Source organism: Peromyscus maniculatus, chromosome 2 (assembly GCF_049852395.1).
Source record: "Peromyscus maniculatus bairdii isolate BWxNUB_F1_BW_parent chromosome 2, HU_Pman_BW_mat_3.1, whole genome shotgun sequence".
In the NCBI taxonomy this organism is placed as follows: Eukaryota; Metazoa; Chordata; class Mammalia; order Rodentia; family Cricetidae; genus Peromyscus; species Peromyscus maniculatus.
In genome coordinates this window covers 25,833,963-25,978,141 of record NC_134853.1, presented here as the reverse complement: position 1 = coordinate 25,978,141, position 144,179 = coordinate 25,833,963, and the positions used below count along the sequence as shown (strand labels likewise).

The following is a 144,179-nucleotide window of genomic DNA, read 5'->3' as shown; positions in this document are numbered from 1 at the left end:
TCAACAATGCACATTCACATATGATTTCCTCAGCTCCCACAGGTACTACCAGTATTCCATTACTACTGGAATTCTCAAACATTGCAGATTTCAAGTGTACACTGGTCAAATACTCAAGAAAACGTACTGAAAATTCCATAAGGCATTGCCTATGACCCATTATTTCACTCCTAGATATTAAGTCAAAATGTATGCTAATATATACACAAAGTAATTTATAAAAATTTCGTAAACTATAACTCTTAAAATACTATTTTATTATTTTTTATGTGTATGATTCAGTGCCTACATGTGTGCATGTGCACTACACATCCTTCTAGTGCCTATGGAGGCCAGAAGAGGATGTCAGATCCCCTGAAATTTAGGTTACAGGTAGTTGTGAGCCACCTGATGTGGGTTTTGGCTTTGAGAACCAAACTCAGGTCCTCTGCAAGAGAACCAAGTGCTGTTAACCAGTCAGCCATGTTTTCATCCCCTAGGAAAAAAATTTAATACTCTAAAGATAAACCATTCAAATTTATTTAACATAAAAAAGTAAATTGTGATGTATTTGTTCAATTGTCTGTTGTTACATACAAAAATATGCATAAATTACAGACATATGTAATGAAAGAAATGAGTCAAAAATATGATTCTAATTATATTTATAGAGTGCACAAAAGCAAGAAAGCCAGAGGGTGATTGTAGCACTCAGAAAGCTAAGGCTAGAGGGTCACAAGTTCAAGGCTCATCTTAGCCTCAGAGTGAAACAATATTGCAAAAACCAAAAAGGGAAAGAAATAAATGAAAGAAGGGAGCTCGAAAGCAAGCAACACTAATATTTACAGTGAGCAAGTTATATTTAAAGATTTATAATTACTAGAAAGAGCAAAGAAAGCTCTAAGAGTATTCAGAGTATTCCTCCTTACTACAGCTGTATGCAAAAGTTCATAGATTGTATGAAGACACTTTGTATTTTATGGGATTTCTGTTGTTCATTTTTGAAATTGTATTTTAATTACATTTCTCCCTTCTTTCTCCTCCCTCTGAACTCTCCCATGTAGCCCTCCCCATCTCAAATTCAAGACGTCTTTTTACATCAGTTGTTATTGCATGCTGTATTTTATGTTTTAATAAAAAATAATAAAATGAACAAAAAGAACAAGCCTGACTAGAGGTGTACTTTCATTCCTTCCCGGTCAGCTATTCTTTCTCACCTACTTGTCTTTATTCTTACAAACATTCAAATATCCAAATGAACATTTTCTAAACAGACCTGTGTTCTACATTTCTCCCTTCTTGTCATTTGACAGAACTTCCTCATTTTGTTACCACTTACAACACCTAATTTGAAGTCTCAAGCTTAAATGATACAGAAAGGGGATTTTTTTTTATCTCAGAACATAGCTCTTATCTACTCTGCCTATTGATATTATGGTTCATGTGTCAGTCTCCCACTTAGGTGTAGATATCTTCAGATGAGGGCAGAGATCTATTCTTGAGATCCCATCACTGCCTCAATCTGTACCACACAGTAGAACTTGGGAACTTGTTGTTGACCTCAAAACCGTATAATCCATTTTGAATCTTTCCGAGTAGCCAGAGGGACAGAATTGAAAGAAGGTGAGATATCCTATTTCCTGAGGACAAAAACACTGGATTGTGTGACTCTTGAGAGCTCTTCTCTCTCTCAGAGCCCACAGTTGAATGACTTGCTGATAATTTCATGGCTTTATTTAGTTACTCATGTACCAGTTGATACAGCACCAAGATTTCTTTCATTTCTGATTTTTCTTTACTTTTTCTTTTCTAAAACTAATATATTCACATTTTTTTGGTCTTTTCCAAGTTACGGTTATCTGAGCTACCTTGTTAAAGTGCACAGTTTTAACACCTATGCTCGAAGTCTTTTAATTTTATATCAGTGAATGAGACACATTTTCAGATGTAAAATTAATATCCTGAACAATAACTCTGCTGACACAAATTTACTTATTTTGTATGTAATTTTTGGTACTGATAATACACAGTGCTTAGTTATAGAATCCCAAGCAAAAACAACAGAAACTATTAATTATGAAACAGATTAACTTGATCTTCTGGGATTCAGTAAGAGAGATCTGGTGAAGGAAGATTTACCTCAGGAGAGAAAAGCTGAATTTAAAGCAAAAGAAGAGAGGAAACTGGCAGGTGCCTCTCTAGAGAACTGATCAAGTTTAACTATCTGTCCTCCACATTCTAATAAAAATAATTGTTACTGAACTGAATATGAATGTTGATAAATTCACTTGATAGCATCTCATGTTTCAACTGTATTGAAATTTAGGCTATAGTCAAATGCTCAGTTTTCTAAAACATATTATTAAAATCTCAAGATTTTTCTCATAACCTTAAAACTTAATCCCCTAGTTATTATGCTTCTATAAACAAAAAGTTACTTCTGTTAAAAAGAAATGCATTTGAGTTCAAGTTTCTTACAGTCCTCATTTCTCATTATAGCTCTATGGTGGTTTAAGTGAGAATGGCCCCCATAGGCTCGTATATTTGAACACTTGGTTCCAAGTTGGTCAAAATATTTGGGACCGATTAGGAGGTGTGACCAGATAGGAGGAGGTGTGTCACCCAGGGTGGGCTTTGAGGTTTCAAAAGCCCAAGCGGTTTCCAATGTCTCTCTCTCTCATTCTGCCTCAGGCTTGTGAATGAGATGTGAGCTCTCAGCTACCTGCCTGTACCATGTCTGCATGCCTGCTGCCATGATATAACAGTCATGGACTCTGACCCTGTGGACCCATAATGCCCCTAGCAACTATTTTTTTTTTGCAAGTTGCCTTGGTGATGGTGTCTCTTCACAACAACAGAACAGCAACTAAAACAAATTCAGATACATGGTTTTCTTCCATTCATGTTACCTCTAAAAGATATAGTGTTCAGTTTCTCCCTTCGATTCTGAGCACAAGAGACAAATTTCAATTATTTTTTTGCTTCTGACTGATTGATCAAGTCTCCTTTGACATTCCTCAAGACTGATTCACAATTCCTGTTTCATCACTGGATCCTTAAGGTAGGCAAGGTTATATGTCAAGGAAGGGACGGGAGTTCTATGTCCCTTCACCACACTTTGCCCTGTACATCTCCTCATTTGTATCCTTTGTAACTTCCTTTAACACGACTGATAAAGGTAGTTTCCCTGATTCTGTGAGCTACTCAGGGAAATCAACCTAAGGAAGAAATAGTGAGAACATTTATTTATAGCTGGTTGGTCAGAAGCATAGATGTAACACCCCCACATCTACAACTGACAGCTAAAGTCTAAAGAACTCAACCCTCAACCTGTAGGATCTAATGCTACCTTGAGCCCATAGCATCACAATTGAATTGGGTCAAAGAATATTTGGCTGGCACTCACTGCTGAATCATGTTTGCTTGGTTATTGGTTTGCTTGCTTGCTTGGTGTATGAGCAAAATATCCCACAGCTCTGTCATCAGAAATCCCCCATATTGATTGTGGTATAGGAGCAGAAAAATGCAAGACACTGACTTGGTGACAATAGCCCAGCAAAAATAATTATAAGATTACATGTGAGTTAACCTGTAGTGCAAGTTTCTCCAGTTCCATCCTGTCCCATGGTCCTGTAGCCACTTATAAAATATAATCACTTGGAGGCTTAATATTAATTGAAAACTATATAGCCTATGGCTTCTTGCTTTTTGCTTGCTAACTTGAACAACTTAACTCAACCTATTACTATTAATCTACATATCACCACATGTTCCATGGCTTTACCTATGTCCCATTTCATGTTGTTCTTTGGACGGCAGGTTGACATCTCCCTGACTCCACCCTTCTTCTCTCTGTATCTTTGCTTGGATTTCCCACCTGTCTCTAAGCTGCCTTGCCAAAGGCCAAAGAAGCTTTATTTATTATCCAGTGGGAGCCATACACATTCACATCATGCAGAAAGACATCCCACAGCATTTCACCTTTTCTGGCTAATCAAAAAGGAAGGTTTTAACTTTAACATAGTAAAATATATATATAATAAAACAGTTATCAAGCAAGAATTACAGTTACAATATCTAGTTTATTTGTACTTGGAAAAATTAAAGAAAATATTCTTGTCATCTACCCTATTTAGTGAGTTTAGATGTTATATCTAATTTATCTTTTATTATGACTAAGGTAAACTATAATTATATCTATCTAGTCTTTAACTCCATCAAAGACCCCAGAAGGATATAATATTACCTAAGTAAATAGGAAGTGCATTATAAGCAACTTCCATAATTCTAGGAATGAATAAGACATCTGGCTGCCTGGACAGTCATCCAAAGTTCCTCTGTAATGTTGGAGCATCCATCTTTAACCTATGGGCCTAGAGCCTCTGGCATAGATTTTAGTGGAGCAGGAAATTTTAAGGACTGTTCTGCCCATTCTGGCAAAGTTCAACAGTCACTTTCCTCTGTGTCCTGCAGAATGTCTGGCAGTTTCTTCTGCAAAGCAGGAACCTGAAGGACCATCTCATCTTGTAAAGATTGGTCATCTTCCTATGGGTTCTGCATGTCCAATTTATATAACATACTGTCAAACAGTCCAGGAAAGAGCAGTTTCTTGCCCAAATGGCTAACTTTTGCCATAAAGGAGTTTCTTCAATGCCCATTATCTTCTCTGAAGTAGATTGCAGCTGCCAGGAAGAGGCAGGTCTCAATGTCCAGAAAAGTCTAAGTTCTTAAAATATTATAAATGTTTATTCTATAGGTCTTTGAAGTGTCTGAAGATTACCTACCTAATTGAAATATATCTATGTATACCTAGAAAATTTTAAAAATGTGATCATAAGTTTGATTATCATAGATGACTAATTATTAATCTGTATTTAATTACATATTACAATTTTAAATGAGTTGCATAAAATAATGCCTTAAATACGAGTAGAAATGTATATACAGTATAACAAAATTAACTTTAAATTTGTATCAATAATCTAAAATCCATAACAATGTAAAATAGTTCAAACAAGTTGTTGTTTTTTAAAAGTACATTCAATAATTTATCCTTTCATCCTATCATATCTATCTTTTCTTCTTTAGAAAGAGATTGCATTCATAATCAACTCTCTTTAAATAAAAATAAATATTTATATGGTTATATTGTGTTCCCCAAATTATTGTACACCCTAATAAACTTATCTGGGGTCAGAGAACAGAACAGCCACTAGATATAGAGGCCAGAAAATGGTGGCACACACACCTTTAATCCTAGCATTCCAGAGGCAGAAATCTGTCTAGATCTCTGTGAGTTCAAGGCCACACTGGAAACAGCCAGGCATGGTTACTCATGCCTTTAATCCCAGGAAGTGATGGCAGAAAGCAGAAAGGTATTTAAGGTGTGAAGACGAGGAACTAGAGCTGGTTAAGCTTTTAGGGTTTTGAGCATCGCAGTTCAGTGGAAAGACATCCAATCTGAGGAAACAGGATCAGCTGAGGAATTGGCAAGGTGAGGTAGCTGTGGCTTATTCTGCTTCTCTGATCTTCCAACATTCACCCCAATACCAGGCCCTGGGTTTGATTTTATTAATAAGACCCTTTAAGATTCATGATACACATTTATAAACAATATTTTGGGAATTTGGGCATAGCTTTTCATACACTTTTTGCTGATTGGGTGTGTTGGCAATCTTATGGGGATCCTGAGAAAACTAAGAATTATAGTTAAATCTTCACTGTAGTAGTCTGTGAGGCTGTATCAACCTTTCAAGGGGTCTTGGTTGATCAAACCATGTTAGCCTGGAAGCAATCCATAGGCTTTCATCTTCTATAGAAACAAAAGCATAACTTTTCTTCCAAATCAGCATATCCCTAGACATAAATTTTGAAGTCAGGATACCTTTAAAATATACATACTGGTTTAACTGAGTAGCCTTTATAATCAAATATCTTTTCTAGTTAAAAATTCCAGAGAAAATATAATCCAGACTCTGTGTAATTTCTATCTTTACATGGCTAATTTTTTATATTACTTTATTTTCCTTTTTAAGGATTTTATTTATTATTTTTAAATTATATTTTTATGAGTGTTTATCGCTTCTGACCATTGTTTTAAACTGCAGCATGGTTAGAACCAAAGCTGACTCCACCCATCTTAACTTCCCAGCATGGCAGAGTTACCCAGGAGAGTCATGCTTACCCTGCCAGCTTTGGGGTCCATGCTATCATCAGGTAGCATGCAGCTAGCCCATCAACCTTTTTTGTCTGTATGAGTAAAAACTAAATCTTCCATGCAGAGTGCTGCACAGCTTGGAGACATCTCTGAGTATTGAGGTGGGAATCTGCCATGTTGTACTCAAGCCTGAATACTGTGGCATCTCTGTACCGTGTCCCCCATGAAAGATATAAGTAGGAAGCTGTTGTGTGCCAAACTGTAGCATATGTTTCTCCAGTTCCATCTGACCCTGCAATCCCATGTTTTTCCAGTCCCACCCAGCCCTGCAGTCCCACAGCTACTTATAAAATAATCAATCAGAGGCTTAATATTAATTGCAAATTATATGGCCTATGGCTTCTTGATTTTTGCTAGCTAGCTTGTACAACTTAATTCAACCCATTACTATTAATCTACATATCACCACATGTTCCATGGCTTTACCTGTGTCCCATTACATGTTTTTCCTTGGACGGCAGGTTAGCATCTTCCTGACTCCACCCTTCTTCTCCTTGTATCTCTGCTTGGATTTCCTGCCTGTCTCTAAGCTGCCTTCCTATAGGCCAAAGCAGCTTTATTTATTATCCAATGGGAACCACACATATTCACACCATACAGAAAGACATCCCACAGCATCAATCTTGAACCTAACTCTCTAAAACTATGCTGTTACATTTTTATTTCCACCTGTGGCAATTATTTCCACAAATAAAACTGTGACAGAAAACCAACTAACATTCCTCAAACTTGTGGTCTTCTTGGAGTATTTTAGCTATGGTTACAGAAAAGGGAGAGTTATTCTTGATGTAGCCCCATGTAGGCAGGAATTGGCAAAGCCAGCCATTGACATAAGCTGAGGAGGCAGCTCACTATTGTAGCTTGAAGAGTTTGAAGTGTTTTCTCCTGTTTCTTCCAAGGCACCTGTAAGTCCCTCATTGCTCACTCATTTGAGTTAAAATGAAAATGTTATCTGCAAGGTATGACATTTGACATAAAATAATTTTCTAAAACAAGTTACCCTAAAAGGGTATATGTTGGACAAACAGAAAAGAAAGAATCTAGTGACCAGGAACAAGGCAGAGACAAATGTTCAGCAAGCTAGGACAGAGGGATCAGCTTAAACAAGGTAGAAGGAGGGTCACAAAGCCCAGCTAAGAGAGAGGGCACACTAAACAAAGCAGATTTTTAAAGGCTGTAAAACATGGGTCTAAAAGCGGCATGACATTGGGTGTTTTTGTTGAAGAAACACAAGCCGACTGGAAAGAAATCTGAAAAGTCTCCTGCCAAAATGCAAATTTTGGAAGAAATTAACGAGAACATTTTGACTGATTCTGAAAGTCTTTCAGACACAAAGGAGATGCACCATTACAAAGAGCAGAGGAAAGGTCGACACAAAAGCTCTCTGAGAAGGAGCCACAGAGGGTGACATGGGAAGAGCCTCCACAGCTGCTGGCATGCAGGACTTCAGTCCCTCCAGAAGCAGGGACTCTGTCCTCGTGCTTGCTTCCATCTTAGACGGACTGAGTCAAAGATGGGTGCTCTGCCTCTTTGGCCAACAAAGAAAGGGAAAATTAACAAAGTCGTTGATATAATCCTTTAATTCTAGCACTTTTCAGGGCAAAAGATACATGAATATTAATCTCTCACATAAAAGAATTAGCTAGACTAAAGCCCCTCTCATTTCTTCGTACAAAAGAGCAGTATACGGGAAGCAGCTGGGGGGAAGGATAAAATGTACTGTTCTCATCACTAGAAGAAAACTGTAAATGCTCTCAGCGGGAGCCTTGTACAACAGCACTCAGAAGGAGTCAAGTTGCACACCATGTGGGCAAGGCATAGAAGGTCATTTTACAGTAACTCCAGCATAGACGGCCTTTTCTGCTCTCTCCTTCCAGCCTGGATTAGGTAGGGCAACAAACTTTGATTAAAACAGTGGATGAGGAGGGAAGAAAGGGCTCTTGGTTTGCTACATTAGATTCTAGCTTAGCTTACTTTCTAGTAGTAAATAGTTCATGTGTCTATTTACAAGGTGAAATTTCTAAGTGGAGTGCCCTTCCACTTGCCTCCTTCTCAAGCCAAACACATCCGGCCTGCAGCATACCCTGGCTTGGAGGAGGAAAAAAAATCTCAAAGTTAAGTCGAGTTCAGAATTTGACTATTTCATGACCTGAGAAACTTTTAAATTGGTGGTGTATTTTTTAACTTAAAGTGAACCCATTGTCTTGTAGTCACTAATGGTGAGCAGATTCACAGGATGCCTGCTTTTCAAGGAGAAGTTGGCTGAACTCTACCACTACACAAATGTTAAAGGAGCAGTGGAAAGCCATGGTAAAGTTGTTTTCCCATAAATTTTGCTTATTCAACATCCCTATTAATACATTGTTAGTAATAGCAATGATAGTAACAATAAGGTGCCTTCATTTAAGACTTTCTGTATGTTCTAGACACGTATCATACATAATCTTCACCATAATCCTATTAGCTTAATAATGCCATTTCTACATTAATGAGGAGCAAAATGAGATGTTGAATGTTAAACAATTAGTCTCTGTTACCCAGCCAAAAAAAACCGTATGACCGGGAAGGGAATTCAAAGTGATATATTTTATTTAATTATATCATAGTAGATTAAGGCTCAGTTGCAGAATTTATTTCATCCAACAGACACTGAGGTGAGACTATAGACATAAAAGCAAAAGAATGAGGAGACAAGGGAATGCCCTCGAAGGACAGCCTTGGTTTGTCACTCTACAGCATACTGTGTTGACCACCATGATGCAGCAATAAACAAGCAGTCAGCCACTGCTGACCCTGGGCCACGTTGAGTTGGCTTCAGAACCTGCATGTCCTGTCCTTCCTGAAACACATCTGAATCTGCTTAGAAATTACACACCATGACAACGTTCTCCCGTCCACATTTAGAAAACAAACAAGCTGAAAAAAGTAGCCTTCAACAGAAAGCCAAGAGCAAGTTTCAGGGCACTGGCTCCCATCTTTTTTTCATCCTCTTTTTCCTTCCAAATTCTTTTCAAGGACACCAGAACTTCAGGCTAAGGACAGCAATGCCCAATCTTGCCAGTCATCTGAAGTAACTCAAGTATTCACAATTTGGTCTATGGGCTATTCAGGATCCAATAATTACCCAAAGTTTAGAAACCAGACATAAGCCATAAAGAAAGCTTTCCAATGTGTCCCTTTCCACCAAGATTAGAAGCCTGCACCAAAATACACAGAAACTAGAAATTTTAGGTCGAGATATTTTAAGTATGACAGCAAATGTAAATATTTCACAAAATCACTAAAAGAAATTTTCATTCCTTTAAAAATTTCAATCCATTTTAAGTCACTACTAGAAAAGTATTACAGTCAAGAGTTTTATTGTCTATTTTGTATTTCTCATATTGCTTGTTTACACCTCAAAACTTCAGAATGCAAGTTCTGCATTAGTTAGCATTACCCTTCACCAGAAACACACCTTTGCATAGAGAGGTTGTGGCAGTGACTGAGTATCTGAAATGTTTCTTATTCAACATAGTCATAGTCTTAGCAATTCCAACGACAAAAAAAAGATCGATGATTTAATAAAAGGCTATTGTATTTTGCCTTTTATAACCCCAAAAGATACATTTCTGTAAAAAATCATGTGCGTTGTTAGGGCAACCTCAAGAAAATTTAGAAAACTAGGCATTATTTCAATCGAGTTTTCTGAGACAATCTAGTGTTCCATCTTTAAGATATAAAACTGTCTACCTGTAGACAGCCCAGACACCAGCTACCCGAGTTCACTAGAGAAGTAATTTAGTCTTCTGGAGAAAGCTCCAGGAACATTAAACTCAAGGTGAATCTGAAACGACTGTGTCACATTGAAACTGAAACCTCATTGATTGGTATCTGCCAACTTGTAGGTCTGTGTGCCGCTGGGGACAAGGACCTGCCTCCTGGCTCATTTTACCTCTTGGAAGCAGTGTAAGAGCATTGCACCCAAGTGTGCTTTACTTTATTGGAAATCTGAGTAAACACAAAAGATGAACTCCTGAAAATGTTTTCATTTACTACTAAAGGAGTATAATGTTTGGAAAAGACTTCAGAGGATCTTAAGGGAAGGAACCAAGAAATTATGAATGCTCTCCTCTGGCTTCCTCATCCCAGAAGTGACAGATCATAAATTCCATGGTGTATATAAGGAAAAGAGAAGGAGAAACAGCACTTATGGTCCTCTTCTTGGAATTAGCAAACAATAAAAGATAGAGTGTTCTGTTTAGCAACCAAAAACAGAGAGGGAATATAGTAAGCAAGTAGATTACTGTAGTTGCTGGGGGCTTGCACCGGTTGGTTTCTGCACATTGGTTAACTATTACAGCAATGTTGAAGTCTGAATTTATTCATACTCAATATTTGTGTCAGAAAAATTATCAAACTTCTTGGCTAGGAAACTATTATATGATTATGAAAGTAATCCCTGCCCATGATTAAATCTTTCTCACTCGTACAATGAAAAGAATAAAAAAACTTGTGTCACTCTCATGGCTGCAATGAAGAAGATTTGAGTCCAATAATTCATAAGACTTTCTGGATAAATGATTCTTTATGAGTGCAAACATGAGTGGAGAAACCAATAATGAACCACAGGTCATTTGACACTCAATTCAGTGTTTGATTTACCATAATACCATTGTTTTAAACATATATTTAGTTCTTTTCTGCCTCTTCTCACCCACATTCTTCATGATTTTCCATTTTGCTTCAAAGGTATTCTCTCCCCACTAGAACATAGATGGCAGAGGGTGAACATTTTCCCCTTTAGAAACTTTAAGAGAGCTGCTTATTAGACCATTGATCTCTTACTCAATTATAAAATACCATTTTCTAAGCAACAACATGGTTTAGCTTTCTGTTTATACAATAGCACAGTCCAATTTAAGAGTCTTTACTTAGTAAATAACTTACCCGAGTGACAATAATGCTTGTGCATTTATTAGCTGCTTATATATACACCCCGGTTTGCTTCCTAAGCCAGTGTCTGCCATAATGTAGAAGGGAAGAGTGAATTACGAGCCATGTAAATCAATATTTTTGTTTTACACATTGTTCTGCACTGCTTTATATTTTAGGAACACCTATAATTTCAAGGAAATTAGTACTTCACTGTGTTTTCCATTTTCTCTAGGTTCTAAATAATAACTGACACAAATATTTTCTAAATGCCATAGTCACCAATAATGACATTGTACAACAAAGCTACATTGTGAACCTAATGAAGAATTCTGCTCCACTGTTAGAGCATATTGGACACATGGGCAACAAAGAATGGCTAGGCAGTTCTCATCTGATGACGTCATGGGGCAGCACAAGAGCAGAAAGCACCGGCGAGAGCAGTTCCCATCAAAACCTCCAAGCAGGAAACAGGACTGCTAAGAAATGCAGAAAAACACCCTCAGTCAATAGGCATCCTTCTGCAAGAAAAGATTGTGTTCCCTTTGAACAAAGAACGAGTCGCAGGAATAAGCTGGGAATAAGCAACCAACCTTTCCGTTAAAGTAATTTCCCAAAATAGTAACTGTTGCCACAAATCACTAGTGTTCATGAGGACAACTAGGAGACAGTTAATATTTTCATTGTTTTGGTTTTTTCTGGCAATCAAGCATGCATAAGAACGGTGATTTTTTTTAAATCTGTGTATAGATATAGAAATAATATCACTAGAGAGGAAAAGCAGTTGAACCAGTGAGATAGATGACTTGGTGGGTCAAAGCACTTGCTGGACAACCTAACCCGCTGAGTTCAACCCTGGGACTCATGGGGAAAGGGGAAAATCAGCACCTGAGAATGCCATCTGACTACTCATGTTCCATGGCATGTTCACATCCATATTCACACATGCTCATCGCATGCACACACAGTAATAATAAAATAAAAATTCACTTTTAAGAGGGAAAAGAATAATTATTTGATCGTTAAAGTCAAACCACTACAAATAGAAGCGAGTCTCCATGCTACATAATAAAATCATGGTAAATTAATTCAGTAATGGCAGCTGAAGCAGTGGGTCATCTCAAGCCCTAATTAAATGCAGCGAGAACAATTAAATGGTTTTAAATAATGATAACTCTTTAATGGTAAAATGTTGTGTAGAGTCTATCATTTTGGAGAAGACAAAAGCTCATTTCAGGCAATGATTATTTAGACATGAATTGCTTATTTCACTGATTTCATTTCTCTGTGGTCATTACTCTAGCTGTTTGGTTATCTATGACTTCTCAGCAAATTACATTACCCATTAACTTAGTGGCTTAAAATATTATATTTCATCATTTAGTAAGCAATTTACTTTATAGATTTCTTGTGTGGTTGCAGTGAGATGGTGGCTGGAGATAGGGGCTCAGTGGGATAAGAATTCCGCTAGAACATCTTCATGCAGATGACTGGATGAGAGGTAAACATGTCTGTAACTAACAGAGCCTCTCTCCTCTGCTGGGGGTTGTCTTTCTGTAGGTTGTGAATATATGTTGTTCCCACTGGTTAATAAATAAGCTGCTTTGGCCTATGGCAAGACAGCTTAGAGGCAGGTGGGAAATCCAAGCAGACACACAGGGAGAAGAAAGGAGAGGAGAGAGATGCCAGCCACTGCCGAAGGAGCAGCAAGATGCCAGCAGAACGGCAATGCCATGGTTACATGGCAACTTATAGATTAATAGAAATGGGTTAAATTATAAGAGGTAGCTAACAAGAAGCCCGCCATAGGCCATACAGTTTGTAAATAACATTACGCCTCTGAGTGATTATTCTATAAGCGGCTAAGGGATCACGGAACTGGGTTGGGCTGAGCAGGGCTGGGCGGGACCAGAGGAAACTTCCAGTCACACTCCTTCCTTTCCCTGCCCTCCCCATCCTGCTCCACCCATCTCACTCTACTGCTGTTTTCCTCCCTCATTCCCCTTTTCCTTCTTTTCTTCCTCTAAGCAAGGCCTTTGCAATGATAGTTGAGAACCATCACAAATCACAATCTCTGACTGGTGAATTTCTTATGTAGTACATGGCTTTCCCCAAAATGTGAAAAACAGACATACTCTTAAGATCTCCCTCAGAAGTTGTGTAGTGTCACAGTACCTTGGTCACACATGGTAAGTGCGTAGGGTACAGAGGAGAAGGCGCCAAAGGGTGTGAGTTCATTGAGAAGCCATCTGTGGAGACTAGCACCACAGTGACTAACAGGAGACAATCATATTGATGAAAACTTTTAGTGTTTTTGCTATCAGCTGTAATAGTGCAACTATTAGTTATTACTCTATCCCTTCAAAAAGCGTCAAATAGTGTAGAAAAAAATCAAAACTATTTAAAGGGTTTGCATTCTGGTACCAAGAAGCTGGAAAGGAAACTGGAAACATGGATTCTGAAGTTTGAATAAGCTGACTTTGCTACTGATTTCTATCATCATCTCAAGTGACAAGGTTCTTAATCTATAACCCTGGATTGGTATCATTATCTAATGTACTACCTTTAGATGCAAAGAAATATCAACAGCTCTTCCCAGAAGAAGAAAATCCATTACACTGAATCTAAACAGCATGAAAATTCAGAAGAGTTACTGTGTTTTGTTTTTTTGTTTTCAGGAAAGTAGGAAAAGGTTTTGGTTTAATCCCTCAGGGAAAGATGTTCAAAGTAATTATGTTGGGTTACTTGGATATCTATAGAGAAAAATGAAATTTTTCTATCTCACAACATAACAAGAATATTGGGAATACATTCTAAATGTGCAGGTTACGTTAACTGGCACTTCCACCTCCAGTCACAGTAAACTAGCTTTTACCAGGACAGCACAGACACTATAAACCAGACTAAAAGTGAAACAACAAGGACGTATGAATTGATAGTTTTCAGCTTTTAAGCAAAAACAAGTATAGACCCATGATCCTTGAGAGAAGGCAACACATAAAAGAAACCAGAAGATCTGGCCAGTGCTCTCTCTCTCTCAGGATATTTTCTAGACTTTACCTTAGAGACACGAAGTATAATCAGGATTGAAAATATCTGAGGACAATAGGAGTATTGGGATATTGAAATGGTTGACTGATGTTTACAGAGCCAACTACTCGAGGATTAATTAAAACTACACAAAGTCGTGACTGGGGTAATGCACTAGGGTCTCCCCCAGCCTTTGATCATTACATTGTTAAGTGATGATGTAAGACATGCTGAGGAGCTATGAACTCCGTGGAGACCTTGGCAGTCTCCCAGAGTTAGAGCACATAAGATAAAAATATGACTTCTCTACTACATGCAGACACGGCCTTACCTAAGCTAGCTTAGAAACAGCACTAAGGCATCCAGCATGGTGGCACATTTCTGTTCTCCAAGCTGCCTGGGTGGCTGAGGCAGGACGGTCCTTGGAGCTTCAAACCCACCAGAACAGCAGACCAAGACATTATCACCTAACATTTTTTATTTATTTTATTTTTTATTCTTCTTAAAATTTCTCAAAAGTAAAGGACTTATCCACTAGTAAACTTATACCACCATGTACCAGAATAAAAAGCAACACTCTATAAAGACAGATAAGTCGTAAAGACAAACAGTGTTGAAATACTCAGTACAGAGGATTGAAATGCTGACAGTGGACCTGGGAAAAAGGAAAAGTGCATAAATCAAGCTTGAGAAGATCTGGATACCACATTTCCAGATAAAAACTCTAAATTAGCTGAAGAAAACATTTTGGTTGAAGATTCCAATCAAAAAGGGCCATAACTGGTGTTTAAATGCAGACCATAAACAAAGAATGAAAACTATTTCTTAAAGAACCAAAGGTTCTTTAAACTCAAACCAAAAATGGCAATCGATTAAATTTGAGATGTGCTAGAAGGACATGGGATTGAACTGGGAACAGAAGAAAAGCTCACTAAGCTGTAATGAGTGTAAGTATCCCAGCTGGAAGAAATGTGCAATACAGAAGTCAAAGAAAATGCTGACAGGCTGAAAGAATTAATATTGTAGAAGTGACCAATTGTCCAGGGCAGTGTCCAGTCTACAAATTACCATGTACTCTCAATCAAAATCACTATGCCATTCTTCACAGAAATAGAGATTCTTAAAATTCTTTTTTTTTTTTTTTTTTTTTTTTCGAGACAGGGTTTCTTTGTGTAGCTTTGCGCCTTTCCTGGAACTCACTTGGTAGCCCAGGCTGGCCTCGAACTCACAGAGATCCACCTGGCTCTGCCTCCCGAGTGCTGGGATTAAAGGCGTGCGCCACCACCGCCCGGCAAGATTCTTAAAATTCTTATAGAAGCCCTAAACTCCAGATAACCAAAGCAATCCTTAACATAAAGAGTAACAGTAGAGGCTTTACCGTACTTACCTCCAGTTATACTACAGAGACACACTCATAAAAATAGCATGATATTGAAACAAAAACAGACACACAGATCAATGCAATAGAAGAAGCAATAATTTGCTCACTTCCTGTTGTTCCAGAAAGGATGATAAATTTCATCTTATTACTCTAGAGTCATAAATGTTCTATTAGATGTAAAGCTACAGTTCAGTTCTATGTGGAAAATACTAGCAAGCAAAATTTAAAATGGGAAACTAGTGAATATAACAGCAAAATTAATTTTAAAAGAACTGACAAATGAACTTGAGTAATAGTTAAAGAAAATATTATAATACAGAGTTGGTTTGGAGACCTCTAAACTTTAATGGAAGCATTGTCTTGTTATAGTTGTTAGTTTTGCATTCTTTGTTTTCCTTTAAATGAAAATAGATTCTTTTCTCACACAATATACTGATAACAGTTTCCCCTCTTTCTATTCCTCCTACTTCCTCCCATCTTCCTGCCCTCTGAACCCCACCCACCCACCACCCAGCCCCAACCATCTACTCCCACCCCAGTCCACTCCCTTTCAGTCTCTCACTAGAAAAGAACGGGCTTCTAAGAGATAAAAATATAACAAAATAAAATGAGATAAAACAAAAAGCATCACATTGAGGCTGGACAAGGCAAACCAACAAGGAAAAGAGTCCCAAGAGAAGGCACAAGAATCAGAGACCCACTCCTTTACACACTCAGAAATCCCATAAAAACACTAAACTGAAAGTCATAATATATGCTCAGAGTACCTGGAGCAGACCCATGTCAGCCCTGTGCATGCTGCTTCCGTCTCGTTAAGTTCACATGACCTTTACTCAGTTGATTCAGAGAGTCTTATTTTCTTGGTGTCCTCCATCCCCTCTAGCTCTTACACTCTTTTGCTTCCTCTTCAGCAGGCTTCCATGAACCCTGAGGGGGGGGGGGATTTGATAAAGACATCCCATTTAGAGCTGGGTGCTCCAAGGTCTCTCCCTTTCTGTGCAATGTCTGACTGTGAATCTTTGCACCTGTTCTACAGAAGCATTTTCTAAAAACATATGTCTCTCTACCATAAAATTGCACCTCAATTTACTCATCCAAGGGGACAGGCTATAGAAAGGACCTAGATGAGGGCTAGAGATTTGCTCAGTGATAGAGTTCAGCCTGCATCCCTGAGGTTCTACCTTCAGCAAACAAGAAAAAAGAAAATCCTTCAGGAGGGCAAAGCATAAAATCCGAGTGTGAGAAAATGCTTAATTGCTACCAAAGTATGAACATGTAGACATAGAAATTGGTAAGATTTTTACCAATAGGAAATATATATTCTTTCATCCATCTGGCTTGAATGCAATATACCTACCTACTGTGTATTATTCATTTTCAAATGCAAAACCTCCAACCTGAGATTGCCAGGGTTTGAATAGGGATCATCTTTTTTAAAACTTATGTGGAAATGTGACTGCTTTTGTAATGGTGTTGGGACATGGCATTTTAAGAAGTGATTGGGTGGTTAAAAGGATTAATGTCCTTCTCTTGAGAATGAATTTTTCTTCATTTCCACCTTGGGTTGTGTGATTTTACATGCCCACTCCCTTTGAACTTCCTGCCATAAGTTGAAGCAACATAAGACTCTCATTGGGAGCCAATATGTCGGCACCATGATCCATGAACCATGAACCAAGATAAACCTCACTACTTTTTTGTTCCATTTTCAAGTGTGTGTGTGTGTGTGTGTGTGTGCGTATGCGTTTCCTGTGTGCAGCTGCACATGTAGTGAGTATGTGCATACATGTGTCTTACATGCTAGCATGCTCTGGGTATACCTTGTCTCCACCTTCTGAGACTGGAATTACAGGTGGCTACCATGCCTACCCAGCATTGATGATGCTCACTCTTGGTAAATTATCCATTCTCAAGTATTCTTCCACGGCAATAGGAAATAAAATATGATCTATCACACGAAACCTGGCCTATAAAACACATTTGTCACACTCTTAGTTACACAGTTACTATTTTCTTCTTTTACAAAAGCATCCATTCACCTGCAAACTATTGCTGATGGTGTCCCATCCTCAGTGTTGCCATTGCCGCCTCCTCACCTCCACGCTTCCCCAGCCTTACGCACACTTCCCACCTGCACATCTTCTTGAAGCTCTACCTTCACTGCTCCCTTCTACTCTCACCACCAACGTCCTGTTGGTTTCTCTCTACCACGTGAGAAGTAGCAGCCCTCAGACCCACACTTAGAGAACAGCTATCATCAAAATAAATAGACATCTTCTTATTAGAACTGTATTATCCTCATTGTGATCAGAAACATCCAGGTTAGCACCAGGCATTCGTTTTTTCCTTAAATGTAAAAAGGCTGAAACAACTAAGGTACTAAATCAATGATAAACATTCACAAGCAGAGGGGAAGGCAGAAATACAAGAAGTATGTACCCACATAGAAACTGCATATTGTGTGCAAAAGCTGTATTTTCACATTTGAATTTTAAATTTTCAACAGCATAAAACAATTCATTATTGACAGACCTAGTTAAAAATATACTTTTTCAGTATTTTATAAACAAAGAAATTTAATCACAAAAGAAGAGGAAAAAAGAGGTCATCAAACTATAATGGCCAACTCATGCCTAGTCTTAAAAAATATACTTTTACACATAGCAAATTAAATTAATTTTTAAAAGGGAAAAACATGAAGTTATATTGTAACTAAAATCAAGTTTAAGATATTTCCAAGCAACAACTATACTAAGAGCCTTCAGATGCTTATCATTCCCTGGGAATGAAGTGTCGGTCCATCACAGCCAGGGACCTGCTTCCTAAATAAAAGCAACCCCTGTAAGGGATTGACTTCTGTCTTGATTTTAACTCGCTGGTAATTGTATATTCAGGAATCATCAACTCAGCTTCCCAAGAAACTGACAATGCACACACATTGCTTATGGGACTTAATTTCACTATCGTCTAACCTATCAAGCTGCTTCCAAGATAGCAATGTCCGAATTACAGAGAGTGGAAGGTGAATGTTTCCAAGTTATCACAAGCATCAGCTGAGGCTCTAGTTACAGGATCTGTTCCATCTTGCTGATACAGTACAAAGCTGCAGTATACAATATCTCCAGTACAGTCTCTGTGGGAGGAATGGAGCAGAAGCATTCTCTTTTCCTAGGTAGGGCACAGCCTTTTATCTACCTAAGGATTGCATGAGGTGCTGTGTAAGTGCTTTGTTTTGAATGGTTACATCTGTATACTTTAAAAGCAAACTCAGTAGGCCTCTGGAATTCAGTATAACATTAACCTTGTATGAGAATTAGAACTTGGGATGGTCTATCTGTAGTAGTGACTAAATCATTTCAACTCCTCCATGTCAATTGACTACTTTTACTTCAAACAAGACAATGCAGGAGACAAGTGACATTTACCAGCATGTTAGTATTTACTGATTGGTTTAATGATATGTGAGAGTCTATCTCTGATCTCTTCTTTTATTTAATAGAATTGAGAGTTTTAGTGAAATCAAGACTTCAGATTTGGCCTTGAGCTTCAATTTTTGCTCTCTCTCTCTCTCTCTCTCTCTCTCTCTCTCTCTCACACACACACACACACACACACACACACACACACACACACACACACACACACACTGTGTTAGTCAACTTTTCATTGGGGTAAAGAAATTCCTAACAAAGGCAACTTAGGAAGTGAAAAAATTACTTAGCTTGTAGTTTTGTACACTGGAGGTCAAATGCCATAGCTCAGGGTTGGCAAGGGCTGCCCTTTGGCTTGCATCACCACATGGTACAGACATCATGTAGAGGGTGTACAAGAATAATCATGTGATCATGTCTCCACCTAGGAGCAGGAAGGATAAGATGAGCCAGGCTTCCTCCTGTATTAGCAATCTCCTCAAGGGAATTCAAAAAGTTACACCAGGACTAAACATAGACCCATCTCTCTCTCTCTCTCTCTCTCTCTCTCTCTCTCTCTCTCTCTCTCTCTCTCTCTCTCTCTCTCTCTCTCTCCCTCCCTCCCTCCCTCCCTCCCTCCCTCCCTCCCTCCCTCCCTCCCTCCCTCCCTCCTCTCTCTCTCTCTCTCTCTCTCTCTCTCTCTCTCTCTCTCTCTCTCCAGTCTTCTAATTTTTAAATAAACTTTCCTTATCCCTGAGAACCGCATACATGTACAGAATGAAACATGATCATATCTCCCTCCATTCCCGCCTCTGTCTCCCTCCATGTCCTACCCCAGTGTTAACAACCCACTAAGTGCAACTACTGCTGCCCATATGTGCAAGGATGTGGAGCCATCCCTGGAGGGGTGTACCACTTCTTCGAGTAAATAGCACATCCCGGTACTGCCACCCTAGAGACCAAACTTTCACATGAACTCTCATGCAATACAAAATTGACTCAGAGCCAACCATAATAGTTGCCTTATTTAACTTTTTCTTTGCATCAGGTGTTTCATTATTGAACTCATGGTCATAAAACACCATCCTTTGAAGTGTTTGGTTTTATGTTATTTCTAAATTATCCCACACATATGATTTGATTTTATCCCTATAAGGAATTCTCTAATAAAATAATGTGTGGTTTCATTTCTCATCTTCCTGCTTTGAGCAAGTATATTTCTCATTTGTCCCAAATTTATCTCTAAGAAAATCAAAACAGGAAGGCTATCTTGCTCAAAGCAAATAATGTGATGGGAGTGTGTTGTCATGGGCAACATGTTACTTGCAGTTCTTTCTTTGTGACTCTGATGATGCAAGAATCAGACCTGAATTCCTGTGAGGAACACTTCTGATTAAAGCAAAGGGTCACCTGTTTAGTATGCTGACTGGTAATCATTAGATAATAAATGACTGAAGAAGCAAAATATATTTTTGTAGTTATGTAATGCAAGAAGACCTCAGCAAAACCATTGCTATGATAGAATGGCATTGCATGGCCACAACTACTGACTTCACATTCAATTAAGCCAGAGATTATTATTGTTTTGTATGACAATTAACTTTACTAAAGCTTTACTGAAATAAAACAATAATACACATTTATAAGGTTTTTTTTTTTTTAAAGAATTTGCAGTTGTAAGCTCTACCTTAGACCCTGTTTCATTGTGTGTCAAGTCCATCCTGGGAGAAGCTTAGAGATTACTCATCAGATAATTTATGTATCTTGGTTCATTTCCCTTTCCTTTGACTTTCCAAAGGAAGAATGCATCACAGAGCTCTGCCAGTGCCAATACTATGATGCCCAGTATTCTCCTACATCTCACCATTACTAAGTCTCCTTCAGCAGAGGGAGCTGGCTGAATCCTGGTGGTTATTTCCTCCTTGTTAAGAAATTGATTTTTAAGTTAATATACAAACTAATGGGCTTCATTGTGATCTCTGTGTGTCTTTATGCCTTGTTCTTATTCATGATTATCTCCCTTTTGACATTTGCTCATCTTCCCTAAGCCTGTTCTTCCAATATTTTCTATTGCATTCTATGGAATTACAACTTAACTATGTGTCCAAGCTAGGCGTCATAAAGTTATTTTAATTTCTCTTCCTTCACATTTAGAACATTTCTAACACGGTATGTCCATTCAGCTTCTGTTGGGTCTTCTAAGCAGAGCCTTCCCTCTGGACTGCCTTAGAGCCAACAGTCCTCATGTCTCTTCTTCATCACCGAGTAGTTAAATAGTCAGGTGGTTGGTGAAATAAGTGACTATTAATTGTGTCTTGAGTACCTATAATTGCAACACTTGAGCACTTGGAAGTCTAAAGTAGGAAGATTGAGAGTTTGAGGCCAGCATGGGCTATATTGTAAGTTCTGGACAACCTAGCCTAAGCTAAGATAGGCAAAAGTGGGAAACGACTAAGTTTTTTAAAGGCTGAGTGAATATATATTTCCTGTCTCCTGCCCATAATCCCAACATCCCAAAGGCTGAAGGAAGAGGACAGTATGTTGAAGGCCAACCTGAACTGCGTAGCAAAGTTCAGACGACCCTAGGATGCCTAGTAAAGCTCTATCTTAAAAAAGAAAAGCCACAGAAAGAAATGAAGGAACGTGTCTTTGTTTCCTCACACTGATGCCTAAGTTAACATTTTAAAAATATTTTCCTGTAAAGTATTACATAATCCCCCATGTCCTCCAGGACAAAGATAACATTCAGAGCACCTATTACATAAAAGCATCAAAATGTGTCCGTATACAGAGGTAAGAAAAAGGGAACCCTTTACGTTCAAGGACATCTAACAGGAAAACAAAAGTATAATACAATAGTGTAACTGTTAGGGCCTGAGAGAAGTCCCATAAAAGACCACCAGTGCACATATGCAGTCAGCAAGAGCATTTATTAAAATTTCCAACATGTTGAAATCTAACCATCTGACAAAGTGGCAAATAGCGACCCCAAGAGAAGTTCACATGCTCCTTTAAAGCAGGGTTAGGGGAATTCCAGGGAAAAGAGATTAGTCTGGGGGTTGATTGGAGGGTTTAAACAAAACAAGTTCATAGGAATAATAGGTGGCTTTAATGGTTAAGGACTTTCCCGCACCTGGGTAGGGAGAGCTATCTTTAGTTCACAGAAAGCTGTGGGTACATGCTGATTGGTTGCCCCTGAGTTGTGGTCTCCCTGAGAACTGCTTGCTCAGATCCCACCAACCCCCATTAACCGAAACTAAGGCCTGGTACCTGGCAGGGGCTATTAGAAACCTGCCATAGCTCTGGTCTTGGCTCCCCAGCCCTCTCAGTAACAGATGATATAATGTCATCAAAATATGCAATGGAGTAATGGTAGTGCAGTGTGGAAAAGGCAGAATGACCAATTCTACATAGTATCACCAAAGAAGAATAGATATTTCTGACTATTTGTTGTAGAATAGATATGTTTTTCCAAGTAAACAAATGAGAGAAGACTTCCATGCCCAGGGGAAAAAAATGTTCAAGCTTTGATACCTGAGTAAGTATTGCTTCTATAGGAACCTTACATTACTGAACACTCACTAGGGACATATAAAAGTATTAGATGATACATATATCAGTTATTCTCACACAGCACAGACTTACTTCTCAATAAATATTTGTTAGGCAAAGTATTCTGATCCTCATTTACATGCAAAGGGTTATGATGTTGGAGAGTATGGAAATAGTTGTAAAAATATATTATAATATATATAATAATTTACATGTGCACACTCAAGAGATTCTGATTAGAAGAAGGAATCTCAGAAGCACCCATGCCCTCATGTAAACATGGGAAGTGGGAACCATGGTAGTATCTCATTGAATGGTAGAAGTTTCTCTTTAAGAAGGGAAATCCCTTGATGAATCAATGCAAGAATGTCTAGGTCTAGAAATATGTGACTCTACCCTTGAAAAAGAGGGACCAGGGTCCTAGGACCATTATCAACATAGAGGATAATGCAATCTTTTTTGACAGAATAAGCAAAGTAATCATAACTGGAAATATGTTCTGGAGGCACTAATTTCAGAGTAGAAAAGGGCCCTCCCTTAAATAAAAATACTATCAGCTATCAGAATTTAGCTCCGGGCTGAGGTGTGCCTACTCTGAAATAGGATCTACAACATTGTCTCAAAGTTCTGTTTGCTCAAAAGATGCTGTCAGCCACTTAAAGTGTTAAACCACACTTTAAGCTAAAGACAAAGCTAAGTTGGTTAAGTGCTTCCCATATAGGCATGCAGACCTGAGACTGGTCCACACAATGTGCCTCTGTCATCCCGATGTTCGGGAGGCAGTAATAGCCAGGTCTCCGGGGGCTCCTTGGCCAGCCATTCCAGCCTATCCAGCAAGCTCTCGGCCCCCAATAGGGGCCTTGCCTCAATAAACAAGGTAGTCAGCTCCTGTGGACTAATACCCAAGGCTGACTTCTGACTACTTTATGTATATGCACAGCACACACATATACCAAGACCTGCGCGCACGCACGCACGTGCGCGCGCACGCACGCACACACACACACACACACACACACACACACACACACACACAATAAAAATTAGAGGACATTTTATCACTTTGTGAATTTCCAGGGATCCTAACAGCCTTCATGTGGTATTCCTAGAAAATAAGTTTATTTTCATTTTTGGAAATCTGTATGAAGTATCTAAGAACTATTCTGGAAGCTTTATCCAATAATTGTAGTTAACAGTTGCTAGTTTAACTACCATATTGTGACAAAAATACTAACATTCATCAAATATTGTATTTGTTTCTCAACACCTCCACCCCTTTACACCCTAAAAAGACTAATTTTGGCCAGGAAAATGAATTCAGAAGATTCTATGCATGATCACCTGGTTTCTCTGACACTAACTGTGAAGGGACATCCCCATCCTAGATGGTACCACTATAAAGTATGAAGCCTCATTAACCTATCTACAGAGCCCTGTCAGGGATGATCACATGACAGAGGAGGCAGTGAGAAATAAGCGGCTGTACTTAAGATCACTAAGATTGTCAACAGCACAACCCAGCCTAGCCTGATTACTACATACTATTCAATTGTTGGGTTTCATTTCAGCTATTCTTAAAATATTATCTCAAAAGACACTTATTGAGTAGCTACACTCTACTTAGTATATCAAATGAATCATTTAGAACTGGTGCCCTGATGGAGTGTATAACAAAATTAGGAAAATCATAATTATTGTCAATAATAATAACCATAAAGTACAATAAGCTTTGACAAGTATAACAGACACCACCATGACAATCTTAAGAACATTGCTGCTTGTATACATTCTTTCCTGAATGACAAGATTGGAATATGTTTACCTTAGCTAGGAACAAATGATTTATTTGCATTTAAGTCTTCTCACCTCCAATTACTTACAATGTGCAGCTTTGTGGAAAAGACAGCCACAATTTTAACAATTCTACAGTAAAGTGAATGAAGAAGTAAACAGTCGCAACCCAGCCACCGGCCACTGTCATGGCAAATACAGTAATCAGGCCATACCCATCCAGAGAAGTCAGGGAGCATCAGCTTCTGGTCCTTATTTTAAAGGCATTTAGAGGGCAAAGCCAAGTTCCTTCTTGTCATTTTCTCAAGCAAAACACTGTGGCGAGAGTTTCTAATTCAATTCATCACTCAGTAAATAAGAAAGTAAGAAAACTGGGCAATGAAAGAAATCAACTGCTCGATATACATACATAGTAATAAAAATTAACCAATTCATTGACTAATTAATTAAAAATATTTTATTACTTTGTAAGCTTGCAGGAGAGCCCAGTGCATGCCTTAGCAGCCTGCCTACAGTGCTCCTTCAGAATAAGCTCCTTTTCATATCTGAAAACTTGTATTAAAGGATCTGACAACAAATTTTAATTTCTGTTAGATATGACATAGACCATTATGTAAACCCAGGCTACAGTGATTAGCATGACTTAAATTATACACTAGATAAGATAAATATATTAAAAATCAAAAGTCATTCATTTTTCCCTTTTCTTTCACACCCAGGTGGCCTTGTCTAACTACATATTTTATCTTGACCATGCAGTACAGAATGAAGTCTTATAGTCTCCACTGAAAATTTTTATTTAGTTTTGTTCATTCACAAGCATAAATATATTTTATATGCCTACTATCTTTGCATGGTGTTTATACCATTAGGAACAAAACTGGATAGGACTCTAGCATTCCAGCAGAGTTATTTCATTTTTAGCAATATATCCCTCAGAAAATTCCACCAGACTCCCCCTGCTCACATGATTTTAATTGGAGAGCTTAGTTTTGTTAAAACAATGTCAAGTCATTTCTATGAAACTTAAAAATCACAGAGAATTCTCTTGTATTGTCACAACTTCAGTATTCAGGGTGTACAATAAACTCTAGAGCTGTCACTTCTAGAAGTCATTTCCATCAGGGGAATGTAAACTAAAACCTCTTTGTCAGGTACATTTCTCAAAGATATATTTTTTGCTTTTAATGATATATTCAATTACTTGTTACCATTTGTGCAAGTCCTTTCACAGTTCGTAGGTCAATTTAGTATCAATTAGAAGAGTCAAGTTTGTGATTTATTAATCTATAGAGAGCTGAAGAAAGAATTTTTCTCAAGGTGGCAGGAGCAGTATCTTTCAATAGGCACACACACACACACACACACACACACACACACACACACACACACATCTTCAAAACTTCAAAGTGTCATGAGCAAGTCCTCCAGCTTCTGTGTCATGCAAGAACAGGACCTCAGGTAAAGCTCTGATGTGCAAGCCACAGGATCACTTTCAGCTTGAAGTTTTACTTACTCTAAGACAGAAGCCATCTTTGTTAACCACTTGGTACAAATTAGTAGCTGACAAATGGCAACGTGTCCCCATAGATTTCACCACCTGAGATGTCACAAGCAATCTGATGTTAATATGTACTGCCATGCAGGCGCTATCTCTAGCCATACCCTAATATTTCCTGAAGGCTTTCCTTAAGTAGCTCAAGGGTCCTCAACACAGATAGTTTCTTTTCTGGTGTACCTCCTACAACCTCTATGCCCAAAACTTCTTCAATATCATTGATATTATTTTATATTGCACATAGATGTAGCTAGCCTGATGGTATTTGTTGTGTATGGCTTTTCATCAGCTACAACAGAACCTGACTGTTTGTTAAGTCCTTTATCAAATTATTCATGAGGTTCTCAGATGTTTCTTCAATATTCTAAGCTAGTATTCCTGGTTGAAATTAAATTTGCCAATTTATTATTTCCTGTTAGGACACACAATTCTTTCTATTTTTAATATAAACATTCTTTTATAAACTCCTCATCAATTTAAAAATGTTTCTAGAACAAGTTGTTCATGCATATAATTCTAGAACTCCAGAGGTCAAAGGAATAAGAATGCACAATTCCTTCTTGGATACCCAGTGAGATGAGCTAGGCCATTGTTGGGTGCAGTGGGAGACCATGTCTCAAAAAGTTGAACAAAAGCATATTTCTAATACTAATAAAATATTTGCAGCTACTGCTTAACTATGATATTACTCCGAGTTTTTAATTTAAAAAAAAGGACTCAGTTTTCTTGCTTTTGTTTTTTGTTTTTTTGTTTTTTGTTTTTTCAAAGAGGGTTTTTGTGTAGTCCTGTCTATCCTGGAACTCACTCTGTAGACCATGCTGGCTTTGAACTCAGAGAGACCCACTTGCCTCTGCCTCCTAGTCTTGGGATTAGAGGCGTGTGCCACCACTGCCTGGCTAGACTGTTTTCTAAAGAATGGATCTTTTTCTCAGGTCCTTAAGTTACTCGTTGGACAAGTTTTCTACTTATTAATGATATTTCTTAATGTGTTTTTTTACATAATGATATTTTAAGTTGCTGCTTAGGGACAGAAATACATTTTACATATACACAAGAATAACCTTCAGTTTTAGAAATAAATGTGCTCTCTTCCACATGTACCATCCTCTCAGCTTATCATTTATTTTCCCTCATTTGATAAGATGTACCAGAAATCATTCATCTGTGTCTCTGTGAAAGAAAACAATGGGTATAAATGATTTGGGCAGCTGAAGTTCAGACTGCTGAGGCCTAGTGATACTAGAATTCTAATTTTCCAAATGGAAGGCCTAGTTACACTAGAATTCTAATTTTCCAAATAGAAAGCAAACTCCTGGAATTTCTGCAGAACTGTTAAATTTTAACATGTTTGAGTATTCAAGCTATATTCAAATACTATTCAGTCCAAACGAAGCAAGTCAGAACTGCATTTATAGCATGACTGGATTGTGATGATGTGGGCTTTCATATCAGAGTAATTAATTCAGTCCTTGTCTAACTGCCCTAAATCTAACTAACCTCAGATTTAGCTATAGAGCCTAATCTGAGAAGTCCTGGAATAAATCAAATTTGCATGGCCATTATCCAGCAATTACATTGCTTATCATTCAAATAGTGAACCAATGGATACTTACAGTAACATCAACAGTACATTAATCACCATCAGTAGCTAATGAAATGTTTTAATGTGCTAAAGGAAATTTAATAAGGAATAGTATTTCAGTTGTGTTCTATATAATCTGCCTCACAACTGGATACAATAATGATCAACATGCTCTTCTTCCACTGAAATCAATTATTTTTCATCACATATTGTCCACAACAATTTGAAGAATGCTTTATTATAAGTCATATCCAATAGATTTTATAAACCCAGATCCATGGATAAAGAATATCAGACATTTCTGTTCCATAAAAATTAGTTTATAATGACTTAGCCCCTTGAAATTATTTTCTAGTGACTCAAATTAACAACTAAATTATTGAGTAATAATGAACTGTGTGTAAGGTCATCAATCTCATTTGTAATTTAACATAGAAGTATAGAGAGTTAGTATGACTCAGAGAATAAAAGTCAAAAGAAGGACTGCATAATGAAGCTTAGAGAAAAAAAGGTAAGTAAAGCAAAGTACAGTGGGTAAAGTATAATAACTATTTCAGAAAGACAGGTGAGATTAGATGGTAGACACACACACAAACACAGACTCGTAGGTCTTAGGAAGTCATATTTCCTCTTGGCTAACAATATCATCTCTTAAGTTCATAATGCATAGTATATTGTTAAGCTCAAGTCTCAAGAAAAGCATAGTGTTGTGGGAAAATGACCGATCAAATATCTTCTAATATAATACTATCCTATTTCCACAATACCCTATTAGTTTAAAAGTATTTCAGTGCTAGGAGGTGGAATCAAGAAATGAACTTGGAGCTGGAGAGGTAACTCAGCTGATCAAGTGCCTGCCTTGTCTTCATGAAGCCCCAGGTTCCATCCCCAGCACCATATAAAACAAGTGTGATGGTATACATCTTCAGTCTCAGCCCTGAGCAGGTTAAGGCAGGAGAATCAGAATTGAACAGTCATCTTTGGCTACATAATGAATATGAGGTTACCCTCCACCAGAGGTGAGAGGGAGGAGAGAGGAGGAGAGTGGGGAAGGGAGGGAGAGAGGAGGGAAGGAACAAATTAATTTGATTAGTATTTCTGACTGAAAATCTAAAATAACAAGACATTATTAAAAGTAATTATGTTCCAGCAAGCTCTTAGTCGTTTGTTTTGCCAGGTTCTCATTAAGTGTGCAATAAGGAATTACAGTTACTCAATAAAATCATTACAAAAGTTGCTGTAATGTTGTAGGAAAATTTGTGGATTTAGGAAACAGACAGATCTATGTTTTCTAAGTCCTGTGACTAGTTAACTGCACAGAAAGAACAAAGTAAACATTCCAAGCTCTTTTCTCCTTGAATGCTAAAGATAATCAAGAGTTATGAGCTCACAATGGCTGTTGTTCAAGTTTCAGTGATGGTCAGATAATCCAGCCATGCCTGGCACACCTGGTACAACCTCATTGAGTTTCTTTCCTTCTTCTCTACCAAATAAATCTTCCTCTAAGTGCCTAAAATATCCATACTGTTCCTTCCTGGAAACTGCAAAAGCCAAACGTAGGTCATCTGTAAGAGGCTTTGGTATGTAAAAGATGTCTCATCAACAATCATTAAAATAAAAAGACCCCAGAGTTCTTTCGGCTGCACTAAAACCAATAAAAGGTCCCCCTTTATGTCGTAAATGTTAAATATATTTTAAAAGGAAATAAAAAGGTGATCAAACCTCAGAAGTGAACTTTATCTCACAAACACGGGGCTAAGTTACGGGGAAGCAGAGGGGACAGCTTGGGGGGCAGTATTGTATACTGCCTATAGATGGTCAGCAAAGCGGGGGAATCATGAAGCCAAGAGAGGACCTTTCTATGACACACTAACTTGGAGACTTTGGGGTAAATATTGAGGAGTCATATAGCTGGCCATATGGTGGGACTAGCTTTACTATTTAGGACCCACCTTACTGATTTGCACTGTGCCTGTGGACTAGTCACACTTCCACCAGCAATGTATAAGGGTTTTGCCTTTTTTTATCTCCACATTTTCAACAGCATTTGTTTTCCATTTGCTTATGTGTTTTCTTCATGACTATCATTTCTGTAATGGGTAGTGATGCTGAACATCTTTTCATGAGTTGATTGGCTATTTGGCCTTCATCTTTTGGTAATTGTCTCATCATTTCATTAGTCCTTTTGTTGACTGAGTTGATGTTAGCTTTTTTATTTATTTGTACGTTCTAGATGTTAGACCTATGTCAAGTGTAGAGCTAGCAAAGATTTTCTTCCATTCTTTTGCTGTCTCTTCCCTTGGTTGTTTTATTTGCGGTGCAGAAGCTTTTAATTTCATGAAGTCCTCCTTGTCAATGGTAGAGCTATTTCTTGAGTGCTGTAGCACTATTCACAATTGTTAAGTTATGGAGCCAACCTTGGTGTTCATTAACAGAGAGGCATGCATAAGAAATGGGGATAATGCTTACAATAAAACTTTCTTCAGCCATAAAGAAGAATAAAGTTATGTTGATTACAAGAAAACTGATACAAATAGAGACAATCACATTAACAAATTAAGTCAATCTCAGAAAAACAAATATCACATTTTCCCTCACTTGTGTGTGCTAGAATTTAGAGATGCATAAAACCATATCTTTACAGGCAATGTGAGAAGTAGAAGCAAAAGTTCCCAGAAAGTGGCTGCGTCTTTAGACTGGGGGCTTCTGTGAGCGTGACTAACTGATTAAAACTTGGATGATTGTGAAGAGTCTGAAATGCTGCCTGGTTACAATTTATCTTGGAAAAGCACTAGGGTCAGATAACAGGTGGGCTGACAGCACCAGTACCCCGGGCCATTTCATACGTGGGACACACAAAATGAAGCGGAGCATTGCTGTCTGGACCACCCACAAATAAAGGAGCTACTCGTGATGTGTTTCAGGTCCGTGTTTTTTAAAAAACAAAAATGTCAGGCAGTAAAATAAAGCATATTTACTTTGTCGAACAGATCTAATCACTTCTCAGAAAACAGCTGGTATAATAAAAAGGTACTGTTATAAAGTTGCTTCTCAAATAGAACCCGAGTGCCTGTGCTCAGCAGCGAAGTCAGCCAGCCATCAGTATTTACATAAGATATTGGTGTCATAACCACAGGCTCAAGTGTGAAAGGCAGAGGTTGTGCAAACTTTCCTGGGTTTAACACTTGCTTTTGTTGTTCTGTTTTGTAAAAATGATACACTTTAGAAAACAAAATCTCAATATTGAATAAAATAATAAAAAAGAAAGAACACCATGAACATAGGAATTTTCACATATTTCAATCTAAATTTGATAGAAAGGGGAAAGAAAAATAATGGAATCCAGCACTTGAGCAGTACGTAGCCAGTGAGACAAGCATCACAGAGGTCTTCCCATCATCCAACCACACTAAAGACTTCAAGACAATTCAAAGAAGAAAGCACATGCTGAAGGGGAACAGCACTATTTCACCGTGCTCTTAAAATAAGACCTGTATTACTCCTAAAGACAAGCCGAAGAACCACATAAGATCTCTGTAAAGAACTGAGAAAGTTTGCTGAAGTTTCTGAAAAGACTTCCTAACTAAAGTGTATGATAGGCCAGATTCCTTTCTCTCTTTTGTTTATTTTTAAGGTTGTACTTTAGTTCATTTCTCCCTTCCCTTTCCTCCCTCTAAACCCTCCCATCCCTGCAACCGGCTCTCTTTCAAATTCATTATGCCACGTTCTTGAAAGGAAAACTCAACATAGTTGTAAGATGTCAGATTTGCATCAAATAATTTTCAGATGTAATTCACTGGCAATTAAATTCCTTATGTAAATAATGAGAGATATGAGATTTGACAAACTAGCTGGTAATTCATAAGAAAGAATAAGTTCAAGGGTCCAGAGAGATGGCTTGCCAAGGAAAGGCATTGTTGCCAAGCCTGAGGACCTGACCTCAATCCTCGAACCCACAGGTGGAAAGAAGTGACAGCAAGCAAGTTCTCTTTTAAGCTCCATGGGCACACACACACACACACACACACACTCACACACACACACACTCACACACACACACACACACACACACACTCACTCTCTCACACACACACACACACACTCACTCACTCTCACACACACACACACACACACACACACACTCACACACACACATACATTGTGCATGTACGCCCACATGAATACATACATGCACAATCCTTTAAAATTAACATTAAAACTATTGAAATTTAAAAATAAAAAATGTGAGGATGACCAAGAAAAGATACAGCAAGGGGAACTTCGTTCTACTGGACAGTAAGATTGATCACAGGTTACAGTGATGTCACACTGGGTGGCAGTGGTGCACACCTTTAATCCCAGCACTCAGGAGGCAGAGCAAGGTGGATCTCTGTGGGTTCGAGGTCAGCCTGGTCTACAGAGCGAGATCCAGGACAGGAACCAAAACTACATGGAGAAATCCTGTCTCAAAAAACCAATGGAGGAAAAATGTGTGTGTGTGTATGTGTGTGTGTGGGGGGGGGATAAATAAAAAATAAGATAAAACTCATAAATATAAAAAATTTTCATGTTACTAACATGGCATCTCAAGGCAATGGAGAAAAGAATAGGTTAAATATAATGGTTTAAACATAGCTGGCTGGTCATTTAGGAAAAATAAGTTTTGTGCAGCTTTCCCAAAACCCATATATATTAATATTTAAAGTTTTAACATAAAATTATTTTCATAAGGAACATTACCACTTCTATACTGACAAAAGCCACGTGACTATTTCTCAGGTAATAATAAATCCATAAACTATAATCAGAAAATAGACAAAGCTTAAGAATAAATAATTTAAGAAATAAAAGTATGAACAAATCTTCATTAATTATTATGAAGGTAAAGTAAGACAGTTAAATATTCTATTATCTAGCAACCTAATCAATTGCCAAAGTTTTTAAAACTTGTTTGGGGTGAGTTGTTTTATTTTGGTTTTATTTTTGAGACAGGGTCTCCTGTAGCCCAGGCTGACCTCCAATTTGACAGTAGCTAAGGATGACCTTGAATTTCTGATCTTCCTTCCTCCACTGAGTTCAGGGATCACAGGAGTGCACCACCATGCCAGGTTTATATGCTGCTGGGCTGAATCCAGGAAGTTGTGAATGCTAGGCAAACAGTCTACTAACCAAGCTATATCCACAGCCCAGTTTAGAATTTTTTTTTTTTTTTTTTTTTTTTTTTTTTTCCGAGACAGGGTTTCTCTGTGTAGCTTTGCGCCTTTCCTGGAACTCACTTGGTAGTCCAGGCTGGCCTCGAACTCACAATGATCCACCTGGCTCTGCCTCCCGAGTGCTGGGATTAAAGGCGTGTGCCACCACCGCCCGGCCAGTTTAGAAATTTTAAGATGTATCTTGCTAATAAAGATGTAGAAAAAAAAAGAAAGAAAGAAAGAAAAGAAAAGAAAACTTGGTGTATTTTTATGAAAATAAAGTTTGGAAATTCTCAGGAATATCTTTCAGACTTACAGAGTGTCAGGGCCAGTGACTTTTTTTTTTTTTTTTCTGAAAACACACTTAACTAAATAATGGGACAAAGGTGTGTGTGCAAAGATGTTTACTGAAGCATCACAGCAAAGAACATCAAATGGAATGTCCTTGTGGAAAACATTAGATTTGGTCTCAGAAAGATCAAGCACTGGTATCATATGTCCTAAATGCTCTTCAGTGCTAATTACTAGCATGTTAACTGTACACAAGGCATTGGCCTGCGACATTTCCGCACATGTGCGTATCATGGTTTAGCTGTGTTCACTCTGTCTTCTCTCCTCTCTTACCTTCCGTTTTCCTCCCTACCTAATTCCTTGTCGATTCCCTAGTAGCGAACACCTCTCTCTCTCTCTCTCTCTCATTTTTTTCCTTTTTTTGTTTTTTAAGACAGGGTTTCTCTTTAGCTTTAGAGCCTGTCCGGGAACTGGATCTGTAGACCAGGCTGGCCTCGAACTCACAGAGATCTGCCTGTCTCTGTCTGCCTCCTGAGTGCTGGGATTAAAGGTGTGTGCCACCACTACTTGGCTATTTCATTGATTTAATGAGAAAACATGCAGTAATTGTTGTTTTGAGTGTGGCTTATTTTACTAACCATAATCTCTGGTTTCATTGACTTTCATACAAACAATCTAATCTCATTCCTTGTATGAATAAATGACAGCCCATTAGGTTTATCTACCATATTTTCTTTACTCATCCGCCTGTTGTTTGTCACCTAGGCTGATTCCTTGACTTAGCTCTTGTGAATATCGAGTATAACATTGAAGATGTGCATGTTTCTTTTGCATACAGACTTCATTACCTTGATATAAGCCCAAGAGTAATATAGCTAGTACTCTTTTACATTACCATGGTAAGTGATCCACAAACTAAATAAAATACATATCTTAAATTCAAACTATGATTAAATGTACTTTCATATTCAGAATTTAAAGATCAGGATAAATATTCCAAAATAATAAGAGTAAATAGCCTATGAGGTGAAATTATAGGAAACTTTAAATTTGGGGTTTGAATTTTTATTGATTTGAATTATCCAGAAACAATCTTCATTTGAAACAACAAAAAAAAATGAGTTAAAAAAATTGCTGACAGATTAAATGACTTTGGTGAACCTTCATAATTTCATTTGTAGATCTTTCCATTTCTAATTTATAAATACATTTGGGGTTATAAATTATAAATGTACTGCCTCCTGTCAACATTGTATACTTCTATTTGATGATTTCTGTGTCAAACATTATATGGAAATGTTTCCAAGTATATTCTGTATTAACTGTGAATGAATAGAACAAAATAAATTGCCTGTGATGGAAAAAAAAATTGCAAGTTTTAGCACTTGGGCAAGGGTTCTTTTGACTCCTATTTTTATTTCATGTCTTTTTGATAAAATCATTGGTCTTAATAAATGCTCATATTATCTCCACAAGCAGTCATACAGTAGTAGAGGGTTTGCTTTGTTTTTGTGAGTTTTATTTCTTACCCAAAGCAATTTATTAACAGAAAATAATTTGAAAAGTCCTGTTCATAGACGGTGACCACAGCAACTCCCCCTTCCTTTGAATGCTGTCAGAGGGGTTGGAGGTGACATCCCCAATCCTCCCAATCTTATCCCTGAGTGAACAGGAGCTCTGAGGGTTGACTGGGCTCCAGGTCCAGGGGTTCTTGGTCCTATTTCCTCCTGTGGCTCAGAGTTTGATATGATTACACCTCTGGCCCACATTCTGGGCAGCCAACATGGCTGCATATGGAGAGGACTCACCTCAGTCAGTCTTTCTTTACCTTCATTCCGCCAGTCACTCAGTAGATGGTTTCCTTGCTGAAAAGATCTGTTAAGTAGACAAAGGTGCCATTAAAGGATGCAAAGATGTGGCAGACACCAAATAGCGACTCCTTCAGCCACTTGAGGTCCAAGGCTGCTGGTGACTTGTCCATCCTTCTTCCTCTCCTCCATCTGAGATGTCATTTCTCAATGTTGTCTCCAGACTCCTCCACCGGGAGAGAGAGGGTTATTTTTTAGAGTTCATGAATACAGTTGTTACTTGAAGGAGTAAAGCACATTTTTTTTATATTAAATGCACATGTAGCTGAGTTTAAATAGTTTTTGAGAAACAGTGCCACTCACAGAACAATACCAACAACTCCAAGATCCTTGACAATGCTTAGCAAAGATACTAAATACACAGAATTTTTAAAATTCAAGGTTATTTTCCTTCCTTTTTGAAGGTTAACGAAGAACAAAACTCAGAAGAAATTAAAATGAGATTGGTGACAGTTCTTGTACACAGTGATTGGTCGTAGTCTTAAACATTTCAGCTAATTTGGATCTAGCAATTTGTTTGCTTATTTTTACTTTCTATCTAGCTAAGGAGGTCATTTATAAGCTCAAGGGGATCTGAGTTTTAATCACGTTGACCAAAAGATGATAAGGATCTTCCTTTAAAAGATACTAGCATGCGTAAAAGAGCACGGTTTTTACCAACTGCATACGTTGTCTTTGTAAGTCTGCTCAAAACTACCATTATTAAAACACTAAAATATTTTCACTACACTCTAATGTTGTATATGGTGAGATTATAGATAAAACATGTAGAATATTTTTCTGACACAAAGGATTACCTTTGACTCAGTGTGTATTACCCAAGACACAGCATGAGCCTATGAAATCCAATTAACCAGCCAAGTGAATCTTTCAAATGGGTGTTCTCTGCCTAGCAGTGAAAATGCTTTTTATGTTCCAAACATGTAGTTACTCCTCTAAGTACAGTCAGTTATGAAAACAGCACTGTAAGTATGTAGTGTGTACAGTCTTAAAAGTTTATAGTTGTGTAATTACGGTTGAAATGAATCACAAGTTTCATCACAGTAAACTCACAAACAAGATTTGTGTGGAAAAAATAGGGAATGTTTATTTAAAACAGATTCTCCAAGAGCTAATATACAGAATATTTTATGTAGAAGCTGTAGGACTACAAACTCATTTTATGTGATAAACAGGTTGTATAAGCAAATTATTAATATATGCCTTCCCTTTGTTTAGTAAACTAATTTGGGGAAGTAACCTAAAGTTTTAATGTAAGTTTTATAAGCATTATTCCAAACACTTACCTCTACTGCATAACCAAAGGGCCTATTTATCATTCTGATTTAACAATGTAGCAGCAGCCAATTGGATGAAGATGAAGGTTAAACAGTTATTTTATTTTAAAAACAAAAGCAATCAAGGACTTGCATGCACTTTTGCTGTCAAATTTCTTTAGCTTTGGATAAGTGTCTAATCACCTCCTGGGGCACAGTCGTTGTGCTGGGTGTGTTGAGCAGGGCTGCTTAGAACTAGAGCGCCCAATAAATGTTAAGTTAGTCATTAATGACAAAGGTGACGTGATAAACAGACAAGAATGCCAATCAGAGCACATGCTCTTTCCAATTTAAATCATGCAGTAGCTAAGTTAAATCTTACTTCCCCTATATTACAAATGAGGTCACAAGCATAGAACAATGAGCGTCACTTTTCCAAAGTCATAAAGGTAATAAACATTGACTCGAGCACTAAGTAAGCTTCTAGCTCCAAGCCAGGCTCCCCCCTACTTCTCCATCCTATCTCCACAATATTCAGCCTTGTCTCTTAAGTATAGACACTTTAGGCAATATGGAGTCACTTTTTCTTTGGGCCCATTTTGAATGCTACATATGAATAGCTCTGTTTTAAAAACCAGTACAGACAGTAGAACTCAGATTCCTTGTTAACTAGAAAGCAGACCAGCATCTAAAATGTGAATACAAATTATCTTTTTAATTCTCTATGGTGACAAAAGAAATGTGAGAATGGAACCCATTTTCAATGTCAGGTAGTTGTTTCAAATTCAGAATAGGCGGGGTGAGCTGGACAGGACTGCCTGGCGCCAGCAGACTCAGTTCCTCAGCAGGAAAGAGTGCTATGCAAGGCACATTTGACTCCCATCTCTATCTTGCTAAGGAACTAAGAGGAAGACTGAACTAATTTTGACCTTTGGGAGCATCTGTAATATCCTAAACAAAATGTCTCTACAGTGAGTTGATTTTTTTTGCTTGTGCTTTTTTGTTTTGTTTTGTTTTTCTAATAATTGTTGATCAAAAGTCACCACCACTTAATGTGAAAAGGAGGGAAGTTTGAGAGACCGGTTTAACCATATGGATCTCTTCTGGATTCCAAGCAGTTCTGCCTACCCAGGCCATCAGTGCTCTGGTAGCATAAGCATTTCTGAAGCTAGTCACAAGGAAGGTTTCCTTCACTCTGGGTGCAATCAGCATATTGGTTCATTTTGAACTTGAAAGAAAGAATAATATTCCATAATATCCCAGCTTTCTTTTGTCTCCAATATTCGCCCTGGTGTCCAAACAATCAAATCTCAGTTTCCCCGTATCTATGAAATCTCAAACTGAGACATCCACCTGCTGACGTGCATCTGCTGATGAGAAGGATGGCTGAAAACTGCCAGTTTGTAGCTTACATGAAACATAAACAAACATGAATAAAAATTTAAAGATGGTAGTCTAGCAAATAATCTTCCTCCCAACAGCTGATAAGCTTGAATTATTTTTTAATAAGCATCGTTTGCTTTAAATTGTACCACAACATTGAAATAGCACTGAGTATTGTAAGACTTGCAAACATCTGATCTTTTCTACAGAGTGGGGTGAGGGTTCAGTTATGCAGTGGAGAATCCTATCTGCGTTTCTTCTCTCTAGTGGAGCAGGAACAGGCTGAAAGCAGCTTAGATTCTATTTACAAGGAAAATCTCATTGCAAATGAAGGTCATTAAATGCTGGAATACGGCAAAAGGTCAAAAAAGAACAAAGTTGGGTTCTGTGTAGAAAACAGAATTTCCGTCTCCTGGAAAGATTCAGTTAACATCCAAGGACATCAACTCCTATAAATCTGAAAGTTCTTAGTCTACATTAACCAGTTAAAACACAGGCCATTTCTCCCTGTAGGCAAGGGAAAAAAAAGATGGCAGGGTAAGATAACTGTTTGAGACCACACCATGAATTTGGCTGTCATGGAAATCAAAACTCAAGCACCAGGTCTAAATGTTTCCACCTTAGAAACACAGTTTTCACTAAAATGGTTTTAAAAAAAATAAACAGAGAAAACAACCTGGTGCTTTTGGTTGGAGGAGTCTGAGTGGGGCAGGAGAGTGGATGGAGCTGGAATCTCAATACACTGCAATTCTAGAAAGTATCAGTGCTGCAGGTCTGCCCTCTCCCTCCTCCCTCGAATGTCACTCCTTTGGTGCGGTCAGAGCCACCACTTCCCTCTCCTCTCGGTGTTCTGAACTTCCCCTAGCTAGCAGCAGGTCTTGCACAGATTTGGGGTCCAACACAAAGAAGAAGGGACTTAGGTGCAAGGTCTAAAGAAACACAAGTATCAAATTCGCACATCAAGTTTAAGCCAAAAGAATTAATCTCGTCTGAGACATTGTACAAATTAAACAGGTGAGTAGATGTTCATTCGAACCCTCACCAAGCATCGATCTTTCTTATGTGTTTAATCTTGTCTTATTAGCCAACAGACTTCCTAACAGTGTGTCTCTGGTCATTTCAGTTTCACCTGCACGAACTGCTACCAGCAAAAACTATGTGACTCAGTTTGAATATAAATGAATATTGAAAGATGGAGTCTTTAGCCATTAACCCACAAGTGAAAATCTTCCCAGGAATAATAAGCAACACGTCCTTCAAAGCAAAGAAATATTTCTATTTCATAATTCCCTCAGTTTGCACTTTCTGGAAACTACAAAGGAAAATGATTTCCCCTTCACTGTTTACAGTTCACACCCACCAATGTTAATGAAAACGGTGCTTGGGAACAAACATTACATTGGTTTTTGTTGTTGCTGGAGCCCCCAGTGGAACTAGCCAAGAGCATGGGTAGATGAAGACATAATGAGTCAATTTCATCTGCGTGATTCCCCATTGAGAAACAAGTTTGTACCAGAAGCTTCCAGTTATGCTGCCTAGTTCCCTCATCACCCCCTCCCTACAGCAATAGAGACCTGTTCCAGTCCAGGTTCACAGGGGCCAAGTGATGAACTAGTTAACCTTTTCAGGATGTGTATTTTAGAATAGTCTTTTTCCATATAAAACTTTATTGAGATGCCCCTCCTAAAATGTATTTGCTTTTGAGTCATATGCAATCGACCTATCTCTATAATAAAACCATGTAGAATTATACATTTTGTAATTTCCAGGATTCATTTCAGGGCTGCTACTGCTTATTAAGGCTCTCCCCAGCACCAACATGTTTCTAAAATGAATGTTTTTCTCAAGGAATAATTATGACTTCTTGTATATAGACAAGTGCACAGTGGAGTTAGATTAAAATACATGTGGGCAAATTTTGTATTTCATTACTTGAGTTTCAAATTGTTCTTAAAATTCTAAAAAGAGAAAAAAATGTAATATGTATGTCATGAAAATAAAAGAAGGAACAATATGGAGGAAGACAGGAAAGGAAGTAGCCAGAGGAGGATGGGGAGGACAGTGAGAGAAAGGAACCAGGAAGAACAGCAAATAACGGCACTTATCAAAATGAAATGAAACCCATTGCTTTGTATGCTAACCTGAAAATTTAATTTAAAAAAATTCTATTTTAAGTGCCTTATGTTATAAATTAGCAAGTCCACAAACTTGCCTAAATAAAGACAACGCCTTCTTTTTCCTGAGAACTTTCAAAAATATACAAAAATTGTTTGGGCTAAATATTCAAGCAATTTTACATATAGCTGATGATGGAATTCACAAGGTGCTGAGCACAATTTAAATGTGCTAGGACCCAAGCTACTTCAATATATGCGTTCTATGTGTGCAGTAAATGACCTCCTCACATCTTCTTCCACCTGCACACACACCCAAGTCTTTTCTTAAGGGGATTAGCAGATGAGCAGACACTTTGCAGTGGAAGAATCCTGAGATCCGTGTTCAAACCTGCTGCACTTCACATTCACTGTGCTCTTCTCTGGAGATGGTATCTGAAGCTGCTGTTTTCAGAATGCTGTAAGAACTTCAGTGTCTGGTGAAGCATGGCGATGCATGTTTGTAATCCCAGCACTCGGTAGGCTGAAGAAGGAAAACTGTAAGTTAGAGGCAAACTCACAGTGAATAGTGTGATGCTTGCCTCAAAACCTTCAGTGTGGGAGGAGGCCTTAAATGCTGGTCCTAACCCCTTCATGAATCTTGAATTTTGTCAGCAGCACCACATTGACAGGACAACCTGTGGGGGCCCACAGAGGCCCCTAGTTAGGCCTTACTCAAGGTCAGAAAGTCTGAGCTTGCTTTACCCAGCAGGGATGCATAATGGGATGATTTGGCCAAGGGTGTTGTTACCAGGTGTTTTGAAGGGTCTACATTTGTTGATACTTTATACCCCTACCTTGAAAGGGAGAGGTCTTTTCCTCCTCCCCTTGTTAATGTATAAAAAGCCCATCATAATTAAACTCACGGCAACTGGGTATTGACCCATGGCCCTCCCAAAGCTATCCTGTGTCTCTGTCTTTCTCTTCATCTAGGACTATGTTTCTGTCTAACACTTCCTCATTCTTCTCTCCTCCCTCCAAGAACTCTTCAACAGGTGGGAGCTGGACTCTGACAATAGCCCAACTACCAAGAATACATCTGTGAGCTGTTCTTACTTTTGGTATTTTTTCTCAAATTTTGAAATTAAAAACTCTGCATTCCTACCTGTTGGCTTTCTAGGTAACCTTTTCACGAAAGGTAAGAATATATGTAGAATCTGACATTTAAAGCACCAAAGAATCCAACGACTTGAAATAATTGAGTGTTGTGAGCAACAAGGAAGTGTATCTCTAGCTCAAGTCCCCCCAGAGTGGTAGCCTAACAAAAGAGGAAAACTACCGCCAACCATACATAACAGAGAAAACTATGGTAATGCCCCAAACCTCCCAGCAAAAGTGAAGAAGCAACTAGAAAATGCTTCCTCCTGGTTGTCACAGGTCTGCCTTCTGCTGGAGTGTCAGAGGACACGGAGCAGGAAGGCAGGCTTCCCATCCATATTTGACAGTAACCACCATCCATAGTGGTGTCAGAGGATCACACACAGGAACAGAATGCTTCCCCCGCCCCAACCCGGGTGCTGCCAGAGCAGGATAATTGGAAGTCTGAAATCCAATGCACACGCAGTAATAACAAGACTTTCTACTACTCTCCAGTTTCCATGGAAGCTGAGTGAAGACCTGTACTTCCCCCTCCCCCATCAGAACAATAATGAGGCTGCATGCTTCTTTGGTCTCTGGCACCATGTCAGAGGAGCTCTACTACGTCATCGGATTTAAATAAGATCCATAGTCTCACTAAACCCAAGAGCCAATTCACAGATATCCAAGGATTTTTGCAAGCCTCTCATTTCATTATTAGCAGCACAAAGCCAGACCTGTGGGGATATTTACCGCACAGAAATGGGAAAACACTACAAACTACAGCATTTCACTCGGAGAGTAGTTTACAGCACCTCACCAAACACCAGCTCCCTAAGTTATAGATTTACTCATGGTTTGACTCCCACCACATATCTCACCATCAACATCTCTTAACTGTGTGACATTGAATCTTTCAGCGACAATTAAAATGGGCAGGTCTATGCGTACACTGTGCCCCTCTTGCCTCCGTGCTTTGGTGAGTGTTGTTTCCTCAAATGCCATGGACACCACCATTTTCAGTGTGTCCACCATCATCTGTGTGCGCCCAGCATCTTTATCCCTGCTCTCACGTCTTTGTGTATACTCTTCAGTGCTCACTTCATCTTTCAATGGCACATGTCACATCGCACTGAAATTCCTTGTCCACGCCCAAGTCTGCAGCCAAGGAAAAATCCCTAGCAAAGGGTTCTTTAACCTTTTCCCATTAGTAACCCCTTTTCGAAGCTTATAAAATGGATGCACAAATCAAACACTTACTGATCAGAAATCATAAAGACATTTGTTTCCAAGCATTTCTTTGGTATGTGTATAATTTTGTCTTTCATTAAAAAATGACAGGAAATTTGCATACTAATGGGATAGTTGTGCTTGTTGATTTTTAAATAAAGGATTAGTTCTTGGCTGAATATTTAGTACAAAGATGTAGAATGTCTTTATAGTTTTCCTGAATGGATTAATACTTCAATTTTAGAACCATTAATACTGAGGATGTAAATTTGCACATGCGCATGTGTATGTATGTGCCTATACATATATATGCATAGTACAAAATGGCAGACGTATGTTTAGGACTATCTCAGTAGTTGCTGGAAATTCTATCATAACCCAAAGCCAAAATTCACTTAATGTTTTCTTTTTTATGAAACTCAACACAGGTGTTGCAACAAATTTTAAAGTCAAACATTCTAGTGCAGTACAATACAAAGACATATTGATTTGATATATTTGTTTTCCATAATTAAACCACTTTGTTCCACTACAATTTGTAATATGTGTGGTCTCAAGTCTGAGCTGGGTTGCTTCAGGCAGTACCTATTGGTGTTGTGTGGTAACATGAATAGTGAAAAGTGGATGCTGTGTGCTCAGAACCAAGGCTGAGATGAAGCCATGAGCTGCCACTCAGGTATAGACTGTCAGAAACACTTTAGGTTCATTACATAATTGGAATTAATTTTCCATCATTGCATATTCAGAAACTTTTTACTGTTGCAAATTTTTTCATAACCCCAACATTCAGTTATGTTGTCTCAAAATGAGATCACAAATCATAGTTTGAAAATTGTGCCCCCCTGGAAAACAGTACATGGTTTAGTACTGTGTCCTTGGTTTACATTCACTGAGTAACACACAAGGACCTTTGACACTGTTGAATAGAAACATTTCAAATTATGTAAGTGGGATATGCCAGAAAATATGACTCACTTATGGAACAGTCAGCTTGTCTGCAACTTCATTAGTATACATGTGTTTCATAAAGTTATAAAATGGCTCTGACTGTGTGTATGTTTGCATATATACACATGTACTTATCAGTAGGAAACCTCAGTCTACTTAAGTTCAAATAACTGTTAAAAAGTGTTCATCGTTGCTAACATTATAATCATCATGTTTTCATTCATTTAAATTCCCATGGCACAGTATTCCTCTGTGTGGATTGTGGTGTCTAATTCTAATTGATTCTCATTATCCCATGAGGTAGTTGGTTTTGTGTTCATCATTTGTCTCCCTGAGTACATTTGCTTAAAGAGAAAAGATTTAAAATTGGAATTTCCTTAGAATTAAAGGTATATTGTAAAATCTTTCACCCTGATTCAATTCAGTGTACAAAATCTTCATTATTTCAAAATCAAAATAGAAAAGAATCCAACTTTCAAATCTTCCCTGATTAACAGAAAACATTATTTAAAAAAAAGAAAGCTACTTTTTTAAAAGATTGATTATATTTGGTGAGAGAGAGAGAGAGAGAGAGAGAGAGAGAGAGAGAGAGAGAGAGAGAGAGAGAGAGAGAAAACAGGTGCCTGTGGAGGCCAGAAGAAGGTACCAAAGATCTCCTGGAAATGGAGTTGAAGGTGGTTGTGAGACATCCCAAGTGGATGCTGGAAACTGAACTCAGATTCTCTACAAAAAGTACATGCTCTTAACCACAGATCTATCTCTGCAGCCCAAGAGAAAACATGCTTAATGTTTCTGTAAGATGATACTCATATATCCCATGAAAATGATTCAGTCAATACACTGTATATGCAACAGATTAAACTGTCCAATGAAGTAGCCATCTTAGTTCAGACAAACGTATTCTACGATATTCAAAATAATGAAATTGCCTAAAGGTGCTTCTGTCAGACCCTATGAAGGGATGTATGACTCAAAAGAGTAAAAGATTATTATCATGATCAACAGATTACACTTTACTTTATGCTGACATTTTTATGTGTGTGACGTAAATGCCAAAAGCTCATTCAGATAAGTACCTCTAGTTAATGAATCATAATAAAACATGAATGAAAATTAACATTACCCAATATTCAACACCAATAAAATCACCATGGAATTTTGCTATTATACAATGCATGGGAATCATTTTATCAGTCACTCTCAGTTCAGGCTTATACACATCTTAAGATTCTGCATCTAAATCGAGCTATATTATGTGGACCTTAATAGGTGCTTGTTATAACAGCATCAATCACTACTAGACCTGGCTATCACAGGCAAGCATGATACATATGGTTAGATCCCTTGCTAATCCTCATTAATCTTCACTGTACCATGAGGTAGATGTCACCATTTTGCAGATGACAAAACTGTTTTTGGTCAAATTAGAAAGTAGCAAAATGAGGATTTTTAAATAAGTCACCATAACTGCCAACTTCATGTTTTTCCTACTGAGACAGGATCCATAATCAAGATATCTGTTATCAATGAATATATGATAGAATAACATTAAAAGAGGCCAAATCTTTTATAACTCACCACCCAAAGAGAAAAAGTAAGAACATGAAGTTGAGTGGATAGGAAGGTGGAAAGAAAGAATATGATCAAAATTTATTGGTTTTTGTTTTGTTTGGGGTTTGGGGGGTTTTTTTGGGGTGGGGGGGGTTGAGACAGGGTTTCTCTGTGAAGATTTGCACCTTTCCTGGAACTCACTCTGTTGCCCAAGCTGGCCTCGAACTCTCAGAGATCTGTCTGCCTCTGCCTCCCGAGTGCTGGGACTAAAGGTGTGCGCCACCACTACCCAGCCTTTCAAAATTTATTAAATGAAAACATTTAAATAAAAACAATAATTCACCACTCAAAAGAATAGGTGCTTTGAAAGCTTTGTGAATATCACTTATTAATGTTGTCCTAGCTCTTTTTCCAAGTGTTTAAGGTCAGAACATGCATTCTTTACCACTATATAGAACACAATCAGTACATTCATAGTCTGTTGTTTCTTCTCTGTCCATAAAGCACTAGGTGAAAGGGAAACTAAGGAAGCAGAACATCCTCAGATTTTGATCTCGTTACTCTCTGTACAGGAAATGTTCACGGCAGAGCACCTTGTTCTGTGTGCACACTTGCAGACTCGGCTTTAGTAGAAAATTTAAAAATATGAAGGCAGATGGATTTCTGTTCCTCTAATGTAATAACATGAAGTCAACAAACATTTTTTTCCTCTTCTTCTATTGACACACACATAAACACTTGTTTCTTATAGAAATGTTTGGGAAATATAAAGAGAAGCTAGATGTAAGTAGTCATTAAAGTGCATAAAAGCATGCTTGTGAAGCATGTTTGGATACACTGGCTGCATTAAATTTTTAGTTGAAGTGGACACTGGTGAATTTGTCTTAAAACCTTTTCCAAATAACAAATACAGTGTCTGAGAATAATGCAGAGCAGGTGGTTGGGAGCCCCAGAAGAATCCACCCCAAAACAGCCTAAGTGCCCCCTTTTCTGAAATCCTAAATTGGCTTCTAAAAGAGTTTTAAAGTTGTCACTCTAAAATAACAGTAAGTAAAAGGCTAATTTGGCTGAAAAGTCAGTGGTTCTTTTACATCTATAGAATAGATAGTCATAGGACAAACCTCTGCCTAAAGATGGGAGAGACACACAAATAAATAGAGACATCCCAAAGTTACCTAGACAGAAGTACACGCAGAGACCTCTGTGGGAAGCAGACCCAGAATGGAAATAACTGAATTGTAATGGACAGGTTCCTGGAGGCTTCATGCAGCTAAGTATCAGTTAAAATCTAGAAGTACCAAACAGACAAAAGACAGTATGCAGAAGCAAGGATGTGGAGAAAGAAAGCCCTTCATGCTCTCAGTGGGAATGTAAATTAGTAATAAGAACACTCACTCTAGAAAAATAAAATAATTCAAGTCATCTGGATGCAAAAATAAAGTCTAACTAAGAAAGAAATAAAAATCATCATTGTTTGTACATAGCAAGATTCTACATATAGAAAGTCTTAAAATCATTTAAAAAATGTTAGAGCTAACAAATTTAGTAAAATTGCAGGATACAAAACCAATTGTAGTTGGCTTTTTCCTCTTTGGGAGCCTGCTACCCAGCTCCCAAATAAAAAAAAAATGGAGACTTATTCTTACTTATGAATGCCTGGCCTTAGCTTGGCTTATTTCAAGCCAATTTTTCTAACTTAAATTGCCCTGTTTCTCTTTATTTATGTTTTGCCTCTGGGATTTTCATCTTTCTTTATTCTATATAGCTTTCTTCCCTTCTTACTCTGTGGCTGGTTGTATGGCTGGGTGGCTGGCCCCTGACAACTGCCTCTCCTCCTTTTCTTGTTCCTCACCTCTTGCCTAGATTTCTCCTTCTATTTATTCTCTCTGCTTGCCAGCCCTGCCTATCCCTCCCCTGCCTAGCTACTTGCCATCCAGCTCTTTATTAGACCAATCAGTTGTTTTAGCCAGGCAAAGCAACACAGCTTCACAGAGTTAAACAAATGCTACATACAAGAATGCAACACATCTTTGCATCATTAAACAAATATCTCACAGCATAAAAGAATGTAACACATCTTAAAGTAATATTCTACAACACCAATATTCAAAAATCACCTGAATTTCTTTCTAACAAAAATGACCAAAGCAAAAAAGGAAAACAATACTACTTATAATATCCTCAAAACTAATAAAATCCTTAAGAATAAATTAAATCAGAGAGATGAAAAATTTACACACTGAAAATTATAAAACATTGATGAATGGCACAAGTGAATGGGGAGATACTCCAGACTACTGAATAGGGAACAACAACAACAACAACATTGTTTAAATGTCAAAACCATCTAAAGAAAACACAATCTTTTCAAATCCAATAGTATTTTCCACATGTGTATATAAAAGCCCAACACCTAACTACACATAGAGCCACAGAAGATCCTGATTAGCCAAAGCAATCTTGATAAGAAAAACAGTTGAAAGCATCCAGGTTTCAAATTCTTCAAAGCTATAGTAATTAAAACAGGATAGCCCTGGCATAAAATAGACACACAGACCACAGCAAAACAGAGAGCTCACAGAAAAAGACTCAAACATATGTTACCAGCTAGTTTTCCATAAGGAAAGAATGCTGATACATGCTACAACATGGATGCACCTTAGCAATAGATTACATATTACATGATTCCATTTATACAAAGTTTCCTGAAAACTGAAATTGGCAGAGACCACAAGAAGTCAGTAGGTTCTAAAATGGAAAGAGTCCCATCTGTTCTACACAGAAACTTCCAGGCCATCCAGGGCTTCCTAGTTAGACTGTGTTACAAACACACAAAAACTAAATAAATAAAACTCAAAACAAATAAAACAAAACTCATAAATTAAAATTATTGTTCAACTTGGTTTACATATTTAAATCATCATGGTAAGTTTTTAAATATATTCATGTCTGGGGTGCATTCTTTGAGATTCTGATTTAATTTTCTTAGTGTCTAAGCACCAAAGGATTCTAAGAGCTTTGTGATTAATTCTAAGGTGCAGCTGTGGTGTTGGGGCCCTGCAGCAAGCACACGCCCTTCTGTAAAGCCCTGCTGACATGGAGCGCTGATCTCACACCACAGCTCTGCTCATCTTCTCCGCAATTAATTGAACATTCACTGTGTTCCCAAAATCGTGTTTCACAATAAGGAGACAAAAGAAATTAGAGAACTGATTTCTGTTCTCACAGACTGAGGAACAGGAAGAAGTACAATCTGAGAAATGTTAACTGTGTGATAAAGTATATAATGGAAGCAAACACAAAGTTAGTGTGAATACAAAAAAACGGACAGATCCATCCGAGCAACAAAGAAAGGTCAAGGAAAGCTTAAGACATGGTGGTTCTTAATCCTGAAAGATTAGTCAGGAGGAAATGGCATACAAAAATACTCAGAATGGAAAAAGCCTGGGTAAAGCAAATAATTCAGTACAGCTGGAAAATTGGGCAAACAAATTAAAATCAAACTTAAAAAAAAAACACAACATTGTGGAGCTGGAGAGATGACTCAGAGATTAAGATCACTGGCTGCTCTTCTAGAAGACCCAGGTTCAATCCTCAGCTCCCAAATGGCAGATCATAATCACTTTTAACTCCAGTTGCCAAAATCCAAGCATGTCTTCTAGCCTTTGTGGGCACCAGGCACACGTGGTACATAGACATACATGCAAGCAAAACACCACTACACATAAAATAAAACATTAAAATAAAAAATAAAACAACACACAAGAACATTGAGAGACTGGAGGTTTAGTTCAGTGGTAGAGCACTTGCCTGGCAGGCAGAACACCCTGGGTTCAGTCCTCAGCTCCAAGGAGGAGGGGGATTGGGAAAACTAATGGCAAATGTAAACTTGCAGAGCCCTTCATACATCATGACTGGAGTCACGGAATGGCAGGGACACAGCACAAGTTTCCTTTCAAAAGAGCACAGGTGACATTTAAATGAAGAATCAGGGGAACTCCTCTGCTGTTTAAGAGGACAGTGTGAGAGAAAAATCTTAATGACAATCCTGTTTGTTTTCTAATGAAAGCAAGCAAAAAAAGGGTGTGGATTTGGGTGGGTGAGGAGGTGCAGAGGCTAGGGTAGGATTTGGGGGAGGGGAACCATAAGGAGACTATATTGTATTCATTTTCAATTAAAAAATAATCATAATGCTGCTCAGTAATTTTAAAAAATAACAACTGATGGGATTGGAGAGATGAATCATCTATTTTTAAGAATACATACACTCTTGTGGAGGACCCAGGTTCTGTTCCCAGATGCCCTCTCACATCCACCCACCTGTAACTCCAGTTCCAGTGGTCACTGCCCTCTTCTGGCCTCCGAGGATTATGCACACATGTGGTGTCACTAAACTCACCCAGGGAAAAACATGCACATACGTGACATAGACATGAATCTTTTATTAAAAAATCAACACGTGACACATGAGACAACATGAGTGAATCTCAAAATAGTTATGCAGAATGGAGAAAACCGAACAAAAAAAGAGTTGTACTGTATGATCCTATTTACATAAATCCCTAGAAAATACAAACTGGTTGATAGCAACAGTAAGCTAAGGCTCAGTACTCACCAGGAACTGGGGAGAGGTGAGTAACCAAGTACAGGGAGAGGTAAGGAAAGGCAGGTGGGGATGAAAATATCATGGGTACTAGATTTGTCCACTGCCTTGACTGAGCTATGGTTTAACAATAGCGATTGATTCATCAAAACATGTCAATATGTACACTTTAAGTATGCAATATTTGCTGTATGACAACTATACCTCCATAAAACTTTCAGGAAAAGAATGAGTCAGAGAAATCATCCAGAGCAAGGAAGGGAGCAGCTGAGAGCTGCGACAATTATCCAGTAACTAGCAAGACTGAAGATGTCTGAAGAACAGCTATGGGGTGAGGGAGATGGTTTATACTCAGCTGGGGATAAAATCTACTTGGCTTTTTCTTTCATCCAGACTCCCAGACTTGTGGCTTGGAAACTAACTAGTCACCAAGTCACATCCAGTTTCAATCATTCAAAGTTCTGTGGCATATGTGTAGTGTCTTCAGCAATAAGGGCCCATCCTCAAACCCTGAGAGACAGAGGTACAGAGCCAAGGGATATATCAATAGTCTAGATTGGGGATTATTTATAGTGTTTTCCAACCATTCAAAAGGAGGTTTCTCATGCCTGCTACAGGGGGTTTCGTTAATATATGGAACATTGTCAACCCAACTGGCTTAACTTCCTCCAAGTTATACATTTTATATATATATGTACTCCCCTACACTTAAATGTATTATGTATAATTTTAGGTAAATATACAAGCTGCCAAGGGTTGGGACTCATTCTAACAGTCCTACCCAGCTGCAACAACTATGAACCATGACAATAACCAGCATGGCAAGATATCCACAAAGATGCAATAAATGGTTGGTGGTAACGAAGAGCCATCTAATTAGACTATTAAGGACCACTCAACAGGAGGGAAATCATGGCTGATAACTGAAAACCTAACTAGGTCCCAGAGCTAGCGAAGTCATGGACTTTAGAAAAAAATCTACAACAGAGGAGATCACCATGAGTAAACTGGGGATGGGGCGCGCGAGAGAGGTGAGGGGATGGGGATGAGAACATGAGGGAATGCGATTGTCAAGCTTGGGGAGGGATGAAGTGGGAAAGCAGTAAAAGAGATATCTTGATAGAGGGAGACATTATGGCATAAGGGAGATATCTGGTGCTAGGGAAATTACCAGGAATCCACAAGGGCAACCACAGATTAGAATACTAGCAGTAGTGGAGAGGATGCCAGAACTGGCCACCTCTAGACAAAAAACTGCACACATCTGTTGGCTGATGGGAGATTAGCCTAATTTATTATCCAATACAGAGTGGTCAGCCCTGAAGCCATGCATACACAAACAACAAAAAACAGACTCTGTAGGTTTCATATATATATGTGTGTATATATATATTCATATATATATACATATTCATATATGTATATATATATATTCATATGTGTGTATATATATTTGTACACACGTATATACATGCATATAAAAATAATAAACAAAGAAAAAAAGCTATCAACTTGAGATTGGGGACAAGATGTGGGAAGGATTGAAGTGACAGTGCCTGAGAGAGGCTGTAGAGAAGAAACGAGGTTGGAAAGTAATGTAATTCTATTTCAGTTAAAAACATATTTAAAAACTACATCACCAGCCGGGCAGTGGTGGCGCACGCCTTTAATCCCAGCACTCGGGAGGCAGAGGCAGGTGGATCTCTGTGAGTTCGAGGCCAGCTTGGACTACGAAGTGAGTTTCAGGAAAGGCGCAAAGCTACACAGAGAAACCCTGTCTCGAAAAACCAAAAAAGAAAAAAAAAAAAAAACCTAAATCACCAATCAAGCAAAATGTGAAGTGTAGAGGTGAGGTGTGTGGGCAAGGGAAGGGATGGCATACAATGAGTTCAGGTTTGGATGTATCTTCTCTAGGTTTAAGACCCTCAGTTACTCTCAGCCATCTCTCCTCATCTTTTTTAATTGTCTTTTACAATTGCTTTGAATGAATTGTTATGCATTTTCACTTGGTCCTCTTTCTCTCTACCCTTCTCTATTCTCCATGACTATTAAATTTAGATCACAGAAAAGCAGAGTACAGGAAGTATATAATGCATTGAAAGTTCAGACCTTTAATTAAGATTGCTTAAATCTGATTTTTCACACACCCTGGACCACTTTTCACATATTGGGATGACACATGGTGAAGAACACCTACAATTCTAGCAGTCAGGAGGGAGAGATAGCAAAACCATGAGTAAGACCCTGTCTCAAAAGGTCAAAAAAAATGAACATTTAGTTTAAGTCAGGCACTTGTGCAACAATAGCGACAAGACAGACTTGGTCATTTCATAGAACCTACATTTTGGTAGATAAAAAAAAAATGAAAATTGGAACAATGGGCATTTTATGATATGGTAATTTTATGCCAAGATGAAGTCACACACACACACACACACACACACACACACACACACACACACACACACACAAGAAGAATGGACAGCTAAATTTAAAAAAAAATCAACAATTTCCAGAATTTAAAATCCTGAATCATGACATGACACTAGTGGAATTCAGGCAACAGCCTACAGAATGGGAAAAGGTCTTCACCAAGCCCACATCTGACAGAGGGCTGATATCCAGAATATATAAAGAACTCAAGAAATTAGACATTAAAATGCCCAACAGTCCATTAAGAAATGGGCTATAAAAGTAAACAGAGAAATCTCAGCAGAGGAAACTCAAATGGCTGAAAAACATTTAAGGAATTGCTCAACATCCCTAATCATCAGGGAAATGCAAATCAAAATGACTCTGAGATACCACCTTACACCTGTCAGAATGGCTAAGATCAAAAACACTGAAGACAGCTTAATGCTGGAGAGGATATGGAGCTAGGGGAACTTTCCTCCACTGCTGGTGGGAATGCAAGCTTGTACAGCCACTTTGGAAATCAATATGGTGCTTTCTTAGAAAATTGGGAATCAATCTCCCCCAAGATCCAGCTATACCACTCTTGGGCATATACCCAAGGAATGCTCAATCATACCACAAGGGCACTTGCTCAGCTATGTTCATATCAGCATTGTTTGTAATAGCCAAAACCTGGAAACAACCTAGATGCCTTCAAATGAAGAATGGATAAATAAAATGTGGTACATATGCAAAATGGAATACTCCTCAGCAGAGAAAAACAATGATATCATGAGATTTGCAGGCAAATGGATGGATCTAGAAAAAATCATCCTGAGTGAGGTAACCCAGACTCAGAAAGACAAACATGGTATGTACTCACTCATAGGAGGATACTAGATGTAAAACAAAGATGACTAGACTGCTACTCACAACTCCAGGGAGGCTACCTAGAAAACAGGACCCCAAGAAAGACACAGGGATCAGCCAATGACAGAGAAATGGATGAGATCTACATGAACAACCTGGATGAGAGTGGGGGTAATGAAGGGCAAGGGTCAAGGGAAAGAGAGCTTAGGGGTGCGGGAGATCCCAGCTGGATCAAGAACAGAGAGGGAGAACAAGGAATAAGAGACCATGATAAATGAAGACCACATGAGAATAGGAAGAAGCAAAGTGCTAGAGAGGTCCACAGAAATCCACAAAGATACATCCACAATAGACTACTGGCAATGGTCGAGAGAAAGCCTGAACTGGCCTTCTCTGGTGATAGGATGGCCAAACACCCTAACTGTCGTGCTAGAAACCTCATCCAATGACTGAGGGAACCAGATGCAGAGATCCACGGCCAGACCCCAGATGGAGCTCCAAGAGTCCAAATGGTGAGAAAGAGGAGGGTTTATATGAGCGAGAATTGTTGAGACCAAGGTTGGAAAAAGCACAGGGACAAATAGCCAAACGAATGGAAACACATGAACTGTGAACCAATAGCTGAGGAGCCTCCAACTAGATCAGGCCCTCTGGATAAGTGAGATGGTTGATTAGCTTGATCTGTTTGGGAGGCATCCAGGCAGCGGGACCAGGACATGTTCTCAGTACATGGGCTAGCTGTTTGAAACCTGGGGCTTATACAGGGACACTTGGCTCAGCCTGGGAGGAGGGGCTGAACCTGCCTGGACTGAATCTACCAAGTTGAACTCAATCCTCAGGGGAGTCTTTGCCATGGAGGAGATGGAAATGGGGGATGGGCTGGAGGGAAGGTGGGGGGATCAGGAGGGGGAAGAACAAGGGAATCCATGGCTGATATGTAAAATTAAATTAAATTATAAAATAAAATTTTTAAAAAATGAAAATTAGAACAATGGGCATTTTATGATATGGTAATTTTATACCAAGATGAAGCCACGCGCACACACACACAGCCAAGAAGAATGGACAGCTAAATTAAAAAAAAATCAACAATTTCCAGAATTTAAAATCCTGAATCATGACATGACACTAGTGGAATTCAGGTATTTCTGGTACATGGACTGCTCTCACCCAATGTGAGGTTGAACTGTTGACCTTGTGTACATCCTAGTTCACAAATGAGTCTGTCAGATACGCCAAGCCTATAGGTTGAAGATGATGCCCCAACACTGAGGAGAAACCTCAAGTGATTGTCCAAGCAGCTGGCTGTTTCTGTCAACTCACATTTTCTTTTTGGAAACTGCTTGCATGCACTTCCTGTTTTTATTTTTTATTAGGTAATATTATTTCCTTCTTGAGTCTCTGAGGGAGTTGAAGATTAGTTAGTTATAGTTGAAGATTAGTTAGAATAGAAAGTGAATTAGGTACATTTTGGACTTACCAAAATAGGATAGATAATGGAATTATTTTCTCTTAATTTGTCAAATACAAATGGACTAGACATTGTTTAGGTATTTATTACTTGTATATATGGTATATAGTTATTGTACTTTTGTAAATAGTTTTTCTTATGCTAGTCATAACCTCATTTTATATGTTTTATGATATAGCATCTTGTCTGGGCATGTAGAAATATTATGTAACACAGCAGAAAATATTTAATAAGGACTTCTTGAAGATATGATATCTGGCCCTCCTCCCAAATGATGATCCGAAGTTCATAAAGACAAGCCAGGAAGAGTGAATGTGTGTGTGCAAAGGCCCCATACACAAAGTTGCATCTTTGAGAACCAAAAAGCTTCAGCAGAGGAACAGCACAGAAAACATCTGAGAAGATGTAAGTCTAGAAGGCAGACAGACACCAGACTTTGGAAAATACATGTTTATACTCCCTGCGTATTTTCAATTCCTACTATATGTTTAAAGAGCTAATTTAGGGGTTTGGGCTTGTAGTGCAGCGGGAGAATACTTGTTTGCTATGCACAAGGTCCTGGTTCCAACCTAGTACCACAGATACAAAAACAAGTGGCTAATATTCCCATTCATTTCATGTTTTAATGAAGGCTTTCCACCAGACGGGTCTCCTCTGTGCTTACAAAAAAAACTGCAACTATGAACTCAAAGATATTAACATGCAGTAAATGTCTTTTATTCAGGTATTAATATGTCATCAGATTAAAAACAAAATGTAATAAACTTACCACCATTACTGGCTGACTTTAATTCGTGAACTTAATTGTTTTTTGTTTAGCTCTTTAAATCACTTAGTAAATAACTGGATGTTCCACCTGAGGGGTCAGGCAAAAAAGAGAGAGAACAGGAAGGTAAAGTTACACCAACACAGAAATAGTATTTCTTGGTAAGAAGCTAGAGAGAACCAGACAAGATGGATAGCTGAGTGAGTACTGCGCCAACATGGAGATGCTAAAGGAGGAGCCACCAGATATCCCAAAAGAAGATCAAAAACATGCTCAAAATATAGAGATGATTTTGTTGTTGGAAATTTGCAGGGACCGTGTTAGAAATGGTATTAAAATATACAACTGTTTGGATTTAGGAATAAGGATGTAAATTCTATCGCTCAAGGAAATGAGTGACCATGGAGAGTCTTTGGATTTCATTTATTGTCTTATTGAGTTTTGTATCATGTGTGTTTGCGCACATGCCAAGGCACATCAGAAGACAACTTCTGTGGTTCTCTCCCTCCATCTTCAAGTGAGTCCTGGAAATCAAATTTAGGCCATCAGGCTTGCATAACAAGAGCTTTACCTGTGGAGCCCCATCTCACCAACCCAACACCAACAATTTTTAAAAAGAATTAACAGATTTCTTCATGTTTAAAATACAGTTAATTATCAAATATTGATCTGATAACTATAGAACAATAACTGTTAGATTTATCATTTCAGAAACATTAAAATGTGAAAAACCACATTGATGAGAATTTGTATTAATTGCAAAAATTCTCTAGATACAATTATAAAAAATATTTCCTAGTAAGTCTCTCATTTTGAAATTTTTTTCTTTTAAATTAAAAAGAAATTACGTGTCTTTTTTAAACAGTGAACATACTATTAAGGTATTGGGCCACACCTGGTGGTGTACGCATTCAATCCCATCACTCAAGAGACAGAGAAAAGTGGATATCTTTGAGTTCAAGGCCAGCTTGGTCTACATAGTGAGTTCCAAGACAGCCAGAGCTATGTAGAGAGACTCTTTCAAAAACAAACTAACAAACAAAACAAAAACCAAACAAACAAAAAACCTACAAATGAACAAGTAAACAAAATACAAGAGTTTGTAATTTGTAATATTTATTAGTCTTTGTAATTCAAAAAATAATGAAATTAATGAGCCCAAAGGTTTCATAGTTATTGTAAGTGTACTAATTTGTCATCAAGAAATTCATTTCTAGGGAACAGAAAGATGGCTCTGATATTAAAGTCACATGCTTCATAAACAACTGGAGTTTGGTTCCCAGCACCCATGTCCAGAGGATCATAACCACCTGTAATTCCAGCTCCAATAGATCGACACCTTTTTCTTGCCACTGTGGGCAATGCGCTCACATGCACACACACACACACACACACACACACACACACACACACACACACACACACACAAAATCAGAAATAAAAATAAAATAAAAAGAAATTTACCTCTCAAGTTTATTACCTATACTTCTTACTAGAAATTTGTTGTTCAAATTCATGATATTTATCCCAAAATGGAGCAGAACAAGCAATCACAAAATTATAAAATTAAAAAGATGGGAAGGGTCATAGAGTTGTAATGTCAAAACACCTCCATTTAGTATTCTTTTCACATCTCTCTTGCCAACAAGCAATGTAGCCTCCATTGCTGCATTCATTCTGCTAAGCTTCAAAGCCAATAAGGAAACACTCTCTCTCATTCACCATTGTACCCCCTGGATGATATACTGTGATCAATAAATGTGCTTGGATGAGTGAGTGTCCCTGAAGGCCTGTGAGGGAATATACCACTCATATACAAGTGTCCGTCTTTATGAAGAGCTACAAACTTGAGAAATCTGTTTAAACAGCAGTAAAAGATGCCTCCAGGGAGTAAAAGCTGCCTTCCAATAAAGTCAGCTCCCTCTCATTGTGTAAGTCCTATATATACATGAAGGCAGATCCTCCAAGCCAAACCTTGCTATCTAATTCCACAACTTCCCATACATTATTGTTCCCAAGCATTTTTACTTTGTTCTCTATAACAAACATTTGATTGTCCCTTTAGAAATGGTCCTGCCCTGGGTGAAACATGCTTCCCCTGGCACCTAGCTAGCCCAAGAATAGAATCATCTTTCTAAAACATCTATACAAAGCTTTCAACTGTTGGGGAAGGGGTTGTAAGACAATGCAGCAAACACTGGCTGGGAACATCCAAATCTCTCCCCTTGATGGCTTGATCAATCTATTAAAAATTCTATGTGTGTGTGATCATTAGATGCTGAAAAACCCTTTGACAAAATCCAATGCCCTTTCATGATAAAAGTCTTGGAAAGACCAGGGCTACATACCTAAATATAATAAAAACAATATACAGCAAGCCAACAGCCAACATCAAATTAAATGGAGAGAAACTCAAAGCAGTTCTAATAAAATTAGGAATAAGACAAAGCTGCCCATTCTCTTCATATCTATTCAATATAATACTTGATGTTCTACCTAGAGTAATAAGACAACTAAAGGAAATCAAGGGAATACAAATTAGAAAGGAAGAAGTCAAAGTATTGCCCTTTGAAGATGATAGGATGATATAAACAAGCAACCAAAAAATTATACCAGGGAACTCCTACAGCTGATAAACACTTTCAGCAAAGTGGCTAAATACAAGATTAACTCAAAAAATCTGTAGCTCTCTTATATAAAAATGATAACCAAACTGAGAAAGAAATCAGTGAAACAACATCCTTCATAATAGCCACAAATAATATAAAATATCTTGGGATAACTCTAACCCAGCAAGTAAAAGACTTGCATGACAAGAACTTCAAGTCTTTGAAGAAAGAAATTGAAGAAGGAATTACAAGATGTAACAATCTCCAATGCTCATGGAACATTAGGATTAACATAGTAAAAATGGCCATCTTACCAAAAGCAATCTGCAGATTTAAATCTACAAATTTAATTAATGCAATCACCATTGAAATCCCAACACAATTCTTTACAGACCTTGAAAGAACAGTACTCAACTTTATATGGAAAAATAAACAAACAAACAAAGAAACAAACAAACAAATAAAAACCCAGGATAGCTAAAACAATTCTGTACAATAAAACAACTGCCAGAGGTATCACCATCCCTGACTTCAAGCTCTACTATAAAACTATAGTAATAAAAACAGCATGGGATGAGCATAAAAACAGACAGGTAGATCAATGGAATCAAATTGAAGACCCAGACATAAATCCAGACACTTGATTTTCTACAACGGAGCCAAAATTATGCAATGGAAAACAGAAAGCATCTTCAACAAATGGTACTGGCATAACTGGATGGCGGCATGTAGAAGAATGCAAATTGATCCATATGTATCACCCTGCATGAAACTCAAGTTCAGGTGGATCAAAGACCTCAACATAAATCCAGTTACACTAAAGAGAAAATAGGAAATAGCCTTGAACGCATTGGCACACGAGACAACTTCCTGAATATAACACCAGTAGCACAGACACTAAGTTTAACAACTAATAAATGAGACCTCATGAAACTGAAAAGCTTCTGTAAGGGAAAGGACACTGTTAATAAGACAAAATATTAGGCTACAGAATGGGAAAAGATCTTCAACAACCCCACATCTGACAGAGGGCTGATACTCCAAAATATATAAAGAACTCAAGAAACTAGACATCAAATAACCCAATTTAAAACTGGGGAACATATCTAAAGAGAGAATTCTCAACAGAAGAATCTCAAATGACTAAGAAACATAGAAATGTTACACACCTTTAGCCATTAGGGAAATGCAAATCAAAACGATTCTGTAACACCATCTTACACCTGTCAGAATGGCTAAGATCAAAAACACAAATGACTACTTATATTGGAGAGGATGTGGAGCAAGGGGAACACTCCTCCATTGCTGGTGAGAGTGCAAACTCATACAACACTTTGGAAATCAATATGGTGGTTTCCCAGAAAATTGAGAATCAATCTACCTGAGGGCCCAGGTATACCACTCTTGAGCATATACCCAAAGGATGCTCAATCACACCACAAGACACTTGTTCAACTATGTTCATAGCAGCTTTATTTGTAATAGCCAGAACCTGAAAACAACCTAAATGCCCCTCAACTGAAGAATGGATAAAGAAAATGTAGTACATTAACACAATGGAGTATTACTCAGCTGTCAAAAACAATGATATCATGAAATTTGCAGGCAAATTGATGGAATGAAAAAAAAATCATCCTGAGTGAGGTGACCCAGACCCAGAAAGACAAACATGGTATGTACTCACTCATAAGTGGATGTTAGCTGGTAAGTAAAGGATAACCATGCTACAATCCATAGATCCAGAGAGGCTAAGTAAGTAACAAGGAGGACTCAAGTAACAAGGAGGACATACGTGTAGATGAATTTCTAAGCAGTCTTATTAAATAAAAAACATGGAGCTTAATATAGGGGTGAAAGCTTAGAGATCAGGGAAATAGTGAGAGCCACCATCCATCCTTAACTCACCAGCTCTGTAGCTTCCAAATGCTTGTTACTTCCTGTCTACCACACCTTTATTGTCTTGCTGTTCTTCCCTCTCATTGGCTCTTAGCCCAGCCACCTCACTTCCTGTCACTGCCTGTCTGTACAGACCTCCAGGTCTCTATGGTTGGTACTGGGATTAAAGGCATGTATCACCACACTTGGCTCTGTTCCCTGGTGTGGCCTAGAACACACAGGGACCCTGCCTGCCAAGTAATCAGATTAAGGGCGTGTGCTACCACTGCCCGACTTTTCTGTTTACTTAAATGGCTTGCTATTTCCTCTGATCTCTAGGCAAACTTTATTTATTAACATATAAATAAAATATCACCACATTTCAGCACAAATAAAATATCACCACACATATAGATCTCTCTGGGAAGGGGAAATAAAAGATATTTTGTGAGTGGTTTGAGGGCAGGTGGGGGATGGGAACATGAGTGATCAGGTGGGGATTGTGGAGGGTGAGAGTACTGAGAGGACTAGAAAGGGGGCATTTCAGGGTCAGGTAGAAACCTGGTGCAAGGGAAACTCCCAGGAATCTACAAAGATGACCCCAGCTAAGACTCCTACCAATAGGGGATACGTAGCCTGAACTAGCCATCTCCTCTGACCAGGCAAGACTTCCAGTGGACAGATTGGGAAATCAACCTGTTGTTCAGCTTTCTATGAGCCCACATTGGAATGCCAAAATGTTGTTGATTGTTTTTGCTCTTTGAGGGGGCCTGCCACCCAGCTCCCAAATAAATCACACATGGAGACTTATTCCTAATTATAAATTCCCAGCCTTAGCTTGACTTGTTGCTAGCCAGCTTTTCTTAACTTAAATTATTCCATCTACCTTTTGCCTCTGGGCTTTTTCCTTTTCTTCCTTCTGTATAACTTACTTTCACTCTTACTCCATGGCTGGCTGTGTGGCTGGGTGGCTGGCCCCTAGCATCTTCCTCTCCTTGTTCTCTTGCTCTTTCTTCTTTCTTTCCAGATCTCTTTCGATTTATTCTCCTGCCTTGCTATTGCTCATTCAGCTCTTTAATAGACCATCAGGTGGTTTAGACAGGCACAGTAAAACAGCTTCACAGAGCTAAACAAACGCAACATAAAAGAATGCAACACACCTTTGCATCACTAAACAAATGTTTCACAGAATAAACAAATGTAACACATCTTACTTTCTACAACAAGAACCCAGCCATATAACCTTCGACCTACAGTCTGTTCTGCCTATGAGATGTGCTGGGGAAAAGATGGCACAGAGATTGTCGGAGTGGCCAACCAATGACTGGTCCAACCTGAGGCCCAAGCCACAAGAGTGAGCCTACCCCTTATACTGCCTGGAGTGCCAGGACCCAGAGGCTGGATGGCTCAGAGACCTAAGACAGAACAAAACATGATTAGAGAAAAAAATATCAATGTAGTGATGCCTAACAATATTCTGCTTTACTCATAGACTGGTATCTAGCCCAACTGTCATCAGAGAGCCTTCATCCAGTAACTGATGGAAACAGATGCAGAGACCCATGGCCAAACATTAGGCCAAGCTCAGGTAATCCTGCTGAAGAGGGGGAGTAAGGATTGGCCAGAGGGGTGAAGAACATCACAAGAAAACCCACAGAATCAACTAACCCAGGCTCATAGAAGCTCACAGAGTCTGAACCAGGGAGCCTGCATAGGACCGACCCAGGCCCTCTGCACATCTGTTATGGTTGTGCAGGTTGGCCTTCTTGTGGGACTCCCAACAGTGGGAGCAGGGGCTGTCCCTAATGCTTTGACTGACTCTTGGGACCCTATTCTTCATACTGGGTTGTCTTGCCCAGCTTTAATATAAGGGGAAGTACTTAGTCTTACTACAACTAGATATGCCATGTTTTGTTGATATCCATTGGAGGTCTACCCCTTTCTGAACAAAAACAAGAAGGAGTGGATGGGGGGGCAGTGAGACGAAGGAATGGGAGGATAGGAGGGAGGGGAAAGTGAGATAGGGATGTCAAATAAATATATTTAATTTAAAAAACTCCTATGTGTGGACAGGTTCATAAGAGAGTGTGATGGAATCCTCCATGTACTGGAACCCATAGTAAAATATCTTTGAGAGTTTTCTGAATGAAGGTTAAGAAAGCATTCATTCAACCAGGAAGGATCTGGATCTCCCATATGCATAGTGATTTAAACTGCCAAGAGAGGCCTGAGTCTGAATGGAGAAGCAGTAATTCAGTAATATGAAATGTGCAAGATTTTGATTGTGCTGAAATTTTTTCTACTTTTATGACATGTGGGATCATGAACCTGTTCACCTTAATGCTGTGTAATGAGGCCTATAAAGCAAGTCATAAAAGTGCTTTGAAAAGCTTTTGGAAAGTTTAATCTTATGGAACAATCTCATTATTCAAAGTGTATGTACTTCTCCCAGAATCCTAGAAAGTGAAAGGTTCCTGAACATTTGAGAAGTAACACCCTCCCTACCTTGGTTAATGAACTGAAAAATTCAGGGGGCAGGAGGCAGAAATAGTTCTTCAGTCACTTCAGATCTGTAGAACTGAAATGCACAGTTTTTAGTGCCCTTAAGATTAATTAAATTTTGAAATCCCCCCCCCCAAAAAAAATGTCTGAAAAGAGACTGATTTGAGATGAGAATCTGGGACCGATAGTACTTTAAAAGAAAACTATGCTTTTTGAAGTTACATTTCTTCTGCTAACAAAAAAAAAAAAATCCAAGGAAAAAATATTACCTTAGAAAACTACAATGTAAATTTAAGAAATTGAAGACAATAGCATTTAAAGATGATGAGGACCCCATGCTTACTGCTTGTTAATTTGAGTTGGTACAAATTGGAAGAATTAACCTGGAAATGTTCATTAAAATTAAATTTTAAATTATGCATGCTTTTGAACCAACAATAGTACCTCTATAACCAGAAATCATGTATATCTGAAATAAATGTTTCCAGATGCTTGTTGTAGCTGTTTGTCACAGTGGAACACTAGAAGAGATGGAAAGTCTACAATTAGGATGAATCAATAAACGATTAGCCAACTCTTTAAAAGTATAAGTTGGACATTGGTGGTAACACTGGAGGGGTGCCCTTTCACTAGTATGTAAACAGAAAATGATATACAGAATATAGACACCTTTCTGTAAAAAACAAATAACCAAAACCTCCTATGTGTGTATTTACATGTCTGTGTAAGCATGGGGCGTTTACAGTTGATTACCTCAAGATAGCACTAAGCACTAACTTAAAGGGACTTCAGATCTCCACAGTCTATATGTGTCCTCAAAAATAACCCAGCATGAAAGAAACAGAATGCACTTCCCAGCAAATTTTGTATTTCTTTCCCACCCACTTCCCAGCAAGCCACAGCAGGTAAGCATTCCAGCATGGAAATTCTGAAGTCTCCTAGTGACTGACAAGTAAAAAAAAAAAAATGCTTTCATATAATGAGTTCACAAGAATGATTCTTATATAATATTTTAACTTCCTAAAATTGTCTTTTGATACTTAAAATTTGAGATAAAATTCTTTTTTAAAAAAGTTTAAATATTTAAAAATTTAAATGAACATATACAACAACATGTGAGGATTTTGTTCTATTTTTTCAGATAAATTATTATAGTTATGAAAATAATACAAACATTGCCCAGGCCATATTTGTTTCATTGGTTAATTTGTAACATTTGTCTTTGTTTTAAAATGTATCCAAAGTCTAGACATTATCATCTCTATCAGAATAAGGAAGGGTCATAATGAATCTTCAAGTTGTTCCACAAATGCTGTGATTTTTCTGTGATCTTCAAAGTTTATCTTCCATGTTAGCCAAGTTTGTATAGCCTATTTTTCATACAATGCTCTTGTCCACAATTATAAAAACAAATGGGACCATTTTAATATTTAATTTTCTAGGAACTGAAATAAACCTGTTCAAGCTGTTGGTGTTTCATTCTCATAACTGTTTCTCCTTAGACCCTAGTGTCTATCTTGGAAGAGGCTTTCCTGTGTGAGGATGTGGCTGGGTAAGTTGAGCTGAGTTTTCCCTGGAAATTAGGTTTATGCTCAAAAGTAACTTACATGCATTGTATCAAAATGCCCTGTCACATTTATTTATATGACTACATCATAGTAAGACTAAGCCTCAATGCTTTTTACTTTATTACCTCATGCATATAGCAGGGTATTTGACATAAAGGTGTTAATATATGTTCACTGAATAAATGAAAGTATAAGCGATTGGGCATGTATATAACCCTTTTATATAAAAGAATGTAAAGTTGTTAGCCTTTTAGAGTTTAACTTGCCTCTTTCATAATGTAAGCCTGAGATGTATGTGGGAGTCTGATCAAGTGATGAGAGTGAAAATAATTTATGTTCATAGAACTATAGAGTATTGTGACCACAAGACCTGTATGGAGAAGAAGAGCAAATGAAATACTCCTACTTGAAATGATGGTTTTGAATGATTTCATAAAATCTCACAATTCCACTCCTGGAGAGATTCACAGTCTCAGAAACACACATGTGGACATTTTCACTCTCAATTACAACAAGTGAAAAATGTGAAGCTTGTTTTGAAAGTTTATACGACACTTCTTTGCTTTGTGTTACTGTAACCAGACACTTGGGACACATTTTCAACAGACAATAAGGTCTCAAAAGATTGACAACTAGACAACCCAGAAATACTAATATAAATGATAATCCAAATATAGCATTTGTTATATTAAAATACCAAATGTAGCATGTAACTGGGTGGTTTTCTCCACCTCTAGTGATTTCCAGTTCTGAAAATTCCTCACCCAGAGATAGAAGAGGTGCGGGTGGTAAAGTCAGTGAATGAGGCTGTTTCCAGTTTACCTGGCGACCACGTGTTACATGTCCCTCAATTTGCACTTTGTAAGAGTCAAGGGAGTAGTTAACGGTGTTGCTAAACTCGCTTCCTTCATAACATCTTAAATTTTTATGAGTTATTTCTATTGCATTTTAATAATCCTACTTCAAGCTTAAAAAAGCAACAACAGCAAAAGCAGCATAATTCTGCATCTTCCGGTCTGTAAGGACAGCTCACATCTCAAACAGCCACATGACGGTCTTCGTTAGCACAAGATGAAGCATTGTTGAGGTTTACCAACTCACTGTATTCATTAATCAAATTAAACTAATACCTGGCAATCTGCTGTTGTTCAAACAAACACTGGACTGCCTGGATAAATAATAAGCAGACATAATCACCACCAACATGGTTTACCCTCCATCAGCTTTCCCTTCCATCTGAGAATCAAATCATTTCCAGGTAAGTGAGGGTAAGAGTCTCCCTGGACCAGGGGACTGTGAGGAGAAACGAGTCTAAGCCAGGGATCCCCACCACCTGCTGCTTCCTAGACTCCAAAACTCCAGCTCCACCTATTTCCACGGAAGAGAGAAATCTGGAGGGGAGGGGAAGAAGGTTGGTGAGAGCAAGAGGCGGGAGCTAGGAAAGGGAGGCAGGAGGAGGCGTGGCCCGGCCTGGGGCCGGCGGGATAAATACTGAGAACTGGGTGCGGGGTGCAGAGAACTCCGGAGGACGCCCGAACGGAGCAGCACCGCGGACAGCGCCCGCCGCGCCGCGCCCAGCTCAGCCTGTGCTGCCCTCTCGCCCGCCCCGAGGTTCGCGCTCAGCGCCCTGAGACTCGCAGCTACACCATGGCAGAATCCCACCTGCAGTCATCCCTGATCACAGCCTCGCAGTTTTTCGAGATCTGGCTTCATTTCGACGCTGACGGTGATTATTTTCTTTTTAACCCTTTCAAGACCCATTCGCATTCCTTTCCTGATCTTTCCCTCCTCTGATCCCCTTCCTCTCAACCATCCTTTTCTCCTTCCATCACCCTGCCTAATCTTGCCTCCCCACCTGGCTGACGACCCATCACCCGGGAAGTTTACATTGCATGTATGGCACCCCCACGCTGTAAGCGTTCACCTTTCTAGGAACAGCAACGGTAGGACAGAGCACAAAAATGGGGAAACTCTGTCCCCCAAAACTTTCAAAGACCGTCCCCAGTACCCCCACTCTCCTCCTTGGCCCTCAGTGCGGTTGAAGTTTGACACCTCGGAAGGGGAGCGCTGCAGGGCTGTACCCATTGCTGATTAATCAGGGCTCAGGCTACATCGCCTCCCAGGGCAGCTGTCCCGGGAAGAACCTAGAAGAAACTTAGAAAGAGACATCTGACACCTGGGTGCCTCTTTGTCTTTGCAGGAAGTGGTTACCTGGAAGGAAAGGAGCTGCAGAACTTGATCCAGGAGCTCCTGCAGGCGCGAAAGAAGGCTGGATTGGTAGGCTTGGGTTTGTGAAGGACCTTTCAACCCTAAAACATACCTATTCTTGTGTTTCAGGAAAGAGGTTTCATGGGCGAAAGTAAAGACTTACTAAGAAAGGCGATAGAGAACATCTTTCCAAATTGCGTCAGGAGAAAAAGTGTGTGTGTGTGTGTGTGTGTGTGGTGTGTGTGTGTGTGTGTGTGCGCGCGCGCGCGCGCGGGGTGGGGGGTTGGCGGGGGAGAGAAGTCTAAAGAGAAAAATCCCTATTGTCTTAAACCGGACACATATATTCTATACTGATCCTTTCCTTAATAGGTCTTAGAAGGAAACATCGATGTGCAAAACCCTTTATCAGATCCCCTTCTCTACCCCTGAGTTGCTTGGGTGATTTCTAACTTCTCTTTTCTAGAGGATAAGTTAGGGGTAGAAATACATTTCTGCCCCTTGGTGGCCAAGAGCAGATCTGCAGATTCTAACACCAATTACTGCTGCGATGTTGGTGTAGCTGGGGAGGGCGGGGGGGGGGGGGGGGGGCGAGAAAACAGCTTGCTTTCACCCTTATCCCTGAAAAAAGATAACCAACTTGTAACGTAAGTGGGAGTAAAAATTTAGCAAGAAGCGTTTTTCATTTTTTGTTGGAGAGAACTCCCAAAATTAGGAAAGCAATAAAACAAAGCATTTTAAAGAATTTAAGGTATTATAGAAAGAAAAAATTCTGATGAGAAACTATTAATAGTGATTTAAAAGTAAGCTATGGTTTTGACTTAAGCCATTGGTTAAACAAATGATAATTATTGGTTATAAATTAATTCCTTTGGGCCACATTTATTTGTTGGAAAAGGATGATGTCAACATAAAAATAAAATGTATCCAGTCAGCATATGAGATGTTTGTATAAAGGAGAACAGGTTGAGAATTTTACAAGTCTGTTGGCATTTATGTAAGACTGCTTTCAGAAAGCAATATTGGATTTGGAGTAATTAAATGTTAATGGTCTTTGGTCTTTTAGACTACGATTACAAAGAAATTTTTACATTAAAGATGTTATCCGTATCATCCCTAGATACTGGATAGCAAGCCACCATTTCTAGTGTTGGGGGGGGTGATGTAGTAATAGGACTATTTTTGTCGCTTTTGTTGTTCTGTCTAGTAAGTATCCCTATACAACATATTAGAAGGAATCCCACAGGGCTGTAAATGTACTCTCATGTATTATAAGCAGATTATGAAGTTGCTAAAATCATGCCAGACTGACTTTAAACCAGATCATACTCTGGGGATTCTTATGTTCAGATTTAATACAGTGTAATCTAATAGAATGAGATCAAATAAAAATGTCTTCTATGCACTTTGCCCTATTTCTGCCTTGTGCATTACCATACATTACATAGTATTATCATGTAATACTATCACTATGGTTCAATCGGTCTTCAGCTGATAATACTAAAGTAATTTTCTTTCTCACTTAAAATATATTAAATATATATGAAAAGTCTTTTTTTCATACAAACTATAATTACAACCTTGAACGGTGCTTCTAACAGCTAAATGAAAATGTTTTAATTTTCCAGAAGTAACTTTAATATTGAGATTTACTTCCACCCTCTAAATACAAATATTCATGAGCTCTGTGTTTTTATGGAATTTTTCCTCCTCATTTTAACATTTTTGCTTTTTGTAAATATATATATATATATGTATATATATATATATAATTAAAAAGATAAAAATCAAAAAACAAAACAGAGTTCAGGTGGGAGTTATAGAGTTTAACGCTTATTTTTCTTCTGCTGACTAGAACCTAACTTTGGTCTATAAGAGGCTGTAATTAAATTATAATTTTATAAGACTCATCTTTCACACAAGCATACAGACATATCAAGTTGGCTAACACCTTGATACATGAATATTTTTATAGATTATGTAATAGGCTTTGGTTGGATAACTAAAAATCTGATTTAAGATCTAGATTAAGAATTCATACATATTGGCCACATTTCATTTATCCTAGTTATCTACTGCTGTAAACCTTTTACCTATTTCTTTTCTTTAAAAAACACATACTGACCTGATAAACCAGACTTCTTCTCATTTCCTGACATGAAGGACAGAAAGAAACATTTATTTGGCTCATCATAACAATGTGAAATTTCACATTTCCACCAAGTGAATATGATAGCCCAGTATACCATTTCTGAAATCACTATCCTTCTGCACTTAACAATGTCTCATCATTGCATTTAACTTTATCTTTATAAGTCTTCAGTTGATGGTGCTGATTATACATGCCCCTCATTACTTAAAACATATATTACAACCCAGTTGCTACCCAGAAACTTCCCAAGCTAAATATCAAGTCTGCTTCTTGAACTAGTAGGATCGTATAATTTTAACATTTAACAATGATGACTTTGTTTTTGTTCACTTAAAGATATGTGTGAAAAGTCTGGGGCTGATATTCCCATGCTTGACACTATTGAGCTAGACACTTTCATTTTCTTATAGTTATTTCTGTAACAAAAATTAATAAATGCAAATTGAAAATTATCTGTAGTAGAAGGGTTCTTTTAGGACCACATGTAATTAAATTAACTTATTGTTTCTTGCTACTTTAGTTCTACTACATATTTACAATTATTTCTAAAGGATAAATGCTGTATTAATGTTTTAGAACTCCAATGTGGCCCTTAGGTTATATTAGGCCAGCTATCTACAGTAAACTTGTGTGGTTGGCACTGCCATCTTGTTCAGTATGGTGAAAATTGAGGCCTTAATTTGCTTTCCCAAGGAGATAGAATAGGTTATTAGTAAGAATTGACCTATTTTAAATAGACCAGTTCATGTAACAGAGACATTTTAACTGGGCTTTGCTTGAGACCCAAGTGTTAAAAACTAAGATAGCTTACAGTTCATAACTTTCTAATATGTCGATATGTAAAGAGATTATAGAAAGGAATAACCACATTGGAAGTGTGGAAAGTCAAATAAGAAGATAGCATTTATCATTCCAAAGTACTGTTTATTATACAAAATATGTGGGAAAGGAATACCTTGAGGAAAGTGAAAACAAGAGCAGCTTGGAAAATTGTTTCCTATGGTCCTGGGAGAGGCAAAGATCAGACACATTTAATCCATGCCCTAAAACATGGTCTTCAGAATTGTCAGTTCCTAGTGAAACACAAATTTGCCAAGCCATTTTCTCCTCTCACACTTTTCTCGCAACGATGAATTTTCTAATTTTATGTGATGAATATACACCTATTTCAAGCCAGAAAGATGCATTGCCTACAAACTGGGCTACTCTTCTACATATACATATTTTACTTGTCCAGGCCAAAATAACTACTCTACCTCCAATAGACAAGATATTATATTAAAATAAGGAGATGTTATAAGACAAGACTGTACAGCAAAATAAAGAAAACCTTCCACAAAGCAAACATTTTAAAAGTATATTAACAGCTATTCTATTTCAATATTCATTTTTCTTTGCAGTAATTTATTAACATCATTACAAGAACTTTCTTTACAAACATCTTACTAATTTTTTTTATAATTTTAGGAGTTATCACCTGAGATGAAAACCTTTGTGGATCAGTATGGGCAGAGAGATGATGGAAAAATAGGAATTGTAGAGGTAAGAAACCTATGCATTTGTCTGATTTAATGAATGAACATCAACTTTGAAATTTATCGGGTCATCTTAAGTCAAGCATAACTCATGCATAGAGGCCATTCAATGTCAATATAGCATCTTCTCTCTCAACACATCAGATTCAAATGGCAGAAACTTGAGAAGAGACTGTTGAGTTTAATGTAGTCCCAACCCTAAATTAAAAGCATTATAAAGCAAACTGAGAAGTGAAACACTAAGTCTCTCTCACACTCCTATTGGAACAAGAAAATCCCATCTTCGTGGTGAACATACTCTGCATTGCATTGCCCATCCCACACTCTCATTGCCCACCCCACACTCTCCTCAACATAGCAGCTGAGTGCCCAATTAATTTGTTAACATTTAACCTTGTAAACTTTTCTGTAATATTTTAAAATCAAATGTTTTCAGCGCTGTAAAGATGCCATGGCAAAAGGCTGCTTTCTGGTTTCTGAAATTCTATTTCAGATTGGCAGATGGCCCTATCAAAAGGCACAATAACTTTCCTACAGTGAATGAACATTTCACAGTCTAGGTACACATTTGAATCTCTAGAAGTTAAAATAGTGAATGTCAAATCTTGCCTTTTGACAATGACTTTTGCTCTTAAAGACCATCTTATTATGCCTATAAATCAAGGAAAGGAAATTCATTATTTACCCATCTGTATTCTCAATTTTCAAAATAGTTACTGCTTCCCTTATTCCTACTGGTGGTATCTCAGCTGTGCTTAGCTCTGCCACCTATTAAAAAACTTAGTAGAAAGCTTTATCTAGAAAAATAAGTAAGATCATGTTTTGAAATATGAAATATCACAATCATAATTATGTTCATAAAACATTCTTAGTCTTTTCCGTTGGGAGGTGCCTTGGCCTTCAAAAAATTGTTATAATTCAATTTTGATTCAGAAAATTAACCCGGTTTTCAAATAATTGGTCTTATTAGGACACTTGTGGTACCAGTTTGAAACACACGTATTTTTAAACACCTACTACAAATAGAGTGAAGGAAGGACGTACTATTATTATCTGTGTAATTGAAGTTTCTCCCTGGAGCATACACTTTCCCTTTTGCCTGTGTGCAACTCATTACTGTATAAATAGATAATAGTCATTGAACTTACAGGTGCTATAGAGGCCGACTAATCAGACAAGAATAATAAAATTATGTTTATAAATGTAAGTGAAATGAGATAAATAATTACTCAAAACTAGTTTGAAAGTCTAATATCAGTGATTTTTCTAAACTGGCTATTTCCATGTTTGGAACACTTTATAATTCTAGTTGAAGGAAGATTACCATCTTGTATTTAGCAATTTCACCTTGAAGCCCTCCAGTGGACTCAGTTACTTATTATAAGTTTTGGTGTTACAGGGTTACGTAGTAAAAGCATAGAACTTATTCACAAAATGTTACATTTTTATCTATGTAGAATGGATGAATCCAGGTTATACCATGTGTGACAGAGTTAACTTAACATTTTAGACTTAACATTTCAACTTTAATGTCAACAAGAAGCTGGCCCTCAGCAGATGCATTGTCTTAAGATACGGTGAAACACAAATCTCTGCAAGTTTGAGCTGAGAACTATTAGGAAGGAAGGGGTTGTGTATTCATAAAGAAAAAATGGGAGTAAAAGGAGATGGAGAGAGAGAGAGAGAGAGAGAGAGAGAGAGAGAGAGAGAACAGCAAACCTACCAAGCAGCATAGCTTAGCGACACTGTGCACTGTATAGCTATGAGCCCCCATAACAGTTACTAATCCAGATTTTGGAGGAGGCAGCTGAAAGAGATTCGCTAAAGGGAAGAGAATTTAAAAATTGAAGAACAGAAGGGAGACGGCTGCAGTTCATAACACATGTCCAGGGTAGCTAAGTAAGAGCCGAGAAAAGATGAGTCTTGATGCATGCCTGGGAAGGAGAAGTAAAACGTTACAGAAAACAGGGAGACAGTGGGGAATGTGTGAACTCACAGTTCGCCCTCTAGTATCACCAGAAAGTTGTGCTAAATGCAGTTCATCCCGTGTCCAATTTGATGGGTGATATTACTTGTTTAGAAATCCTGCATATAATATAGCACTCCAATACAAAAAGCCTAGCTAACCATAAAAGAACACAAACCCCACGTTTTCCAAATGCATTATAGTCTCCTTCATCTTAGCAAGTACACTATGCCTTAGTGTTCAAAGAAGAAAGGGGTTGAATTGGCTCGTGTGTTATGTTCACTTAATAGTTAGACCCCAGGACTCATTGAAGTCTAATCAAAGGAAACTAATATGCAGCCAGTAATCTGCTTCCCTGGGGGACCACCCAATTGAATTAAAAGAAAGGAAAATTCAGTACTTAATTATCAATGTTCTGACCTGATACAGTAAACTGACACTTTGTATAACATGTATTTTTACCTAAACATATTCAAAGGAAATAAATGTTGCTATGTCTAATATTCTGAATTTGGTAATTTAATGACTTTAATAGATTTTAACTTTCACATAAAGATAGTTCAGTAATAACAAGGTTGTTTATATAAATTCAAAAGAGGAGCATTGAAAATCTGAGCCAACTTAGCAAATACCATGGCAGTCAGAAATGTTCTAAATTTATTCAGACTAGTAGGGTTCTGTTGTAAAGAAGGTCCACTAAAATAATTAAGGGGAAGACTGAATGATTTACCAGGTCATGAAATTCCCTTCACTAGGTCTCACATGAAGTACACAGATGCCTCTTTTTCTAGATGTCAAATCTTTAAGCTTTCCCTCTGCTCCCTTGGGCAATGTGTGGGAGCCTATCAACCTCTCTAGACTTAGTGTTCTATCTGTCCAGGTCAGTGCATGCACAGAAAAAAATAGATCTAAAAGCTATTTTAACCTAAAAACTGTACCAGCCATTGAGGCGAAGCAAAAAGTTCTCTAGCTATCTCCTCCTCTCTTCCACAGTGGAATTTAGGTGTGTACACTTAGCCTGGAGAAAAGTTATTTTTTTTGGCAGAGTACTTATTTATTTGAGAATTGAGGAAACTGATTAATGGTAAAATAGGGTTTGAAATTTTGTTCTGGATAGACTTTTTAAGATGGGATATTAGAACCACTGTTTTGATTAAAGGGTGCTGGTGGCGAGGGATGAATGTCTCCAAATCAATAATAGACCATCTGACTTCAACATTGTCTCAAACTACAAGTAATATAAAAAAGTCTCAGAACATCTGTTTCCTGGACTATGAGCAAACATGACCATGTTCTAACAACTTCTTATGCCTGTTATGAGCATTAGTGTCAAATGAGATAATCCACGTCAAACAGACCACTGTAAAAACCTAGTATGAATATTTGGCATTATTACTAAATACAGAAATGAGTTACTGAAAACCCTACTCTATTGTTCTAAATGCCAAAAACTTCTTTCTCCTTCTTACATAATTTATTAAATTCAAGTTATTAAACTCAAATATTTTTAAGCTCATGGCTATTTACCTTCCACATTTCCTGGATTCACTTCTCATTGGCAGGGGGAAAAAAACGCTCCTTCGGTTTTCAAATGTGAAAACAAATCCTTGTCTGATGTGCTTAGGAAGTGTGGCGTGTCACATAGTTGCCTTTAAATTTGATGACTTCTGCTCTTGTGCATGTTGACTATCTGTTTTAGGTAAATGTATCTCATCAAGTCACACTCCATGGGTACTCCTCTAACATGTATCATTTTGTTTTATTTTTGTAATTATCCTTTGCTTAGAAATTGTTAAGGGAAAAAATTGAAATTATCTGTCTTCCTTTAAGAGTCTTACTAGGAGTAACTGTGAATTACCAGTAATTGACATAGTGGCCTATAATTCAATGGCCAGATAAGTGGCCTATAATTCAATGGCCAGATAAGGCATGGGTAGAATCTTAACCCTTTCTAAAGCATAAGACTGGGCTTCCACATTGTTCTAAAGAAGGAAAGTAAATGACAAAGAATGCAAATGAAAATCCTTTAGGATTGCGTTCCCTGGAAACAGACCTGAATTTTGTTAGGAAGTACTTGGGCATCATACCCTGCAGAAGGAGAGAAAAGACACAGGCCTGAGCCCTGAAGGATGCTGGGCCTCCACAAAGCTTTAATGGAGACTTTCTCTGGAATGAGCTCTGAAGTGGGAGTGCCCTTCAGAGATTTCCCAGATTTTGACTAAGAGGGTAGGACTTTTATACTCCAGTGTGGATTAACCATGAGATACCTTGGAGGTGCAGGTATCATCAGCCCATACAATTCCTCAAAGGGGCAGCTGAGTGCACAGCAAAACTCCTGGAACCAGAAACAGCGCTGGGTAGCATCTCCCATTATCCACCCAATCCCTATTCACAGCCCAATAATAAGCTGAATTATGTCCAAGGGAACTTTACTTCCATGTGTTTACAGCTGACTCTAGACAAACAGTTACCATCATTCACTGCACCAGTAAAATATTTATTGATGCAGTTGCTAGGCAAAGAAACAGTAGAGAAAATGTAAATGCTGTCCTCAAGGACACAGGCAAGCAGAAAGAAGTTTGCTTCCCCACTTTCAGTGCCGAGCAATCAATTCCACAAGACCTAAGGGATTCTGTCTGTACCCACAGCTGTCTGTCTTGCCTTCCATTCACCCCCTTGATTCACTCTACTTTTTTCTGCAATTGACATTAAAGATTGGGGAGTTGAAGAAAGGGAAAGCAGATGATCCATTGACTAACAAATCACCAACACTCTTGAAACCAGAACTGGGAACTTCTGTGGACATCAGTGACTTAGCAAATCTAAGAATAACACAGTCCTACCTAGCATCTTCTGTGAAAGACCTTTGGCACATCCTAGACCTTGTCCTAACTGCTACAGATGGAGAATCTCCACATCCATGTGAATAATGATTTAAATAATGACCTTGAATAATGACTCCTATACATTGACAAGAAGACCAACAGACAGCACAGGACCACCACATTGTAAAATTCACCTTAAGAAGGAAGTCTTTTTATTCACCCCAGGCACGTATCATCCATACACATGCATTGCTTTTTAAATGGCTGTTTTTGTCTTACAATGATATTTTATGTCAGTAAAATTCATTTGTTCTTTAAATAAGCTAGTATTATAATGAGTACAATATTAATAGTTTAATGAGATTTAAAAAGAACATTTTGTATATAGATACAATCAATATTTTTATGATTAAGATCAAAACAGCATGCACAAGGAAATATACATCTATACTATCCATAAAGAACAGTGAGCATAGTGGTGCACACCTTTAATTCCAGGACCTAGGAGACAGAGACAAGCAAATCTCTGAGTTGAGGTCAGCCTGGTCTACAGAGTGAATTCCAGGACAGCCTGGGCTACTCTGGGAAACTCTGTCTTGAAAAAAAAAAAACAAAAGGAGGAGAGGAGGAGATTATAACTCTCTTTATATTTGACATTATAGAAATCTCTGTTCTTTATGTGAGTTACATAAACTTTACAAAAGATGGATAAATTTCCCTAATCTTATGTCTAATCATTACTTTCTAGTGCATTCTTTTCCTTTTTTATTTTTAAATAGTTGATGGATTTTCAGAAGTATACTTTTTAAGAGAAATCATTATTTCTTAGTTTAAAGCAACAGATATTTTATAAAATTCAAGTAATATAGAAAATGATGTAAGTAAAGTTGTTGACTCTAGACCAAGTCAATGAAATATTTCTATTTTTAAAAGAAATCACAAGCATGTGTTCTAGGCACCTGGCATACAGGGCTCCATTGATTCTGAGTGGGCATATGATGCAGACGAGAAACTCTCTGAGCTCCTGAAATGGACTGAAAGAGATCCACTCCAAGCATTAAAGGTTGCTTACCAAGAGGCAAAGAAAGAGTTGAGATTGGCTATTCCAGTCCTAAACAGATGCTTGTGTTAATCATAACATAACATGAACAGACTTCTGAAATCACACAAAACCTTCTAACATGTACCATTACCATCAAATTCTATTGGTCAACTTGTCTCATCACTGATGAGACCTTTAAGACCTAGGATTTCTATTTTGTTACTTCTTTGTCCCTGTCCCTCTGGTGAATAAGTCTTTCCTCCCTCTTAGAAGCGTTCTCCAGAATGCCTCCAGTACTCTACACTGGGCTTTAGGAGAATGGCTGTTTCTCCTCCCTTTGAAGACCCTCTCTATGCCAGTTCTCCCTCTCACTTCCTTTCTTCCCCCTTAGCTTCAGTGGAGACCTGCTCTCTGGGCCTCACTTACGATTCTTTAATAAAGAAAGTCATTTACAGAAACTTTCTACTAGGGGCCCACATACAGATGCAAAGAAAAGAAAAGGTCACAGGGAAGATGAGTTCTAGATTTCAATGAGTAGAAAGAAGCGTGGCTTTGCAAAGCTGCTGGTAGCAATCACTAACAAATGCTTCATTTGCATTCCAAGAGGGAAGGGGCAGCCAATTCATCCTACTACTGTAATCAAGGAACATGGTGCAAACTTAATTTATTAACAGTCATCACATTTAACTGAGTTTCAGAGTCTGCAAGTCACCAGAGCAGATAGCTCAATCTCAGCATCCTCAATTCAAGTTTGTGCTTTGAATTATTATTGAACTGTATTATTTTTGAGGGGCAGAATTTTATGGGTAAAGAAATCAACTATACAGACAAGACTTGAATGTAGTACTAAGATACATGAAATACACACACACACACACACACACACACACACACACATATATATATATATATATATATATATATATATATATATATACAGAGAGAGAGAGAGAGAGAGAGAGAGAGAGAGAGAGATCTCACACTACAGTGATATAAGTGTATTTATTGACCAAAACCTGATTTAATTTCTAAAATTACTGGCAAATCCTAAAACCCTATTTTCACCTTTAAATGCATTATCACCTACCCACACTAGTGGCATTTGCTTCTAGTTAAGATGTTTGCTTCCAGTTAAGATCTGACTGGAGGCTGGGCAGTGGTGGTACACGCCTTTAATCCCAGCACTTGGGAGGCAGAGCCAGGTGGATCTCTATGAGTTCGAGGCCAGCCTGGTCTACAGAGTGAGATCCATGACAGGCACCAAAACTACACAGAGAAACCCTGTCTCCAAAAAACAAAAAACAACAACAACAAAGATCTGACTGGATCATATTAAATATTCTAGCAAGATTTATTTATTTTGTCTTTCACTTGTCTTTCACCTTTCATTAACCCCATACATAAAGACTATGAACAGAATTGTTGTAACTTGAAGGTTTTTTTTCAAAGATCTAAAAGCAAGATATTTTAAAGGACATATTACACAGCTATATGGAAGATGAGGTTGCTTTCACATAGGGTGAAATGATGGTTTACATTAAACTTCAAACTTTGATGGGTCTGAAAGGTGGGAAATTTTTAAGTAGGCATGATAATCTTTCCCATGATTTAGTTTAACATTTAGGACATCTTCTGACCTTACTGTTCAATCCCAGCTTCTTAAACTGAGTATAGTGACCTATATGGGGTCACAAACCACGTGGTAACAGTAAAAGGTTTCTGAGCACACATGAAACAAAAATTAATTCAAATTAAGAAGTGTAGTGAATCCCAGGTATTCCTGGCAGCACTCACCTTCCCTGCACCCTTGGTGCTCAGCACACATGTTCATCTGGCACTGCACATGCATCACACTATGCAACACCAGCAAACACTGCCAGAAACCCCCAGCTAGGACTGGTGTGTGCTGCCGATCGCAGACTTTTTCTGTACATATGATGTGTTCTGATCTTAGAGAAGCATACTCATTTGATTGTAGAAAACAGAGACCTCTAATGTTTTCCTCCTGTCATTCCTCAGCATGCAGCAAATTATTCTTTGTTATGTTACAATACTTGATTTTTAAATTTTTCTGTTAGAGTTGTCAAATTGAATTTCACAATTCTAGTTTGGGATCAAGATAGAATTTTTAACAATTTCTGTAATGGCGTGAAAACATGGTGGTGCCATTTTGTTACATATTTATGTGAGCCACTGTTCACAGCAGTGACAATTATACTGTACTTCATGGAATTGTCACAGATAGATCAATTCTAAAATATTGGAGATTTTCTGTTCCCTACAGTATCAAACATCCAGCCAAGATTGAATCTTTATATAAAAACAAACAATTTGAGTTCATCTTTAATAAACGGTAAAATTATATAAAAGAATTATTTTAAACTAAATTGTTATGGTTTATTATCAGTAAATGTTTGTTTGTCTATCTATATTATATGCACCTGGGGTCACATAAAATGAGGCTATATATGTAAGGAAAATTTAAGTAGATCTGATCTAGACAGGTTTAAAGTGTACGTACCAAGGATACGTGCCTGTACTTTAGGGAATTCAACCACTGCTGGAAATTAGTTGCAGATGGAGATTCATTCTTTAGCAGTGAAGAGTCAGTAATTCCAACAGCACACATCTTGAGCCAGGAATATTCATTTCTCCTTCACCTCCTTCTAGTGATGAAGGTGCTAAGGGCCAGTGCAGTTGAAGAAGTTGCCGGGGACCACAGCTCATTAGCAGCAGAGCCAGAAATAGAAGTCACATCAGCAGAGGAGCCATCAATCCCGCTCCCTCCTTCTCCACATGCAATAGATGATATTAGTCTTAAAAGGGATCGGTGGCTCTTTATCCCTCAAAAGAGGGGGGAGAGGGAGGGATGGGGAGGAGAGGGGAGAGAGGGAGGGGAATGAGATCTAAGGGGAAATGTCACAGGCAGGCAGTGAAGCAGCGCATCTCTGAGCAGAGATCACAATTTAAGGGTGTCCCTGTTGCTTTCTCGTTCCCCCTGTTTATGGTGACGTGTCTTTCTACCTCTTGCGACTGTTTTGCAGTTAGCTGCCTTTGGTCCATCTCCATTCCATTGTGTTGCTCTCCGGAATTAGACATGCATAGTTTTTCCTTCCTTCCTTTCTCCTCTATGCATGTTCCTCACAAATTCTCATTTCACATGAAATTTAGAGCCATAGTGTGTGCCATCCTGTGCACACTGAAAGAACCGAGACCTGATCGATGGCATATAGCTTATGCAGCATGCATCTGCATGTATGTGCAGCAGATGGAAAGTGTCCCCTACAGCCGTCTCTTTGGCTGGGCAGCCAGGTCCTCAGGGCATAGGTACTGGAATGCGCCTTGGTATTTTGCAGAAACAAAGTACCAGAAAGGGAAAGTGAGCTCTGTCTGTCCTCTCCTACCCTATTAGTCAGCTGATGTTTATCTGTTACTGCTCTCTCAGTCAATATCGCTGCTCACAGAGCATGCTGAGGCAAAACTGAAGCAGCAGGTGATGGCCCAGCCTCTTTCCAGGCTCCTCAGCTCTTTTTTTCCATCTTTCCAGCTGGCTCATGTCTTACCCACAGAAGAGAATTTCCTGCTGCTCTTCCGATGCCAGCAACTGAAGTCCTGCGAGGAATTCATGAAGGTAAAAACCATCTGCCCTGAAGAAAGGAGCTGAAAGTAAGGGAGTTGGTGGGTTCTATGACTGATTGATTTAAATCTGGATTTCTGTCTCTGAATTTCTTGCAGACTTGGAGAAAGTACGATACTGACCACAGCGGCTTCATAGAAACCGAGGAACTCAAGGTGAGTGGATCAAAGCTGAGGCCCAGCATGCTCCTTCCAGATACAATCATGAACTGCTGAGGGATTCACAGCCTTTTAAAAAACCTCCCACAAAGGAAACTTACGTTGAGCTGTGGCACATTTGCACCCACTCTTCACATCCTTAACGAAATACCAGATCGAAAGACAGACTTCAAGGCCTTCTTGAGATTCTGCTCATCAGCGCAAGAAATTAGCATTTTCTGTGGTGTACCTAAATTGTTACATAAGATAGATGGATGACAGACACCCATACACCCAGAGACAGATAGACAGATAGAGCTGACTATGCCAACTAGATAGGCTACTCTCCATTGAAGTTTGAGATTTTACTTTATAAATTGAATGCCTAAATGTATTTTTCTTTCAAAAAACACAAATGACAGAGACATGTGTTGTACCTTATGCATATTTATTTTATCTTTGCATATATTATATGAGATAAGCATTACCCTAGTGACAAAAAGCCTGCAAAAATTTAAGAAAACTACTGAAGGCCATACAGAAATAAGATACAGGACTGTAATGTTTAATCCTAGACTCATCCATATCCTTAGACATAGCATATGCCTCTCAACAACATAAATTATATAACTAGATTGTGGAAAACTGAAATTTTGAAAGTAAATCACCAATTCACAGAAGTAATGGTGAAGTCATGTGGGAGAGCGATACAAGGAAAAGAAATCTGAATCAAATATAAGCTCAGGACAAATCACCATGTCATCCTACCGTTTTTCATCTTTAAAGCAAGGGTAACGATGCTGTGGTGTCGGATGTACTCTGGAGTCTAAGACTCTGCACAGTCTTCTGTGAAATGCAAAGCATAGCAAATGGTGTTGCACTCAATTCGGGAGTGGGAACAAACCGTCCACCTCATTTCCTCCAGCCAACCAGAAGACTTCTTAGTCAGAAAGGCCCATTTCTCCTAACTTCAGAATACAGAGGGATTAAATGGGTGCAAGGGCTAGCGGGACAGCTCCACGGTCAAGGCACCCACAAGCAAGCCTGACTACTTGAGTTTGCTTCCCTGGACCCCACGTGGTGGAAGGAGAATTGTCCTCTGATCTGCACATGCATGCCATAGCATCTGTGCACCCTCACACTGTCACGTACACATACTCACAAGGTAATTTTTTATATATTTAAAAGGGAAGCAAGTTAATATTTGTTCAGCACCTGAAAGTGTGCCTTCTATGTCACAGACACAGTACTGCCTTTGAAAGGTATCTCAGCATTTATTCTTCAGGAAATTTGCAAGGCAGTTTACTATGACTCCCAATGTGTAGGGAGACAGAAGTTCAGAATGCTTGGGGTATTTTTCACCTGCCTAGGAAGAGAACCTAGGCTTGGCCCTAGAGTGTCTGCCACTATCAATAACTTTTTTCCGACACCACTGTGCACCTCAAACTTCACTCAATATGAGCTGCTTCTGCAGCTGCTTTGTGGGGGAAATGGTGCATTGTTTTCGTAATCCTAGTTCAACATGGCTTAAGAAGGACAGAATTTTAGAGATTGGACTGGTACATTTGTACCACTGAGCAATTGCTGTAACAGACTCAACTGCAGCCTCTTTAAAAAGCTGACGCTTTTGATACAAAGTTCCTGAAAACAATATCTTTTAGAAACTGCTCTGGAACTAAACACCGCAAGGTGATAGGGAAGCCGTTGTGGTTTTGTTCTTTTAGACTAAAAGAATGATTTTTTAAAAATCATCACAGTACATAATGAAAACCTTAGCTCACTTCAATACTGACCTCAAAATATTCTTGCAGTCTCTCTCTTTGTTCTAAATTCTATTCTCAGAAAGGAAATTCTAAATAGAAGTCCTCCTCCCTGGAGAATTTTGAAGATAAGTTGGCATTCTTTTTTAATGGATCTTTCAAGAAAGCTAATTTTAAGGAAAGAAAGCTAATTTTAAGATCCATAATAGAGTAAAACAGCGTTTGCTCTCAGACATGACTTTGAATCCTAGTGTCCCAAGGTTTCTCCCAGGCTATTTTTGTGACCACCATTTCAGTGTCTGATGAGGCTTTTTAGCCCAATTAATCTCTGACAAAAAACTCCAGAAGGCTCAAAAATAAAACTCACCCCCACCAGATAACTTTGAATTTTATATATGCTTCACTTTGGGTCTGAAGCGGAGTGTTCAAAGTGAAAATAAATGTATCAAACCAAGAAAGGGCCCTTCCTTGAAAATGGGAAGCGAGTCATCCCAGCAGAGCTAGTTCTCTTTTAAAAAGGAGACAGTGCACTGTCAAAAGCGTTAAAGAAACTCAACCCTCCAAGACTTTCTGGGCATGGGATCTGCTCAGTTTCCATAGCTGCATTAATTCATTTTCTGAGGAAATGAAAGAGTTACAATGAACATCAGTGGAGAAAATGAAAGGCTATATTACAGCCCTCAGCATTCACACTGACATTTATATGGCAAGGCTTTGTAAAACTTTTATCTCTGTAAAACAAAAATTAAACTTATTTCCAAGTTCCAACTGTTGAGTTAATAATCATCGTTTTCACCCTTCCCACATTAATCCCTGTTTTAATGTGATTCATATGTCCCTCAAGGATTCAGTGTTACCAACTGTTGTAGTCTGTGCAGTAAGCGGAAGCATTTGAACAAAGATCCTATAGATCCTGTGATGCCTTTTTGCTAACCACCAGGCCATCTGGAGAACAGCATAGCACAGGCTGCAAATAGGAAAACATGGCCCGGGGTGCAGCAGGAAATGCATTTTAAATTGGAGATGTATTTCCATCTAGCTTGCTGAGCATTTTTCACACAGGTTGGAGAGGTACAAAAGGGGGGCCTTACACTTCTAACAGGAAGATCAAATGAATACAGGTGAAGAGAAGCATCCATTGGACTGATTTTTTCAGGTTTTAAATTCAGATCCTTTCACATTACACAATCAACATCCTCCATTGACTGCAATCCTAAGAACATAGCACAGCTCTGACTGTGACAAATCAGGTCTCAGAAAGAGTCAGGTATTGTGCCTGGCAAAGGCAATTTCATTATTGGGATGCCACAAGGCCACATGACTTCCAAAGTCCTTTCTTCCCCTGGTTCTACCATAGGGGTTTTCTTTGCATTCATCCAGGTGTGTTCTTGCAGACTACATATTACCAATGACATGAAATTTTCTAAATGCTCTTTTTCTCAACAGAACTTTCTAAAGGACCTACTAGAGAAAGCAAACAAGACCGTGGATGATACAAAACTAGCTGAGTACACAGACCTCATGGTAAGCCTGAACTGGAAAAGATTGAGCCAAGAGCTCATTAAACACATTGTCTGTGTTCTTGCTAAGTCCCAAGATGGAATAAATAAATCAAGCTTGCACATCACATACTACAGATGAGCATTTCTGATAAAGCTACATCACATTTATCTCTCACAGAGACTTTTCTTTAAAAGCCAGAGTAATTGTATTGCTAAGTTATACAGCTTTTACATGTTGTACATAGAATATAAGTGACATCACCCTTCGCTCAGAGAAATTCTGAACTTGCTTTTAACCATTGTTTAGAAAACTAAAGACTTTTCTAGAGTTTAATGAAAACTGCTACTTTATTCATTAAATTGCTTAAAATGAATTTCTTTCCCTTTTATTTTTATTATCTTGGAATATTGAATTAGCGCTATGAATGAGACCCAGACACACCTTAAGCCTGATGTTTTGATAATTGTATAAACAAGATTTGTTATGAAATATGAATAATATAGCCACAAAATCTTTACTCAAAAGTGCCTAATGCAAATAAATTAATGAGGTTCTAGACAAAATAAAAATTCATAAAGTTACTCTGTCTCAGAAAGGTAGTTTGCGAACCTTAACTCATTATAAGGTTAATGTTATAAGATAACAAGCAGTGTGTGTGTGTGTGTGTTCATATTTTCTCTACATACTGTGAAGTTATTATTAGTTCTTACCCCATGAGTTAAGTAAATAAGTCATAAAACATTACTTCTATGCTGTATTAGATTTTGAGGTATGCTGAGGAACAATCTTCTAGAGTTTCTGTTCTATTCAATGCCACTGAGGTTTGCTTTCAGTCTTCACTTCTCAGTACAGTTCCGTTCACAGCAGCAGCAGCAGCGAACAGGTGGGATGACACTCTTGCTGCATCACGAAGGCAAGACCTAAGCCCTTTCTTAAGGAAGTGGACAGTAACCCACATTTCAATTTTCTAGTTTGTCTCAATCTTAAGGGACTCTATTTAAAGTAAGGTTGCCTTTCCAGGTAGGAATCTGAAGCTGCCTTTCAAAAACGACTCAGATGGGAGCTTCCCCCTGCTGGGCTGGCCTAGTAGATCTGATTAAATGTCATAAACCAGTTCCAATCCAGGAAGCAAATTAATCAAGAACTAATTAAAATTTAAATATATAGGGGAAGAAACATTTCCCTATGGGCAAGAAGCTCTGTGATCTAGTTGTCCAGTATCTTGGTAGACATTACAACAATATTAGAATTTATGGTCAATGGATTGTAAAATGCTGTGTCAATACAGAACCCTGAAAAAATGATCTGCTTCCCACAAAGAATTCTTAGACCATATCAAACCATAGAATGTCCTTTCTTTTTGCCTTTGAAAGATCTCTCTAAACTTCTATGAACTTTTTTTTTACCATAGCCCTTTTCTCAGATATAGATAGATAGGTAGATAGATACAATAGATAGAGACGATAGATATAGATAGATGACAGATAGATAAATATATACATACATACATACATATGATACATTTGGCATATTTAGTATTAACATTATCTTCATTATGGCAATATTTACTGCTTTCTTAAAATGTGAATGTTTCCTAAATCTTATTTATTTGTGTATTTATATGTGAGCATACCTCAGTATATGATATGTAAGTACAGTATCCAGTTAGGAAGTATTGTTAAGGAAGGAAAATTAAACAATTTGAAATTATTCAAAATAATGTAGTCATGTTATCCACTTACTGCTTTTGTTGAATTTTTTTTTCTTTAAAGATGTAAAACAGGCTGAGGGTGCAATTCAGTGTTAGAGTGCTTGTACTGCAGGCACTCAAGATGTTTGATGTTTGAATGTTTGTCCCGTTCATTCAATAATTCATAACTCAACGGCCCAAACATTGGCAATGTCTTTCAGCTGAAACTGTTTGATTCAAATAATGATGGAAAGCTTGAACTGACAGAAATGGCCAGGTAAGTTTCTGAGTTGCACAGATGGTGTTAGAATAAACTGGCTCTCATCTAAAATTTCAGCCTATTAACATAATGTTTTTCTCTCAAAAGGTTACTACCTGTGCAGGAAAATTTCCTTCTTAAATTCCAGGTAGTTGGCTTTTCTCTACAATAAGTAATGTTTTTCCTAAAAAGTCAAAAGGTGGGAGATTTGTCAAGAAAAGCGAGCTGAAATACACATCACGGTTTAACTGAATCTCTCTTCTCCGTCTCCTAGGGAATCAAAATGTGTGGGAAAGAGTTCAATAAGGCTTTTGAGTTATATGATCAGGTAAAACTATTTTCTTTCTTTTTTTCTTTAAAAAAATCTTACAAAAACAGTTTACCAGGAAATCTATCCTCTTAAGACCTTAAGTATAAAATATAGTATTTATTAACTGTTGAAGCAAGGCTGCATAGAAGTTCTGTAGAACTGATTTACCTCACACAGCTGAGAATTTACACCCACGAGTGACTGTGCACTTCCACTCTCCCTCGCTGACATCACCTGTTCTAGTTTCATTATTTTAGAAACATTTTATAAGTGTATTCCCATAACTACCCTCCTGACAGGCTTATCTCCCCTTGCATGTTCTCAAGGTTCACTATATTATAATACGTTACAGAGTGTTGTTTTTATTATAGTATTGTGTTGTATGCACATTTACAATCTCCTTATACATATCCTTTTTCTATTTATTTATCAATGGACATTAGGTTGTTTCTACATCTTAGCTCTTGCAAAACCACTGCCATGAACATAGAGTGTTAATATCTCTTCAACATCCTGGTTTTTTGGGGAAAAATAACAGAATTGTGATTATTTTATATCATATATTAGTTCTATTTTTAATTCTTTTGGTTTATCATCATTACTATCTTACTGTATCATTTTGATCTTCTATCAACAGTGTACAAATGTTTCCAATTTTTTCATATCCTCACCAACACTTCCTTCCTTTGTCTAGTAATAGTAATTCTTGCAGCTGTAAAATGATTTGTTTTCATTGCATTTCTGTGATGGTCAATAACATTGATCACCTTTTCATAAACTAATTAGACATTTATATCTTCCTTGAAAAAGTATCTATTTACATTTTAGCCCATCCTTACATATTTTAATATTACATTCCCTTTACGTAAGGCATTAGTGCCTTACTTGATACATAGTTTACAACTGTCTTCTCCCAGTCTTCAGGATGCCTTTCACTCTGAATGGTTCTTGCAGCTTTTATGCTGTACTCTGGGCTCATAACCCACAAGCTCAATGCTAAGACCAATGTCGTAAAGCTTTTACCTATTTTATGTTTAGGAGTGGTTTCTGTTTATATTTTCTGATTTGGGTTTTGGTTTTGACACAGGACCCCATGCTGGATGGCCTGGAACTCACTATATAAACCAGACTGGCCTTGCACTCATAGAAATCCATTGCTTATGACTCCCAAGAGCTAAGATTAAAGATGTGTATCACTACACCTGGCTCTAAGAGTTTTGTATCTTCATGATTTAAATATTTGCATTGAGTTAATTTGTGTCCATATGAAAGTTAATTTTTCCCCTTTTGCATGTGGATACACAATTTCCCCATATCTTTTGTTGAAGAGATTATCCTTGTCCTTACACTCGGCTTCCCAGTGAAACATCAGTTGATTCTATGCTTATGGACCAATTCCTGAGCTCCCCATTCTATTCCACTAGTCTATATACCAGTCTCTAAGTAATTACCATACTGTTTTAGTTACTGTAGCTGAGGACTATGTTTTGGAATCAGAAACTGCTGCCTTTTTCATGTTTGTTTGTTTGTTGTTTATTTGTTTGAGGAGGGAAAGCATGCCACAGCCTGTCTTAACCCCTGAGCCGTCTTACCAGCCCAATGCTTCCATTTTCATCCTTTGAAAATGTCAATCTATTTCACTAGTGCAAGTACTCACCTATTTGGCAACTGTGATAGAGCTGTGTTAGGGGCAAGACACACCCAGTTAGGACCCTCGCCAAGAGGGATTTTCTGAGGACTGCAGTTACTTCCAATGTGTACTATTTTATTTCTTTTCACTCAGGATGGCAACGGATACATAGATGAAAATGAGCTGGATGCTTTACTGAAAGATCTGTGTGAGAAGAACAAACAGGTAATTCAGTTGCCATGCAACTTATTTCCTAAGCAGGCTTTAGGGAACTACCCAGAAATGGCCACACATCTGTTGTGGAAATCTACTCAAAGAATTTGCAGAGGAGCAGAGCATACTTTAACTCTTAATTCAAATTGAGTTCAGCACAAATCAGTAAACTGTGACAAACAGGCTTGGGTTAGAAACAACCTGGTGATTATTCCCATTTATAAAAGAATTTAATTCAGATCTTTTCTTAATGGGTTGCTATAACAAGCAGTTTCTCTTATTTTATCACTGGCCAGTGGTTAACTAATTTCCATCTTTAATTGGATTACAATCCTGTCTATGTCCTATACAGGAACTGGATGTTAATAATATTACTACATACAAGAAGAACATAATGGCCTTGTCGGATGGAGGGAAGCTGTACCGAACAGATCTTGCTCTTATTCTCTCTGCTGGAGACAACTAGAGTTGGTGGCCACAACCACTTGCTAGTGATACATTGTATCTAAAAACATAACTGTGCGCTATAAAGGAGTAGGCTGTATTTTCTTTTATATCTGTAAATTCTACTGCATATAGAGAATTATCCAGGATGTGTGGCACATTCTTTTCTGCTTGTTTCTATACTGTTTGTAATGTACAGTTTTTGTAACCAGATAATTGAAAAGGAGAACGTCCATGCTTAGGCCAGTCGGTAAAATCAATTAAAAAAATGAATCTAACATGGTTTTGCTTTCATAAATGCAACTGAACATTTGGATGTCCCTAAAAATTCTACCAGGATTCATCTCAAAACTTCTAATGTCAGATGTGTAAATTCACATCTGTCACTGGGTGGAAGAAGAACTCATGACAAGCCAAGCATTTTTATTTTAGATAATCATGGGACTACCACACAAAGTACTTCTATGCTGTTTCCATCTAGCAGAGGGATGTGCTTCTGCATCTGAAGCACCAAATATCAATAGTTAGTTAATTATGGCTTTAGTATAAAACATTCTCCCTAGAGATTTAGTTTACTGATCAGTGACATGTCTACTGCTTGAATAGAAACCATACTCTTGACTCAAGTTGGCTTGGTGACATGGGAAGGGAGCCCGATGACACAGAAATCTGTCTGATTCTGTCTGTATTTCCAAGAAGTCTACTGCCAGAGAATATGACTTTAGCCCATTTTCTAAATTATTTTCATGTGTTTCCAGATGACAATTATTCTAGTAAACTGCTGTTTTATGTCATATTCTGTGTGTACTCGCTGATTAAATTCAATGTACTGAGTATCCTTGTGTCTAGTTTGCATACTTCCTGGATTTTCTATGTAGAACTGTTCATTTCCACCACGGGTTTCTGCTGCCTCTGGAGATATTTTTTCTAGCTACAACTACTCTATTTTTACTATGTAATTGAATTTTAATGTAAGATTCATAGCAACCTGATTATTGAATGTTATTTCATCAAAACTTTTGTGTATTCTGTGAATTGTATATTTCATATTGAGATCAGTATTCAAAATAGTTCTATTTCTATCTGCAGAGTTTCAGATGAGTTCAAGATAGACTCAGAAGAGAAATAATAGTGTAATCATTTATCTAGTAAATGATATTCTGAAACCTTCACTGCCCCACACGTAGCTCAGTTTTATGTATTTTTTAGCTAGTGTAGCCTATACCGGTTATAGGTTACAAATAACGATTAATGACCTTAGATTCTTTATTGTGAAGCAAAAAACAATGACAGAGTCTGTGAAATTTATAGTTGCCACTAAAGGGTTAATGGAGGCCTAGGTCACCTTGAATATTCCCATTAAGCACATTTTTTCCAATTCATAAAAATAACAACAACAAAAAGTACTTGAGAATGAATAAAAAAGAATACAAAACACCATATCCCAGGATGGGAGGGAGCAATAGACAGGCTTGGCTATAGGATATATTTGGAAGCAGTGACATTAGACTGAATTTAAGAATAAAGAAAATTACATTACTCTCTCATATTTGTTTCTCCCCCCAAAGTATTAGTTGGCATGTAATCATTATTGATTAGGATAGAAGTGTAGATATCCTGAACCAATATAGCCTCAGGGCTCTAATACAAACTTTGTCAAGTAAATGACTGCAAGACTTAGAGGTATGGAGAATTTTTAAGATTAACCAACAAAGAAATCCCAGAAGATCCAAATATTTAGAGATTTCTTTTTCCTCAAGTGATTTAGCCACATATTTTTTCATGCAAGATCTTAAAAGAAGTAGGAACATACAAAGACATTTTAAATTTTATTGATTGAAAAGTGGCTATTCTACAAAATAGACATTAAAATGCCACCAAGTTTGGCATTCTTATGATAATGGTAGAACAAAACCTAATACAGGAAAATATGATTGTAGTAATTCTTCTGATACTGTTAATATGTTTTATAGGGGGTTGGATTTCTTTGTTCATCTGTTTATTTTTTGAGGCAGGGTCTCACCATGTAGTATATACTGGCCTTGAACTCTTGATCCTCTTGCCTTTCCATCCTAGTGACAGGATTATAGATGTGTGCCACCATACCAAACACTGGTAGTAGCTTTTCTCAAAAGACCCCCAGAGTGCTGACAGCAACAATGGTCACAAATCTAGTAGCAAGACCATCATGGTGGACCTGGGTTCCTGAAAACTATTGAAATTCTAACACTGTAGTAAGCCAACTTACAAATATGCAACAGATCCCTTTTTGGGACAGAGAACAAAAAGAAAGAATAGAATGAATAGAAATCTAGAAGTGTGAATGTAAGACCGCTGGCACAATGTCTGCCTCAAAACCTTGAGTGACATGCGTTTCAAGCTTAGTTCCAACCTAAATAAAAATGGTATGCAGATAATGCAGAGAGTATCTTTAATACTTTGGGCACAGAAATAGTTTTTAGCCATTTAGAAGAAACACTGAAAACCGTACCCTATAAATAAGTTAAGAGGATCTATACACACACACACACACACACACACACACACACACACACACACTACTAAGAGTGAAAAAAGTTATAACACAAGTAATTGACAAAGGCAAATAGCCAAAATACAGATTACTCCTAAATATCAACTTTAAAATGTAACAAAATTGATAAACAGGTGAGATAGCTGAGTAGGTATTTCACAAGACGACATTTCATTATCCAATAAACATAAAAACAACCAATTTTATTGTTAATCATGAGAAACACAAACTTTAAGAATGGGATCCTACCAGTTGCTCCTAAGAGGGTTAATGAGGTTGTGGTATGGTGGAAATCCCACCCCCGTTACATAATGGAAGCTTAAAGTATAAACGCTTTGAAAAAACTATTTGGCAGTACTTACTAAATCTGAACATACCTCAATAAATTTCTGTAATCCAGCAATTATACCTACATGATATCAACCTACTGGAAAAACATGTATATTTTCACCCAAAACGCATCTTCACAACAGCATTGCATTGAGTCCTCGAAACAACTGAGACATCCAGTAACAGCAGAACTGACAAATTGTGGTACATGCACACATTCAAAGGGATGTTATAGACCAAGTTGAGTGCCTCAGCAGCTTCCACACAGGAATAAGGCCGGAAACAGAGCAGTACAAACTGAGTTGTATGTTTCAAAAGTCATGTAACTATTGTACCAAATGTCAAGGTAGTGGTTAGTCCCAAAGAGGAGGCACCAATTCCTGATGAGAGATAGAGGTGGGGTTTCTGCATTCTTGGCAATATTCTATCTCAGAACATTGTGTGTGTGTTGACTTTTTGATGACTTGTCTATATTCTTCTCAAATTAAAAAGTTTATAAAAATGGGCTTTTTCCATTTTAAGAATTTTATAAGTATAGCTTAGATCCTGTTATTATCTTTAAGTTATGAACTCATGAGACATCTAACTGGATCACAAGTGTGAACTTGACTGTGTGACCTGGTACAAGCCACATAACTTGCCTAGGCCTTTGGCAGTAACCTCCTCTGTAATCCAGAGAGCCTGAGGCTATCTACTACAACATTGTCTGCACAGTTCTATTACTCGGTCACTTATGCTCACTTGTGCTCTTACTGCATCAGGTTCCATAAGAGCAATAAGGAAACAATGACTGTCACTCTATCATGAGATACTAAGATTTTCACATGGCAATTATGAGTGACAGTGCCACCAATAATCCTTCCTAAATTGACAGTATTAACATTTCCATTGGTGCAATAAAAGGATTCGTACCAAAAGAACCTGGAAGAGTGACCCTAAATATTCTTAAGGTAACAAATGGAGGGAGTTACAGCCCAAGGGTGGTCGTACCAAAAGAACCTGGAAGAGTGACCCTAAATATTCTTAAGGTAACAAATGGAGGGAGTTACAGCCCAAGGGTGGCCAGTCTGATTATCCATGAATAGTTTCTCTCTTTCATACACAGAAATGTCTTAGTATGAGAAATCCCTATGATCTCTCTTTGGATCACCTCTGCCATACTTGTGATGTTTAGTCCTTCATCCATCTTTCATAATAACATAATAATTAGAAAACTCAATGATTTTAAAAAGTATACAAACTCATACAAATCAAAAAGTTTAAATGCTGCACTATCAATAAGTAAAACACAAAATTCTCAAGTATAGAAATTTAATCAAACTCATATGCTAGCTAAGCACTCTAACACTGAGCCAAACCACTAAACACATTCTTAAGTAAAAGACGATTTGTTCTTCAACAAATAGGTAAATAGTTTTCATTGATAACAGGTATTTCACTGCTCAGGGGTTATAAATCCATATGCATTTTTAGAACAAATATGTGGAAATGTTTTATCATGCTAAACCTTCTTAACCTTTGATTAATATGAAAAGGCTGGAGAGATGGCTCAGATGGTAAAGTAATTGCCACCAAATTGAAAGGACCTGAGCTCTATCCTCAGCACCTACATAAGAAGCAAAGTACGTGGTGTGCCCTTGTAATCCAGCATGGGGAGGCAGAGTCAGGCAGATCCCAGTGGCTTGCTGGCCAGCCAGATTAGATTAAAAGGCAAACACCAAGTGGGAGACTCTGTCCCCAAAACAAGGTGGATCACTCTTGAGGAATGATGTTTGAACCTGCCCTCTGAACCCCACAAACACATGTACATGCACAGGGTGCACCCTTGCCTGTGCACACGACCACACATACACAATTTCTAATAATCTGTCATGAGGAATACTTCAAATTCTAAAAATAATTTATCTACTTAAAAGTTTCAGTTTTGTTTACAATACCGAAAAAGAAAGATATTGTCTGACCACAGTTATAGGTGTAATGTAACAGCGGTGAACTCATGAAGTTGAGAGCAAAATGTTGGTTTTCAGATATTTGGACAGGGTGCAGGGAGATGTAGAGTTGACCATAGGATTTCAGATGAACAGGGAGAATATTTTAAGATCTACTACACAGAAAAATGACTACAGTCAATGATAATGGATAACACATTTCAAAATAAGAAACTAAACTTCAAAAGTCTTACCATAAAAATTATATAGATCAACCAGACAATAGATATTTGTTTGCTGGGTTTAAACAATTCCACATTGTGCATCTACATCAAGATATCAAATTGTCTCCCTTAAACACATCTAATTATCGTTTTAATCAATAAAAATATTGATGATTTAAAATTCATTAGATAAGGAAGAACCATCAAGTATCCTGAAGGGGGGGTATATTTTAATTACAGAAGAAACTAGTTCTAAGAATGAATAAATTGATACATATAAGCCATATAAGCCTCAGAATACATACTTATATTTTTCAAAAGAAGAATCTGATTTATTTTGCTGTCACTGGTTAGGTTTAACACCTTGCCTCTCAAAACAGGTTAAATAGCTTGGTGTGGTGGTGCGCAGCTTTAATCTGAGCACTCTAGGCCAACCTGGTCACCACAGTGAGTTCCAGAACAGCCAGAGCTATATAGTGAGACCCTGTCTCAAAAAAAAAAAAAAAAAAAAAAAAAAAAAAAAAAAAAAGCAAAACAACAACAAAAACATTGTAAAGAAGTAAAGACTTGAGAACAAGTTGTCGGGACTGGAAAAAGACTTGGGGACTGGGAATACAACTCGGTAGAGGGCTTGGCTAACAGGCAGGAAGCCCTGGGTTCGATCCCAGTATGGTGAACACAGAGTTATGGTGGTACCCTCCTGGCTGTCCATGCACTAGGTGGGTAGAGGTAGAAGGATCAGAAGTCTGAAGTCCTCCTTGGCTACATAGCAAGTTTGAGGCCAGCCTGGGCTCTCTTTAGAAAAGAATGATTAGGAAAACCAGCAATTCAAATATATATATATATATATATATATATATATATATATATATATATGGCTATGGTCAACAAAGGCCATCTTCATTCAGCTGAAGTTCCAAGCTCTGCCCCCACCCACATACAGGACAGAAGGCAGGCTTAGGTTAGGCACTGCTATGATGGTCTGGGACAAGACCTGTGAAACCTACTAGCTGGTTATCTGTAGATCATGATGTTCCTCTAAATCCTGAACATATCATTTTGGTGTCTTCAGTCTTGGAAAAAGGAAAGAATTAGGTCACTATGGAAGAATTCAATCTCTTATTAATGTCTCAGACAAAATTTCATAAATGATTAACAGGACTACACACAGAAGTAAGTGGAAATATTACCCAAAGGTTAAGTTAGAAAAAGGCTGATCAGCTGTGTGACTTCCAAAGTTAGTGATTGTTTTGTGTACAAATGTATATGTGTGGTTGTGTATATGAAAGGCAGAAGTCGATGTTGGGTGTCTTTCTCAGTTGATCTGAACCTTATTTTCCAAGAGACAGGGTCTCTCATAGAACCTGGAGTTCACCAGTTGGCTAGTCTGGCTGGCCAGCAACTCCAGGCACCCTGTAGTCACCACTGCCCCAGTCCTGCAATTACAGTCTCGTGTGGTTATGTCTAGCTTTGATGGGGGAAGGGGAGCGCACTGGAGGGCCAAACTCAGGTCTTCACAGACATGACAGACATCACATGACAGACACTTTACTAACTGAATCAACTCACCAGCCCCCTATTTCAGTGGTTTTTAAAGTCAAAAGAAGCCAAGTAAAGCTAGAGTTTAAATTTTTTCTTGGTTATAATATAATCTGAACTATTAAAAGGGGGTAATTAAGAAAACATTAGAAGCAATATTTTGTAAATCATAAAAACATAAATACAATATCCATTTAACAAAAAACAGAGATGAGAATATATTGATAGACTTAGTGGAGTGGAAAAGGGGGCTCTATCTATATATATTTGGTTAATGGTGGGATTAAAGAGGATATGGAATAGATTCAAGCTAAATCATCAACCATGGAAGAAAGTCAACATGTTTGAAAAAACTGGGAAAATCCAAAAAAAAAAATAAAAATAAAAAAGTATGTTGCTTTGAAAAGCAAAAGTATATGCTGGGGGGGGGGCAGAAACTATTGAAGATAATTGTTAGGGGAAGTTAGCTATAGATCAGGGGCTGAAGCAGACTTTTTGGGTAACTTACATATTCTTTTATAAAAAAAACAACTAAATGAAAAGGAAAGGATCAAGGACATTCTCAGGTATTAACATGTTTTCTTTAGGAGATTAATAAGTTTTCTTTCTCTATTCTTTGGGGTTCTTAATCTTTCTGTGATAATCATGTCAAGGACCTTCCTGTACCAAAGATGCTGGAGTAGAGGTAAAGGCTCTATGTAGGCACCTGATCAACATCTCCATCTTCAATGAGTTGTGTAGGCGTTGTGTTCAGCAATGGGGCCTTGTGGTCAGTTTGTGGAGAGCAACCTATAGTCTTGGCAACAGCTGGGTTGTTTGGGGATTCCCATGGGGCCCCCTTTGGCTAACAACTCAATTAGATATAACCCAGTCTCAGAACTGGAAGCTTTTTTTGGTGACAGGAAGTCCAAATGGTACTGTGTCTCCCCAATTATTTGGTGATTTCACTTAGATCACACTCTCAAAGGAGAAACCTAAATACCAAGCCAGCTGCAAACCCTTTATCTACAATGGTGTACTGCCTGCAAGATATGCTAGGGTAATGGTGGCACAAAGTCTGTGGGGGTAACCAACCCAATAAATGATTTGATTTAAGGCTCACTTCACAAGATAGAACCCATATCCAACACTGCTTGGGTGACCAAGAACCTGAGACTAGATAGCCCAGGGACTTACGGTAAAACTAAGTAATAGTGGTATAAAAAAAAAATGTAGTGATAAAATGGCTCCAATAATATAATCTGCTATATTCATAGATCAATGTCTTGTTCATCAGAGAGGCTTCCTCCTTCAGCAAATAGGAACAAATATAGAGACTCACAGTCAGTCATTACTCCAAGAGAGACCTTGAAACACACAGCCCTAAATAGGGTATCTCCATCAAATCCCTTCCCTCAGATCTCAGGGAACCCCAAGGAAGAGGAAGTGGAAAGAGTGTGAGAGACAGAGGGGATGGAGGACACCAAGGAAAGAAGGCCCCTAAATCAACATGAGCAAAGCTCAACTGAACCCACGGAGACTGGAGCGGCACAGACAGGGCTTGCGCAGGTCTGCACCAGGTCCTCTGCGTAAACATTACGGCTTCAAGTTTAGTGTTTTTATGTGATTCCTAAGTGAGCAAAAAGAATGGGTCTCTAATTCTTGTGCCTTCTCTTGGGCTCTTTATCTTCCATTGTTTTGTCTTGTCCAACTCCAATGTGATAGTTTCCCTTATTTAATTATATTTCATTTTGTTATATTTTTTAAAGGAATGAAAACATAACCATTAGGGTAAAGGTTAACAACTGAACTGTTGCTTATACCTGCTGGGAGGGGGAAATCAGTTTTCTCCAGTAGAGTGACACTGGGTATATCAACCACCCTAAGACAAGCCTCATGTTCACTAGTTGACAAACATATAATGAACTCCACAATCTTTTTTTTTAGTGTGCTTTTATTTGGTATGTTTCTATTTGTTGTTTCTTTGGCTTTTTTTTTTTTGGTGGAGGGGGGTTTCATGGTTTGGGGGGACTTTGTTGTTGTATTGGGGTACTATTTGTCTGAGAAAGAATTTAAAGTTGGGGAGGCAGAGAAGGGGAGAGGATCTTGGAAGTACTTAGAGGGGAAGAATATTATCAAGATATATTTAAATTTAAAAATAGTTTTAAATAACAAAAAAGTAAGATAAAACTGAACAGAAAAAAAGAAAAATAAAGGGGAAATGAAAGAGAAAAAGGTGGGCAGGCCAATCTCTCACACATGTGTTCTGTATTCTGAAGCAGTTTTGTTCCTCTTCACTCCGTAACAACCTCATGAAGACGGTATCATATTCTAGTATTTTACTGATGGAGAAAATAGGGGCTAAAGAAATGGCTCAGTGGCTGGGAACACTGCTCTCATACAGGACCCCAGTTCACCCACAGGGGAGGCGGGTAGCTGTCAACCACCTGTAACTTAATAACTCCAGAAGATTTGGTGCCTCTTCTGGCTTCGGAGTGCACCCACACATGTGTACACACACACACATAAACAAAATAAATCTTTTATTAAAAAAAAGGAAAAAGATGATGAAACCTGAACAAGGTTATATAACTAATGAAACTCTTTTTTTAACTTTTTTTGATTTTTTGCGGATTTCATATCATGTAACCCCATCCCACCCATCTCCTCATCCCTCCAATATCTGACCTCCACCATTGCAACCTCCCCCCAAAACAAAACAAACTTTAAAAGAAAATCCAAACAAACAAACAAAGGAGAAGCATCTCGCGGGGGCTGTGGTGTGGCCGGGTGAGTGACACAGTCCCCTCCAGTACCTCTGCTGTCACTCACAAGTGCTCACGGGCCTGAGTCATCGGTCTGACTCCAGGCCTCTGGTTTCTGCTGCACTTGATTAAGGGGCTCTCACTGGGGCTTCTCTTGGATATTCTGTTGTTGTCTTGTGTCATGGAGATCCTCCAGCTTTGGATCTGCAGGTCTGGCCCCTTCACATGCTTCAACAGTTCATAGAGGTGGATGTTGAGGTGGGCCAACTCATAGCCCTAGTTCTGGGCCTGGGTGGTAGCTGGACTGGTCAGCCTGCCAGTTTTTCCCCCGTGTCAACATCTAGGTGAGCTCTGCTGCACTGCTTGGCCGGCCCTCCCAACGCAGCCTGCAGCAAGGGACCAGTTCTCCTGCTCTCAGGCCCTCAGGTCCAGCTCCCACACTCTCTCACCCCCAAGGCCAGCTCCGTTGTCTTGCTCAAGCAAGGTGCAGAGCTCTCTCTCCTGATTGCTGTAGGGGGCATAAGGAAGTGGGGGGAGCAGCTTTCCTGCTCTCAGGCCCTCAGGGCTGGCTCACCTGTGCCCCCCCCTCCCGCAACACACACACACACACACACACACACACACACACACACACACACACACACACACACACACACACACACACACAAGGTCTGCTCTCCTGTGTGCTGTAGCTGGTGAGGGGAAGGGCTAGTTCTCCATCTCTTGTGATGCCTGGGGCCAGCTCTCTCACCTACCACAGGTATCGGGGTGGAGAGGCATCCTTCCCTCTCACGTGGCCGACTAGGAGCAGACGGGGTCAGCTCTGTGGGTTCGGCTCTGCTGCTCTCACACCCTCGCGCCGCCTCACCCGCATCCTCAACAGCAGGCCAGCTCTAGTGTGCTGCCTAGGTGAAGTGCAAGCCCATAGTGAGGGGTGGGGCCATTGTTAAGGAGGGCAGGAGCCAGCATTCCCAGGGCCGGTGATGGGCAGGGCCCTCAGATTTCAAACTAGTGGTTCCTGTGACCGCTAGTGGTAGCACGGGCCATGGGCATCAACACAGACCCTAGCTGCAGCAGGACCACGGATCCATGACATGGCCCATGGCAACAGCTTGGCCCCGGACACCATCGTGGACCCAGTGGCAGCACGGCTACCCAGATCAGTATGGCCAAGGCAATGGCATGGCCCTCAGACACCAACATGGTCTCAGGTAACTGACCACACCCCAGGCATCCATGCAGTCCTTGGTAGTAATAGGAGCCATGGTCATCATCAACTCAGACCCTGGCTGCTGTAGGGCCATGGACCCAGATATGGCCCTTGGCAGCAGCTCTGTCCCAATGACACCACGGCCCCAGGTGACAGCACAGACCACTCAGATTGGCATGGCCCTGGCAGCAACACAGCCCTCAGACACCCACATGGCCACAGGTTTAGGCCTAGACCCTGGGCATACCTGTGTCCTTTGGTGGCAACATAGTCCACTGGACATCAACACAGACCCTGGGTGTGGTAAGACCACAGATACAGCTTTGGTCTCCGGCAGCAGTCCAGGCTCAGATGTGACCCTGGCCTCAAGTGGCAGCATAGGCCATTCAGATGGACATGGTCCCCACAGTAGCATGGCCCTCGGACACCAACGTGGCCCCAGGTGGTGGCCCAGACTACAGGCCTCTGCAAAAGCCTAAGTGGCGACAGGAGCTACAGACTCAGGCCCCCTGGCCTGCTTCAGGGTCTCAGATCAAGACTTGGTCCTTGTCTATAGCCCAGGCCTGGACATCACCCTGGACTCGGGTGGCTAGCAGGTCATTCACATCAGCCTGTTCCTCACCCCTTCAGATCTGCCTTTCTCCCTAGCCCATGAACCGTTCTCTCTCTCTCTCTCTCTCTCTCTCTCTCTCTCTCTCTCTCTCTCTCTCTCTCTCTCTCTCTTTCCTTCTCTCTCTCTCTCCCATCTCTCCACCCTGTACACCCGGTGCAGGGGGGCTCCTGGCTGAGTCCTGCCTGCCCCAGCCACAAGGCACAGCACAGGGCTGTTGCTGTTGTTCCCTCGCAGGCCAGGGCTAGCAAAACTTTTTTAATGCTTTAAGAAGTGTTAACAACGTTAAAGCAGAAGATGTGGATGAGTGAGAAGAGAGCAGAACCTAGTGTTAGAAGGGAGAGGGCTAGTTGTGGGCACTAACGCGCGTGCAGGAAAAACACTAGCATCTTACACAAGCCCAGTGGATGACAATGTAGCAGCCACTGTCCAGCACCTTACTTGAAACCAACCGAGGATCCTGCGGGTGTATTTACTGAATGATAAACATCATTTCTAGACATAATTAACTGTCAATGCATAGAGTTCCCATACAGGTCTTACACATATCAAACAGAAACTCTGGATTCTTCCACAGATCTATTCATGAAGTAAAAGTTGCTTCCTTCTTTAGCAAGGACAATGGAGGCAGTCAGTCTAGTGAGCCTGCTCTTAAGTAGTTGCTATGAAAGCAGAAGGAACTTTTGAAAAACACAGGTTCAAAACTCTAACTCTGTATGCTTAAGACTATGGTTTTCTTTTTATTTGATTTAAAGATTGCAAGTTAGCCCAAATGAAAAATATATTGATAAGATATAATTTTTTGTTATTTTGTTTCCAAGACAAGGTTTGTCTGTATAACAGCCCTATTTATTTATTTATTTATTAGTTCGTTTGTTTGTTTGGTTTGGTTTTTGGAGACAGGATTTCTCTATGTAACACCCCTGGCTGTCCTGGAACTCACTCTGTAGACCAGGCTGGCCTTGAACTCACAGAGATCCACCGACCTCTGCCTCCCAAACACTGGGATTAAAGCCATGCACCACCACACTTGGCTTTTTTGTTTGTTTGCTTGCTTACAAAATATCTTACCGCCTTCACTCCTCTCTACCTATAGAAATTTGTGAATGCTATCTCATATTACTAATTACTACATTTGCTAACTTTGAAAGCAATGTGAAGTACTTCTTCCTTCACATCTAAATCCCATGTAATATTTATCAATGTATCAGACACAATTAATTTAAAGGTCTGTCATTCCTGCTAGTTAAAGTTTCAAGAGCCAAGGACTATCAGTTGAGTTAATACAGAGCTATGAAGAGATAATTCACAAGTCTAAATGAAAACAGGATATACTGAGAAGATGGGGTCCTTGGAAATCAGTATAACTCCTCTTACTTCTAGGCCTCATTGCCACAGTGAAATGTGTACCTCACAGGCTACCTCTACTGGTTTCCTCTGCCTTACCAGACCACAGAAGCATATTCCTTTCTCTGGTCTCTGCATTTCCATATACACTTCAGTACTATTCAAAGTTTTTATAACATACCCCACCTGAGGAACTACAGGCAGGGTCTTAGCTAGAGTTTCTATCGCTGCAATGAAACACCATGACCAAAAAGCAAATTGGGGAAAAAATGGTTTATTTGGCTCATACTTCTATATAGCTGTTCATCACTGAAGAAAGTCAGGACAGGAACCCAAATGGGGCAGGATCCTGGAGGCAGAAGATATGGAGTGGCTGCAGAAGCCATGGTAGGGAGGAGCAACTTACTGGATTGCTTCTCCTGGCTTACTCAGCTTGCTTTCTTATAGAACCCAGGACCACCAGTCCAGAGATAGCACCATTCACCATAGGCTGGACCTTCCCTCACTGATCATTAATTGAGAAAATGCCTTACAGCTGGATCTCATGACACATTTCCTCAACTGAGGCTCCTTCCTCTCTGATGACTCTAGCTTGTGTCAAATTGACTCAAACCCAGCCAACTCAGGCAGTTAATGGGGGATGGGAGGGGCCATTTTCCTCAGTGATATATGGCCATTGGTAAGTCCCTGTTATTCAAAGAAATAACTTCCTACCTATGCCAATGGAAACAACCCTGAAATTATGAGTGGGCAGGGAGGGGAGAAGAAAAGGTTCAGTGAAAGAGGAAGAGAGACCAAAGAGAATAATGGAAGAGTGTAAATATAATCAAACCATTTATATATATGGATGAAGTTGTGAAAGATCATTTTACAGTGTGTGTGTGTGTGTGTGTGTGTGTGTGTGTGTGTGTGTGTGTGTGTGTACAGGAATGCTGCGGGGTGCACATGTGACGGTGCATGTATACGAGTCAGAGGACAACTCTGGGAGTTGGTGCTCTCCTACCATGTTGGTCCCTGAGATTGAACTCAGGTCATTAGACTTAGCAGCAAGCACCTTTACCACCTGAGCTATCTCACTGACACAGAATAATTTAAAAAGAAAAAAAAAAGTCTTTACTCCTTTTTGTTTCTACTATGTTTTGAAGAAAAGATAACTGGCACGTTGTATGCACTCAATGACCATCTAACCATTTATTAGGGCTGAGGTGCAGCTCAGAGGTAGCACCCTAGCATACCAGACACCTCGGGTTTGATCCCTGGAAATACAGACATCATCAAAGCAAACATTTATTAACCCTGAAAAATGAGCAGAAGAGCACGTCCATCAGCGTCGTCTCTAGTCCCTCTTGTCCCCGATGAAGACGAAACCGTCTTAGGAGCCTTTTGTCTTCCTGATGAGTCCTTCCAACATGTCCCACTCCTCCTTGGTGATCTGACGGAGGGAAACGATGTCAGTTTAACTGGGTCTACACACAATTTAAAGCCCCGTCTCCTGGCTTGTAGTAGTGTATGAACCAAATGCATTACCTTCTTTAGAGAGTTGAATTCACCTGACAGAAATACTTCCTCTCCACCATCAAATCTGATGACCTGGAAAAGACACCACAAACCTTTTCACTCCTTTTGAAAAGTCTCTCAACCATCATCCACCTTCATCGCCTAAATAAATGCAGTCTCCTTGGTAGCTTCAGTCAAAGCTCAAATTTCAAAGGATAAATCTGAGGTATAATCTAAATTTATTTGTTCTAGTTAGAATGCTCCTTCCAACAAAATCCTACCCAATTTAAAGATCATCTTTAAACAGTGTCTACTAAGACAACTTGAACTTAATAAAATTAATCTGTCAAGGAATAGATGTTTAAGATGAATAATGTATAAATATTTTATGTGATTTATAGCTAATTAAATGTTTTAAGTCATATTTATATTTAGCATTATTAGGACTGATTCCAAAATGGGGCTCCCCACCCCTTCAGAAAGCTGAAGGCACACAGCAGTGCTTACCGCCCCATTAATCCAAGAGGCATAATCGCTGCAAAGAAAAGTGGCGAGATTTGCAAGTTCCTCCATAGTCCCCAGCCGACCACAGGGAATTCTTTCAATCATTTCTTTCTCAAATCTTCCCGTTGGGTCCAAACGGCTAAAGGCACCCTTAACAATGAAAAAAGAAAAATTAAGTTAGTATGTGTGTTCGTGTGTGTGTGTGTGTGTGTGTATGTGTGTGTGTGTGTTCGTGTGTGTATAGATGTATTTAATTTCTTGATTTTACATAAAATACAACTTGTACTATAGCATGCTGTTCACACCTTAGATGCCTTAGATGTTGTAAAAAGAATGTCACCAAATTCTTTCACAATCACTGCCAGCCAAAACAGGTCATTTTACCTAAATATACCCTTTAAGAGAAAAAAATATCTATCAAGAATGCTGTTATCTTAGTTTTTTCCATTTCTCCTATCTCAGCAAGTCATTATAAAAATCAAATGAACAAACAATACACCCAAAAGAACTCTGAGATTACATTGTATGGTGGAGAGAGTGTGATTGTTATTTCATTTAGTAAATTCAGAAAAGTAATTCAATGAAATGTTCAAGAGAACTTACTTTCTTCTCTTTTCCTCAAAAGTAAAAATAGAAAAGTTAAAACAAGGGCTCTTAACTCCAACTCCATCTGAAAGAGGAGACGGTAGTTGCATTGGCGAACCTCTGTTTTGTGTCTGATGTGTGGAACATGGCAAGGAGAGCTCAAAGTCCACAGACTCATAAAACATGATGGTTCCTTCTCTTTTAGATCTTTGAGTCTAGGTGAGAGAGCTCAGCCTGAAGGTGCCCAGGGAGCCCACAGTTCTCCCAAGCAGATAAAAAGCAGCAAAGACTAAAAGTACCAGCTAGTGCAACCCTTGTTTCAGCATACCTTACTAGGAAAGTACTGGGCTCCAGCTGCCTTCTTCTCTTTAACATGAGATACCTATTACTTGGGTACAACCCATACCCCCACTTCCCCACTACAAGCGTCCCTTCTTGGGAAGCACTCTGGCACAAATGCTCTCACATCTTTCCCAATACTATTGTATACAGTGGGCATTCAAAAAATTCAATGCAGGGGGGGCGGGGGGGGGGGGGGGGGCTGAAGAGATGGCTCAGCAGTTAAGCGCACTTGTTGCTCCTACAGAGGACCAGGTTCAATTCTCAGCACATGTATGGTGGTTCCCAACCATCCCTACCTACAGTTCCAGGGAATTTAGTGCCCTCTTCTGACCTCTGTGGCACCAAGCATACACATAGTTCACAGATGAGACAAAATCTCACACATAAAACAAAACTGAATAAATCTAAAAAATTTTTTTAAAAGGCAAATAAATACATGAAGCAAATGACTTCATGGAGTCACTGGAGTGCAGAGAAGACACTTCTGTGACTACAGTTCTTCTGCGACAGTACACAGCAGATGCCACTTGAACTGCATGCTTCGGTTTGCAGTTAGTTTTCCATGAGTTTTATTGTGTGTGTGTGTGTGTGTGTGTGTGTGTGTGTGTGTGTGTGTGTGTGTATAGTCACTCCAGTTTTACTCACTCTTTTCCTACAAGAGCTTCAGATCCAGGCACCCCTGGAAAGTCCCCCACACAGCAGTCAGAATGCAACCACTACTGTTTGATTCTCTAATCATGCACAGTGTTATAATATGTCAAACAGAACTCACTTTGGTTTTTATAGGCCCCGGTTGAATTATATTGAATCGCATTCCATATCTACCCCATTCAGCTGCAAGAGATCTAAAAATCAAAGGAGATAAAAATACTAAATTGCATTCCATATTTACCCCATTCAGCTGCAAGACTCCTATAAATTAAAGTAAACAAAGAACATTGTAAAATTTTGTTCTGTGTGTTCAAGCATGACCACCCAGGGTTCACTGCACATTCACTGATTGCCAGGAAACACACACAAACAGGTAAGTCTGTTACAAATAGGCAGGTAACTGAGGCACAGAAAGACTAAACCATTTTCTTGAGGTCATGCTGCCCATCCACCAAACTCTGGGAATCTAGGCCATGGCTACATCTTTACCTCCTCTACTACACAACTTAACAGTTACATTTTAGTGTCCTTAGTCACTACACCTAACATCTACAGTTTACAACAAGAAATGTAATATGCCAGGCATAGTGACACGTGCCTTTAATCCTAGCACTCAGGAGACACAGGTAGGTGCATTTCTATGAGTTCAAAGCCAGCTGGGTTTACATGAGAGCTTTGGGTTCATCCCCACCACTGCCTGCAGCCCCAGCTTACATTTACAAAGGCCATTACATTTTCTTATAACCTATGCACTGAATAACAATGTCTGCGGGTAGCATCTCAAGTTTACCAGCTGAGCAAGACATGGGTTACACAGCTTTAAATCATTAACACAGCCTTGTTTAACTAGGATATACCATATTGTTAAAATGAACTGCAAAGGAAATAAGACTCAAACAAAATCTTGAATGTCTTAAACCAAAATAGCATTCTAAGAGAGAACATGGAACCTTGTAGCAGCCAGTTTAGAAATGCACAGTCTATTTTTCAACATGATCATATTTTATAGATAGCACTGGCATGTTTCTTGTGTGTGTGTGTATATATTTGTATATATATGTACTTAACATAGTTGCAAAAGGAGACTTAAGTTACCTTACAAGATACAAATAATGCAAATAAGGAAGGTAAGACAGAAAGGAGGAAGAGGGAAGGGCCAGAGCAGACCAGGACGCATAATGGTGCCAAAGGGAAGCTAAGAGCAATGTATTAAGGTGTTTTATCCAGCCAGGCAGTGGCGGCACACACCTTTACTCCCAGCACTCAGGAGGCAGGTGGATCACTGTGAGTTTGAGGCCAGCCTGGTTTATAGAATGAGTTCCAAAACAGGCAGCTGCATAAAGAAACCCAGTTTCAACACCCCTCTCCTCAAAGTGTTTTATATAATGGCAAATTTGCATCCTATTATCATGACTCTGTGAAATGGTAAGCCAAGTCAGTCATGGAGTTTGTAGTGCCCGTGAGAAACAGCATCCTAATTGCTCAGAAATGGAACTGATTTTAGTACAAAACTCAGGAAAACATTCTCTCCTGAGAGGTTTATAAAAGGAAATTTTTTTGTAACATAATAATGACCTTAAGACACTGTAACTTTACAACAGATAAAATTCAGTGAGCTTCATAAAACTATAGGGTACCTATGAAGATAGTTTGAGAGCATCAGTCAAAGTCCAGGTCAGTGAAACCAGTCCTGTGGCATGGGAACATGTGATCAAACATAGTCTGCTCCAAATCAGTCTTTTTTTACCTTTCTCTGAACGGAGACCAGAGAACTTTATCTATTTTCAGCAACACAGTTAACACAGTAATGCTCACTTATTCATGGCTTCCACGCCTGATTTGGCTGAAGAACTTGGCATTACGAAGCCTGATCCACTCTCAGCATAGATGGTAGTGATGGCAAGAAATGCAGCTCCTGGGGAGTGAACGGGGACGTTATCAAGAATGCAGCCACATCAGTTCCTATCAAAGAAACATGGTTGACAAAAACGGGGCCCTGTGCAGAAAGGAGTCACAAAAGCCAGAGGGCTTCTTCTTGGTTTTGAGTTACAAACCCTTATCACTGAAATCTAAGAAAAGTGTGACGCCTTGCTCCCAGTCTCACTGTCTTGGGATGGCCAGTCTGCACTCCCCTGTACCTGGCATGTCAATACAAAGACCTAAATTTAAGAAACTCATCGCCCCCCCACCCCTGTAGCCAAGCACTACTTCAATATGAAGAAATAAGAATTAAAATAAAATTATCAAGGACTTCTGCCTCTAGCCAAGGTGAACATAACCATCATAAAAACTATACAAGAGACATGATATTGATTCTGTCATTGTCAGATACCTTATGGCAGGTAGAGAAGGACTGTCATCCCAAGATGATAAGCCTAACATCATCCTAGGACTTTGGAGTGAGAAGCAACTCTGAGAACAGGAACAGGGCTCAATGACTTTTCATGGGGTCTCCCTGAGCGTGCACTGATGCCCCATTATGCTCCTGAGGGTAAACATCCATGGAATCTGGCAAAGGGCAGATGCCAGTGCAGCTGTGAGCTGAACAGTGTCTGTAGACCTCACAGAGGGCTGGGAGACAAGGGGGTGATCAGCAACTTAATGAACATTCGAGACTTTCTGTAGCCAGTTCAGAAAAATCGTACCTAAGGCTAAGTTAGCCTCAAAGGAAAAGCTACTATAGCCACCCAAATAAACCTTAAAGATGAGTTGTAAAATGATCATGTACTCAGAGTAACTACTTCCTAAAGTAAGGCTCAACACATTCAAAGGAAAACTCAAAACTTACACAGAGTTAGAAACGTGAGGAAAAGCAATTAATAGAAGGAGTACAAAGAGGACCAGAAGATACAGTTAGCATATAAGAACCTTTATAACAGTATTATAAACTTGATATAAGATTCAAAACAAAACATGATTAAGGAGTTCAAAGACAGCTAAATACGGGCCTCTGGGGAAAGGAGCCTGTTGCCAAGTCTGATGACTAGAGTTCAACCCTGGAACCCACACGGTGAAAAGAGAGAGAGAAGCTCATTCTGAAAGCTGCCCTCTGACCTCATATACTCACTGTAGAATACGTGTACACACACACACACACACACACACACACACACACACACACACACGTACAAATATGTGCATACTCAAACACAAAAAAAATACATGAAATTCTAAAAATAATTGAAAATAGAAAATAGAAAAAAAATCTATGGCAAAAAAAAATGTAATATCTGAAATTTCAAAATTAAATTAATGAGCTTAGCTGTAGAAATCCTCAGTGAAGACAAGACAATAAAAACTATCCAATACAAAGGTCACAGGGGAAATAGTTAAAAATAAACAAAAGACCAGACTGCCAAGTGGCTATGGGACATTCTAGCATGATATATGTGTAATTGGAGTTCTAAAGGGAAGAACTATAGACTGAAAAAAATCAAATTTGGTAAAAACTATAAGGTATAGTTCCTAGGCAGTAAACAAATGCCAAGAGGGATAAACAGAAGGCAGGAACTATAAAGGAAACAATAAACCACTAGGAGAGGGCAAATAAGGTCACACAGGTCACTACCGCACCAACCCTCATCAGGGACCACACAGAGGACAGGGACACCTTGAACATTCTGAATCAAAAATCTTGTCAATTTTAAATTCCATAAGCAACAAAAAATGTCCTTCAACTGATGGTGCCGTCTTCTGACACACCAATGAAGAGAGAATTCACAGCCCCTAATCTGAATCAGAATGAATTTAAAGACAGCCTTGAGGCTAAATAAAATTAATACTAGACAGAAATCCAGATAGTCTAAAGAATTACATATCAGAAATGGTACGTGTGTAGGTAAGAAAGCATGTTTTCTTGTTTCTTTATTTCTTAAATTGACTGTATAAAGTTAGAGTGAAAAGTGACACTATACACTTAAGTAGCACCTGCATCTGGGACATAGAGTCTCAGTAAGTTGAATGAATTAAAAGTTTGAAGAGTATTCTCGATTGTGAGAAAACAGATTTTCTACTTCTTACAGAGATATAACACTAGATTTGAAAAACTGTAAGGTTAATATTATAAAAAAAATAAAATATACTTCTATGTTTTACAAAACATTTTAATTAGCCTGTATTTGTAAGTGGGGTGCAGTGGTACACACCTGTAATCCCCACACTTTCAAGGCTGAGCAAGAGCTGAGGGACAGCCTGGGCTACATAAAAAGACACTGTCTGAAAACAACGGAAAGAAAGGAGGAGGAAGTTAAACTTGAGGGACCACAAGAAAGTATTCTGAAGTACACCTCCATAAGGTCTTCTCCACACCAGGTTTCTTTCTGTCTACATATTTGAGAAGAGATGGGGTGGAGGACAGTGCTGGGGTCCCTTTGAGGATATGTGAGTAAGCATGGTTAGGTTAGCCATTCTCACAACTCCTACATCTCAAACTCCTCCTTCTAGATCTCTGAAAACAGATTTGCCTCCAAAATCTCCTTGTGGGACAAACAAAGAGTGTGGAGATTTAGCGGTCCCAGTACAGGACAGGGACAGGCAATGCCAGGTGCATTTTTCTTTTTATTCATAGCTGTTAACTTTGCATCACCACCAGCTGTGCCTCTAACTCTAGCTAGGCTGCCCTTGACCTTCAGCTGTTGCCCTTGACCCTCAGCCACCTGCCGTGCCCTCCCCTGACCTTAGGAAGCAACAGTGCACTTGAAAGCACTCGGGTGCCTTCATCTTCATTAGATGACTACTCATGACGTGCCTAGATTGACTTCCTAGGTGTTGGGTTGCCTCCATAGTTTTGATGAGGGATTACATGCATTGCTTTACTGAACCAACATCCAGGCTTACCCTAATTAGTATGTTTCAGAGATCATGAGCACTTGAGAGCCTCAACTGCTAATCCAGTACCAGGTTAGACCCACAGTACCCAGCTTCTCCAGCCCAGAACACAAACTATCAGGACACAGCCTCAACTGACAGGAAGAATAGAAATGGGCTTCCATCTTTTCAAAGTCTTACCTAATACATTTATAATGAAGCCCATAGAATTTTAATCCAGTGTGATGAATAAAAATAGACTGAAGTCTGTGTTAAAATAAAAGACAATAATGAAAAGTGAGTCAGTCAGAAAACTAAGGATCCCGAAGATGAGCAAGGGAAGAAATAAGAGCTCATAAAGCAGAGGAAGAAAGTGATCATGGAGCCAGAAAGAAACAGAGAACCAAAAATGAAGAACTACATAAGGAGCTGAGAGTAAGAAAGACAGAGAGACAGGGTCAGAAAGTAGAGAGAAAAGAAACACACGGAGCTGAGACAGATAAAGGTTACAAAAAGCAAGAGCAGGCACACAGAGTCGGTCTACAACCCCATCTCCCTTCCCAAGTCTCTCTATCTGTCTAATTTAAATTAGTAAATAAAATAACAATGTCACAAAAGTCCTGATCCAAATCACATCTACTTTGCTACAGTGGAAATGGGTAAAGAGGATTGTGCTGAGTGCTGGGAAAGGACAGAAATTGCTAGCATCTTTTAAAAAGCTGTGCCTTTCTATAATCCTGTTCACTCTTCCATGTCTTTATCATCCCTGCGCAAGCCAGTTTGTGAATTAGCCAAACTGGGGAGAAGAAATTGAACCAGAGAGGGGACAAAGGTCAGATATAACATCCTCCTCTCCTCACACCAGCCCCTGAGAGTCCTGGGCATTGTTCATGTGTTCTACCTACTCCAAGAAAATACACCAAGCTTCAAGTCCTGACCCCAAAGTATTCAGGGGCACAATCTTGTACATCTCTGCTTCAGAGGGCACATCATCAAAGGTCTGGTACATAAAGTCGTGGTGAGAATCTAGTAAGCAAAGCACCCTGTCTAGTGCTAGCAATTCTTCCCGCCCCCCATGTTTATGTTTGTTTAAGTATACCTACAGGCATTACACATTTTCTATTTATATAGACATAAATTTTAATAAAGAAGTTGATTCACAGTTATGACAAAAATGTTCTAGTAACATCCAATCTCAATCTCTCCGGTGTTTGCAGTCTCAAAGATGGCACCTTCATCTAAACTATTCACCCAGCTAAAAACCATCTTCTTTTAAGTTGTGTTGCTATCAGCTGTGAGACTTCCCCTGCCTTACCACCCATACCATCTCTCCATATGCCAAAAAGAAAAACATCAACCTTCCCAGCCCCACAATGTGGCCAGTGAGATTTTACATTAGATCACCATTCTTCACACGGTAACTTTGATGAACAGCTAACTGCCTATTTCACCTTTGGGGACTTTCCCAGTTACATATCTATCAAGCCACATCCCCACAACTGTTTCCTGCCTCCTCTCTCCCCTTCTCGATCCACACCGAATTCTCGATTGCTCTCTAAACACATCTGCCCTTCCCTTCCAGCTGGCCTCTATCCAGGGATGTTCCTGATTCCTCGTCCTCTTTCTTTACTCATACATTTTTTAAAACAAATCTCAATTGCATCTTATTTCTGAATCTAATCACTGGCCACAGGAAGAAGCAGTCATTTCCGTCTCTGAGTTTCCAAAGCCCTTGAAAGCTGTGTTTACTATGACTTACACCACAACCTCTGGCAAGCATGGGTCTTTACACCTGCGAGATGTACGAGTGCAGACGGTCTTGCTTACATCTTCAAGTGTGCCAGGGCTTAGCCCAGACTCGGCTGAGAAAGCGCCCAATAAACCCAGGAGGAATGAATGAATAAACATACCTTTCTGTGCTTTAATTAGCTGCTTTCCAACTTCCAGAGTCACATAGGCTGTGCCATTGAGAACTATGTCAGTAATGGTCTTCCAAGCATTAGGAGACAGTCTTTCACTGGGAGAAATGAAATTCCCTGCTGCGTTGTTTATCACTACCTAAAATAAATAAGGCAAGGGATCTGAACATCCCAGTGAGCTACAAAGCAATACCATGAGATTCACTTGGTTTTCATGTTTCTTGAATCTGTAAAAACCACTTATAATTTCCCAATCCTAGAATTCCAAGTCCTGTCTTTAAATTAGCATGGACTTTAGAGACAACAAATGTAGGTAAGGGTACTGTAACTACACTTTACTTCAACCATCATAAGACACCTTTTAGCCAGCTGTGTTGGCTCAAAGGCAGCATTAGGAAGGCTGAGACAAAAAGACAGAAAGAACTAAAAGCCTGGGGGTACACAGGAAGTTCAGGCCAGCTTGGGCTACATGGAGAGGAAATCCTTATCCCAACCTCCACCCACATACACAAATCACCAAAATGAAGCCTTTGAAGTTCTGCTGCCCTTTAATTTTAAGAAGTGACCGTCTTCACTGGTGGCCGTTGCCTCACTCCCAGTGAAGGCTCTGCTGGGCTCTGCAGTAGCTTCAGGATTACAGGCCTGTCTGAAACAGCTGTTAGCGGAGAAAAGTGTTCCCTTTGAGACTATTGGAGGAAGCAGCTTTTCTCTAATAAATGAGCCAAGCAATAGCAAAGTACTCATTACCTCTCAGGTCTAGAAAGCAGAAGTGTGGAATTTCTGATGATTTCCCTGGTTTGTGCCGTTCTCCTCCATTGAGAAATGCTGATAGTCATTAGGAAAAGCAACCCAGTCAATCATTTAAACTAGCTACCGTATGCTCGTTATTGTATAATCTCATCAAACAAGGTGAAATCAAGTTTGTTCTACAATTATGAATATGTTTTTAAAGTATTCCTGTGGGGTAATGGGAGCGCAGTCCACCTAGTCTTTTCTCTGCTTTAAGCAGAGCTGGCATTTCCCCACCCTGGCTCTCTATCACACCAGCAGCTCCTTCCCTGTGTGTCCAGGGGATGTCCTCAGGGGCTTTGGAAGGCTTCAGCCCTGTTACACTTACATCAGGATGCCCTGCAACCTTGATCAGCTCCTGCACGGTGTTATACACCATATCAGGATCCCGTACATCACACCGAATTGCATGAACCTGCAAAAACGATAGAGAAGAAGAAAGAACTCAGGCATTTCCAGGCTTCCTAACCCCAAACTACAAATAAACTATATAAACATTATAATCCCCACAGCAGATTTAAAGAGCTGCTTTTCAATATACCTTATTTCCAGTTTTAGAAGAAATCTCTTCCGCAGTAGCTTTCAAAACATCAATATTCCTAGAAATAAACACAGATAGCTTCTCATGAGTTCTAAAATGTTCTCATATTATGTTTTTCTTTTTAATTTCCTAAGCTAAAGAACACAGAAAACTGACAATTTAAAGAAAAGCATTTCTGTTGAAGTATGAAATTTATACTTACAGGAAAATCAAGTTGATTTCATTTTTTTAAGTTAAATTGAAATAATTTTCATATATCTGAAACTAATTCACAGATTTAATCACTTTTATACGAGTAGCTTTAGCATTATCTATATATCAAATTATTTGGAGGGTTTTGCTTTGTTTTGTTTTGGAAACAGAAACTCAATTAGTTAATATTGGTCTTCAACTCTCTAGGCATTAGACAGTGCCCTTGAATTCCTCATCCTCCTGCCTCTACCTCCCATGTGCTAGAATTAAAGTATGTTCAGCCACACCTGATTCACTTAATTTAAATTTGAATTGTTTCCTCAATTAGAATCATTATATTCATTCTTCAACCAAAGAAATATATTGCTGTTATAATCCCCAGGGATTTCAGATTAAATTTATGAGTTTGAATCACCCTGAGTTCAATCTTACATCCTTGAAAGAAACACCAAAAAAACCAACCATGAATGTGAACTGTATAGCATCAAAGTAAAAATAGCATTTTAAAACTCTTAAAAACATTGCATTGAGAACATAATAAATGTTCCAGCCAATTTGCATTTATAATGACATACTGACTGTCACTGAGGTGACAGCTTGAGCCAAGTTTGTAACAAGGCTCTGGAGAACCAGATTTCACAGTAAGATGGTGTGCCAGGCTTTTCCTTTGGGGCCACCAACCAGCTCTCAAATCATGACATGGAGACTTATTATTTATGAATGCTCAGCCTTAGCTTAGGCTTATTTCTTGCTAGCTCTTATATAACCTGTTTCTCTTCATCTATGTTTTGTCTCAGCGCTTTTTACCTTTCCTTCTTTCTGCATGTCTTACTTTGCTGCTGTCTCCATGGCAGGCTGGCTGGCGGCTGGCTGGCTTCTGACCCAGGGCATGTCCCTCTCTTTCTCCCTCATTCTCTTCTCCTTCTCCTCTCTAGAGCCTAGTTTTTTTCCTCCTACTTATTCTCCCTGCCTGCCAACCCTGCCTATCCTTTCTCTGCCTATCCACTGGCTCTTTATTAGACCAATCAGGTACCTTAGGAAGGAAAGATGAAACAGCAACACATCTTTACATAATTAAACAAATGTAGCATAAACAAATCTAACACACCTTCACATACTTAAAGTAATATTCCACAACTTAAACAAATATAACACATCTTTGCCTAGTTAAACAAATACCCCATATTTCCCTCTTTTGTCTAAATAAAAAAAAAGAGTTTTAACTTTAACATAGTAAAATCACATACAGTAAGAACAGTTATCAAGTAATAATTACGTTTACAATAACCAGTTCATTTGTATTAGGCAAATTCAGAGAAATACTTTTAATTATTTATCCTATCTTGGTGAATCCAAATTTACCTTCTATCGTAACTAAGGAAAACTATAACTATAACTATCTCATCTTCAACTCCATCAAAGACCCCAGAAAGATATAATATTATTTGAGTAGGCAGAAAGTACAGTGCAAACCACTTCCAAAATGACAGAGACATCCGGCTGCCTGGACAGTCACCCAAAGTTCCTCTGCAATGTTGGGACATCCATCTTCAACCTATAGGCCTAGGATATCTGGCAGACTTTTTTATGAAGCAGGAATTCTGAAGGACTATCCTGACTAGTCTTGGCAAAGTTCAACAGTCACTTTCCTGTATGTCCTGCAGAATGTCTGGCAGACTTTTCTATGAAGTGGGAATTTTGAAGGACTGTCCTGCCTTATCTTGGCAAAATTCAACAGTCTTTTTACAGCATACTGTCAGCAGTAAAGGCAAGAGCAGTTTCTTGCTCAGGTGGCTAACTTTGCCAGAATGCAAGCAAACTCCATATGGAGGTTCTTTAATTCCCATCATCCTTTTATGAAATAGATTGATGCTGCCAGGAGCAGATGTGTCTCACTGTCATGAACTTAGGTTATTAAACATCTTAAATGCCATATTCTATAGGTCTTTGAAGTGTTTGAAGACCATCTATCTATCTAAATATATCTGATTAACCTTGGAAACATACCTAATATGACTACAAGTTTGATTATTACATATAACTAACTACTAACCTGCATTTCTTAATTATACATTTTATTTATAAATGAGCTCTATAAGCACAATAACCCAAACAAGAGTCAAAACATACATACAGTATAACAAAAATAACTTTAAATTTGTATCAATATACCAAAAAACATACCAATGTAAAATATTTGAGGCTAATAGTTGTCTTTTTGTCCCATATTCCTATATTCCCCCTAAATGATGACAATCATCCATAACACATCAAATAACCAAAAACCATCCACCCTACTTCTTGGGGCATTGTGTTCTCTGGACTACTTGCTGTTGTCTATGGACAAAAGCATCTTTAGGGAACCTAAGAAAATTGAGATAATGGTCAAGTCCTGGGAAAATTAGTCATAACATTTGTTGTCCAATCTCTGTACAGCAGGAAAGTGCAAGGCTTATCTGCAATCCTGTCGAAAATAGTCTCAGCCAGCATCTTTGAAGCTATTCTGAATGCAGAACTCTGAGGAAACTGTAACAGAGGCACTCTGAGAGGCTGGATCACCTGGGCCACCCATTTTCATTGGTATCTGGTCCCCTTACTCTGAAAACACACAGACTTTCAAATGTAATATACATATCTATAGTAATAAAAGTATGGACTGTGCATTGTACACACAGTGCCAGGCAAAGATGACTTTTTGTTTTATGTTTTAGCAGGTAAAATATACATTACCTATCTTGTAGTTTTTTTTTTTTCCTAGTTTTAATTCTGTATGTCTGTAGCCAGGATTTTCAGGGGATCTCCCCTGATGAAACCTCATCTCTATTAACCTTGGAGGAATCCACAGCCTTTTGTTTCCTGTGGAAACAAAAGCATAACGACTTCCCCAGTGCAATATATTTTCTGACTTCCATTTTAAATTAAGGCATTCTGAAAGTGTCCAGGCTGGTTTAATTCAGCAGTCCCTGTTACAATCCTACATCTCTCAGCAGCTGTTGTTCACTCATCAGCATTCAAAAAATTCAAAGTCAATACATCACCATGCAGGATCTAGATTCCCTGTGTATTTCCCATCTCTATGTGGCTTATCCCTTTTTTTTCATATATTACTTTACTCTTTCTTTAAAGACTATTATTTTTAAACTATTTTTTTCTATGACTGTATATACCCTTTTTCTTTTCTTTCTTTAGTTATGTACATTTTTAAACAAATTGGAACCTGTTTAGAGGGTTTTTTCCATCTGGACTGGCTTTACAAAGTGCCTACAGCTGCTCACTTGCAACATTTTCTGACACCTGAGCCAAACTTTAAATTGCTAAGTGGGAGGGGGTAGCCCTGCCCTCTCCTCTGTCCATGAGAGACGAGGCTTACACCCCATGAGCCTGGCCAAGAGCTTTGTTCAAGTAGGAACTTCATTCAATTCACCCCAGCTCTGGGATGCTTGTGCCTACTGCGACAGGTGTCCCTACCCAGCATGCTGTTTCCACTCAATGTGCCCGCTTTTTTCCAGCTATCTCAGGCTCTATGTGGAAATTTGGTTCCCATGTTGGAATGCCAAATGTACCAGCCTTTTTTTTTTTTTTTTTTTTTTTGCGGGGGGTGGGGGGGGTGGCACCAAAAAGCTCCCAAATCGTGACATGGAGACTTATTATTAGTTATGAATGCTCAGCTTTAGCTTAGGCTAGTTTCTTGCTAGCTCTTATAACTTAACTATTTCTCTTTATCTACATTTTGCCTCGGGGGTTTTTAACCTTCCTTCCTTCCTTCCTTCCTTCCTTTCTTTCTTCCTTCCTTTGTTTCTTTTTTTCCTTCCTTCCTTCCTTCCTTCTTTCTTCCTTCCTTCCTTCCTTTCTTTCTTTTTTCTTTCTTTCTGTCTGTCTTTCTTTCGTTCGTTCTTTCTATATGTCTTACTTTCCCACTTTCTCAGTAGATAGCTGGCTGGCAGCTACCTGGCTTCTGGACCCAGGTGTGTCTCTCTCTTTCTTCCTCATTCTCTCCTTCTTTTTCTCTGGAGCACAGATTTCTCCTCCTACTTACTCTCTCTGCCCACCAGCCCCACCTATCCTTTCTCTGCCTAGCTACTGCCCATTCAGCTCTTTATTAGACCAATCAGGTGCCCTAGGCAGGCAGGTTGAAACAGCAACACATCTTGACATAATTTAACAAATGCAGGATAAACAAATGTAACACATCTTTATATCATTCACAAGGCACCATAAACAAATGTAACACACCTTCACATAGTTAAAGTAATATTCTGCAACTTAAACATTTAAACAAACCCATCTTTGCTAGTTAACTAAATATTCTATAACAAGATGATATATCTACCTAAGAACTTCTGCCTGTGTGGCTCTACATCCATCACAATATGTATGTTGAAATTCTTGTCCACCTTAAAGCAACCCTAAGGGTTGAATCCATTATTCTGTCATGGCATTCATTATCAATGGAATTAGTAAGAAGGATAAGGAGCCCAACAGAAATCAAAACTATCTCCGTGTAGTCCTTTAGAACTCCACCTTCATATTCAGAAAATGAAAACTGCAAACACCAGCAGTTTCATGAAATTCCTTACGATTTTTACAACTCAAATTACAACTGAATTTTTCCAAGGTCATTTATTTAATCAATCTACAGAATGTTTTCTATAAGATGCAATCAAATGGCCCTGGAACACTCTGTTTTTAATACTGTGGCACAGTTAGTTTCTTCACAGACTCTCAAGTGACACTTACCTGCTGGCTATCACACACTGGGCACCCAGGCTGGACAGGAAAGTCGTCATTGCCTTGCCAAGGCCAGTACCTCCTCCAGTGATGAAAGCCACTTTTCCTTGAAAAGTATTAGGTGGTAGCATAGGCTTTAAAAGGGGCAGGAAGAATTTAGACTGCGGAGCATCGATGCTTTGATGCAGTGTTTTTGTTCCACAACTGAAAAACTAAGAGAAAAAAAATGAGTTGAGACTGGTACACCTGTATATTTACAAAAGAGATAAAATCTTTTAATTGTCCATCATTATTGAATTTAAGCACTTTTTCTGAATAATTAAACATATTAAGTGAATATAATTACTAAATACTATAATGAGGGCTCCAGGGCTTAGACAACACAGGAAAGAAATTCCTCCATAGTCATATGCAAGTTCTTAAACTTCTTTTTGTCTCCGTTTCTTCATTCATAAAATGAGACCAACAAAAGCACCATCAGGGGACATTGTAAGGACTTCACTAGTTGTTGTAAGTAAAATAAATGCAGTGGTACTTAGAGAAAGGAAGTAGTACACAGCACATAGCACTCTGGTATAAATGGTGGCATTATTATTTGCAGATGTTATGTTTACACTCAAGTATAAAAAGTAATACAGCTAGCCAGGCAGAGGTGGCACATACCTTTAACCCCAGCACTTGGAATAAAAAGGCAGGCAGGCAGAACTCTGAGTTCACAGTCAGCCTGGTCTACAGAGTAAGTTGCAGGACAGCCAGGGCTACACAGAGAAACCCTGTCTTGGGGGGGGAAGAAAAGGAACCAGGTGAGTAGCACACACCTGTAATCGTGGCCATTCAGGAGGCTGAGGTAGGAGGATCACAAGTTCAAAGACAGCCCATTAACAAAAGGAAAAGAAAAATGTAGATGAAAACCACATTCTGTCTTTGAATTACTGAAGACAATCATTTTAAAATTCTTATTCCTGATATATTTAAAGTGAAGGGTAAATAACGCAAATTAACTTAAAACATATTTCTTTTGCTTAGTTTTTTTATTTCACAGTTTAAAAATCAATTACTTGTGAAAATCCCTGCTATTCTCACACATTTTAATTATAATAACAAACTTTAAGTGTGGAGCAAAACACACAGTAAAGGGCTAGAGAAATGGCCTGGCCTCTCTTCCAGAGGACCTTACAGTGGTACTTAGAGAAAGGAAGTAGTACACAGCACATAGCACTCTGGTATAAATGGTGGCATTATTATTTGCAGATGTTATGTTTACACTCAAGTATAAAAAGTAATACAGCTAGCCAGGTTCAATTCCTAGCACCTACATGGCAACTCATACTGTCTATAACTCCAATTCCATGGCTTCTGACACCCTCACACAGACATACATACAGGCGAAACATCAATGAACATAAAATAAAAATAAATTAAAAACATATACACACACAATAAAACCAACATTCATTTAGTGGTTACTATGGGCTACAATTAGATAACAAACCATGTAATCACCATAGACTTGAAATAGGTATGATTTTTACCCCATTTTCTAGCAGAAGTTCAAGGAGGTTATGAACATTGAAAGTTGCAGGACCAAATTCAAATATAGGCTGGCAAACTCTGGAGCCTGCTCTTACAATACCCTGGCACACTGCCTTTGGCTTTCCTCTAAGTTTCTCTTAAGTTTCATTAATACACCAGGGAGAGATGTGACATTTCTCCATCAGGTAGGTCATGCTGGCAAGATCAAAATTCTAGATCTGTCGTTGCCTGTTAGAGTTTTTCTGTATGCTACATAGCTGTAAATAATTAGATTGTAAGCAAACCAAAATAAGGCTGACCAGCTGAATTTATATAAGATAGCATTTACGGTGTGATGTTAAGTCAATTTATATAATATATATATATATATATATGTATATATGTGCATTATTTTCTTAATTACAAATAATAATCAATGTTCAGGTGTGGGGATGTACCTCAGTAGGCAGAGTACTGCCTAGCATTTGTAAAATCCTGGATTCAATACCCAGAACTATACAGAAAATGAGGTGTGGTAATACATACTTGTAATCAGAGTACCACAGAGGTGGATGCTTAAAGATAAAAGTTCAGGGTCATCTTCAAATACATAGCAAGTCTGAGGCCACCTGGTCTCCATAAAAACACACTTAGGACAACGACAAGAAGGAAACAACCGTAAATAGTGAACTATGTGCCACCTGCCCATGCCACCTGTGGACAACAGCTACAGACTACACCTGCCCATGCCACATGTAGACAACAGCTACAGTTTAAATTCTGTTGTCATGTTCATTTTGCAGATTAGGAAATTGAAACTCTAAAAGGACAAATAATCTACTTTTAAAAATAATAGCAAGGGAGCTGGAGAGATTACTCAGTGTTAAGTGCACTTGCTGCACTTCCAAAGGACCTGAGTTCAGTTCCAGCACCCAGCATCATTCAGCTCATAACCACCTGTAACCCCAGCTCCAGGCAATCTTCTCCTGGCCTCGTGAGCATACCTAACATGGCATACACTCACACAATTACATAAATAAAATTTCTAAAAATAGTAAGTCTATAATAAATAAAATAATAGTAAGAAGTAAAGACAGCTTAAATCCTATGTGTCTGGCTTCAGAGACTCACTGTACTTGGTTATTATCACTAAGCGATGGGTTTATGGACAACTTCTTTTCTTTCCCAAAATCTGCTGAGCAAGTATGATCTTCTTTCATAATCAGGAAAAATCATCACAAAGGTTAAATTTTACAAATCTGGTTATGTCTCATCCTAATTGTATCATCATATTGACAATGCTGTTCTCCCCACCACCACCACAATATCCTTTTGCTACAACCCAACAATCCAAGCAGCCTACAATCATCTCTTTCTTTAGAAATGGCAGATTTGCTTAAGACTTCCACCCACCTCCACAAGGACTCCATTAGGATGATGAATCAGGAAATTTGCGCAAGTGGGCTGGTAAATTTGTCACTATCTGGGAATGATGAAAAAATGTACTGAAATGTTCAAAAGGCTCTGCCATGAATTTTTATTTATTTGGGGTTAATTTGTGCAGGAAATTTGAAGCTTTCTGAAGGATAATTAATCATTTAAATAAAAGCATTTAAAATATATTTAAAAGCATTTTATCAGCCTTCTAACTGGCAAAGGGAGTATACAAAGATAAAACTATTATATTTGATAATAGCAATCCTACTGTGTTAATGAAGTATCATTTCATGTCTTAGTAAGTTCATGTGATCTGATTGATAATAATCTTATGAATTCCTTTCTTCACACTGAAAAGGGAAACTACTTACTCGCTATTTTGAATGACACCATCCTCTAATAACTGGCAGCACATGTGTGAGCATGAAATCAGCCATCTCTTTGCCTAATCACAAGTTATCTACTAAGACTCACAAAATGACTAGATCTCACAGAACCATGGTGTGATCATGCCTCTTTTTACAAGGCAAAATCCTGAATAACTCAAAACTGCATCTGGCCACTTCCTCCTGAATTATGAAAAGTGAATGCAACATAAATGGGCCTTGAATGATCTTCAAATCTTGCATTGTGATTTTTTTTTTCTACATGGAGCTTATTTATAAATGAGGTTTGTTTTCTTTAGTTAGAAATAATACCTTTCTCATCACCAATGGTTTCCTTGTAGATCTTTGATGTCCTGAACTTTCCAAAACTTCCTAAAGTCTTCATATTTTGGAAATGCCTACTTATTACATGCTGAGCTCTAAATCTGCCTTAGGAAGACCAATTCTCACCCCCTCCCACTTCCATACTCAGCAGCACCTCATATCATACCCAGCATGTACATCAAGGGTGATCAAATTTATCCTCAAAACGGCAATTCTGAGAAAGTATTGTCTTTGTCCTTTCCTTAAGGGATTAAAAAACATAGATGAGATTCATTTCTAAATTACTTACTGATTTTTGCTAGCCTAAAGTAAGCTATTCAAAGACAAGCATTAAGGAGCAAGAGGCGTAGTTCAGTGGTAGAGCATTTGCCTAGCATGTACAAGACCCTGGGTTCTATTGCCAGCACTGAAAACAAATTACATCCTTATTAAAATTCTATTTCACTTTTTACAGAAGTTGATGAGACTATCCTAAAATTAATATGGAACTGCAACAGGCTTGAAATAGCCAAAGCCATTCACAAAGCATGGACCTATTACCCACTGAAAGAAGGACACAACGAACATGCTGAAGGTGAACACTGCCACAGATAGTTTGTCCAAATGCTCGGCAATGTCTGCTAAATACCAACAATGTTAAGGTTAACTAAAATATGCATGCATTGGTAATCTTAGGCCAAATGTGTATTATGAAGCTAGCACCAAGTCTTGAAACTTTGAGTCAAGATTAAGATGCTGGGAGACTTCGCATAAAACTCACAAGTCATACAAAGTACATGAGTCAGTACAACCCTAAGCCATGCCCACCTGAGGTAAGTTTTGCATCTGCCCAGCCTCCAGTCATACAAGCTAAGTGTGGCCCTTTCATTGAGAGGCCTTCTTCATTTACAGAGCCTTCAGGGCCCTGAGACATTTGAGTGATGACCCCTTGTCTAAACAAAACCCAAGCATCAATACGAAAGAAAGTGGGACAAGTTTGGGATTTTTGTAGATCACATTGTTGGTGTTGTTTTGCTTTTTGCACCACAAACAAGCTCCTGGCAGTCCATGTAAAATAAATATCTTTTTTAAAAAAATAGTACTTAAACATGCTAGATTTTTTTTAAAGAAAAGTCAGTTTCAAATCTGTAAAATTCATTAAACAATAAATTTTCACAGGGAAGTTGTGAGGCTGAACAGATCAATATCTAATAAAGAATGGCTCAGCTATTCCATCACCAACGTAAGGACTGTTGATCAGGCCTCCACAATCAAACCGCATACTTTAAAAGCATGGATACATCCAGAACCAAAAAGACAAAACCACACACTTCAATTTTTCTCTCTCTCTCTCCTCTCTCCATCTGTGTGTGTGAATTTGAGAGGCAGGGTGCAAAGGCACGTGCCAGAGATCAACCATGAATACCACTCCTCAGTGGCTGACCACTGTGTTCTTTGGAACAGGGTCCATCATTGATCTGAAAATTGCTATTTGGGCTAGACTGGCTGACCAGCATGTCCCAGGAGTCCCCCCACCTCCACCTTCCCAGGATTGTGTGTACTACCTGACCCAGTTTTATATGGGTTCTGAGGACTGTACTTGGGTCTTCGAAGCTACCCACCTAGTGTGGTCTCAGCTTGCTTTTCTAAAGCTACTTGATACCAGTTCTGACAGTAAAATCTATAGCTACTATTGCTGCAGCATTCCTAAAGCTTGCCAAGAACTTTCACCTCCTCACCTTTGCTCTATTTTTCTCCATAGACAAAACCACTCTTTTTCAACTTGGCAGAAGCACCAGTCAAAATTAGGTGAAAGTCACCATTTCCCCTCCGATTGGTGCCTACTTCTCTGGAGATCAATTTGGCAACACTGATCAAAATGTCACATGTAATAATACCCTTAGATCAAGTTACAAGCCTTAAGGAGCAAGAGGTGTAGTTCAGTGGTAGAGCATTTACCTAGCATAAACAAGGCCCTGAGTTCTATTGCCAGCATTGAAAGCAAATTGCATCCTTACTAAAATTCTATTTCACTTTTTACAAAATTGATGAGACTATCCTAAAATTAATATGGAACTGCAACAGGCTTGAAATAGCCAAAGCCATTCACAAAGCATGGACCTATTACCCACTGAAAGAAGGACACAACGAACATGCTGAAGGTGAACACTGCCACAGATAGTTTGTCCAAATGCTCGGCAATGTCTGCTGAATACCAACAATGTGAAGCATTATGCGTTAAAAGAAAGATGCAAAGAAAGTGATGCATAATCTCCACCATGTGCTTTGTCAGAAGAGGCTATCTTCCTATGTGTTGACACAATTGCAAAAGCTTCTGGAACAACCCACAAGAATCTACACATTGTAGTAAACTATCAGAAAAAGACTAATGAGATAGACACAGGATAATACTGCTTGAGTATTCCACATTCATTAGACGGTATTTCATTGAAATATCCAACACGAAAGTGTGTGCAAGTACATAATACAGGAAGGTCTGAGATGGAAACAATACTAAGAAAAGCAACACAGAAACAGTTCATAAAGACACCACCTTATCTGAAGTACTCTGCCTTTAACACTTGGCTGTGAGTTCCAGGGTAGACAATGAACTCCTTCAATGGTTCTTTCAGGGAGACAGGCTGGGGCTGAGGGTCTGTTGATTTGTGGCAGGTGAATATTTTTAGATAAAATTTATTCTGACTCAGATTCACACAAAAGTGGGAGTTTGTGAAGACTGTTCTTTAACTGTCATGTAACATCAGTTTGGTAAAAACTGGCCAACCATATATTTCAAAGGATGTGAAAATGTGTACCTATATACTTCCAAAGCACTCCCCGTATTGCCTGCATATAATAAGTCTTCCATTGCTTCTTGCAATTTTTGTCTGGTTGCTAGAATGTGCTTGTCTATGCCAGCTACATGCCCTTTTTAGTGTCCAGACACTGCCTTTTCAGTATAGCACCTACAGTTCTTAGCAGGAGGGACAGCTCTTCTATACTTTCCAATGCAGAAAGCAAGGTTCTTAGAGAGTAAGAATTGCCCCCAGCTCCCTGAATGCCAACCATGACCCTAAAAACTTAAAGAACTAAATTGTCCAAACTCTGTGACCCACCCCCTGCTCTTCACCTACTAGCTGAAGTGCACTCTGTAACTGTGTGTGCCACCTGAGCATCCCTACCCACCTACAACTTACAACAGAGTACTGCACAGAGTGCTGTGTGCCACCTGAGCATCCCTATCCAGCTATAACTTACAATAGAGCATTGCACAGAGTGCTGTGCACCACCTGAGCATCCCTACCCACCTACAACTTACAACAGAGTACTGCACAGAGTGCTGTGTACCACCTGAGCATCCCTACCCACCTACAACTTGCAATAGGGCATTGCACAGAGTGCTGTGCACCACCTGAGCATCCCTACCCACCTACAACTTACAACAGAGCACTGCACAGAGTGCTGTGCACCACCTGAGCATCCCTACCCACCTACAACTTACAACAGAGCACTGCACAGAGAGCTGGAACGCTGAGCTCCTGGGGAGCTCAGATCTTGTTGCCACAGCAACAACGAGCCTGGATAGAAAAGAAAATGCATTGCTGGACTCCAAGCTCCAAAGGATAGGCTGAATCATGAAGTTGCCAGGAGCAAGGCAGAAATTTCATTTCTGAGTAATGACACATCTCATAGAATGAACCAAAGTCCTTGAAAAAGTCATTACTCTGTGCTACGGGGTGTACCTTCCACCGTTATTACAGCTCTTATCTATTTGTAGTTAGATGCAGACCAAGATGTTTCCCAGTGCTGCATAATAAAGGGAGATGAAACAGACGAATTAGGGAATGGTTGGAGGTGTTCCACTGGTCTTCATTCCTGTCTGCCCTTGAGACATCTCTTCTTGACTCTCTATTACATTAGCCAAGAGTAACATGACTCTCATCATTGAACCAACTATCAGAATCCCTGTTCTTACAGAAGATTTGTTTGGATTATAGAATTTGCTTATGTGGAAAATTATTAGACAGAAAACAGACGTTATGGTAAAGTTCATCCACTTATTTTTAGCAAGTTTTTAATTGGACATCTACTCTGCCCCAAACACTATTCTAGGCAATGACAATGTGGCCGTAAACAAAGAAATAAAGATACACTATTCTATCTTTGGTGAGATTAGGTTTTGGGCAATGGGATAAACAAACTAAGAGAAATATACAGTATATTAAACCTTGGTGCATGTTACAGGATGGCATAGAATGGAGGTAGGCCATTGCTACAGGAGGAAGTAGGACTGGAGACATGGCTCAGCAGTAAAGATTCTACTGCTCTTCAAAGGCCTGGGTTTGGTTCCCAGCACCTGAGTGGTGACTGAAACCATCTGTAACTCCAGTCATAGGTAAACTGATGGCCTCTTCTGGCCTCTGCAGGCACCAAGAATGCATCTGGGGCAGAGACATACATGAAGCCAAAACATTCATACACATGAAATAAGGATAAATAAATATTTTTGAAATTAATAAATAAAAGTAAAACAGTGATACTTTGGGGTTATCTTCTTCTTCCAAATGGAAGAAAGAGACAGCATTTCTTCTGAAGCTCTCCAACATCAAGGACACCAAGCAAACATGAACTGGATTTTACCATGATGTCCTTAGACCAAGATCAGGAACCTCATATACTTCTTTCCATGTCCTAAGACACAAACTGTACTACATCAAATTATTTCAACTTGCAGAAATGGGTAATGACCCTTTCCTTGTTATTCTTAAATACATGTTATTCTTCAAAATGGAACTACCTTTTTTATATTAATTTATGTGTGTATGTGTTTAAATGTACAAATATATACAGGTGCTGTGGTGATTTGAATAAGAATGGTCCCTATGGGCTCATATATTTAAATGCTTAGTCATCAGGGAATGGAACTACTTGAGAAGGATTAGGAGGTGTGACCTTGTTGGAGGGAGTATATCACTGGTAGGTGGACTCTCAGGTTTCAAAAGCCCATGCCAAGCCCAGTGTCTGTCTGTCTGCCTGTCTCTCTGTCTCTGTCTCTGTCTCTCTCTCTCTCTGGCTGTCCTGATGTAGAACTCTCAGCTACCTCTTCAGCACCATGTCTGCCATGCATGCCGCCATGCTTTCTGCCATGATAATGATGGACTAACCTCTTAAACTGTAAGCAAGCCCCCACTTAAATGCTTTCTTTCATAACAATTGCCTTGGTCATGGTGTCTCTTCACAGCAATGAACAGTAACTGAGACAGGTGCCCACTAAAGACAGAAGTGGGTGTCAGATCCCCTGGTTATGACTACACAATGTGAGTGCTGGGAAAACACACTTCACTTCTCCGAAAAAGCAGCAAGCACTCTGAACCCCTGAGCTGTCTCTCCAGCCCTAGGTTGGGATTCCTTCTTGGGCCCTCCTCCTCCAGACAGCCTTGTCTGCCTCTGCATACACAATTTTGTTCATCTGTGCATTATAATGCACTGTGTTTTCAGTCTGTCCAGCTGGTAGTAACCTTTTTCACACACTTTTAGTGTGAACCATGGTGATAAATTTTCCAACTCCACAACATGGTGTGCACAGTTACACGCTTCTTACACGCTTCTTCCATGTTTACTCTGTGTCAGGTCCTGGTTGGGGAAAATCAGTGAGCTAACCAGATATGACAGAATTACAGATGGGATAACAGAATTTTAAGTAGGATAAAGAAAAACCTTGTTTTTTACAGAATTGTTACTCTGTACCTTATTTAACTATATGAATTGCTTAAATTAATACTGACCAAGAATCACTTTTATAAAAATAATAAAGTGATTACTTGAGATAAAAACTAAAGGTCATGCAGTGAGCACCAACGGGCCAGAGTCTATAGGTGCAAGCAAGTTCTACACCTTCACTAAGGAATTTAACCTTACAAGACACACGGCACTGCCTTCTTCTAATTCTTTGTCACACCTACTTTCCTTGCACTAGATGTATGTCAAAGCCTAATCGTGAGATACCAACCATCGCTCCAGAAACATAAGTGAATCTATTTCCACACTGATTGCAGGCTCGCCTTTTCAACCAGGGAGTCTCTCTAAAGAAAGCCCAACAATTACATTTCATGATAAACAACTGATTAAATTAAATGTTTTCTCAGGAGAATGAAACAAAAACTAAGATCAAAGTCCTTTTTTTTTTTTTTTAATCTCAAGGACAGCACTTGACCAAGCAGGAGTCTTAGTTATTTACTGGATTGAACTGAGGCGTACGTAGGTCAAGATTCGATCTAAAATGGCATTCACAGATGGTGCTTATGACAATTAGAACATTTCTGACATGGAAAGTTTTAACTATAATAGCTTATGTTTAACGTTAAAAAACACCATGTTTCTTGCCAGCTCGTCATTCCTTCCCCCAGGATTCAAACTCCACTCTAGCCTCCATGTCCCAAGCAGACAGGCACCTCTATTACCTCAGAACTTTTTTTTTTTTTTCTTTCTTGAGACAGGTTTTCTCTACATAGTCCTGCAATTCACTGTGTAGACCAGGCTGTTCTCAGACTCACAGAGATCCACCTGCCTCTGCCTCCCACATGCTGGGATGAAAGGTATGCACCACCACACCTTAACATTTTTCTTAAGCAAATGATTTTCAAAGCGTCAGATTGCAATCGTTTTGAATTCATTTTTCCTTCTCAAAGTACATCATCCAGTGGTATCAGAAGACTGGGATTCTGGTCTGTGACTCCGGGGCTGCAATCCTAACAGCATCGCTAGGTCAGAGATGTGGCCAGTACAAAAAGGACAAGTTCTCGGGAAAGAAACACAGTGGTTTTGTCTGTCTTTACAATGCTGTGTTACCTTTAAAGACAAACAGTAGCAATACAACACTAGCAGGGAGCAGACCACTTACGGGGGAGGGGGGCTCTGACTTGAGGAAATCAGCACACCCAATCTCCCCTTCACGTCTGGAGCCCTTTCCAGCCGTGTCTGACTCCTATTCTCCCTCCTGGGCTTCTCTGCACCCCGGGGACTCCTGTCCTTTCCTACCTCGCTGCCCTACAGTACCCTGTTCTTTCACACCACCCCATATTTTTCTAATGTGAACACTACAGGGCCAGTCTATCAAACGTGAAGGGGGTGTGTGGACAGCAATTGGTGGACTGACTTTTCTATCTGGATAGGGAAATTCTGCTTTTTAGCTTAAGATTTTTAACCTCGTTAGGGGCAAGGACTGCCTTGAAATAGTGCTTTTTTTTTTTTTCCTTCCTCTTCCTTTTCCTCCCTAGTTTCTTCACTTGCATATTTTATTTCCATGGTAGACTTGGTGGGAAAATGTTGAAAAGCAAAACAAAATAAGCCTGAGGGAAACAAAAATGGATTCCACCATGAGAAGCACCTCTAGAAAGTGAATCTAGCCATGGTTTAGGTTTTGATTTTTTTTTTTTTCAAATTACTTTATTACACTGTGCTTGTTTATTTGGGGGAGAAAGGCCTAAGCCTGCCTGACAAGAGTTGGATCCTGGGACCCAGCGGTAAAAAGTGAGAGCCAACTTCCACAAGACTTTTCCTTTCTTTGAATTTCATGTACATCTGCTTTGTGAAAATTCATTATACAAAATGAAGTCATTCCGGTCACATCCCAAAAAAACAAGGCACTGTGTGTGGGGTGGGGGGCTTGAGAACGCTGCTCAGGGGAGAATTCCTCGGCCACGGAACCAGCCTGCTAACCCACCCTTTCCTACCCACAGAACTGACAGCAGGCAGGCAGGCTAGCTTTGACTAAGAGCTTGCCAGTGCTAAAAGTAGGTAAAAGGTCAATGGACCTCTTCCAAATTAATCTGAGTTCCCAATCTAACACTGGACAAACCAGAGTTCACCCAGCTTACTTATGTCCCATTCCCTGCATATTTACAAACGAAAGTTCCTTTATCGGAGGTTTATACCTCTCCCCCGCCCCCTCTTATTTCCCTTCGTCCTGGGACCCCTGAGCCTCTCTCCTTTCCCCTCACTGCGTCCCTGGAGCCCCCTCCTCTCTCCTCACATCTCCTCCAAGTCCTGGAACCTTGTCGCCTCACACTTCTCCTTGCCTGGCATCTCTCACCTCCCTGCACCCCAAGGCCCTGGGCCTGGTTCACCTGCCGGCGTCCCGGGATCCCTGGCCTTCCCCCTCCCTGCCCCGGAGCACCCTTGTTCTTTCACGTCTCCCGGCTCCCGGGAACCCCGGTCTTCCCACTTCCTCGGCCCGGGACCCCTGGCCTGCGGAAGCCAGCCTGGCCCTCACCACCCCGCGCTGCCTTACCCTCAGAGGACCCGGATCGAGGGGCAGGCGGGACACCCGAGCAAAGAACGCGCGGCCCTGCAGCGCCATGTCTCCAGCCAAAGTGCTGGTAATGCCAGGGCCCGCCCCGGCCGGAAGTCTCCGATCGGGGCGGGGACCCGGCTGCGACCCAGAGCCGTCTGGCCCCGAGGGGGCGGATCCTGGGTGTCAGGGCTCTGCTCGGTGCCCGAGGGGCCGGGTCCCGGGGGTGTCAGGGCTCTGCTCGGTGCCCGAGGGGACCAGGTCCCGGGGTGTAAGGCTCTGCTCGGTGCCCCAGGTGACCAGGTCCCGGGGTGTAAGGCTCTGCTCGGTGCCCCAGGTGACCAGGTCCCGGGGTGTAAGGCTCTGCTCGGTGCCCGAGGGGCCGGGTCCCGGGGGTGTCAGGGCTCTGCTCGGTGCCCGAGGGGTCGGGTCCCGGGGGTGTCAGGGCTCTGCTCGGTGCCCGAGGGGACGGGTCCCGGGGGTGTCAGGGCTCTGCTCGGTGCCCGAGGGGGCGGGTCCCGGGGGTGTCAGGGCTCTGCTCCGTTCCCGAGGGGGCGGGTCCCGAGGGTGTCAGGGCTCTGCTCGGTGCCCGAGGGGGCGGGTCCCGGGGTGTCAGGGCTCTGCTGGGTGCCCGAGGGGCCGGGTCCCGGGGGTGTCAGGGCTCTGCTCGGTACCCGAGGGGACCAGGTCCCTGGGTGTCAGGGCTCTGCACGGTGCCCGAGGGGGCGGGTCCCGGGGGTGTCAGGGCTCTGCTAGGTGCTTGAGGGGACCAGGCCCCGGGGGTGTCAGGGCTCTGCTGGGTGCCCGAGGAGACCAGGTCCCGGGGTGTCAGGGCTCTGCTCGGTGCCCGAGGGGGCCGGGTCCCGGGGGTGTCAGGGCTCTGCTCCGTTCCCGAGGGGGCGGGTCCCGGGGTGTCAGGGCTCTGCTCGGTGCCCGAGGAGACGGGTCCCTGGGTGTCAGGGCTCTGCTGGGTGCCCGAGGGGCCGGGTCCCGGGGTGTAAGGCTCTGCTCGGTGCCCGAGGGGACCAGGTCCCGGGGGTGTCAGGGCTCTGCTCGGTGCCCGAGGGTCCCGGGTCCCGGGGGTGTCAGGGCTCTGCTGGGTGCCCGAGGGGGCGGGTCCCGGGGGTGTCAGGACTCTGCTCGGTACCCGAGGGGGCGGGTCCCGGGGTGTCAGGGCTCTGCTCGGTGCCCGAGGGGCCGGGTCCCGGGGGTGTCAGGGCTCTGCTTGGTGCTCTTCCCTGCTCTCTTGACCAACCCGGAATGGGCTCAGGGCCCCTGCATAATACAGAAGTTTCCCGAAACACGCGACCTACAGAGTTAGTCCACCAAACGCCTTTCGATCGTTTGTGTTATTCCTCAAGTGTGTAAATCCGTGGGCCGTGGAAAGTTCCAACACATACTGTCAGAAAAATATTTTGGATTTAAAGCATAGCCTCTTTTCTAAAGCCAAGCGAACCATGTAATGTCTGGGGGCGGGGGACGGGGCACACAGCGGCCTATCACAAAAAGCTTGACTCTAACCAGCAAGTCTTTGCTTTTCTCTCCAAGGAACTAAAGCACACTTAAAAAGCAAATGCACAATTATAATATAAATGACTTGGAACAACAGGGTTTGAAATGTTCAGGTCACTGTAAATGATTATGCTTTTTCAGACTTGAAAATTAAAAAAAAAAATAGCAACTTAACAGACAGTGCAGCCTTATCAGAAAAGAAATTTTGTTTGTTTGTTTGTTTGTTTGTTTGTTTTTGTTTTTCAAGACAGGATTTCTCTGTGTAACAACTCTGGCTGTCCTGACACTCACTCCATAGACCAGGCTTGCTTCAAACTCAGAAATCCACCTGCCTCTGCCTCCCGAGTGCTGAGATTTATTAAAGGCATGCGCCACCAATGCCAGGCTCAGCCAAAAAAAAAAAGAAAGAAAGAAAAAAGAAAAAGAAAGTCTTTAAAGGTATGTGTTTTGGGCTGGGTAGTGGTGGCCCATGCCTTTAATTCCAGCACTGGGGAGGCAGAGGCCAGCCTGGTCTACAAAGCAAGTTCCAGGAAAGGTGCAAAGCTACACAGAGAAACCCTGTCTTGAAAAAAAACATGAAAAGGTATGTGTTTTGGTTTATTTTCCTGTAGCTGTGATGGAATACTCTAACACTGGCTGGGACAGTGAGGTGGTTCACTGGTGAAGTAATTTGCTGGAAGCCTGAGTTCCATTGCTAGGACCCACATGATAGAAGGAGAGAACCAATTCCAGCAAGCTGTCTTCTGAGCTCTGTACAAATTAATAAAGGAACTGAAATTTTTAAACACTTAATAAAAAACAAGAGAAAGTGTTTATTTTAGCTTCCAGCTCAAGATCTATCATGATAAGAAGTCAAAACATCAGGAACTTAGAAATGTGGTCACACTATGTTGGAAGACAGGAGAAAGCAATTAAATGTATATTGCTAGCAATCAGGCCTCTTTTTCCATTTTGTACAGTCCAGGATCCCCGCTTGGGAGTAGTCCTGTCAAAAATGAAGATGGGTCTTTCCAATCATTATAACTCCACTGTTTGTCAACCTGACACCCTAGCTCATTAATTTTAAGCAATAACTTTTGACCCTTGTCCCTATACACTCATAACCATGTAATAATGTAACTTTAAAACCTTAAAGCTCAATCTAACTTTTAAAGTCCCCACGGTCTTTAACAATTATAACACTTTAAAAATTCAAAGATAGACTCAGATAGAAAACAAGTCGCATACATTCAACATATAATGGCACAGAATAAGAATTCCTGTTCCAGGGGCTGGAGATATGGCTCAGTGGTTAAGAGCACTGGCTGCTCTTCCAGAGGTACTGAGTTCAGTTCTGAGCAACCACATGGTGGGTCACAACAACCACCTATAATGAGATCTGGTGCCCTCTTCTGGTATGCAGGCAGAACATTATACATAATAAATAAATAGATCCAAAAAAAAAAAAAAAAGAAAGAAAGAAAGAAAGAAAGAAAGAAAGAAAGAAAGAAAGAAAGAAAGAAAGAAAGAAAAAAAAAGAATTCCTGTTCCAAAAAGGAAGAACCAGGGTATAATATTGAATGCAAATAAAGGCATGACCACTCCTAGGTATGGTTGAGGAGACGGTTTTTATTGTAGATATGAGAGAGAACAGCCAGGGGCATCTGGAAGACCCCAGACTAAACATGGGTAGCAGAATAGACCAGGGCCATGAGAGGAAGGGACAGAGGGAAATAGAGGAAGGAAGAGAAGATAGAGGAGGGACAGGAGAGGAGACCAGGAGAGGAAGAAAAACGAAGAGAACCAAGATAGGGCATGGCCAAAGAGAGCGTGTGACCAAAGAGAGTGCATGGCAGAATAGTTGGGTTATATAACAAATAAAAGCTGGAGGAAAGGAAGGGAAGCAGGGGAGGGGGGGGCTGGAGAGGTCCGGTGTAGCGGGCAGAGGTGAAAAGTTCTGAGAGCAGCCAGGACTCTGAAACAGCGGCAGCTTCTGTGTGTTAAATAGGCACCACAATTAGCCATTTGTCCTGAGTTTCTTTGGGACCTGACAAATATAAGAATGAATAGTCAGGCCAGAGCAAAGCCAAACTCCAACAGGGCAAGCACTAAATCCTCCATCTTTGTGGCTGGCACCTGGGCTTACAATGCAACCAACTGTTGAGGTGTCACTGAGATACACCCCAGAGTCATGGATTGGAACATCTGGGTCCAGGTTGGTGTGGCTCTTCGAGGTTATAGAACCTCAGGCGCATGTCCTTATGGAGGAGATAAGTCCGGGGGAGAGGGGGCTTTGAGGGTTTATAAACCCCCTCCTGAGCTTTCTACTCCTGGCCACCACTATGCCAGGCCTTCCATGCCATTATGAACACTCAAGCTTTCTGGAACCATAAGCTAAAATAAACTCTTTCTTCCCTACGTTAGTTTTGGTCACGGATTTTATCATAGCAACAAAAAAAGTAACTAATACATCAACTGAGCGCCAGAGGCTTGGGTAGCCCCGCCCCTCCAGCGCCGCCCCTCCAGCCCCGCCCCTCTCAGCACACACAGATTCTCTACTAGGTTGGCTCCAATCCATGCCCACAACACCCCTTGATACAGGCCCCGTTGTCCAAGCATCTCTAGTCCCCTGAAGTCTCCAGTGACAGCTAGGCTTTACAACATGACCTCTTTACATGGACTCCGACTTCACTACACATTATCTGGCCTTGGTTATTCTCCAGGACCCCTCTATTTTGCATCTTTCATACCTTCAAAACCAGTTCCACAGGGACATTGCTGCCAAGCTCCGCCATCAGCTTGGATAGAATCTGATGCCCATTTCTGCCCCAGCTTCTGCATGCTGACCCCAAGGAAATGCTTTCTTAGTTATTGCTTTTGGGGAGTGGGGAGCCCCTTCAACCCAGGCTTCCTTTAAAAGATTTGGATCTTTGTATTCTGGTGCCTTTAAGGGACAGAGTCGTGCGGTCAGGACATCTTTCCTAGTGTCCCCTTTCAGTACAGGAGGTTCCTCTTCCGTGGTGCTGAGCTCTTTAAAAGTTACAGTTGTTCTCAGCGTCAGCCTGAATGCTCTCCTACCTTGAAACAAATGTATCCATTATCCTTAAACTCAACTTCACTCAAGTGCTAAGGGCATGGCCCCCCCAAAAAAAATCCCTTGAATGTCCCTTTTCCAGTTCCTTGTCCAGTCATTGCTCACCTCTGAAATCTCATGAGCTGGCCTCCACTCTCCACATTTGTCTCAGTCTTCTTATCCTCCAAGATCCCATCAGAGCAGTAAACTCTGTTTATAGACCTCAAAGCTTTTTATAACCATAAGTTGCAAACTCTTCCACATTCCAGTCACTAAACAGTTCTAACAGCCACATAGTCAGGTTTTTGACCACACCTTTGTTACCAATTGTCTTAGCTTTTTTCCCATTTCTAAAGAAACTCTCGTGGATGAAAATAAGCAATGATTAAAAAAAAAAAAAAACACTGTCCTAACATACATTTTCAGATAGGCTATATACTACTTTCTAAAATCTCTAAAACAGTCAGCTTGCAGGGGAAAAGCGCAGCTCTGACCAGGTGACTGACAGCCCCATTTAGAATAATTCTTAATGGAGGGGACAATTGTCCATCTTTATGTTTGACCAGAAACTCTCAATTAGATGATAGTGTCATTATCTCCTGGGAAGTTTAGAACATCGGTCTTCGCCCAGAGCATAAGAATGTGCGTGCTTCGCATGGAGAGATAACTCCGTAGTTAGGATCATGTCCTATTCTTACAAAGGACAGAGTTTGGCTCATGGTACCCATGTGGGCTCATCACCACCTGTAACTCTGGCTCCAGGGGAGCTACTATCCTCTGGAAGCACCAGCATTCATGCACATATACCCACAGAGACATATGTGCACACACATAATTAAAAATGCTTCAGCGGGCCGGGCGTTGGTGGCGCACGCCTTTAATCCCAGCACTCGGGAGGCAGAGCCAGGCGGATCTCTGTGAGTTCGAGGCCAGCCTGGGCTACCAAGTGAGCTCCAGGAAAGGCGCAAAGCTACACAGAGAAACCCTGTCTCAAAAAAACCAAAAAAAAAAAAAAAAAAAAAAATGCTTCAGCGGAAAGAAACTGCTTCTCCCCAATGGACTACAACACAACCACACTACTTCCAAATTCTCTCTTTCCTATGGTGTTTTTAATTTTAAGGAGTCAGATATGATATATTTCCCTTCCTAAAAAAATTTAAAAATCAATGGATGTGGTGGGGGAAAGCAAGAAGACTGAGCAGGCAAAGATGGTGCAAAAGCCCAACAGCCTGCAGTTAATCCCTCAGATTCATTAAAAAACAAAAAAACACACAGCTGGATACAGCGGCATGCATCTTTATTCCAATCATGTTTATGGTGAGATGAGAAACAAGGTCAGGAGAGCCACCTGGAAGCTTAGGGACCAGCTAACCCGGAGTATGAAGCAGGACAGGAGCAAGAGACCCTCCCTCTGCCTCTGATCCACCATCCTCATAATGTGAAAATTTGAGGGATATATTAACAGACTTCCACCAACCCAAAAGACTATCATCATACAGCATCAACACCTACAGCAGCATTTTCCTGCTGTGCTGTTACCCTTGCCCGACATGTCTACCAATGCATTTGAAAAGTGCTTTGTGCCGGGCGGTGGTGGCGCACGCCTTTAATCCCAGCACTCAGGAGGCAGAGGCAGGCGGATCTCTGTGAGTTCGAGGCCAGCCTGGGCTACCAAGTGAGATCCAGGAAAGGCGCAAAGCTACACAGAGAAACCCTGCCTCCAAAAACAAACAAACAAACAAACAAAAAAGATCTGAGTGAAAAGTGCTTTGATTTGTACCTTTCTTTTATTCTGTGTCTATACAAGTTTCATCAAAGTGTGACGGTTGAGAGTTGGACTGATCTACCGAGGCTTTCTTTGAGGCCCTGATGTTTGGATAAGTAAGACAGCTCTGTGGTGATATTTTGTTTGTGCTCTAACAATTCAAGTTTGCCTGAAGATCAGAGGGTGGAGCTAGCCATTAGTTAACCATAGAGGTCTGGAGGTCTGTACAGACAGGAAACAGGAAGTGATATGGCTGGGCAGAGACAGGAGCTCTACCTCTTTTCACTCTGAGGAGTAGTGGAGGCAAGAGGTGAGGGTGACTGCTCCTTTACTTCTCTGATCTTTCAGTATTTACCCTAATATCTGACTCTGAGTTTTTATTATTAAGACCGATTAGAATTCACACTATAGAGCTCCTTCTCTCAAATTCAGGAGCATGCTTGGCAGAGCAAGTAATCGTGTGAGGCTGTGCCTTGGGAGCTTTCCCCTGAGGCCCTGATATGTAGAGGAAAAAACAGCTACTTCTCTAAAATGAGAAACATGCTTCACAGAGCCAGTAATAGCCTGGGGCCAGAGCCTTAGGAAAGTTATGGCTTCAGATCCTGAGAGCCCAACTCTTCCCATGCCATAGGACCATGTTTATCAGTACCAAGGCCGCTGTATACTCAGGCTGTGGTGCTTTTCAGACATTTTGTGTTCTCCTTGTGTGACATTGCTTGATTAGCCTCCTGCTGATTCTGTCCCATTGTAGGACTGATTCTGCTGACTTCGTCACATTGCTCCCCTGAAATAGTACAAGATGCTGTACTTCTTAATAAACTTGCTTGGCATAATTCATAGCTTGTGCAAGACCTGCTGATCCCAAACATCTTTTATCTTCTCCATCGTCTATCCTCTTTATCTTTAGATCTCCTGGCCCTCTCTCTAAAGACCATGTCAGTGAAGAACAATCTGATGAACCAGATTACGTGACCATGTTGGAACATATATTTCTGGGCCATGGAGACTAATATTCCCTTGGTGTTCTAGTTTGCTTTCTGTTGCTGTGGTAACCACCATAACCACAGGCAACATGTGGAGGACAGGGTTTATTTGGCTTACAGGTTGCAATCCATCGTGGAAAGAAGCTATCTTAGTTAGGGTTTCTATTGCTATAAAGAGACATCGTGACCATGGCAACACTTTTATAATGGAAGACAGCAGGAAGAGACTGTGAGACACTGGGCCTGGCTTGAGCATCTGAGATCTCAAAGCCTTCTTCCTGTGACACACTTCTTCTAACAAGACCACACCTACTCCAACAAGACCACACCTCCTAATAGTGCTACTCCTGTGAGTCTATGGGGGCCTTTTTCATTCAAACCACCACAGAAGTCGAGTCAGGAACTTAAGGCAGCCAACAGGAACTGAAGCAGAGACCATGTAGTGACATTTATCACTGGCTTGCTTCCTGTGGCTTGCTCAGCTGCCACAGGTTCAAAACTGGTACCTCACACAGTGGGCTGGCCCACATTAGTCAGCAGTAACGCTTCACAGACATACATACACACAGGCCAATCCAGAGAAGGCAATTCCCCAATTAAGATCCCTTTCCCCCAGGTATATATAAGTTTGCATTAAGTTGACAAAAACCATGACACTTTGAGGTGAGAGCTGTGATTCTGAGTTAACAGACCATTGCAACCTCTCTTCTGATATTATTCTGTAATAAATTCTGTCTTCTACTCTACCCTCTATGTCTCCTCTGAAGTTATTTTAACCACAAATCTAAACACTAGAGGTTAATTTCAGTGCCTGAGAATATAGTCCCCTTGAAAGCTAACATTTATCAACATTGACGTTTGTGTGTGTGGCTGGGGTCAGCACTCTTTTTATAAACATTCCTAGTCCTCACAAGCATCTGTGAAGTATATGAGTTAGCTTTGTGTCACTGGGACAAAATGCCTGAGCTAAACGACAAGCTTGGCTTGAGAACACTTCCCAGAGGGTCAGTGTGATGAAACTGGGCCGTTCCCTACTCTTTTTTTCACACTGTGTGAAACAGTGGTTTTTCAGGATGCGCCTTGCCCTGAGAGATCCATTTTATGGGAAGAATTTGGCCCCATTTTGAATGCAAACAGGGAGGCAGGATGACCCTACCTTGCTCTGGCACTATCTAGAAGGCACACACTGAGAAATAACTTATTTCTAAAAGTAAAGGGGGTACCAGCCTACAAACTTATCGAAGTAAATTGGGACCATTTGGTCACATGGGCATATGAAAAACATACTGGGGAAACCATGCCCAAGAACTCCCAACACACTAGACTGAGGGAAGCGTGTTTATCTCAGTCATTCTTTCTATGACCTTTGTCTTGTGCATTGTTTCTTAGTCAACAGAACCCATCCTTAAGGGAGATGTCACATGCACTTTATTGCTGGGTGATCTCTGCACTATTTGTATGACTGAGAATGGCCTGTAAGGTATAGAACCCATCCTTATAGAAGATGTCATAGGTACGTTGCAAAAGAGCTTTGATGTAGTCACACTTTAAGCTTTGTTGTTCTCTCGGAATTGAGTTAATTATCATCAAGAATCTGTTTTCCAAAATTGCACTGTGCTTAAATGTCCCTGAAATAAACTCTCCAGTGTCAGACTTTAGAAGTTTGAAACAAGGCCCCCGACGACTTCCCCTCTGGACCAGAGGTGAGTGCCTGGGTCCAACCCGGACCGCATCCCTGGCCACCAACCACTCCTGAGAGGCCTGCCCAACTTGGCACCAGGTTCTGGCCACCGGGCAGCTCCCCTTCTAGCCCCACCGGGAGGGATCCCCATTTCCAAGCCCCCGGCAGCCCCTGCAGTCTCCGCGCCCTGCCCCCACGCCCATCTGCCCAAGACCCCACCCACTTCCTGAGACTTAGAGACCGGCCCCCAGCTCCCAGCCTGCCCCCGAAGACTTCCCTTCTGGACCAGAGGTGAGTACCCGGGTCCAACCCGGACCGCATCCCTGGCCACCAGCCACCCCGGGAGGACCTGCCCAGCTTGGCGCCGGGTTCTGGCCACCGGGCAGCTCCCCTTCTAGCCCCACCGGGAGGGATCCCCATTTCCAAGCCCCCGGCAGCCCCTGCAGTCTCCGCGCCCTGCCCCCACGCCCATCTGCCCAAGACCCCACCCACTTCCTGAGACTTAGAGACCGGCCCCCAGCTCCCAGCCTGTCCCCGACTGCCATTCTGGACCAGAGCTTGCCCCTGACTTCCCTTCTGGACCAAAGAGTTGGACAAGAGAACTCCCTTTTGGACAAGAGAGAGAGTCCTCCTGAGTCTGTCAGATCTTTGTGAAACAAGTCCACTGATAAGACCAAGAAGGAATCACAAGGAGATGGGCAGACGTCAAAGCAGAAGTACATACAGCAAAATGAAGAGCAATACAGCATCACCAGAACCTAGCTCGCCTCCAACATCTAGACCTGAACACCAAAAATTGGAAGAAGCAGAAGAAAGTAGCCTTATGAGTAACTTCATGAAGAAGGTAGAGGCGTGTGTAGAGGAAAAGACAAGAAAATTGGAAGAACGCTGTAAACAACTAGAGGAAAGGGCAAACAAATTAGAAGAAAACAATAAAGCCCTCCAAGAAAACAATAAAGTCCTGGAAGAAAACATTAAAATCCTGGAAGAAAACAATAAAGCACTGAAAGAAAACCATGAAAAAGCAATGAAACAAACAAAGGAAACAGTCCAAGATCTGAAAAGGGAAATTGAAAAAATGAAAAAGACACAAACAGAGGGAATGCTGGAAATAGAAAACCTGAGTAAAAGATCAGGAACTTCGGATGCAAGTATAACCAACAGAATGCAAGAGATGGAAGAGAGGATTTCTGGCATTGAAGATACAGTAGAAGAAATAGTTCCATCAGTCGAAGGAAACACTAAAGCCAACAAAGTCATGAACCAAAATGTCCAAGAAATCTGGGACACCATAAAAAGACCAAACTTACGAATTATAGGGATAGAAGAAGGTGAAGAATACCAACTCAAAGGCACAGAAAATATATTCAACAAAATTATAGAAGAAAACTTTCCCAACTTAAAGAAGGAAATGCCTATGAAGATACAAGAAGCCTATAGAACACCAAACAGACTAGACCCCCAAAAAAAGTCCCCTCGACACATAATAATTAAACAACTAAATGTACAGAATAAAGAAAGAATATTAAGAGCAGCCAAGGAAAAAGGCCAAGTGACCTATAAAGGTAAACCCATCAGAATAACACCCGATTTCTCAATGGAGACTTTGAAAGCCAGAAGGACCTGGACAGATGTAATCCAGACACTAAGAGACCATGGATGTCAGCCCAGACTAATATACCCAGCAAAACTTTCAATCATCATAGACGGAAGGAACAAGACATTCGAAGACAAAACCAGATTTAAACAATACCTATCCACAAACCCAGCCCTACAGAAAGCACTAGAAGGAAAATTCCAACCGAGGGAAGTCAGATACACACTTGAAAACACAGGCAATAGATAAAGCCACAACAGTAAACCCCAAAGAAGAGAAGTACACACACACTACCACCAAAAATAACAGAGATGAAGAATCACTGGTCATTAATATCCCTTAATATCAACGGACTTAATTCACCTATAAAAAGACATAGACTTACAGAATGGATACGAAAGCAGGACCCATCCTTCTGCTGCATACAAGAAACACATCTCAAATTCAAAGATAGACACTACCTAAGAATAAAAGGCTGGGAAAAGACTTTTCAATCAAATGGTCTTAAGAAACAAGCAGGGGTAGCCATCCTGATATCCAACAAAATAGACTTCAAACTAAAATCAATCAAAAGAGATCAAGAAGGACATTACATCCTCGTCACAGGAAAGATCGACCAAGATGAAGTTTCAATTCTGAACATATATGCCCCAAACATAAGAGCACCCACATATGTAAAAGAAACATTACTAAAGCTTAAACCACATATAAAACCCCACACATTAATAGTGGGAGATCTCAACACCCCACTTTCACCACTGGACAGATCTCCCAAATCAAAACTTAACAGAGAAATAAAGGACTTAACTGATGTCATGACCCAATTGGACCTAATAGATATCTACAGAACATTCCATCCTAACAAGAAAGAATATACTTTCTTCTCAGCACCCCATGGAACTTTCTCTAAAATCGACCACATACTTGGCCACAAAGCAAATCTCAACAGATACAAAACAATCAGAATAACCTCCTGTGTTCTATCAGATCACCATGGTTTAAAGCTAGATTTCAACAACAACAAAAACTACAGAAAACCTACAACCTCATGGAAACTGAATAATGCTCAACTGAATCACCAATGGGTTAAGGAAGAAATAAAGAAAGAAATTAAAGACTTCCTAGAGATCAATGAAAATGAAGACACCACATACCCAAACTTATGGGACACTATGAAAGCAGTGCTAAGAGGGAAATTCATAGCACTAAATGCCCACATAAAGAAGTTGGAGAAATCGCACACTAGTGAATTAACAGCACATCTGAAAGCTCTAGAACAAGAAGAAGCAAAGTCTCCCAGGAAGAATAGATGCCAGGAAATTATCAAAGTGAGAGGTGAAATTAATAAATTAGAAACTAAGAGAATAATACAAAAAATTAATGAAACAAAGAGTTGGTTCTTTGAGAAAATCAACAAGATAGACAAGCCCTTATCCAAACTAACCAAAAGACAGAGAGAGAGAATCCAAATCAACAAAATCAGAAATGAAAAGGGGGACATAACAACAGACATTGAGGAAATCCAGAGAATTATAAGGTCATATTTCAAAAACCTCTACTCCACAAAACTGGAAAACCTAAAAGAAATGGACATTTTTCTGGATAGATACCACATACCTAAGTTTAATCAAGACCAGATAAACTATTTAAATAGTCCAATAACCCCTAAGGAAATAGAAACAGTCATTAAAGGTCTCCCAACCAAAAAAAGCCCAGGACCAGATGGTTTCAGCGCAGAATTCTACCAGATCTTCAAAGAAGAGTTAATACCAATACTCTCTAAATTGTTCCACATAATAGAAACAGAAGGAACATTACCAAACTCCTTCTATGAGGCTACAATTACCCTGATTCCTAAACCAAACAAGGATGCAACAAAGAAAGAGAACTACAGACCGATCTCCCTCATGAACATTGATGCAAAAATACTCAATAAAATACTGGCAAACAGACTCCAAGAACACATCAGAACGATTATCCACCATGATCAAGTAGGCTTCATCCCAGGGATGCAAGGGTGGTTCAACATACGAAAGTCCATTAATGTAATACACCATATAAACAAACTCAAAGAAAAAAACCACATGATCATCTCACTAGATGCAGAAAAGGCATTTGACAAAATCCAACACCCCTTCATGATAAAAGTCTTGGAGCGATCAGGAATACAGGGAACATACCTAAACATAATAAAGGCAATATATAGCAAACCAACAGCCAACATCAAATTAAATGGAGAGAAACTCAAAGCAATTCCACTAAAATCAGGAACGAGACAAGGCTGTCCACTCTCCCCATACTTATTCAATATAGTACTTGAAGTTCTAGCCAGAGCAATAAGACAACATAAGGAGATTAAGGGGATTCAAATTGGAAAGGAAGAAGTCAAGCTTTCCCTATTTGCAGACGACATGATAGTATACTTGAGTGACCCCAAAGATTCCACCCAGGAATTGATAAAGCTTATAAACACCTTCAGCAACATAGCAGGATACAAAATCAACTCAAAAAAATCAGTAGCCCTCCTATATACAATGGACAAAGAAGCTGAGAAGGCAATTAGAGATACATCACCCTTCACAATAGCCAAAAATGACATAAAATACCTTGGGGTAACACTAACCAAGCAAGTGAAGGACCTATATGACAAGAACTTTAAGTCCCTGAAAAAAGAAATTGAAGAAGATCTCAGAAAATGGAAAGATCTTCCATGCTCATGGATAGGCAGGGTTAACATAGTAAAAATGGCAATCTTACCAAAAGCAATTTACAGATTCAATGCAATCCCCATCAAAATACCAACACAATTCTTCACAGATCTGGAAAGAACAATACTCAACTTCATATGGAAAAACAAAAAACCCAGGATAGCTAAAAGAAACCTGTACAATAAAACAACTTCTGGAGGCATCACAATCCCCGACTTCAAGCTCTACTATAGAGCTACAGTAATAAAAACAGCCTGGTATTGGCATAAAAACCGACATGTGGACCAATGGAATCGAATTGAAGACCCTGACATTAACCCACACACCTATGGACATATAATTTTTGACAAAGAAGCCAAAAGTGTACAATGGAAAAAAGAAAGCATCTTCAACAAATGGTGCTGGCATAACTGGATATCAGCGTGTAGAAGGCTGCAAATAGATCCATATCTGTCTCCGTGCACAAAACTTAAGTCCAAGTGGATCAAAGACCTCAACATAAATCCAGCTACTCTGAACCTGCTAGAAGAAAAAGTAGGAAATAGTCTTGAACGCCTTGGCATAGGAGATCACTTCCTAAATATAACACCAGTAGCGCAGACACTGAGACAAACAATCAATCAATGGGACCTCTTGAAACTGAGAAGCTTTTGTAGAGCAAAGGATACGGTCAACAAGGCAAAGCGACAGCCTACAGAATGGGAAAAGATCTTCACCAACCCCACATCTGACAGAGGACTGATATCCAGAATATATAAGGAACTCAAGAAATTAGACATCAAAAGGACCAACAGTCCAATTGAGAAATGGGCTTTAGAACTAAACAGAGAATTCTCAACAGAGGAATCCCAAATGGCTGAAAGACATTTAAGGAATTGCTCAACTTCCCTAATCATCAGGGAAATGCAAATCAAGACAACTCTGAGATACCACCTTACGCCTGTCAGAGTGGCTAAGATCAAAAACACTGAAGACACTTTATGCTGGAGAGGATGTGGAACTAGGGGAACTCTCCTCCACTGCTGGTGGGAATGCAAGCTTGTACAACCACTTTGGAAATCAATATGGCGCTTTCTTAGAAAATTGGGAATCAATCTCCCCCAAGATCCAGCTATACCACTCCTGGGCATATACCCAAGAAATGCTCAATCATACCACAAGAGCACTTGCTCAGCTATGTTCATATCAGCATTGTTTGTAATAGCCAAAACCTGGAAACAACCTAGATGCCCTTCAACTGAAGAATGGATAAATAAATTGTGGCACATATACACAATGGAATACTACTCAGCAGAGAAAAACAACGACATCACACGGTTTGCAGGCAAATGGATGGATCTAGAAAAAATCATCCTGAGTGAGGTAACCCAGACTCAGAAAGACAAATATGGTATGTACTCACTCATAGGAAGATGCTAGATGTGGAACAAGGATGACTAGACTGCTACTCACATCACCAGTGAGGCTACCTGGAAAACGGGACCCCAAAAAAGACACGGAGAAATGGACAAGATCTACATGAATAGCCTGGTCATGAGTGGGAACAATGAAGGGCGACAGTCGAGGGAAAGAGTGGGAGATCCTAGCTGGATCAAGAAAAGAGAGGGAGAACAAGGAATAGGAGACCATGGTAAATGAAGACCACATGGGAAGGTGAGAAGGGGAGGAAGCAGAGAGCTAGGGAGGCCCACGGAGATCCACAAAGATACCCCCTCAAAAGACTGCTGGCAATGGTCGCGAGACGGCAGGAACTGACCTACTCTGGTGATGGAATGGCCAGACACCCAAATAGTGATGCCATAAACCCCATCCAAGGACTGAGGAATCTGAAGGCAGACATCCACGGCTGGGCCCCTGGTGGAGCACTGGGAGTCTAATTAGTGAGTATGAAGAGGATTTATATGAGCGAGAATTGTTGAAGCCAAGGTTGGATAAAGCACCGGGATAAATAACCAAATGAATGGAAGCACAGGATCTATGAACCAAAGGCTGAGGGGCCCCCAACTGGATCAGGCCACCTGAACGGGTGAGACAGTCAGTTGGCTTGATCTGTTTGGGAGGCAGCTGTGCATTGGTGCCAGGTCCTGGGCTCGTTGCATGAGTTGGCTGTTTGAATCCTGGGACTTATGCAGGGACACTTGGCTCGGTCTGGGAGGGGGGAATGGACCTGCCTGGACTGAGTCTACCAGGTCAACCCCGGTCCTCGGGGGAGACCTTGATCTGGAGGAGGTGGGAATGGGGGGTGGGCTGGGGGGAGGGGTGGGCGAGAGGGGGAGAACAGGGGATTCTGTGGCTATTATGTTGAACTGAATGGTGTTGTAAAATAATAATAATAATAATAATAAAAAAACCAAAAAAAAAAAAAAGAAGTTTGAAACAATACTGGCTACTGAATCATGTTCAACAGGACTCCCTTCTTGCCTCACACAGATTGACACTCTACTGGCCATGGTGTTTGCACACCATGCCATACAGGCCTTATGACCTGAATTTGATCCCTGGAGTGCACAAAAAAAGTGAAAGGAAGGGACTTTTGAATTCCACATGTGCATCCTCCCAAAACACACACACACACACACACACACACACACACACACACACACACACACGGAAAAAATTGTTTGTTTTTCTTTTCTCCTTCTTCTTCTTCTTCTTCTTCTTCTTCTTCTTCTTCTTCTTCTTCTTCTTCTTCTTCTTCTTCTTCTTCTTCTTTTTGAAATAGGGTCTCACTGTAGCTCTGGTTGTCCTGGAACTCACTATATAGACCAGGCTGACCTTGAACTCACAGAGATTCACCTGCCTCTGCCTCCTGAGTGCTGGAATTAAAGGTATGTGCCACTATGCCAAACTGGGAAAAAAATCTTAACAGGCTTTTAGATGTAGCTTAAGATCATATACATATATAATGGTACACACGATCACTGCAAGACACTTCAGAAGTGCAAGTCTCTTTTCAGAAGCCCACACCCATCTCTTAGATATGTCTTAGTCTTTCCCTGAGCACCTCTGTGTTAACCCCGTCACTTAAATCTGTGTTTAAAAAAAATCTCTTTTCTACAAACTCCAATTCTGCTTTAGGAAATTCTCTTCTGCAGGGCAGTTAAGGATCCAGCTTGATCAGAACAGAAGCATCTAGAGGATAAAGCGGCGCATCCGGCAGCTGGTGGCAGGTCTGGGCTGCATCGCCCTGCTCCTCTGTTGACAGTGGTTGACTGAATCACTGTCTGTAATGTGATAGCCACTCACTGCACCTGCTTCTGTGTCTGACCCAACGGCCTTTCGAGGATCAGTTAAATCCTTTTAACGGGTATTAACAGACAACTAGCTTCCATCAACACAAAGGCTAAGGTATTGGAGAAATTATTTTGGCCACTCCACGTAGTTAAAAGGATATTTATTTAATGGTGTAACTCACAAATTAAGTGAAAGGTAGGTCGCAGGGTCTGGGGAAGGTGTATTGCAATCCAGCGGTGTTCTCCAGAGCTCTGCACAATCCACCTTCACCGTTCAGCGTCCCAGCACAGAGAGAGCGCACAGAGAGAGCGCTTGCCCATCCAGCTCTCGGGTCTCCAGGTACCTCCCCTCGCCCTGCCTCGTAGGCGTGA

General features: G+C 39.7%; 2 protein-coding genes and 1 long non-coding RNA gene across 3 annotated transcripts; 2 read left to right on the top strand and 1 right to left on the bottom strand.

Moving 5' to 3' along the window:
• The first annotated feature begins 64,523 nt into the window (after positions 1-64,523).
• Calb1 (calbindin 1) lies at positions 64,524-87,165 on the top strand. Its single transcript, XM_006983272.4, has 11 exons — positions 64,524-64,747; positions 65,222-65,298; positions 68,846-68,920; positions 78,294-78,377; positions 78,482-78,538; positions 81,727-81,804; positions 83,695-83,750; positions 83,841-83,880; positions 84,007-84,060; positions 85,826-85,897; positions 86,238-87,165. Exons 1-11 carry the CDS (start codon positions 64,669-64,671, stop codon positions 86,349-86,351), a joined length of 786 nt encoding a protein of 261 aa, XP_006983334.1. The 5' UTR covers positions 64,524-64,668; the 3' UTR covers positions 86,352-87,165.
• Positions 87,166-92,296: 5,131 nt separating this feature from the next.
• LOC143271637 (uncharacterized) lies at positions 92,297-94,796 on the top strand. Its single transcript, XR_013048839.1, has 2 exons — positions 92,297-92,517; positions 94,140-94,796. It is a non-coding gene; the product is annotated as an uncharacterized LOC143271637 (long non-coding RNA).
• Positions 94,797-99,970: 5,174 nt separating this feature from the next.
• Decr1 (2,4-dienoyl-CoA reductase 1) lies at positions 99,971-127,434 on the bottom strand. Its single transcript, XM_006983271.4, has 10 exons — positions 127,277-127,434; positions 115,358-115,560; positions 110,429-110,486; positions 110,216-110,302; positions 109,090-109,237; positions 104,189-104,288; positions 102,495-102,567; positions 100,799-100,945; positions 100,322-100,384; positions 99,971-100,226 (listed from the first exon to the last, which is right to left on the bottom strand). The coding sequence occupies exons 1-10, from the start codon at positions 127,343-127,345 to the stop codon at positions 100,167-100,169; spliced, it is 1,008 nt and encodes a 335-aa protein (XP_006983333.1). The 5' UTR covers positions 127,346-127,434; the 3' UTR covers positions 99,971-100,166.
• Between the last annotated feature and the right edge of the window lie 16,745 nt (positions 127,435-144,179).

Coding starts and splice junctions, on each gene's coding strand:
- Calb1 (XM_006983272.4), top strand. CDS start 64,669: ATGGCAGAATCCCACCTGCAGTCATCCCTGATCACAGCCTCGCAGTTT. Junction 64,748..65,221: donor GCTTCATTTCGACGCTGACG/GTGATTATTTTC, acceptor TTGTCTTTGCAG/GAAGTGGTTACCTGGAAGGA. Junction 85,898..86,237: donor TGTGTGAGAAGAACAAACAG/GTAATTCAGTTG, acceptor TGTCCTATACAG/GAACTGGATGTTAATAATAT.
- Decr1 (XM_006983271.4), bottom strand. CDS start 127,345: ATGGCGCTGCAGGGCCGCGCGTTCTTTGCTCGGGTGTCCCGCCTGCCC. Junction 104,289..109,089: donor GCTAATTAAAGCACAGAAAG/GTATGTTTATTC, acceptor TTCACTCCCCAG/GAGCTGCATTTCTTGCCATC. Junction 100,946..102,494: donor CGGGGCCTATAAAAACCAAA/GTGAGTTCTGTT, acceptor TTCATTGTTAAG/GGTGCCTTTAGCCGTTTGGA.